At 39.0% G+C, this 144,179-nt stretch overlaps 1 protein-coding gene and 1 long non-coding RNA gene across 2 annotated transcripts; both read right to left on the bottom strand.

The window, feature by feature from the left end:
• Positions 1-29,010: 29,010 nt before the first annotated feature.
• LOC139742999 (uncharacterized) lies at positions 29,011-128,141 on the bottom strand. Its single transcript, XR_011711733.1, has 3 exons — positions 127,712-128,141; positions 97,290-97,499; positions 29,011-29,106 (listed from the first exon to the last, which is right to left on the bottom strand). It is a non-coding gene; the product is annotated as an uncharacterized lncRNA (long non-coding RNA).
• On the bottom strand, positions 64,962-67,165 carry LOC139742998 (uncharacterized). The gene is made up of 2 exons (XM_071653506.1): positions 67,046-67,165; positions 64,962-66,733 (listed from the first exon to the last, which is right to left on the bottom strand). Exons 1-2 carry the CDS (start codon positions 67,131-67,133, stop codon positions 65,730-65,732), a joined length of 1,092 nt encoding a protein of 363 aa, XP_071509607.1. The 5' UTR covers positions 67,134-67,165; the 3' UTR covers positions 64,962-65,729.
• Positions 128,142-144,179: the final 16,038 nt, after the last annotated feature.

Raw genomic sequence — 144,179 nt, 5'->3', positions numbered from 1 at the left:
CCTCTCGGCAGAGTTTGCACAGTTTAAACTCCATGGTGGCATAAAAAAGCAGTCCATCTTTTCACATCTCACCCAGCTGATGGCTGATGTCTACAACTCACTGGTCGCTGAACTCAGAACATCACACTTACACTTTAATGTTGCAGACGGTTCTTGCAATAAATATCACTTCGGGTGATAAAGACTGATTCCTCATTCCCCTCATGAAATTGGAAATTTCCAAGACTTCGCAATTAATCTTCCAAACGATAACTTGCAGACAATAATTATAAATGAAAAATGATTAATCTGAAGAAGGGGAAAATTCCATGCAGACCAAAAAATCAACAGTGATATAAGTAATTCAGTACTTTATCTAGTCTTTTTTTTTACACTCACTACAATAAGATCATGTGAGATTGGTGTCATAACAGTGAGAATCTTCCTACTTAACTAGCCTATAGGTCCTATCTAGTGTAGTAATGGAACATCATTTTTAAAGGGGTCGTATAGTTTTGGTTGAGACCTAATTTCAGGTTTCAAACATTTTTTGGTGAGATAATGAGAAATCAGTTATGAAATATGAAAGAGCATGTAATTCCATGAGGAATTCAATGTTTATTTGATGAAAATTGGTTTTGAAATGGCTGAGATATCCAAAACAGAGCGATTCTAATAAAGTGTTGGACCCACCCTTTTTTACGATCGCATTGTTTTACTTTGTTTTTGGATGTCTCAGTCATTCCAAACCCGATTTTCATCAAATAAACTTTGAATTTCTCTCAGAGTGGTATGCTCTGTACTATTTCATAAGTGTTTTCTTGGTATCACGCAAAAAGTTAAAAGCCCAATTCTCATCTCCACCAATACTGTACCATCCCTTTAAAACATATGTTGTAAGTTAAAAGTTTTACTTTTGATGTATTGTTATCACAGGATTCTCAGAAAGGATGTTATATTTCTCAGATGCACAAAGCTTTGTATCAACAAAGTGATGACAAACTTCCCAATTAAACAACAGAAAATTGCTATTTTCTCCTAAATAAACTCAGTTTGGTTGCATTTTTTTAAATCTTCAGAGCAAGAAAGGACAGTAAATTTCTAGAGTGAGATATACCTGTATTTGTCATCGCCTTGCTGGTATACATGACTGTGACTTTAACCACTCAGAATATAGTCTTTCGATTTCGACAAAGCAAAATATTATGCTTGTGAAGAATATGGTGTATACAGTACGTCCCAAAAAAAAATTACAATCAAATTTTTGCATTGATAACACCCAATATGATTAAACTGTCTAAATGCTACTTCAAGGTCTTAAAGAATATCATCTTAGCTCTATTTTGCAGAAAACCCCATTCGATTTGGTCAAGGGTCACAGAGAAATGTGAAAAGTTGTAAAGCATGTCATGAGTCTGATTCTTCCAAGTTTAGCACTTCGATGCTTTTGTGTGTGAATACAATAGACAGAACTTGGAGGGAAGAGATTCTTGACATCCTCTACAAAATTCCTCATTACTCTTTGACCACTGAAGCAAATCGAATGGGGTTTTCTGTAAGATGTGGGCAATGAGTTATAGTTTCATACCCTGAATTTGTATTTCGATTGATTCACTATTTTTAAGGATATCATTGTGGAGGGTACCGTTGTAATTTTTTTTTTTTTTTTTTGGGGGGGGGACATATGGTACAGTAGATTAAATATAAATCCCATTCAATAATCATCACAATAATAGTCCTATTTAGCCAGGGTAACATCTTTAGTGTCAGTACTGTTCTTCCAGAGGGATTTGCCATTAATATGAAAGGGATGGTACAGTTTTGGTTGAAATGGGGCTTCTGCAGGTATCTAACTTTTGTTTGCAAGATGATGAGAAACATCTTATGAAATATGAAAGAGCAAACAATTCTATGAAGAATTCAAAGTTTATTCGAAGAAAATTGGTTTTGAAATGGCTGTGACATCCAAAAACAAAGAGGCCTAATAAGAGGTGGGACCCACCTTTTATTAGGATGACTTTATTTTACCTTGTTTTTTAATTTCCCAGCCATTTCAAAACCAATTTTCATCAAATAAACTTTGAACGCCTCTTAGACTTTGATGCTCTTTCATATTTCATATTAAGTGGTTTGTAATTATCTTGCAGATAGTCAAAATCTGAATCCCCATCTCAACCAAAACTATACTATCTGTATCCCAGCATTGCCAGGTACATATCTATACACCTGGGTCCAGAGGGACACGGTGAGTACAAACATCTCATCAAACGTGAGCACTTGGCGGAAGACTCAAACTCGGGACCTCCACTTCAAAGTCAAGAGTCTTTTCCATTAAATACCACAGAGCCCCTACTTGATCTCCTAAACTACAGGTTACAGGAGTCATCAGGGTAAAACTTGTCCTTTCTTTGCCCACAGAAAAAAAAAAATGTTACATGTATGTGTCACTTGCAAACAAACTTGAGCTCGACACTGGCATTAAAAAAATGAATCAACTTGTTTCGACATATTTTTGAGAGACACCACACTTGCAGGTGATGCACTCAGGTATCACAAAAGCCACAAATTATGCATCGAAGTGCGTCGCTGTCTGCTCTCTGCTATCCATCACCGCAAGGAACCCCTCCTTCAGACTGGGAAATGATAATAGTGGGTAGAGGGATGAGCACCATTTGAGAGGGGGAGGGGGGGGGGGTGATATATGATTAACCCCTGTCAGATCAATCAATTTATCCCAACCTCGCTGCTACACACGTACACGTGCAAACCCTCTTCCCACCTTCCCATCCCCCTTTCTCCCCGAACACATGTTGAACTGAGGGGCCAACAATTTCAGTGAAAAAGATCCAGATAAAAAAAAGCCTCGATAAGAGTTTGATGGATGGGTAGGGCACTTAGAATTTTTCAAAACAGTTTCAGCGAGCTCCCAGTGTTTAGACGCTTCCAAAATAATGTCAGCGAAACGGTTTATGCACAAAGAGGAATAAGAAGAAAAGGGGTGGACCCCCTCGGAGGCTAAATACGGACTTGTCACGGACTACAGTGCCACTACAGCTGAGATCTAAAGGCTTGGGGAAAAAAGAGAGGGATGCTCTCGCACCCTGCCACCAGCTCTGGGGACGGGCTGACAGAAGAGAAATACCCCCTTGACCTTGAGGGGTCAGTTGGGGTTGGATACAGGCAGGGGACACCTGTGGGAGACTTCTTCCCATATAAGGACATCATCAGGTCACTCTCCCAGGCTGAGACGGGGACTGTGGCAAGACAGGAGAGGGGAGAGAAAAAGGAAGATGGAGAAGCAGGAGGATGGAAAGTGAAGATATGTTCATATAAACATCTTTTCCCTGCAACTATTTTCCCTCAACTGCAAACAGGCTACAAGCACACAATGCGCTCCACTAAGTGGAAATCCTGGACAATTGGTTCATAACTAGCAGTTTGTCATCATCATTATCATCATTTATCAAAGGTCATCTTTGTCAACAAAATCAATAATACCATTGTCGGAAACGACGGGATGAGAAGGGCTGTGGTTACCACATAGGCCTGCTGCAAAACCAGATACATTCACGGCATGAAAGTTTTGCGAATTGGAGCTGAGAGCCTTTTTTTTGCGTAAAACTTTTGCAAATTGCCACTGGCATTTAATGAATTGCGTGAGACAAAAACTTTCAAGTGCATTTTGCTTTTGCATATCTTGGCTCCTTGCAAAATTCATGAAAGTTTCACAAAGGCAAAATTTTCTGGTTTAAAAGTACATGTACTAGTACAACAGGTAGTAGCACTAGCAATCAGAGATTTCCCAACTTAAATACCACATATATAATGCATTTGTGATACAGGAGGCAATATTGTGGCTAGTTGTTAATTTTGTGAATGCAACAACATTCAAAATCTGTGAAAAATATAAAAATGCTGAAAAATACACCATGGTATTGTAAGCAATATTTTGGGCAGCCTGGTGTGACAATCAGGACACTCGCCTTTATTAGGATTCGGAATGCACACACTGAAAGTTACTGAGCCTCCTCAATAGAAAGCAATAGATAGATAATGGCATTAATGAATACAGGTCCTATCTAAATCCTCAGCATCCAACTATAAATGTGTGACAATACAGGGATTCTGAAAGCATCTTTTATACCCGAGGTTTGACACATCCATACTAATCAAATATTGATACACCACAACCGCACGGAGTAATTTCTGATTATCTCAGTAAGAAAAGATAAACAATGAAGAAGGCAAACATTAGCGCAATCTGCCGCATTAGTCCATGCATCACAAAGTATTAAACAGAAAAAAATTCTTTGACTGTTCGTCCCACATATATGCCATTCAAATATTGAAACGGTGAGAGAACAACGGCAAAGAGCCATTGATACACGTATATAAATAGCTCACTTTGGATGACAAATAAACGGTGGAAAATCTCTCTGCTTTAGGAGGAGTTACGACTGTGCAAATCCAGTTCGGATCGTGGCTCCAGGGAAGAAGTGACAGCCGAGTGGGCACGGTCAAGGTATGCCCGAAAGTTCAAGTACGGGTCAGTTTACTCATGGTGGGGGAGGGGGGGGGGAGGGGCAGATGGGGGACTTGGATCTGTGGAGAGTGGAGCAAGCGGCATTACCTGGTCAAACTCATTCCTTCTAATAGAGAGGTAAGGATCCAGGCTGACAGACAGTGTAAGCCCGTCTGGGGCGGCGGAGTTTGTGGTCCATTAATCGATACCAACTCTAAGCCCAGGAATTAGACCAGGGTCCATGGATGAGTCCGTGTCATCTCGCGCCCTGCAGGTGCTGCAGTCACACAGATTTTAGCTTGGGGGGAGAGTGTTTGAAGTCTTTCAGAATTTTTGACGGGAAAGAGGACAGTGAGAGAAAAATTGGTGTCCCATGACCACATTAATACGGATGCAGTAGGTGAACACAGGTTTCAGCAGATTTGGATAAAGACATATTTTGAAAAGGATGTCAAGCAAAGGAGAGTTGCTACCTTTAAAGGAAAATTTTGATTGCTTCATTACTCCAACGTGAATGTGACACGATGAGCATGACTGAAATGTTGCAGTCTACTTCATTGGTCTGTTAGTCCAAGCTCCCTGCCTTCGTAAATGTGAAGATCCTATGGTGACTCGCAAGGAAAAATCCACCATCACAAGCATCTGTACGTTACGAGAGCGACACTGCCAGATGCCCCACTTATTCGGCCGATCAACTGCCGACGCCGTGGCCCTCCACACGCAAATGAACACCGTTTAATAACTCATACGTGGGGCCGGTCACATTGCTCCAGATTAACCCGATGCATCGCTGCACAGCGCTGGCTGCGACATCTGTTTCGGAGACTCTTTCGCAAAATGTTGACACTCTGGTTGTGCTTGGATGGACCTCGCCACTCGCGTGTGCGCATCACTGCTCCGTCCTCACACGCATCGCTTACTTCCCCGCCAAGCATCAAATTTCTAGAACAAACAGGCGATGTTGACATGTCTTTGAACAGTAATTAGTAGTCGGCGATGCGGAGGCATATTTGATGACTATGGCTTGTTATCATGTCTCACGATATTAACTCATATCTGGATTTTATCTACCATGTTAATTTCTCGAGACAAGCACCACCCACCAAGTATGTCTTTACTGGAGCGTACACATTATTCGTTTGAATCACAGACATGACATATACCTGACTCCCTCTTCTAAATGCCACGCAGACATTATCTTGATTAGTATGAATCCGAGACACCGCCACTTGCCATCAAACCCGAACGCAAATCCTCTCCCCGCGTGCCGTCCCCCGGTGACACAACCCCACCGCAGAAATTTCCGAGATGCAAAGGTTCAACCCAGCAAACTCTTACGATATACTACGGCAGTAATTATGAGAAGCAGTGTGTGAATGTGCATCACTCAGGAACAGTTCGAGGCTAGAGGAAAGAATTAAATCATGCACACAAAATAATTTCTCCCCTCTCTCCAGCACTCTCTCATTCTCTGTTTTGATTAGTCCTTTGGGTCGTCACAATGTGTACCCTCAGAAAACAGTCTGCTCAAAATCAAAATACAGCCAATTTCTCTCTTCTTTTTTTTTCTCCCGTTGCTGCAGTAGGTCGACTTATGAGCCACATTTTATTTTCTTTCTCCGAGTGATTTGCAATATATGTGATGTTTTGCTCGATGTAATAACGTGGAGGTAAGCACAGTCTGATAGGAACACAGGATATACAAGGAAGAGAGGGGAAAAAATATCATTATGAGATTTTTTCCCCCCTCTAAACCCGGATGAATCACAAGGCATTATTTCTCTGTTTGACTCTTGGTTGTGCAGGCGGGGTACACAGACATATGAAAGGATGAGGGTTACTCGAGAAAATGCTGGTAAAAATTCTCCGCTCCACGCAAAGAGTCGCCCGCCCGTGATTCACATCTGCTCTCAATTTTCTTCATCGCCGCGACTCCAAAGGCAATTTAGCCGTAACTGAAATTGACCATGGTCGCCCAGAGTTAATGCACGGGCAGACAGAGGCTAGTTCACATTCTGAGGATTCATAAACATTGGATCCGTTCACATCCGGCACTGTGTCAACATCACAGGGTACATGGCAGTGTTACTATATTAGGGCAAACTTGCGCATCTACTTCAATATTGGACAAAGCAGTCTGATCACCACCAGAAGTACACTGTAGTAAAGTTAGAATTTTCCTCCTTGGAAATTTAAAGAGAGTGGTCCTAAATAAGGCTCAATAAATGAGGACAAATTTCAAAAAAGATTTGAGAATATATCCCAAAAGTCCCAACTGTATCATCATCAGTTAGTCATAACATGTAGTGGGGACCAAAAAGTAGTAAATACAGTTGGGTGACTAATATGCCAATAAAAAATCACTTATGTCGACTCTTCTTTCTCCATGTCTGCATGAAATGTCACAATTTCAAATATACGCTTCAAAGAAGAAATTCCTACTTTTTTCCCTGCTTACTCTTTGTACGATGAATCATATTCAGGCATAATTTTCTTACTCAGTGCCATCTCAGATCAAACCAGCAGAAATGTATCTGACATGTTTCATTTGGAGGATATCACTACAGTTGTCAAATGACCCGAGACATCAGAAAAGCGTAAAATGTGTTTCCTATTGTGAATGTTTCTATGATTGCTTAATGAGCTGAATCATACTGAAAGCTCGTGAAGAGCAGTTTCAGTTATTGCTTTGATACTCATATACTCCATTGTTATTGTTTTATTCTTCCCTGAGCTCTTGTTTGCTCCTTCGGTTATGTGTCATCCAATGCAATAAGTCTACCGATCCTATCAGATTTAGTCTCTGGCTAGACTACTATCAAATAGTTACTGCATTGGACAAGAAAAAACACATATAGAAAGAAGGAGAAAAACCAGCAAAGAGTCTGGAGATCAGGCTAGAAGCATTCCAACACGGCCTATGGCAGTGGCTCGCTTCTCTAGGCACCACTGTTTCTGACTGAAAGTTAAACTCGTCGGTTATGAAAATAGCTAGAGATGCATTAATCAAACAACTTTTGTCGTAAGACTGAAAGCACACTTGAAATGTCTTTCTCCACAGCACATTTCTTTAATCATGTTTGGCTAATTTGTGGTCCCATTCCAGCTTCACTCAATTTTTGGTGTACGCTGTCAGTCTTCAATGACTTGACCTATTTAAAAATAAAAGGTATTATTTACCATTTGCAGATGAAACAAAAACCCAGCTTTAGTGCTTTAAAGTAGTTATAGAATGTGAGTTAGGGATAGAAACAGCCAATGTGAAAATGCTAACCAGCATAATCAATGTTAAGTATTGTTAAATATACAAACTGTATTCAATAATGTATTAAATAATGCCTTTAAGTCTGTAAAAGTTTGCAAAGTTCAGTATCATAAACTTTTAGAGCTAAGTGCTTAATTTTGTATTTTTATTTTCTAGACGTATAGGCTCCACTGATCCCATTCTTAGTGATAAAGCTGTGGCATTGGCCAATCCCTTTGATCACCTAGTACTAGGAACTAGATCATCTGTGTAGGTTTTCTTGGTGAGATAAATGGCTTCAAACTGTTAAACGGTGATTGTTGAGGTTTGTGTAATGCTGGTGTTAGTGGTCAGTGTGAGTGTTAGTGGTCAGTGTGGGTGTTGGTCAGTTTCCTTCCTGTGCCCATTGTTGTCTGAGCCATGGGGCGCTATCTATGTTCAGGAACCCATAGATCACCATGTGATTAGAATAATGACACTCCATACAGCAGCTTTTGAAAAGTCACAAATTCCACGGCTGCTTGTCAATCAACCTGGCATCGCCGGCTGTCAACACTAATTGCAAGAGTACAATTATGTTACCTTCATCACAGTGATGTACTGTAAAACATGATATATTCGCGGCATGAAATTTTCGCGACTTGGAGCCGACAGCCTTTTTCGTGGTATAAAATTTTCGCGAATTGCTACTGGCATTCAATGCATGTAGTGTAGACAAAAGCTTTCTCGTGCATTTTAATTTCGTGAATTTTGGCACTCGCGAAATTCGCGAAATTAAAATGCACGCAAAAATTCCTCGTTTTACAGTAAACACACATGCACAAGGGTAAAACTGATTACTGTAAATGTGGATATTTTTGCATGGGTAATTTTTTTGTGCTTGGCTGAGTAAGACAAGTTTTGCGTATTTTTAATTCCGCAGAATCAAGACATCAACTACTGGAACATATGGCCAACAAAAAATGTTGCAACTAATAGACAAATTGCCCTACATCGACGGAAATAAGCACCATAATTGATCAGTGTTTTAGGAGTAGCCATGATAAAAGAAATCATGGGTGTACGTACACGAGCAGGATTCAAACCTACGATCTCCTGATGATGTCTGTCCGGATATCAGGAGGTTGTAGTTTCGAATCCCGCTCAAGTATGGGTTAAAGTTATGGGTATAACTTTAACATTTTTTTTTTTAGATCACTGCTCCTAATGGTAAACAATACCTTTAAGTCTTAAAGTTTCTTGTAGATAAAGGTCATTACTCAATCTTCTGAATCCTATATCAGCACAGAAAATAAAACACAAACAAACATATCCCCATCATAGAGAAAGAGAAAAAAAGAAGCATCTTGATGAATTGATTTTAAAACTAGAGACCCAGTGGGTCTAGCACTCACCTAAGCATCATTTGTTCATCTTCCATGCACTCTTGTAGACTATCACCAAGAGAATTACCAAGACTTAACTGAGGTCATTTGTCTCAATTGAAAGTTTTGTTGGAATTTTTTTTTTCATTGAAAAAAAGAAAGAAAAAGAATCAGATACACAGATGCTTAGGATGCGGGGGAAAGCCTTAGTCCACTGGTAAATGATAGTGACCATTTGAACAAATACAAATTTTACATACATTTAGAATACCTGCAAAGTTTGGAGAAAATTTAACAATGTGCTCTTTTCAGGAAATTATAAAATGTGAAAATAATACCCCTTTCAGGTAATCGCGGTTCAATTATCCGCATCCAAATAATGCGGATGAAGTAATCAAAATCGCGTTCATATATCCCATGAAGTGCGCACTACTTTTACGAGCGCCCGTTCATATAACGATGCGAAAGACGGGAGTATTTGTCATGGTTACTGCGCACGCCTCTATAATGACGTAATGTTTCCGGTGATATATACTCACGTGTATGCACAGCTCTCGCTCAAGCTCAGCAATCAGCGGTTGTGCGGGAAATCGAGTGACCTTTGACCGAACTGTGGAATGTTAGTGCGCATAAGTCGTAAAACGCGTTCATGTATTCTCGATCAACTCCTCCTGCTGCAATAATGCGCATAATAGCAGCATCAAAATAATGTGCACTTTTTTACTCCTCTCCCGTTCATGTAATCAAATTTTACGACTTATTGCTCCTATTATCCGCATCCACGATTACCTGAAAGGGGTATTAGTTCCCAATTTGGTCCCCTCCCTCTAATTGGGCCCAAAGAGAGGGGTCCACAGATCTGCCATATACAAACTTGAAACTACACTTGCTATTGTACTTTACGACAACATAAATTTATGTCAGTCACTTTTTGCTCTAGAGAAGGATGTCAATGTACGTAATTTGTGGGCAATGAGGGCCCCTAGAGGGGTCATGGTGGACCATGGTGGACCTTTGAACAAATTGAAATCCTATCACCCTAGAGCATAAGATGTTACCTCCCAAGTTGGGTGAAAGTCCATTGTGGGATTCATGAAAAGATCTGAAAATGTAAAAATCTTACGCGCGTCGGATGCTGAACAATGAGTGATAGCAACAGCTCACTTGCGCCAAGCAGAAACTTTCAGGTGATCAATTTTTTTTAATCCTTTTTCCACTTCGGTGAATTTCACTACATTTATAGTTTCGTAGACAGGGATATTTTCATGCATATTTCAACATCTCCCCCAATGAGGGAGGGGTCCTTGGATCTGCCATAAACAAACTTCAGAGATTTAAATTTCTTTACTTATGTACGAATAGCAGTGAATAAAATCAATGTCTGCATCGCGCTCTATAAACCAACCGATGGTTTTTGTGTGTGAATGGGCCTTGAGTGATTTGGAAGAATGTGCTGTTTTGCATTCCAATATAAATTTCACATCGACATGCAGCACTTCTACATCTACAATGAGCATAATCTCACCCAGTGTCGGCTGGAAATCTGGTCAAATGAAAGCTGGTTGGGTTTGATGAACCTTGGTGTGAGAAAAGTTCACCGTGACGGCATCCATCCCGAACGAAAAAGTTTGATCGAACCCAAGCGGCCGCGACTCATTGTAACGTCAAACCTTTCTACGGCAGTCATGTCACGATATATTTTTCCCTCTGTTTTTTCCCCCCTCTCACTCCCCCAAGCAAAATATGGAAACAGATGAACAAGTGCATCAAATAAATGTCACTGCAACCAAGGAGGGCAACACAATATTGAGCATGAGAAAATTGTGAGTCTATTTCTCTCTCCCTCTATCTTTTCCTTCCTCCCCCTCCCCTCCCCTCCCCCCCCCAAAAAAAAAATCAAACAAACAGAAGCCGAAATTGTTTTCTCTCTTTCCCTGTCTTTACTTCAAAGGTGGCAGACTCAAATTGATTGTGTATGGGTCTCAGGATCACCCAGCACAGCTATGAACCTGCATCAATCACGGAGCACAAAAAGTGCAGACACATGCAATTATTTGGGTATTGTGTACTTTCAGACGGTCGGGGTCTGCCGAAAAAATATTTTTTGGAGCAATTTATGCCGGCACGAATTGGGGGGAAGGGGATCGGCGAAACACGCTGCACTACTTCCAGCGGTGGCTGATCGATCCCAAGATGTTGCCCGACAGAGGTGACAATTAAGCGTACCCCGAGATCATAAATGCGCCAATGTCGGAAGAAGAGAGACTGATTTGCGATGACAAGTTTGCAATTATGAATATTCAACACCGCGATCATAACAGCCATGATGGATTATGACACAGTGATTTGATGGCTAAACTGGGCACAATACTATAAAAAAAGCTGCCTCTAGACTTTGACAAAAATTGACAAGGACTGATGAATGTAAATTGCGATGGTGAAAAGTAACAATACTATCAATCAAACAGTCAATAAAAAATTTCTACACTCCCGTGTCACTGCCTGTAGCTGTCTCAGGAAGCCAGAATTCTGTTTGGGGAAGTAAGCCGAAAGTTTAAAATCAAATCTCGGGTGCTAAATGGGAGCCACGACAGAGGGCTGCAGCTTGCACATCAAACCGATATTTGAGCGCGATTCACTTTGCAACGATCCCACAAGAACTAATACGAATGACCAGAACTTCAGCAAAATATCATCTAACTCGTGGGGGCAGATAAATACGTAGCGTTCAATGTGTCCAAAACACAATATGCATTGTATTTTTCTCGCACGATGTGAACATATATTGCATTATCAGTATTTTCATACTGCATCACTGTGAGTGTAGAGTACTCTATGACCAGATAAATCATATTTTCACTACACTACTGAGGTATGACACACTGAAAGCAGCTTTTCAGTGTTCGTACACCACGACAAGGTGAATAGAGTGTTAACAAAGTTTCTAAACTACAGTGTATGATACACAAATAGAGTGTAAACGGACACAGGCAAACACCTTGGTTTTGTTTGTTTGTCTGTTGTTGTTTTCCTATGGCATGATAATGCAGGCTTTACACCGTGCTTTTGACACACTGAATACAGTGTTCATACTGTGCTATAGCATCATACCATTGCACCAGCTTGGTGTAGAGCTATGTGTGGATAATCTCAACAAAAGATATCAAGGCAGTTGTGAAATGATACTAGCACAGTGTGCAATGGTACTTTTGGTTTCTCTTTCCGATGTTTCCACACTATCATGCGATGTGGCCTCAGAAGGAAACATGAATCGTGATTAGAAAATAGACCAGTTTGCTGTTACAAATGTAGATATCGTTCAAACAATCTCAAATTTCAACCCATCAAAACAGAACACTTGTACAGCAAGATATCACCCATTTATGTATTCCAACTGGCTTTTATATTCACAAGCTCCATGAATGTGTATAAAATAATCTCTCGCTGCAACGCAAAGAAATGGTTCAAGTTCTGTCCAAGACATTGCTCATTACAACTCTGTGCCTCAAAATGTCATTTTTCTCAGATGACCCTCACCCGCACAAGTGCATCATGTAAAGTGAACTGGCTAAATACTATGAGAATTTGTCAAAACCTACAAGATATGAACAACAAGCTACTAACTAGCTTCCTGGTCTTTGATATCTTAGGGTGCGTTTATCAACTCTTTTTCTCGGCAGAAACAGGTTTTCCAAACGGCTTTCAGGGAATTTTTACGAGACGATAAACGCAAAGCTGTTTTGAAAGCCTTTTCGGCAAGCCTTTTTGAAAGCCGCAAATTTGTGCTTTCCGAAACAGGTTTCCTAAACAGGTTTCCAGAAACCTGTTTCTAGAAGCCTTTTGAAGCGAGATAAATGCAAAGCTGTATTGAAACGGCTTTGTACTACAGTTACGAACTATGCACGCCTTATAATATGACCTTTCTCCTCGAGTCGAATTGCGCAATGCAGCTGTGCAGTGACAGGCCAGTTATCGTGTTCGCGAAGAGTTGTAATGCAACAATTTTGGAAGTCGTTTCTAAAGGGCTTTGGAAACGGCTTTTGAAAGCCGTTTAAACAGGGGAAAGATGATAAATGCAGCCTTAGACCTACGAGATCTGTCTGAGGTCTGAGATACGTATACGCCATGTATTTAACGAGTCTAGTTTCTCACAAATCACAACATTCTGACAATGGCTGAATTTATGGTCGTGGAATACAGCAACGGATGGAGAAATGTACTGTATGTATGCATGTCACAATTGCATTAGGACCAGAGTTAATATTTCCATGTGTTGTTAAAATTGTGAAATTTGAAGAAAAAAAAAACCTGGGTGGCACATGTACAGTAGTCTTGGCCCAGACTCCTTTATGACCAAAAAGGGTTTGTGCCTTCATACTAGAGGGCTGCTACCATGTGGACGGAGGCTGAGCCCATGGATGAACCAACCACCTCAGCACCTGACAGACGGAAGGAAGCAGCCTGGGGATATCCCGTGAATGCCGCGCCGGACGTCCGCTGACCACAAAGCTCTTGTTTGGAGTCGGCCCACATTAAGGATATGAGACATTCCTCTATCGGGGTCAACATTTATACATTTCCAAGCTGCTCCCCAAGATCGTTTTTGCCCATTCTCGACGTGAAACTTTGCGACATTTGTACGCTGATGGACCCATCTTTTTGCCACACAACAAGAATGTTCGATGTTTTGACACAACAGAAAAATTGTATACTGTAAAAGTGGAAATTTTCGCGGTGTTGAAATTTCGCGCATTTCGCGCAACCAGAAACTAGCGCGAAAATAAAAGCACGCGAATATTTTTGCTTGCTATACATTCCTGTGCGTGATGTCTTGATTCCGCGGAAATAAAAACATGCGAAACTCTTCTTACCAGGCCAAGCGCGAAAAAATTAGTCGCGTGAAAATATCCACTTTTACAGTATTTCAGCTACTGTAATGTAATGAACACTGGTAGGTCTAACCTCTGTAGATGCAACAACAACAACTAATACTGATGTACAGTAAAATAAAATAAAAAATTAACAAAAATAATATTCCAGTTTCAAAATGTTTCAAAAAATGATGTGCAGTAGACTATATTATTATAGTAGCTGCGCAATATACAGTGTAAATGTCCTTTATTATCATGTAAAAAAATGCACAAATCAAGCATGCTAAAAGAAGTTTACAAAAGAGATTTATTCATCTATTTTTTTTCTTCAAATATCTTCTATGGAAACTATAGAAGCACTCTGAGAGCGCAGACCTCCACCAAGCAGCTCATTTCCACCACTGCGATCTTGTTCTCCAAATGAAATCAGAGATTTCCACTCATATGCATGCATGCTGAAAATCGCCCGATTTCCCAATATAGAAGCCTTTTGATACGTCATCAGCTTCCAGCTGCGTGGCGCCTCGCCCTAGCAAAGCACACACTTTAGTGCGCATAGTATGCAAACCTCATAAATGTGCAGCTTGAACTTCAAAGTTCATTGACCCTACCCGCCAAAATATTGAAAATCCTTCATAAAATCCACACAAATTCCCTGATCACTATCAAAATTTAATCATCTGTTCCTTGTGTCATTCTTAACCTTTCCTGAAAGTTTCATTCAAATCTGTTCAAAATTTTTTTTTAAGTTATTTTGCACACAAACAAACAAATGCCAATGAAAACATAACTTCCTTCCTTGGCAGCCACAAGGTAAACAAACAAAAAAACACCAAAAGCAGCATAAAACCTGTGAGTTGGCAGCCCTATGACCTGCTTTACATTCTGCTGCATGTAAGTGATGTAGGCCCAACAATTTAGCTTTGATTGCTGGCTGAAGTCATGGTGCGTAGCTCTCAACATTGATCATTGCGTCACAAAATTCACAAGTTCTCTGTGATGAGGGTTCACACCAAAGTTCAGGACAAATGAACTTCACACAGACAAAGTTAAAAACAAACTGCACTTTCAGGTTATGTTAGGGTGTGTGTGTGTGCATGCACGTGTGTGTGTGTGTGTGTGTGTGGTGTGTGAACTGGGCCGTATTTTACGTGGCTTTTGTCACAGTTGCCCAGAAACTTTGGTTATACAGCTGCAAATGTCACAGTATTTCATTGATTGTTAAATGCCCCCTCCCCTCTCTTGTGGCAGCATCATACCTATTCATTCCTTAGATCAAATGTCGCTCAGGTGTTCATCTCATTTACAAGAGATGTCTACGATGGTTGCACGTTGCAGCAATAACAGTAACCATGGCAACAACTTGAATGCTCTCACCAGATTGGTTAGTTCCTGGCCGCTAACTTGGCAACGTAATACATTCACTAGAACTTACAGCTATTGCAGACAACTTGAAATGACACTTCTCGGCCCCTGGAATGCCAGTGGAACATGGAACAACACCAGCAGATCTACTGTAGACTGCCCTAGATAATAGTAGCATCCCACGTCCCACATCAAACATACACACAAAGAACCAACGCACAACATAAAAATCTCATCTTTTCGGCACATTTCTGTGAGATTTCTGGGGGGTCTTTCCAGTGTCAGATACCAGTAGGCTCTCCTGGGGGTATAAGCATGCACACGGAATCCAGTCAGTCATCAGGGACGACCAGCCAGCAGAGGGAAAATTGGCGGTGTGATAAATGGCTAATAAGTCGAAATGTCAACGCAGAAGTGGCATTCGCATCAATCAAACTGGCAATTACAAGTTGGATTTAACAAGAAAAAGATTTTTTTTAAAAGAAACAGTTGACCACAAGTTTTTTTTACCCCTCATGCATATATTCACTTCACTAAAAAAACATAACTGAAAAGGAACTTTTTTTTTAATGATCGAGGAGTATTTGCAAACTTTGACACTGGCAGATATCAATCGAAAGTTGAACAAGTGCTTTCAAAAGTACTCTGATGGTTTTTAAGGTTATGAGAGACCAGTTCTAAGTTTCTAACAAATTAATGTATCATACAGAATGTAAATCACTACATATAGTCACTATGATTTGAGTGTTCATAGCAGTACATTGTGGCAAATGGCTTCACATTTATATTCCTACCCATTGGTTATTGCTATGGGAATACAACAAATGTATCAAAGAAAATTTATGTCAAATTGTGATCATAATTCAGGAGATTCATAATTTGACAAACAGAAGAAGAAGAAGAAGAAGAAGAAGAAGAAGAAGAAGAAGAAGAAAAGAACACATTATTAAGCTCTAATGCTAAGCATTAATAAGCACTTAACTAGACTTTGCTCACAGATTATGAAATGTATTCACAGATGCATTGTAGGCCTATATATATCAAAATATATGTGAGGGACTGACTTATTTTATGCTATCATAACAGAGGCAATTGAATTTCAAATAGAAAAGCAAAAGACTTCAGTGGACCGGTACAGTTCTTCACAGATTTCACGTTGACAGGACAATTTAAAACAAACAAAAAACACACAAAAAAACCCCCCCAGAAAATACCACCTCCAGCACGAAGAATTCACCTTAACAGAAAACGACTCTTTGGGAATGTAAATTTATTCCATTTTCACTCGCATCACATACAACCATTTATGTCACCTCTGCCATGGCGTGACTGGTGTGGTGTTCCCTCTACAACTCGTGAACTTCGCAAGGGAAGCCTTGTCGAAAGAGGTCAATTTAATAAATCTAGTGTCGGTTATCATGTGATTAAATTTAATGTTGCCAAATTTGCGCTTCCACTCCTCATATCTCAGGTGCGCACAATTGCGACGCGATCGTTATCACAAAACTGACGGAAAATTGCACGCCCGATATAGGTCGGCAATCAAGGGTTTAGAAACTCCCGTAATGCAACGATAAAAGAGCCAATTCCAGTAATACCTGAGTCATGTACACACCATGCACATTTAGTGAGAAAGAGACCAAAAAAAAAAAAAACACGATCTGATAGAGTAATCCCTTCCATACACAATGCAAAACCATCCGACCGCGAAAGCAGGTTCTAAATTGACTGTATGGTACCCAATGTAAATCCCCCCTGGTATCGCGCTCTCTTTCAGAGAATGGAGTCAAAAGGGGCCTGAGCTTTCGATCCTAGCAGAATCTTCGTCAGAGGCAAAATGACAAACAGGCAGGGAAAGCAATCACATATAAGGACTTCACACAACAAGAACAGACAGGGACAGGCTGGGTACACAAAACAAAGAAAACAAAGGAGAGGGTGGGAAGTCATGGGCAAGGAGCCCAACAGGTAAAGGGAGGGGATTAGAGCAAGCAGGAGGGTGGACAGACAAAAGGCAGAGGAGAGCGGACAGACAAAAGGCGGAGGAGGGTCAGTAATGATCATGAGGATCAAGGAGGCAACCATTGAAGGAAAGGATGAATAGGGAGGCAACATCAAAGAAGATAAGGAACACCAGAAGGATATGGAAAGGGAAAGAGTGAAAAAAGCAACAGCAAGGGAAGGGGGGGGGGGGGGCTGAACAAACAGGGAGCCCTAAAGGTGTACCAGGAGGAGGCAACAAAAGGAAGTAATCAAACATATCAAAGTATATACACATATAGTAATGGCAAAAGTGACAATGGAATAACAGTAATGAAAAAAAAAAAAAAAAAAAAAAAAAAAAAAAAAATAATAATAATAATAATAATTAATATATATATATATGTATATATATATACAGATAGATAAAAGAAATAAAATAAAGCACATGTGAAAACTAGGGGAGAGAAAATTGTATACATGTATGTAGATAAGCAGGCAGGGCAAAATAAGCACAAGTATGTATAAACAAACAAACCTAGTGTGTGTATGTGTAGGCGGAAAAGGCTGTATAAAAAGATTCGGGCTATAGGAAGGAATAAATTGGGGAAAAAAGGATCTGCAAATGAAAAAAGCGCAAAGAAAGAACAAAATGAAATTAAAAAATGAAAAAGAGAAAAATAATAATGGTGGTAATAATAATGAAAAAATAAAGGTGGTTAGTCATTTCCCTCCTGGATGTTGAGGCCATGGGGTTGGATGGTGTGAAGTCGTCTCATCCAGAGCTTCTCTCTGCTGGTTCTGACTGTGTCTGGACGAGTGCCTAAAGATTCAATGCCCTGTAGAGTCATATCAGTGGTGGAATGATCGGGTAGATTGAAATGGTGGCCCACTGGAGTGTCGAGCTTGGCTGTGTTGACAGTAGATCTGTGTCCATAGAAGCGTCTTTTGAGTGTAGTCTTGGTTTCCCCAACATACTGGATTCTACAAACTCTGCAAGTGATGAGATACACAACATTAGTGGTAGTACAAGTGATGTTTCCCTTTGTGTGGTGAGAGAGGCCGGTAGAGTTGCTGGTGAAAGAGTCACTCTCATGGATGTGTATGCTACAAATGATGCACCTACTGGCTGAACATTTGAATGTGCCATGCTGTAAAGGAGAAGAATTGTCAGTGAGGGAGGGTACTTCAGCACGGACGATGAGATCCTTAAGGTTGTGGGGGCGTCGGTATGCCAGGATGGGAGTATCTGGGACGGCCTGTAAGAGACGATCAGAGGTGTGAAGGATATGGTGATTATCACGAAGGATATTGTGGAGAGAGGGTAGATTGGGATGGAAAGTGGTCACAAGGGGTATTCTGTCAGTGATGTCCTGCTTGTTGGTTTTCGGTTTGAGAACTTCAGATCTTGGGAGAGAACGAACTTTGTTGATGGCTTGTTGAATTCTCCTGGTACCATAGCCCCTGGCTGCGAGATGTCTCTTCAGGTTCCTGGCATGGAAAGAAAACTCAGAATCCTCAGAGCAGATACGGCGAAGTCTGAGGGCTTGACTGTAAGGGATACTGGTTTTGCAGTGGCGGGGGTGGCAGCTGGCTGAGTGGAGGTACTGATGGGTGTCTGTGGGTTTAGTGTAGAGAGTGGTGGTGACATGGTTAGACTCCTTCCTAACGGTGACATCGAGGAAGTTGGTCTTTTCTTGGGAGAAATCAGAAGTGAATTTGATGGTTCTGTGGAAAGAATTGATGTGGTCAATGAAAGTATGGAGGCTTTCTTCCTCCCTGGTCCAGATGAAGAAAATGTCATCGATGTAGCGCCACCAGATCCATGGACGACAGGGGGCTGAATCTAACATCTGCTGCTCTAGCTTGGTCATGAAGAGACAGGCGAAGGAGGGAGCCATCCTGGTACCCATAGCTGTGCCAGATACCTGTAACTACTTACAGGTATCTGGCACAGCTATGGGTACCAGGATGGCTCCCTCCTTCGCCTGTCTCTTCATGACCAAGCTAGAGCAGCAGATGTTAGATTCAGCCCCCTGTCGTCCATGGATCTGGTGGCGCTACATCGATGACATTTTCTTCATCTGGACCAGGGAGGAAGAAAGCCTCCATACTTTCATTGACCACATCAATTCTTTCCACAGAACCATCAAATTCACTTCTGATTTCTCCCAAGAAAAGACCAACTTCCTCGATGTCACCGTTAGGAAGGAGTCTAACCATGTCACCACCACTCTCTACACTAAACCCACAGACACCCATCAGTACCTCCACTCAGCCAGCTGCCACCCCCGCCACTGCAAAACCAGTATCCCTTACAGTCAAGCCCTCAGACTTCGCCGTATCTGCTCTGAGGATTCTGAGTTTTCTTTCCATGCCAGGAACCTGAAGAGACATCTCGCAGCCAGGGGCTATGGTACCAGGAGAATTCAACAAGCCATCAACAAAGTTCGTTCTCTCCCAAGATCTGAAGTTCTCAAACCGAAAACCAACAAGCAGGACATCACTGACAGAATACCCCTTGTGACCACTTTCCATCCCAATCTACCCTCTCTCCACAATATCCTTCGTGATAATCACCATATCCTTCACACCTCTGATCGTCTCTTACAGGCCGTCCCAGATACTCCCATCCTGGCATACCGACGCCCCCACAACCTTAAGGATCTCATCGTCCGTGCTGAAGTACCCTCCCTCACTGACAATTCTTCTCCTTTACAGCATGGCACATTCAAATGTTCAGCCAGTAGGTGCATCATTTGTAGCATACACATCCATGAGAGTGACTCTTTCACCAGCAACTCTACCGGCCTCTCTCACCACACAAAGGGAAACATCACTTGTACTACCACTAATGTTGTGTATCTCATCACTTGCAGAGTTTGTAGAATCCAGTATGTTGGGGAAACCAAGACTACACTCAAAAGACGCTTCTATGGACACAGATCTACTGTCAACACAGCCAAGCTCGACACTCCAGTGGGCCACCATTTCAATCTACCCGATCATTCCACCACTGATATGACTCTACAGGGCATTGAATCTTTAGGCACTCGTCCAGACACAGTCAGAACCAGCAGAGAGAAGCTCTGGATGAGACGACTTCACACCATCCAACCCCATGGCCTCAACATCCAGGAGGGAAATGACTAACCACCTTTATTTTTTCATTATTATTACCACCATTATTATTTTTCTCTTTTTCATTTTTTAATTTCATTTTGTTCTTTCTTTGCGCTTTTTTCATTTGCAGATCCTTTTTTCCCCAATTTATTCCTTCCTATAGCCCGAATCTTTTTATACAGCCTTTTCCGCCTACACATACACACACTAGGTTTGTTTGTTTATACATACTTGTGCTTATTTTGCCCTGCCTGCTTATCTACATACATGTATACAATTTTCTCTCCCCTAGTTTTCACATGTGCTTTATTTTATTTCTTTTATCTATCTGTATATGTATATACATATATATATATATTAATTATTATTATTATTATTTTTTTTTTCATTACTGTTATTCCATTGTCACTTTTGCCATTACTATATGTGTATATACTTTGATATGTTTGATTACTTCCTTTTGTTGCCTCCTCCTGGTACACCTTTAGGGCTCCCTGTTTGTTCAGCCCCCCCCCCCCCCCCTTCCCTTGCTGTTGCTTTTTTCACTCTTTCCCTTTCCATATCCTTCTGGTGTTCCTTATCTTCTTTGATGTTGCCTCCCTATTCATCCTTTCCTTCAATGGTTGCCTCCTTGATCCTCATGATCATTACTGACCCTCCTCCGCCTTTTGTCTGTCCGCTCTCCTCTGCCTTTTGTCTGTCCACCCTCCTGCTTGCTCTAATCCCCTCCCTTTACCTGTTGGGCTCCTTGCCCATGACTTCCCACCCTCTCCTTTGTTTTCTTTGTTTTGTGTACCCAGCCTGTCCCTGTCTGTTCTTGTTGTGTGAAGTCCTTATATGTGATTGCTTTCCCTGCCTGTTTGTCATTTTGCCTCTGACGAAGATTCTGCTAGGATCGAAAGCTCAGGCCCCTTTTGACTCCATTTTACTTCATTGGCTCGCCTTCATTGGATAAGCAGTTTTCAGCAGCTTTTTTTGCTACTCTTTCAGAGAATGCACAATCTGAATCATTCCCAACAAAACTCTTTTGTTTGGAAGGATACCCCATCCTTTAAGGGGGGCAAGATAGATACACGTGGTGGCGGCCATGTCCTAATGGAATGCGAATGCAGCATTAAAGTTCAATTGATGAGTCATGGACATCATGCCCGCATGGCTCAGGAAAAGAGAGAAATATAAAACAGAGCGATCCCTGTTACAGACAAACAGATTGACAAGCACACAGACAGACAGAAAAATGGACAGACAGACAGACATATAGACAGAAAGATAGACAGACAGTCCAGCGGTGGGTGGTATTTCATGACATGATTCACATTCAGAGCTAGCATGCATATTTCGCACCAAGTTTGAATCTATAACCATCCTTAATACTATACCAAGGTATTTCCCGACGTATTTCCCGAAGTGTTTCATGGCGTATAAATTTGCGTTACCATTATGAAATTCAATGCAAAATACGGCGGTATTTCACCGAAGGGTGAATCGGTCTAAAGAGAAACTTCTCCCCCGGGATGGTAGATCGATATCACATCCTGGTTTGTCAAACAAAACCATGAATTGAAAAACTCATGGCGGTCGTGATGGAAGATCTCGTTTCAGTCATTCAGTCTTCTCACAGTTAAAGGACAAGTTCACCTTCATATACAGAAAGATTGAGAGAATGCAGTAATATTAGTAGAACACATCAGTGAAAGTTTGAAGAAAATTGGACAATCCGTTCAAAAGTTACGAATATTTTAAGCATCTGCGCAGTCACTGCTGGAAGAGGAGACTACTACAGTGTATGATGTCACATGCATACAACTAAATAAGGAAAATAAAAGGAGAATTTCACAAAACTGCACTTTTTGAATAAAGTGCACATTTCTTTGACTTGCTACTGACATATGTTAAGGGTAATATTATTCCCCCTGCCTTCTGAAAGAGAGAAGTCAAGTGTTCTTTTGTTATGCGAGAAAAATGGAAATATGTTGAATTTTCTTTATTCTTTCTTTATATCCTTGTACTCATGTGACATCACAAGCTATAGTAGTCTTTTCATCCAGCCGTGACTGAGCAGAAACTTCAAAAATTCATAACTTTTCAACGGATTGTCCGATTTTGCTCAAACTCTCAATGATGTGTTCTACTAATATTGCTGCATTCACTCAACCCACATGTCTATGAAGGTGAACTTGTCCTTTAAAAAGGAACTATGCAATACAATTCCATATTACTAATACAATCGCAGGAAAACATGTAAGTTATGCTTGCTATAAAGGAAGGTGCATTTAAATGTCTTTTGTTAATCATATTAGTACTTCATGAATGATTGACAGATGATGTCACCAGCTAAATATTGGTTTGGAAGATTTTTTTTTTGTGGGCCTATCTAAGTAATCTGATGAAAAATGGTAGAAAAAAAGAAGACATTATTATGAAATATATTGCATATATTCATATCTTTCTTTTTTTGGCCACATATGTGATGATCAAGGAATTTCAAGTCAATGCTAGTCAACATGCATTTGTACTGCATAGTCCCTTTAGTCAACTCTCTTAACTTTATAGATAGATTTAACCCATCTTGTTCCAGAAATCACAATTCTTTCATTTGTGATATATCTCTCTCATCACAATTCTGATTATATCTTGGATCAAAAAAATTATCCTCTTGTGATTAGTCAAAAGAACTTCACATGACGCTCCATGATATACTACTTGGAAAATGATAACATTCTCCAAATAGTCACTTTTTGTGAATGATGTCACAAGGGCAATTGTGACATCATCAAACGCTACTTTTTAGGGTTGCTGTATGAACACTCCACATCATCGCATCCACCATATGACATCTCGCTTAATTTTTCCCTCTTTTGCTTAGATTTTTTATCCCCCCCCCAAAAAAAAAAAATACACTCATATCATACATGTATGTCATGATTTTGTCAATTATCTGATTGAACTTTGGGTTACTGGAGACGACTAATACAGTGTATCATCACTTAGCTTGAGCACATGAGGGCAAGGCAAGTGCATTTGGCACGATGTCGATTTGAGAGAATATTGCCAATTTCAGAGAATACCAGATACACTGCAGAATTATAGCGAAACATATCAAATTAAAACAACACAAAATCACAGGGATGATGCTGCCGCGTGGGAGGAATGAGACGCAGGAGACTGCGCAAATTCATTTGCGCAAATTACCTGAGGGACGTCGGAGAGAGGAGGTTCCTGCGCATTCGCATCACGCCGCGCTACCTCCTGCTCATGGGGGGTTGTTTGCCATGCAGCCCCCATTTAAATGGATAACAAATTATTCATATCTAAATATGAGTAATCCACACTTCTTACGCCACAATCCCTCCCATCCTCCCCCCCCCCCCCCCACCTCAAGCCAGCTCAACGCCCGAAGTAAAGAGGAGGGGGAGAACAGAGATTGCCCGAAGGGGAACGCAGGGAAACCTGGCAACGACGACTTGATTGGATTCTCAGTCCCTCCATTATATACTCCATCATTTTCCGCAGTTTGGCATAATTTACCGACTGCGTACAATGCATTTTTTGCCTCCCCTCCCTCTCCTCCCTTCTAATGAGTCTTGCAGCCAGAAGTCAGGTTCACACAATGTTTCTAATTTTACAGATTAACTCAAAGTTTTAAACTCTGATGATTAGCTTGCATGTCGATTCACTCAAAGATTAGCAATCTTGAAGATTAGTCGATGATTCGAACCAACAAGACATCTTAGGGTTTACGCTCTATCCACTAACCCCAGAGGGTTCCCACTCATAGTTTAGCACCGTATGGACAAGATAATCAACAAATTCGATAGTTTGCATGACCTCTCTGTGAACCCTATTCCCCCTTAACTTCCCGGCCAACTTCCAGTGCATGTTCTACAGTCCTGTATCGTTGCACATAACAGGTTTATCAGGAGCACTTTGTGTATGTATTTCTTCCATTTCTGTGGTTTAATCATTAAGTGGGACTCTCGCTTGAAAGTTAAATCTTAAAGATTAGGGGTGCGTTTATCTAGAAATTTTCTGAGGCAGAAGCACGATCCTAAATGCGTTTGAGGCATTCTCGGGGATAGATAAACACAACCGTGTTTTTAAACATGCTTAGAAACGCCAATTTGAAACGCCATTCAAAGGGTATTTTGAAACGCGCCTGAGACTACTGTATACGCTGTTATTTTCACGTACAGATATTTTCACGAATGAGGTCATCACAGACATTTTCGCGAGATGTTGTTTTCGCGAATTGACACCAACGCTAATGTAAATGTACTATTACTCAAGCATCTGGTGACATTTTTGCGTGTTGTTAAATTCGCAATCCAACTGCGATATACGAAATTCGCGAAAATCAAACCTTCGCGAAAATAACAGCTTATACACTATGATCGCCTTTCTGAGAGTAGATATTAAAGTGCAATGCCATTTTGAAACGCATTTATATCTCCAAGATGCCAAGGTCAGCTTCCATATAGTATACAACCCAAAGGTTACAAAATGGGACTCAATTGACCTCTGCCTCCTGGGGTCGAACTGCGCAAAGCAGCTGCGCAGTGACAACACTCAAATCACGATTCGATGACAGATAGATAAACGTGGCACCCCAAGAATCACGTTTCAAACCACGTTTGCAAACTCCATTCCAAACACATTTGGAAACGTGATTCTCTCTCTTGAGTTAGATAAACGCAGCCTTATAGGTGTCGTGAAGACGCGCATTGTAATTTGAACGACAAGCTAATCATCCAAATTCATGAAATTCTTCTGTCGAGATGTTTTCATTGCAACTGATTTACGTCGATGTAGGGCAATTTATCAATCAGTTGCAAGTTAATCATCGAAGTTTATAACTTTGACTTTATCTTACAGATAAGAAATGTTGTGAGACATTCTTCTTGTATCATTCTATATTATACACTGTATATACGTTAATAAGAACAAAAAGATTAAAAAAAAACTGTTCATACCATTCAAAACCTATGTATCTGTTTGAGTCATCATCAACTTAATCACTCTGCAAGTTGTTAACATGACATCTCCATCACTGCCAACTTCAATAAATGAACAATGATTTGATGACACATATATGAGTACGTTATTCTCCGTCAATCTTCAATCTTGGTTTGAGGACATGTGTGACAAATCTAATAACATTAAATTTATGACTGTATGAGTAACAAACATGACAATAAAAATAATGATGCTGCAACTATCATCATCATTGCTATCATTAGTAGTAGGGTATTGTCATTCTGTGGTCATTGTCATCATTGGTAACATCACCACAATCAGTATCACTTCCATCATCAAAAGTAAACGTCTCTCAAATTTCATATATTCTCAAGGCGGCATATCCTTTTCATCTTTTTTTTCCCCTCCCAAATTCAATTCATTACAGCAACAACAACAACAAAAACTGATAACAATACACTTCATTCTTCTGGATAAATGCACCGCCTGAGCCTGCGACGCAGATGCTACAGACAAGAGGCAAACATGCTGATCTCTTTGTTGGTTTTTTTTCCCCTACTTTTGAAGCGGGGCCTTTAAATCCACTCATTTACAATTCTATGTGGGTTAAATGCACATTACTTCCTCTTATGTCTATTTCCCTGAACCACATTGGGTGACATAAGGACAAAAAGCATGATGCCCGCGCGCAGTACTCAATTGATATTTTTCTGACAGCTGCGTGTGATGACAATAAAAGCTGGGACTATTTGTCTTTCATGCTGGTACATAGTCAATATTGACAGCTAAAAAAAAAGAAGAAAAAGAAAAAAGAGAAAAAAAACAGAGCAGGCCTGAACAAAGTTTGTGGAGTTAATGCCCTCTGTGGGAGCTTGAAAAGACCAAATGTAATCCCCAGGGACATTAAGTAAACATGGTCCCTGCTGTTGCAATGACATTGAAGTAGCAAAAACATTTTCTACTCTGAATCGACTTTTTGACTCCAACTGAATACAAACAGATAGACAGAAGAGAGAGGGAGAGAAAAAAAGATGTAGAGTGAAAGAGAAATATATAGCAATCTCAATGAGTATTTCATTTGAGATTACTGCTTCTTAATTGGGATGAATACAGAAAAATGGCCAAACATTTTCTGCTCTACATCAGCTGAACTGGCTTCATGCCAGAGAGAGAAGAGAGGATTTGACGCTTTTCTTCTCTCCCTCCCCTTCCACGCCCCCCCCCCCCCCCCACCCTTCTTTCTCTAGTTCAGGTAGCTGAGGGATTTAGATGTAGACCCTGACTTCCCAGCCTGAAAATTGTTAACATGAAATTTGATAATCCCTTTCCACACCAGTATGGAATTTCGAGAATTAAAGGCGCTTTGACCGAGCACAGCCAAAAGGGGAAAGGGGCGCTGTTGGGGAAAGGGGAGGGGGTTAGTTGCAAAATATACTTTTGTTCAAAAGCGATAGTGATCTGGGAATGGGGGGGGGGGGGGGGTAAGGCATAGAATTTGATACCTGATGCTTTGAATGCAGTAACTATCTTATATCCCCGTTATGGTTATGGTCATGGCCACTCATCACTGTTTGAACTCATCACCATTTCGCTGTCAGCACCCAGTTACTGCCAGAATTTTGATACAAATGGACAACATTACAAACGGGAGGGCTATTTTTCCATCCCGATGGGTCTCTGTGCATTTCCTCCAAGTTTTTGATCCATTTCGCACAATCACCGAAAATCAATAGAGAAAAACAGATGCCAAACTTTTTCTCCAACTATGCGCACACTTCTGAACAAGTCTAATGAAGGAAGATCTATATCTCACTAAGGTAACTTTGGTTACTTCATCTCAAAACAAATGTTCACTGCTTATATGCTATTCAAGTAGGTTTACTGAAGCCTTTTTACTTCCGTCTGATATCTGCCTATAAACTTCTTCTTTTATAATACAGGGCTACACACTAACCCATTTTTTTCTACTGGTCCAACCTGTCTGGCGGACCAGTAGTTACCCAGTATTTCCACGTTTTACAGGTCAATTCCCGAAAAAGTTACTGGTCCGACAGTGATTTTTACTGGCCAGGGGCCATCAGACCAGTGCCAGTGTGCAGCATTGGATAATAGTTAGTTTCACACAACCTTTGATAATAGGTTCACATGATTAACTCAATGTTTTAAACTTTGATGATTGGCTTGTAAGTTTAAACTACTATGTGCATCCACACAACACCTAATCTTTCAGATTAAACTTTTTAGCGAGAGTCCTGCTCAATGATTAGAAATACATACACGCAGCGCTAGCGATAACCGCAATATTGTGCAATGATACAGTAGTGTACAACATGCACTGGAGGTTGACCCGGAAGCTTAGGGGAAATAAAGGGTTCACAAAGATGTCATGCCAACTCTTGTGTGTACTGGTTATCATGTCCATGTGACAATAAACTGTGAGTTGGAACCTCCCACAGCTCATGGATGCAGTGTGAACCCTACAATGTCTTGTGATTCTAATCATTGACTAATCTCTAGGATTCCTAACATTCAAGTGCATCCGCACAGTGCTAAAATATAAGCTAATCATTGAAGGTTAAAACGTCAAGTTAATCTTTAACCCGTTGAGGACAAATCCCAAGTATACTCGGGTAAGTGTCTACGGAAATGCGTGTTACTGTAAAAGTGGAAATTTTTGCGCATTTCGCGCAACCTGAAACTAGTGCCAAAATAAAAGCACGCAAATATTTTTGCTTGCCATATGTTCCAGTAGTCAATGTCGTGATTCCGCGGAATTAAAAGCATGCGAAACTCTTCTCACCCCGCCGAGCACGAAAAATTCGTCGCGCGAAAGTATCCACTTTTACAGTATAGCAAAATCAGTCCGTCCTCAACAGGTTAAGATTGGAAATATCGTGTGAACCTACCTTAAAGGACAAGTTCACCTTCATAGACATGTGGGGTGAGTGAATGCAGCAATATTAGTAGAACACATCAGTGAGAGTTTGAGGAAAATCCGACAATCCGTTCAAAAGTTATGAATTGTTAAAGTTTCTGCTCAGTCATGGCTGGATGAGAAGACTACAGTAGCTTGTGATGTCACATGAGTACAACGGTATAAAGAAAGTATCAAGAAAATTCACGTTATTTTCACTTTTCTCGCATAACAAAAGAATACTCGACTTCTCTCTTTCAGAAGGCAAGGGGAATAGTATGATCCTTAACATACATCAGTAACAAGTCCAAGAAATGTGCACTTTATTCAAAAAGTAAAATTTTGTGAAATTCTCTTTTCATTTTCATTATATCATTGTATGCATGTGACATCACACACGGTAGTAGTCTTCTCATCCAGCAGTAATTGCGCAGATACTTAAAAAATTCATAACTTTTGAACAGATTGTCGGATTTTCCTCAAACTTCCACTGATGTGTTCTACTAATATTGTTGCATTCACTCAATCCACATGTACATGAAGGTGAACTTGTCCTTTAATGAATCTTATGCCAAATCGAAACAAAACTTCAGGTGATGTCACTCACCCCGCAGAGCAGATTTACGGACAGTTTCTGTTCCTCCTCTCCCAAGACTATACGTGTATTATCTCTCCCTGCGATCACTATTTGATTCACTCATTGGCAGTCAAAGCTCAGAAGTTTGTTGACCTCCTCAAAAGTCCTCACTCACTCGGAGCGGTCCTTCTTCCTGTAGGGGAGAGATGGATGAAAGAGAACACATGGATGATGCGAGGTGTTGGCATGACGATGATTCCGGGGTGGCGGTGAGGAGTGCAATCTCCAGACTTTTAATCTGGAGAGTATAGTGAGTGATCACTCTCAGTCCCATCCCATTATCTTGAGAGTGGAAAAAATGAGACTTGCCATGAACTGTTTTTTTCTTTTTTCTCCATCAAATCATGAAATAAGTTGACAGAAATATATGTGACTCTGCACCTCAAAACAAACAAAAAGTCGCCAGACATGAATTTTTAGTTAAGACCATATTCTGAAAGAGCAGACTATAAGCTTTAAAATGATGTATAACTCAAATCGAATGGACTCTCCTAACCTATCTAAATATTGGAAAGAAAGCACAAACTCAGGAAAAGTGTGAAATGAGAAAAGAGCCTCTGAAGTTTAGTGTCTATTCAAGCGCTTAATCTTTACCAAACCGTGCTGGCTGTGCGATGAACGGGACAAAAAACTGGAAGTAAACCACCAGAGTAACAACAATGAAGGGATTATCAGATTAAACTGAAATTAAGCATGCCTCATTAACACATTCTGTCCATAATTAATGCCAACTTTCAAAGCAGTAGCACTATCCTTTGAAAAGTTATTAGAGTTGAAAGTGAAGAGTGTGGACAAGGTATTTCAGAAATGAAAAAGGGATTCTAAAGACACACCTAATCACACTATTCTACCAAAAATGTTCGAGATAAACTGCTAAGAAAACACACTTTCCTGCCCGTTTTAGGATACCAAATTTTAGCATAATGTAAAAGAAGACCCGCTCTTTCAGAAAATATGAAAAAGTCAAGTTCGGCTAGGTTGACCCATTTCACTTATTTTCAGTCCTCACGCAAAATCAGTGTGTGCGACTTTATGTTCGTTTTGAGGTGCACGGTCACATATATACAAATTTCATACAGAAGATTAAGAAAAATAGATAGATGGATGGACAGATAGATGGATGGATAGACAGATGGAAGTATAGATATGAAGACAGATACACAGAAATATTGATAGACATACAAATTATAGATAGAAAGAGATGACAAAATGACAGGTATACAGATACCAATATTTTTTCCAACCAAACCAGGAAGAGAGATCACAGGATGACAGATATATAGACAGATTATATGTAGAGGATAGATAGATAGAAGCGTACCTAGATATGAAGACAGATACAGAGAAAGATTGACAGAAATAAATATAGATAGATAGCTATAGATAGATGGATAGATAGATGATAAAAAGATAGATTAATATGAAGATAAATGCAGAGAGAGATTGATAGAAATATAGATAGAAGAATAGATGACAGAGAGATTGGCATATAAATTGAGAGAGAGGGAGGATGAAAAAAAGAAGAGATACAGGGATAGAGAGAGAAACATACTGGTTATGTGACAGAAAAAAATGCTTTCTATGACAGTCACCATTTCTCTTGCCACGAGACATCTGAATTTGGGATCAATGGATCGAATAGACAACATCAATTAGCCTTTATCAAGGAATTCTTAGGTGAATATGGGTGAATGACCCATGTGCATATACACAAATACATACCACACCCCTATACACTAATAACAACATGGTTCTATTATTCATAATCGTCTTCGCCCCACAGCAATTTGATATTTCCCCTGAATTTCTCTCCAGAATTCTATTCAAACAAACAAACTTTCTAAAGACAAGCAGAGTAAGATTTCTCATGATACAGTGCTTAGTATTTGAATTAAATCATACTGCATCCTACTACTTTGCTGGTTTGTTTTTACTACACACATTAGAGTTGACCAGACAGTCTGACTAAATTGTTACTTTTGATATATCAAATTTCACTGTAATATGCCAATGAACTGTTTTTTTTTTACTTGTGTGATTGTTTTCACTCAAAATAATTCTAGTTGAGATAATATTCTTCTCTGAGACATGAATATATGTCATAATAAAAGACTAATAAATTGCTTCCATACATAACATTTGATTCAGAACTTGCATTTTTCATTAAGCCTTACACCAATCAAATCCTGTATCCAGGCACACACATTTACGCACATAAATACACATACGCAGTGTCACATATTGTATAACTGACATTCACCCACTGGCCATATACGTCCACACACACACACACACACACACACATGCACGCACACACAAAAACACGTACTGAATGTGGTAGTTCTGCTAAGCAGGTGAAATCATGAAGCTACTGTAGCCTCATAGTCAAATACTACTGGGAAGCAGTGATCACAAATTCACTTGCAACATCAATCAACAATCATCCATTTTACATTTGTAATGACTGTCAAATGCTGATTTGCTAATTTTCTAGTTGCACCCCAACCCCCATACCATCCCCAATTCTCACCCCCTTTCGCCCCCTTCGCCCCCCCCCCCCCCCCCTCAATGTGACACACCACTGCTATACAATATTCCCTCAGAGAGCGCCCGAAATACAAGCTGTGACCCAAATATTCATATTCGCCACTCAATACGGTTGGCACTACAAGGCCTAATTATATGTTTATGATAATATTTATGGAACGAGAGCAGAGACTGCAGAAATACTCCCCATAGGAACCAGTGGGCATGTTTGTGTACTTTGTGGTCAAATTATAGCAGGCGCCTTGCTAATGCAATATCATATTTTTTTTCCCCTGTCCCCTCTGTTGTGGGCTTGTATAGATTTTTTTTTTCTTCCTGCGAGATGCCCTTTCTTTAGGGCTTTTTACACTTGTAAATTTTTGCTTAGTGTCATACCAACGGTGGGGCTAAGGGAGGGCCTTAGCCCCACCGTTGGTATGGGACTACCCTTAGCCCACTTTCTGTTTACACTCGTTTTTGCCAAAGTGGGCTAGCCCCAACGATAGTCCGGTACTATCTGGCCCTGCAAAATAGCAGGGGAAAAAATAATCCGGGGCTAAGCGACGGAGACGAAGTCCGACCCCCACTGACCAATCAGAAACGAGGTAATCAAGTGCTGCCGGTGCGTGCATGTACGTGTACATTGCACAGCGTAATCATGAATATTCATGTGGTTTGGAAAGTACCGGACTAAGAAATTCGAGTGTAAAAAGGTCGATTTTCTCCTTAGCCCCGGACAAGAGCTTAGTACGGGACTAATTGGCGAGTGTTAAAAGCTGAAAAAATTGGTACGGGACTAACAATAGTCCTGGGTCAGAGAAAGTACGGGGTTAAGAAACACAAGTGTAAAAAGGGCTTTTCTGTATTTCACTCCTACTCGAGATGACTAGAGGCAAGGTGTATTTGATCAACAGTATCCAGTCCACGACTCTTTGAGAGTTTTTTTGAGGCCCGTGTGACCTACCGCCATGACCCCGACATTGGCTCAGAGTAGTCTCTATCTCCAGACTTCTAACTGAAAAAAAGACACACACACACAAACAAGTACAATACTTCCTAGGACTGAAGTTGTCACCTATAGTGGGAATGATACAACTGTAGACTACCCTGGATGATTCCGGAAACAGAATGGCTATAGAATGATGTTGGACAAACACAAATTATAAATAAATCTTATTGGAAACTAGTTCTTTACCTTTGCATAGATGATTAAACTGTTGAGTGCTAGTCTTTTTCATCTGGCCCAAAACTTTATACTTTTCACTCAAAATTCCGGCTTATCACTCAACAGGAGTCTCGTTAAAAAGCATCCTTCATCGATTACCATGAAGAATAAGGCGCCCGTTTGATTACCCACTTTTATGATCTCAAGTATAATTTTGTAACGTTTGGCAAAGAAATTTCCTCAACCCTTTCTGTGCCAGGGACTTTGGACAGTATGTACAATGCTATGGAGTTTTCTGTGCCAATCATCACTCAAAGCTCACAAAGGATTAAAACAGCAGCATTCTCTGCAACAGAAGTCCATTGTAACCCTCTTTAATCTGCTTCTCAATTCCTCTGCTTTAATTTTGCTCATTTTTAGTCCATTTACTGATTACCACAGTCAAAAAAAAAGAAGAAAAAAAGTCAGGCAACTGTCAAAGCAAGACCAAAAAATACATGATTGATTCTCCAGTAGCTAGACAGGATACTGTGCCAGCTGGGCAATGGGAAAAGCACCTCGAAGAAAGCGGCTCCGAAAGCGGCAGAACAGATATTTCGTCAAGGTTTCGTGTCGCTGAATGCGGTCAACAGGAAGTCTAGATATGACTTTTGAGAACTGTTCCACAGAATTCTGCCAATTTTACCCCAGTATTTCATGATTCTTTGAAGGAAAAAAGAAAATCACTGATATGTGACTGTACTGGCTTCAAAAAAAAAAAAATTTCAATGTCTAACACATCATTGGAATAAGTCCTGCTCGGCATGAATTTATACACTATACAATGGACAGTGCGTAATGTGTATCTTCTGCTGACATAGGCCTACATGTAATTTGATAGGTAAATACTAGCACTAGTACTACTACCACTAGTTACTACTACTACTACTACTACTAGATGTATTGCTACTATGACAATAGTTACTATTTCTACTGCTATGAACTACTATCACTATTACTGCTACTAATACTTCTACAACTACTTTCATTACTACTACCTGGTGGACACATCTGAGAAAGGTTACGTAATGCCACGTCACGTATCTCGACTGTCCAACTGCATAACATACATGGTGTTATGTTTACCGCGGCCCATATCCCTTGCAATGCAGTCGAGATAGCTCAGTGGTCTTCCACTGTATCTTCTGACTGGGCAAGGTAGCCCGAGGCATCAGACCCTGCTTAATTCGGTAGACATGTGAAGGCTTTGCACCCATACACACTCCTCAATGACAAGTGTACCAAACTACTAAAGACCAACAAATGTTGGAAGGGGTTGGGGTGGGGGGGGGGGGGGGTGGAGAAGAGGGGGTACTGTACAGCACCCCCTTAAAAAAGAAGAAGAAGAAGTGATGTTTACTTCTGGATTTCCTCTCTGAAGCTTGTCAACTGCCTATCTCCTGTTCTATCACACCTCCCTTCCTTCCTGCCTGATGGTAAACAAGCCCGTAGCGTGTCATACCCTGGAGGCGCTCCACGCAACGGCTCTTCTCCCCGCTCCTTTGCGGTATCACCGCACTGAGACCTTTCAAAAGAGGATTCTGTTTGACCGCAAACTTACCACAGGTATACCAAGTATAAATCTCTAGCATTTCTCACATTGACAAAAAAAAAGGAGCGAGCGAGAGAGAGAGAAAAGAATGATGAGTCGCTTATTGTCACTAAAACTACCTCAATAGTGCAGAGGAATGCCTTTCCAAGGAAGGTATTCAGGCAATCCCTGTAGCTTCACTTTGGTACTGTAGGCTTGAGCATTGCCAAAAGGAGCCCTTTCGAACAACCCACCTGTGTGTATGTATGTGTGCATATGTGTGTGTCAGTTTTTGCTCGTGTACCGGTCCATGCGTGGGGTGTGAGGGTGTGAGGGTGTGAAAATGTGTGTGTGGTTTGCCTGGTTTAATCTCAAGTAATATGGCTTAGGCTCACACAACATTTCTCATCTTTAAGATAAACTTGAAGTTTTTAACTTCAATCAATGATTAGCTTTTAGTATCGAACTACGACGTGCATCCACCTGAAACCTATTCTTCAAGATTCAACTTTCAAGCGAGAGTCCAACTCTATAAATCACAGAACCAGAAAAAATACATACACACAGCGCTAGCGATAAACTCAATAATGTGCAACGATACAGTTGTGTATGACATGCACTGGAGGTTGACCTGGAAGCTATAAAGGGAAAATAGGGTTCACGGGAGGTCACGCTAACTTTCAAGTTCGTTGATTATCATGTCCACACGAAGTTAAACAATGAGGACCCCTGCAGCTGGTGAATGGAGCATCTAAAAACTCTCAAAATGTCTTGTGGTCATAATGATCAACTTATCTTTAAGAATGATATTCTTTTGAGTGCATCTACACAGTGCTAAACTACAAGCTAATCATCAAGGTTTAAAACTGAGAGTTAATCTTCAAGATTTTTAAGATTTTGAAATTATGCTGTCCATGAAATTGATTACAAACAGATGGACTGACAGATGGATGGACTTGTAACCTGTAAACATAAAGCCTCCCATAGATGCATAAAATTTATAAGAAAGAAAAAAGATGCCAAACTACTTGTACTATGACAGAGAGTGCTATACACAAGCACAATGCGAAAGCTAAGATACTATTCCAGTAAAAGCGATCACTTGTCAAATGCATCTTAGGTTACAACTGCGGAAATCATTGTGGTGCAGTTCTACATAGCATGAAACAATTTGATATTAAGGTCATAAGATTCATATTTCACCATTATTTTGTGAAGAGTTCCTCAAATGAACCAAAGAGATACATGTAGTTAAGAATATCATACAATTTGTATTTCACTGCAAAAAATAAACAAATGAATAAAACATTTGTAATAGACAATTTTATTACATGATATCTAGTTGCAGTCCATTTCTGTAGCATGCGCTCACACCTAGTGCGGCAGTGGAGATAAGCAGTGTTGAGGGTGGGGTTGTTCACATTCACAAATGAAAATCGGCAGAGTACCAAAAAGCTATGAGGAACATAATTGTGCATCACGTCACACACATCTCAATGGGTGATTCTAACTCTCGCATCAGGAGATATTTATGTATTCTTTAGTCAACACCTGAAGAAATGTTGGTTCATGTTTTAAGGGAGACAAAGCAGCAAGTCATATTAAACTTAACTTTCTGGATTTCATCAGTTCCTTTGTCCAAACTGAAATTTCTAGAAAACTCTGCCAATGTTGTTGGTAAAAGAGTCAGAGCATGTATATCCTTTGGATCTATGCCTGACATGTTTCATTTCTTTTGCAAAGAGATGGGGAAATGAAAGAAAATTGCATAACCCATGGCAATTCAAATACCCCGCAATCGTAAAAGTGAAGGCGTCGAATCAATACCGCCATCGATGTCCAGATGAAAATGAGATCGGCATTTTTCACAGGGCTGTACTTCCAAAAGCCGTTGGGAGCGTGTTTGTTTCATTTCCGCAGAAATTCTGCGATTTGCAACAAAGGAAAATGCAGTAAAGATGAGTCCACTGCACTCGGGGAAAAAAAATCTTGATACGACTTATCAGCGCAGCAAAATCGGCACAAACCCAACGTGATGCTGCCTTGGTAATCATGTGAACTGAAGAGACAGACTGCAGACACTTCAGGAAATTTTGAGCTGGACGAGATCTCTCATTTCTGGGAGTGATTGCAGCATGATTCGCTACGAGCACAAGGTGAGACTCCCCACGTTCAAGCATATACAGCACCATCACATGAACAGAGTGAAAATCTCATACATCTTCAATGTCAGGATATTTGGCATTATGTGGTGAAATACAAATTTGTGTGTATGTGTGTTTGTGTGTTTAAACAATTGTGTTAGTCTACTCCTTTTTAACAGGTTTTACTGAACAATGTGTATCACAATAATCATGAGATTAGTGAGTGGTATGGAAGATCCCGTATTCAACCACCAGCATGCATGAGCTCCTTGGCTTACAGTATGTTTTGTTTACCCTGTACTCCAAGGACGTAGGATGTACATGTGATGCCTCTTCCTGTCCGAATTATCTTATCCGGTGGACAGAGCAAACAAGTGGGTATTGATTCAATATCAGAAATTATTTGCTAGGCTACACTATATACTAGTACTATACTCTCTTAAAGGGATCAGTCACCTGTGTCAAGGGGGGGGGGGGGCATATCTACTTTGATTTTCTTTGAACTAAACAACTGAAACATCTCGTTTGAAGAATCAATAATTACATGATGACCTGTAGCATACTCATCCATTGCCATCCTCCCCTTCACCCCTCCCCCCCCCCCAAAAAAAATGATTATTTCAGTAAAATTGCTGGTAGCAACCTTCACCTCCTGTATCACTTATCACAGCAATGATACTCTTTGAAAAATAAGGAATGGAAAACAAGCACATCTACTTCAAGAGTTGCTAAAAAGTACCTTCATACTCCTACCATTACACCAAAAGTCATTGTATTATTATTATTTTTTTACATACACAGAGACTTCAACTCTCCCGTTTTCGGCGGGAGATCTCCCGCCGAAATCCCCTTTTTGCAAAATCTCCCGTTCTCCCGCTTGAGATTTCATTTCTCCCGCCCTGGCTCTGTGTCTCCCGCTTGCAATGAATTCTTACTTAAAGGGATCGTACAGTTTTGGTTGAGACCTAATTTCAGGTTTCTAACATTTTTGGTGAGATAATGAGAAACCTCTTATGAAATATGAAAGAGCAAGTATTTCTATGAGGAATTCAACGTTTATTTGATGAAAATTGGTTTTGAAATGGCTGAGATATCCAGAAAAGAGCGATTCTGATAAAGTGTGGGACCCACACTTTATTACGATCGCTTTGTTTTACTTTGTTTTTGGATGTTTCATTCATTCCAAACCTGAATTTCATCTAATAAACTTTGAATTCCTCTTAAAATGGTATGCTCTGTACTATATCATAAGTGTTTTCTTGGTATCTCGCAAAAAGTTAAAAGCCCAATTCTCATCTCCACCAATACTGTACTATCCCTTTAATATCATTGTATGTTGAAACTAGAAATGTCGCTATGGCGACTGGTATGCCTCCGCCATAATGCATGATTCTCCTAATAGGTCTATAGTACATATGGACAATGTGTGATTACATTTTCACAAAATTGGCAAAATATTAAAATGATATGTTTGTCACAAATGTATTGAATGTTTACCTTCCTTGACCTACCATGTATGTTTATTGGATGAATAGGAGAGCATGTATTTGGGGATTAAAGAACTTTAACTTGACTTTGACCATTTCATAAGTTTATGCACTGAGTAATTTTCAAGGTATGGAAAAAAAGTGCAATTTCTGTATTGAACAGTAAATTGTTATCATTTTCATCTGGCCTCTGATTTATAAGAGAATCACTGTCAGGCAAGAACATACATAAATTCGGCATGTTCTAAGTTTCAAGATAACTTGAGCCACTTCCGAGATATGGAGAAAGAATGAAGTTCAGCACTTTCACTTGATCTTTGACCTTTTGACCTTTGACCTTCTTGGCAAAAAAAAAAAAATCCCAGAGAATCTCTATTGGGTTATACAGGCATACATCAAGTTTTTAAAAAAAAAAAGTCCTGCTGGCATTGCATAAATATAAGGAAAATAGTAAAATTTTGAAGTATTACCCTTGACCTTTGACCCCTGACCTTTGACCCCATGAACCCTAAATTCCCTAGATAACCACTGACAGTCAGTAGATGCATTGTATATACTATGTTCCATGAAGATACCTTGAACAATTTCCAAGATACAGAGAAAAAAGTGAAAATTTAACATTTTACTTGACCTTTTGACCTTTGACCTTTTGACCTCATGACCCCAAACTTTCACCAGAGAATCTTAATTGGGTAGTACATGTATACACTAAGTTTCCAGAAAATATCTTCAGGCATTGCATAGATGGGGGAAATAGTAAAATTTTAAGCATTTGACCTTGACCTTTTGACCTTTGACCTTGAGCATGTGCACCCAAAAGTTGATAGGCACAACTTCACCCCCTAATACACATACATGCCAAGTTTCATTAGGATACCTCAAAAGGTTTTGGTAGTTACCCTGTCCACAAAATTCATTACGGACGGACGGAAGGACGGACGGACGGACGGAAGGACGGACGGACGGACGGACGGAAAGACGGACGGACGGACGGACGGACGGACGGACGGACAACCCGAAAACATAATGCCTCCGGCACCACTTCGTGGCGGAGGCATAAAAATAAGCCGTAGATAAAACGAGAGAGCATCTAGAGCCCTACAGCAAGGAACTTCGCGCACATCAAATTGGAGTCTCCCAACCCCTTGGGGTTTCAGGCGGGAGAATCTCCCGATCAGAAGGTGCTTGGGGTTGGAGTCTCTGCATACACAACTTCCTGAAATGGTTCTCCCTTCCCCCCCTCCCCCCCCCAAAAAAAAAAAAAAATTGAATACATAAAATAAAAACATGCAAAAGCACACAAACAAACACACAAATAAACTCAAAATATCACACTGGTAAATAATGGTTGTTGTTGTTGTTTTTTCGTAAGACAATTCAAATATCTCTCACAGCCTTTTTCTTTTATCTTTTTGCCTCCAGAATCAGAATCATTGTACTATAAAATCCTTGGATCCTATGACTGGAATAGGAGACAGGATGGGACTAAAGGCCACCGTCATTAAGCCATTTGCCGATTCAATATCCTCTTCCACAGCTTTTCACAAGGTGGTTTGACAGCCCGGGCCCTTGATTGGCTGGTGCTGTTCTTTGCTCGCCCAAGACCTCACCTGGCATGATATTGGCAAAGCATTGCAGCAGCCTTGTAATCTTGCGATACCCCATTCACACACATGGTCAGGCCCAGGAGCGCTCCTGGTGTGCTTTGACTTATAACCCTCTCTCTATCTGGGCGTACTATTTATCAACTCACTTCTGGCACAGAATTAAGGTTTCCAAACAATTTCAAGAAGTTTTGGGTAGTTGATAAACTAAACACTGTTTTAATCATGGGGTTAGAAACACATTTCTGAAATGGAAAAAATGTGATTGAAAACATGTTAAGAGTCAGAAATGTGTTTCTGTAGAATTGATAAACACATTTGAAGTGTTTTGATGTTTTGAAATGCGTTTAAAGATCAGACCTGTTCCTCTAAACTACTCCTTACTACACATCTCCATTCTTCGTTCGCGTCAAACTGCACAATGGAGCTGTGCAGTGGACAAGGCATCTGACAATCAACTCATATACCGACAGAGCTTCAACCCCCCCCCCCCTCACAGCTACAAAACTGTTGAAAATTTCTACATTCTACCACAAAATTTTATGTGAGATTCGTGTGGAGTAGAATGGTTGGACTAGAGTATGGTTTATCAAAGTATGGTTTATCCATAGTGAGCCCTCGCACTTGATATGTCCATGGAGTAAAAACGTCAATTTCCAACCACAAATCCTGACCGTCCCTGCACAATTCAAAATACCAGCTTTAAAAGATGCAGCGATCGCTTCTGTGCACGCGCCACTGATCTCTATAGAGATCAGTGGCGCGCACTGCTTGAGTGTACTGCCGCAGCACGACTTTTAGAAAAGTGCAGCGCAATAACCGTGTGGAGAAATGTGATCTACAGTGTGCAGACCATGCGTTAAAACTTCGTTTTCAGTAAGTTGTAATAATGTAAATTGTGTATGTCAATATTGGATAATACCAATGAATGGGTAGCTAAATTGATGAAGATGTTATGGGTCTGTGGTAATAAACATAATGTGATGACTTCAAAATTCACATGATTGTACTGACTGAGTAGGCTGGTGTTTCAAATGCGACTGCCACTGCTACAGCCCTGACGCGACATCTGTACAGCAACAGGGCTGTGCATTTTAGGAAAGATCATGCATCTGGTCAAATTAGCAAATGAAGAATGAAGTAATTTCCCTCTTCTTATTCAAGTTATTTCAAAACTAGCTATGTACAGCTAACCTTCGAGACAGCAAATCAATCATACTTCTAAGGCTGTCCAATAGATCAGAAAGCTTGATTCTACACACATAATCAATGAGGAAATTTGGGTTTGAAGTGATTGCACATTATCTAAAATGGATTTGACAGTGAAAACTGTATAGCAATGCCTTCAGCGAGTACACATGGACAATTTGGCACGCAGATAAAAAGAAATGAATGCCATGAAAATACGGCTAAGCTGGCAAAAATGAATGAACAGATTTGAAGATGTGGATGCTTTACTCAGCTCACCTTGCCTGGAAGCAGGATCAACAATACACCCTTTCAGCAGTACATTCTACACAGCACAATGGTTCTCCTCACACTCTCTGTACTCTATTCCCTCGTTCATATACACTTCACAGGAGGCTTAAAACAATCGCTGGTTTTACGGAGCCACGCACCTGACCAATGGGGGGCAGTTGGCGCCGTGAATGGATAGAACAGACAAAGCACAAGTGTGCTCCACAGTGATTCAGAGTGGAAGTGAAGAGTTATGCAACGTTATGCAATATCTTGCCCTGCCTAGAGGTCCGTCTCCCAGCCAAACTGACTCTTTTTTTTTTCTCTCAAAACTGAAAAAAAAAAGGCGCAGTAAAAATGAAGGGAAGTGATCTTCCTCATCCGGAATTGCTGGCTTTTCACAAATCTGATACGACTCATATCTATCTATTTCTGTCTCTCTCAATTTCATTCTTTTTACTGATATACGCACGGATAGTGGCCTACCATTGCAAAGTCACATGAGATAAACCACTACGGGGTGATGCCCTTGGTAATATCTGATATCAAAGCGATTTGAGGTATAAGTGCTCTCCAATGTAACAACACTCAGATATAATCACAATTTCGTGAAAAAAAAAATCCAGCAAATAGCACTCCCCCCCCCCCAAAAAAAAAAAGAAGTGAGAGCAGCACAACATTATTTTAAAAAATTTAGTTTGAATAGCACAAAAGGGTTGGAAATCCAGCATGCAAGAGAATCAATTACTCACACACACACACACACACACACACACACACAAATGATTTTTTTTTCTTTTTATTTTTACTAGCCGACGAACAAACAAGCGCACAAAGCATTTGTTGGGATTTGTTAAAGTTCATCCTAGTCACAGATGAGTTGCACTTGAAGTCTGGGGAAACTCTGCTTTAACTATAGTATGTATACACCACATAGGGGGGCTAATTTTTAAAGGACAAGTTCACCTTCATAAACATAAGGATTGAGAGAATGTAGCAATATTAGTAAAACACATCATTGAAAGTTTGAGGAAAATCAGACAATCCGTTCAAAAGTTATGAATTTTTGAAGTTTTTGTGCAGGACCCGCTGTATCAGAAGACTACTGCAGTGTATAAATAACTTAGATGTCACATGCGTACAACAATATAAGGAAAATATAAAGAGAATTTCACAAAATACCATCTTTTGAAAAAAGTACATATTCCCCTGACTCGTTACCGACAAATGTTATGGGTAATATTATTCCCCCTGCCTTTAGAAAAAGGCAAGTCAAGTGCTCTTTTATTATGCGAAAAAATTGAAAATATGTTGAATTTTCTTTTACATTTTCTTTATACTGTTGTACACATATGACTCACAAGATGTAGTAGTCTCCTCATCCAGCGGTTCCAACACAAAAATTTAAAAAATTCATAACTTTTGCATCGATTGTCCAATTTTCCTCAAACTTTCACTGATGTGTTCTGCTAATATTGTTGCATTTTCTAAATCCTTATGTTTATGAAGGTGAACTTGTCCTTTAATGAATCCAGTCACTCCAACAATTTGTGGTTTTCAAATGTGTTTAACCCGCTGAGGATAAGTCCCGAGTATATTCCGGCAAGCGTTTATGGGAAATGCGTGTTGTAGCAAAATCAAACCGACCTCAATGGGTTAAAGGACAAGTTCACCTTCATAAACATAAGGATTGAGAGAATGTAGCAATATTAGTAGAACACATCATTGAAAGTTTGAGGAAAATTGGACAATCCGTTCAAAAGTTATGAATTTTTGAAGTTTTTGTGCAGTCACTGCTGGATGAAAAGACTACTGCAGTGTATGATGCCACATGCGTACAACAATATAAGGAAAATATAAAGAGAATTTCACAAAATTTCATCTTTTGAAAAAAATACACTTTCCCTTGACTCGTTACTGACATATGTTATGGGTAATATTATTCCCCCTGCCTTTAGAAAGAGGCAAGTCAAGTGCTCTTTTATTATGCGAAAAAAGTGAAAATATGTTACATTTTCTTTATATTTTCTTTATACTGTTGTACGCATATGACATCGCAAGCTATAGTAGTCTCCTCATCCAGCAGTTCCAACACAAAAATTTTAAAAATTCATAACTTTTGCATCGGTTGTCCAATTTTCCTCAAACTTTCAATGATGTGTTGTACTAATATTGCTGCATTCTCTCAATCCTTATGTCTATGAAGGTGAACTTGTCCTTTAAAGTAGTTAAATTCGCGATTGTGGAGTACAACACTAACGGAGAAATGTATGCGTGCACGTCACATTCACGTCGGGATGAGAGTTCATATTTTCGCATGTTTTTTTAATTCGTAAACAGCACCCGACTAGCAAAATTCGCAACAAAATGAATATCTAAAAAAATATTTAGCGTATACAGCACCATGACGACATCTGAAAACCCGCAAGTTGATAAAATGCCATTTGTTTTTCCGACATCCTTGTCAGTTTAGTCTCATTGTCAGCCATCCTCACCTTAGGGTGCTGACATACCAATTGAATTGAATGAACTTGTTCTGTTATCGCAAAGAGATATCTAATAGTGTGTGAGCCACCATAGAGAACATTACATGTGAGAGGGGGAAAACTGCAGCGCACAGCCTGGATGTAAGACTACACTAACACTTGCTAATTGAACTCAGATTTCTGTCTATCATCACGATTCATTCCACTCAAAGCTTTTTTGCATATATTTGGAGAAATGTCGTGTTTGAGTTTGGCGCACAACGTTTTCATCAAATTGCCACGATTTGCACCACCAGTCAACGGAAAATCAATTCTTGACGCCATTTGAAGGGCCATGATTTCATTTTAATTCATTTTTTTGTCCTTTTCTTTGAATAAAGGAGGCAGTGGAGTAGAAGGGTAGTCTGCCATTAAACCAGCTGAGCAGAACAAGAGTGAAAAAAGATATGAAGCCAGTTACTTGACAATGAATGAATGAGGCAAAGCTTGACTTTGATATGACTTCACATCACAGTTGACATAATGTATGCCTTCAAAGGCAGTAGCATGCTCTCCTGCATGTACATTGTACTTCATGCCCAGATGAGTTCATCCAGTAGACACATATGTGACACATTTCTATTTTAAATCACAGTGCTCCACATTTGGGCAAATAGAGAATAACAATACAATACCACTAAAGCTTCTCTTCCATGAACATCCTATAGATGTCAAAAGTGGCACAACTGATGTCATGTTTTTTGTTTGTTTTGTTTTATTTTTTTGGATAGAGGCATGAAGTTCCCACCACTCTGGGCTATGACATACCAAAGATAAACCCTATTCTAACATAGGAATGGATATTATTTATCAATATCATATAAATGCACTGCCGCATATATACTTTGACACAGGATACAAAAAAAAAAGAGAGAAGATATTTGGGATTCACTTTCATAAAAAACTTGATAAAGACTTCTAATGTCAGTGGCCAATCAAGATCACAAAGCCAGCACTTTTGCTGGGACAGTATACATCCCGACTATCCTACACTACTACTTCTACTACTACTTCTACTATTGAAAGTACACATACTACTGCAAGCACTACATTGTATAACTAGAGAAGCACTCTGAGAGCGCAGACCTCCGCCAAGCATGCAGCTCACTTCCACCACTGATCTTGTTTTTCCTTAGAAATATCAGTGATTTCCACCCATACGTACTTATAGCACTGTGTGCTGACAGCCGCCCGATTTCCCAATATAGAAGCCTTTGTTACGTCATAAACTCTCAGCTGCAAACGTACCTCGCCCTAGCAGAAACTAGAGCACACACTTTAGTGCGCGCATGCAAACCTCAAATACGCGCAGCCTGAACTCCCAAGTTCATTGACCCTACCTGCCAAAATATCAAAAATCCTTCATAAATTCCCCAAAAGTTCTCGGAAAACTATCAAAAGTTAATCGTTTGTTATTTGTGTCATTCTCAACCTTTCCTGCAAGTTTCATCCCAATCCGTCAATCACTTTTTGAGTTATTTTGCACACGGACAAACTAACGAACAAACCAACGGTAACGAAAACATAACCTCCTACCTTGGCGGAGGTACTCTCTTAATTTCTAGGATTTATTTTTAAGTCCTAAGGATTTATTTCTTTAAGTCCTAGCGGACTGTAAATACAGACAAAACCTTAGGACTTAAAAGTAAGTCTTAGCTAGGATTTAAAAATTTAAGTCTATGTTCGACTTAAATTTCAAGTCTATAGGATTTATTTTTTAAGTCTTATTAGATTACATTTAAATCTTTCTTAGACTTGTTTTTAGAATAAATCCAGCTTGGATTTAAACGACGAAAGACTTATTCTAAGCGACGAAAGACTTATTTTAAGCCTTCCTTGGATTTATTTCAAATAAATCCATCATGGATTTAAACTCAGACTACTGAAAATGACAGCCAATTGATGCACTTTCTTCACATGTAAAGGTCTATTTATTTTAACAAAATCAAACTGATGCATTTTTCACAAACATCAATAAGTTACAAAATATACAGATGATTGTCATACACATGTAGGCTCCAGAAAAAATGAAATACGACATGATGAAAACAGAGCATATTTTGCAATAGTCTCAGATGGTCACATCTTCACATTCATGTTACTGATGCTTCTTTCACTGTGTTCTGTAAACAAGTTACTAGACGACTGGAACCTTCATTGCCAAATAGATTACTTTTTTTCACTTTTTTTTTTAAAATCTTGCAAGATGACTCCATACAACTCGATTCACTTTCATTTTATGTATTTCTTTCCCTGGTGAGCATCGTTAAGTCTTAAGATGGAAACTATGACCAAATATAAGATTATATATGAATTCTAATAACTTAAATTTTAGAAATGATGCTGTGTAATAAACAATACAGCCTCCATTAAGTTGACGTTTAGATTTACACGCTTTGTACATCCCATGCATGCAATTTAAAGAATTATTTGATTTTTTTGGAATGATGCATAGTATAAATTTAATCAAGAGGGAAGTAAAGGCCAAAATTAGTGTAATCAAATTAGAAAAGAGAAGAAATTTCCCTACACAGAATGGTGTAAAGACTATGAAAATCAGCTACGAAATAAGGAAGATATGCCTCTTTTCAATTTCACACATTTCCAGAAAACAGATCTTGTCCAGTCTTTATGAACGTCCAAATGAGGGAATTGATGTCATTCCTTCAAAATATTTTTACACTTTTCACCTGCATGTATTTGCATATTCATACGGACTAGTCAAGAAATGTTTTCTGAAAACGTGTTACATTTCCTTATTTCTTACCAGACTTCCCTAATTTTTCCACTATTCCGTAGGGAAAATTTACAATTGAATCCAAACTGTATTACATACAACAGTAGGGAGCAAGATCTATGTAAACTCTGAAGTAAATTCACCTTAAAACATTAAGAAGCTCAAATAACAATTAAATTCTAAAATTACTTCTAAAATTCCTTGAATATCGCTTGTCTGAAATGGATTTACATAAGTACATTTCCATACTGCATTTTGGTAGACAAAATGTTTGACAAAAGAATATACAAATTCCTGCTTAATCTATTGATATTTAAGAATCCATCTCAACTGATGACAGGGAACCATCTCAAGAGACTGTTCAAGTGAGATGGACCACTAGTTTCTTAATTACTTTGATGTCATATCTCGTAACAAAGCACTATGTTGAAGTGATGCAATCTTAATTTTTAACTAGAATTATCACTCATTGTGATTAATATACCCCCACCCACAATTGAGGGAATTCTCTCAACCAGGATTATTTTTTCTTACTTTTTAATAAAGAAAAAAATTACCATGGCAATGCACTGTTCCACCTCTCAAATCAAGTGCTCAAAAACTGAGTGAGCAAGATAAATAAACTGACGATTTCTATGGTTTTTACTAAAAATTGTGTAACCATGGCAACACAATGTTGGACATTAAGAAAAAAATGAAGTTTGCACAACTATAGGCCCTATATCATAGCCGTCATATGTGCCAAATTTCAAGCTAAATGCTAAAAGGGTGAGGGGTTTAGTTGAATTCACATTAGTTGTGTATCATTTTCATGCAAAATATACTGTTACCATGGCAACACATTTTCCACACTGACAAAAGATTTTTTGCACATCTAGGTAATGTAGAGGTAACATGTGCCAAATTTGAAGCCAAAATGCTCTAAACAGAGACAGGAGAATCGAAATGTTTGTATGATTTTCATTGAAAATGCACCGTTACCATGGCAACACATTGTTTAACAATGATGAAATATGAAGTTTGCATATTTCTGAACTACAATGGTTGCATGTGCCAAATTTCAAGCCAAATGCTCAAAGACTGAAGGAGTTACCTGAATCCAAAATGTTTTTGTATGATTTTCATTCAAACTATGTTGTTACCATGGCAACACAATGATCAACAATGACGAAAGGTTAAGTTTGCACATGTACGTACCATAGTGGTCAGGTGTGCCAAATTTCAAGCTAAATGCTCAAAGACTGAGGTTGTTACATGAATCCACAATATCTTTGTATGCATTTTAGTGAAAAGATGCTGTTACCATGGCAATGCATTGTTCACCATTGATGAAAGATTAAGTTTGCACATCTATATGCTAAAGTTGTTGCATGTGCCAAATGTCAAGCCAATTACTCAAAGAGTGAGGGAGTTAACTGAATCCACAATATTTTTTGTATGATTTTCATTCAAAATATGCCGTTACCATGGCAACACATTGATCGACACTTACGAAAGAATACGTTTACACATCTACATACCACAGTGGTCTTTTGTGCCAAATTTCTAGCTAAATGCTCGAAGACTAAAGGAAGTTAGCTGAATCCACAATATTGGTCATGTGTGCCAAATTTCAAGTCAAATGCTCTAAATTTGTTTAAGGTGCCCATCTGCGCTGAATCTATCCTTCCTCGTGGGTTCAAGCACATACTTTGGCTGGAAAACCAAAGTTTATTTCTTTATAAATAGAGAGTTTCATATTAAAGTGTTTAGCCACAACGTCATAATGAAAATAGCAACAAACTAGAGAGGGGCCGTCAAAGGCGGCAGACCCACGCCTAAGTACAAAGTCGGGGTAAACATAATGTGCATTCGGTCATCTACCAGAATTCGGCCACTTAATTGCCAGTGTGCTTTATCACCAGCCAGTGAGTTCTACCAAAGATCGTACACTGAAGTGTACGATCTTTGGTTCTACAGTCACATCACACGCAAATCACATAATTACACATACGGTATTAACACTCATTCACGTACAGGAAAGTCCTTAAGTCTCCTCCAAAAATCCATCGAAAATCCCAAATTCCACCGTCAAAAGTGCAGAATCGGAACTTTTCCAAGCGCGCGCGAATTAAGTCCAGTTTTAAGAGTATTGTCTACGCGACGGGTCGCGGAAAAAGCGCTAAAAATCGAGAAATACGCCGTTTTCTTGCGGGATATTTTGATTATAGCAAGCCGAGAGTGTGATGATATCAAAGGTCGTATGAGTGTACGATCTTTGATGGTATCCACAAAAGCAAAAAAGAAAAACAAAATTTACGTACCCCCTAGGCAATTACCCCTATGATTAGTGTCTACGGGAATTATTCAATGCAAGGGTTGAATGCAAATGTCTACTGCACCAGTATTCGGCCACCAACGAGCGCGGCAACGTCCCCGGTGCAATTTTGCACCAACAGTGTAGAGCGCGATGCATTTTCAGCGGCCTTGCACACGCATTGACATTGAGCACGCATATCGTGCAGTGTGACTGCGACTGAGCAAAATGCTCCTCCAACGAAAAAAACAATCAATGTTAATTTGAAAAATCATCAAATATCAAAGGTCGTATGAGTGTACGATCTTTGATGGTATCCACAAAAGCAAAAAAGAAAAACAAAATTTACGTACCCCCTAGGCAATTACCCCTATGATTAGTGTCTACGGGAATTATTCAATGCAAGGGTTGAATGCAAATGTCTACTGCACCAGTATTCGGCCACCAACGAGCGCCGCAACGTCCCCGGTGCAATTTTGCACCAACAGTGTAGAGCGCGATGCATTTTCAGCGGCCTTGCACACGCATTGACATTGAGCACGCATATCGTGCAGTGTGACTGCGACCGAGCAAAATGCTCCTCCAACGAAAAAAACAATCAATGTTAATTTGAAAAATCATCAAAATACGGGCCAGTTTGTGATGACGGAGAACGAACTTTCATAAATCTAGAAGGACATAGTCCCTCAAATAGGCCTAAACGTAAATTTCGGAATTCTTACGAACATTTGAGCAGCGAAGTCGGATCGTTGGGGAGTTTATGTCTTCGTATGGTAGCGGAAAATCGCAAAGTGAGAAACGGGAAATTTTCGGAATGGTCACTATACCATGGGGTCAAAACTTCAAGGTCACACAGAATTTGCAAGGGTCAACCGATTATCACCAAAATCTAATTGATTCTTTCCTGTCATTATCCAAACATTCCCTGAACATTTCGTGCAAATCCGTTTACCCGTTCTCTTGTTATCTTGTACACAAACAAACAAACAAACAAACAAACAAACAAACAAACAAACAAAAAAACAAAAAACAAACAAACAAACAAACAAACAAACAAACATACGGAACCCTTTACATAACCCCCTGCCGATTTTCATCGGCGTGGGTAATCAGCGCTCAATAAATGTGATGGACAATGGCTCAACAACACTGTGGGAGTGATGAAAATTAGGTAATCGTTGAATAATTACAAAAGTGTTCAGGGGAACTTAAACTTTCTTCTTTCAATTTAAATCAATGCGGATCTGGCATTACTTTTTTTTTTTCATCATCAACCAGACATAATATACAGAAAACAAGCCAAAGATGAACAATAAATAAATTGAAACTGGACATGTATAAAAACTTGAAATATTGTTGAAATGTTCACGTAGCAATGCAAATGCAAAAGTGAGGCACACACATACATGATAGCACCTCTAAAGGAAACATTGTGGCATTAACTTTCCTTATTGTGTTATTTTCATTTAAAAATGCACACAAAAAAAAAATTACGAGGAAACTTTACTACAACCAGGGCATGACAGACATGCTTCTTGTGTGCATGGATTTGTAGCTCAATATAACAATGGAAAAGTGAGGCACACATAACATAACTCAATATCCATGAGTCAAACATTATGCATGATAGTATCTTCAAAGGAAACATTGCAGCATTTTACCTGTGTTACTTTGATTTAAGAATTCACCGAAAATGAAGAAAACTTTAAGAAATATTGTTGAAATGTTCACGTAGCAATGCAAATGCAAAAGTGAGGCACACACATACATGATAGCACCTCTAAAGGAAACATTGCGGCATTAACTTTCCTTATTGTGTTATTTTCCTTTAAAAATGCACACAAAAAAAAATTACAAGGAAACTTTACTACAACCAGGGCAAGTCAGATATGCTTCTTGTAGGCATGGGTTTGTGGCACAATGTCGGAAAATCTTACTAGCATCATACACTGACGTGTTCTTGAAGTTCGTGGCTAATGCCCAGAACGAAGCCCTCACTTGGGATTGTAGCAGTGACATGAATATGCCGCCACAAAATCAAAGAATGCTTCAAGCACGCAAGCATATTTGACGATGAAGACACAGTGGGCTTTAAAGAGTCTGTCAAATTCTTGCTTCCGGTCATCTCCAGCCTGGACTTAGTATGGTCTTGTCCAGGATGAGAAAATACTTGATGTACGTCTAGTCACTCCCTTATCTGACTAAGCAGGGCTGGCTGAAGGTGGCATCTTTAGCATCACTGAACTTCGCGCTTCTCGCTCGTGATGTATACGTTTCGCGCAGATCAACTTGGCGTTTCCCGTTTGCTAGGGCTTTCAGGTGGGAGAATCTCCAGATCAGAAGATGCTTGGGGCTGGGGTTGGAGTCTCTGCATCAGCAATGCCATGAACATTGGTTCCTACCTGAAAAGAGATTAAACATGTATAGCACTACTGATATTTCGAACTAAATTTCACTTGAATCGTTTGAGCAAATGACAAAGGCTACAATTATTATCAAATAAACTTTGCTTAACATAGAGGGAAGTTAAGTTCTCAGTGAGAGGGCACTCTGGAGGGAAAAAATATTAAAATATAATTTTACATATTGATCTTAAATACAATGTACTAATAACATATTCATCACATAACTTTTAGTTTGTGATGTACAAGTAAATATTTCTGATATATTTCGGAACATATTATTTTAAAACATTTTGTCTCATCTGGTAAACCTCAAAGCCTTGAAAAAAATTCCCAGAAATCAGATTACTTTTTGCCATCATCGGGGTGGGGCTTACTTGATATTTACATGTTCCAGACTCATAAGATATTTGATGTACATATTATTACAAATCAATAGAAGTCAGCATGCATTTTTAATCCGTAATTTAATGAATTTAAAAGAAAACTGTCAAAACACGGTAGATACCCCTACACAATACTCATTGCTGAATGTTCTAAAGTTTGTTTGAGAAGAATCGCTTCAAAAACACTGATATATCAGAGAAGAAAACTTTGCATTTCTCACGACAGCATGAGAAATTCAGATTTTTAAATTCCACCTGTTACTGAGTACATGCAGATTCTACACGAGTCTAACTTTGTAAGATACGAAGCTCAAATATTCTTCTCTAAACATGAGCTGGTACTTAAAAGCCCAATGAAACATGCATATTGATAATTCTCAAAATTGGAAGCTCAATGATGTGATCATAAACTGATTTCAAGTCTATAAACATTAAGCATATACTGTACTTACAGGCACATAGTCATTCTGCACCAGGTACTGCTGGGCATCCCTCGGGAGCATGAGAGGTCCTCTCCCTTTCTTCTACATGGGGATGTTGGGTCTGTGAAGCATCGCTGCAAGTAGTGACATTCCACAAAATTCCTATAGAATGGAACACAACACAATTTTTTTTTCAACTTTAAGTATTTCACCCATTCTCTTTAACATATTAGATATGACGTATTGTATCAGCTCTGACAATCCCTAACATTCAGTTTTCGACTTATTATCAATATCAGTCTATGAAGAGCAAACTCGTACACATTCACTTTCCTGAAAGGTGTAATAGCAATGAAGCATAAACAAATGAGTAAGTTTTACTCTTACATTTTGGACAGAAATTGTTCCAGTAATTATAATCAATGCCACAAGATCTATGAGGATTGGCGGAAGGACTTACTGTCTCCATCCATGTCTTCACATCTTCTTACGATGTCTTGCAACTAAGGGTGGTTTCGCTTGGCAAGTGCAAGATTCTATTGACGTAAAATGGCCCCCATATGTTCACCATCTCCTGCACTTTTCTCGGTACAACTGGGCAAAGTCCGTATTGATCTGAAAATAAACACAAAAACTGTGAAATATCAGTGATAAGGAAGTGGAAAATGAAAAACAGAAACGCTTGACAAAAAAAAAAGGAAGAAAACAAATATGCTTCGGGGGTATAAACGGTCGCCATAGCCACATTTCTAGATTTTTATGTAATTAATTATTTCTTATTGGTCTCGAGGGTTGTATTTCATGCTGGAGGAAAAAATGAGACCGATATCTCTGATTTTTGTTTCAGATGTTATCGTTAAAATCAATTTTTAGAAATACCAGGGATGTCTTGCATATCTAAACACCAAGAAGGGATAGTCCTGACAGAGTACTCCTTGGAGTACAAATTATACAAATAACAGGTAATTTGCATTCCCGTTATCTTAAAAAATATTAAAAGTAAAAAATAAAAAAAGGCCTCATATATTGTAAAACTTCACTACATTCTCTCACTGGTGTATGTGATGCTTAATGCATACATCTCAGCCAGAAGTGTAGATCTGTAGAATTTTTAAGTCTAGATCCTTCTACTCAAACACAGATCACCACATTGATTATGCTACAAAGAGAAAGACTGGAGTAGAATACCTTTATCCAGGTGCGAAATCTTGTTCCATTGCACGAGTTAATCCCATACATTATTTGTTTCATACAACGCCTTCAACAATAACACTAACAGACTTACTAGTTCAAGAAAGAGTCTTGAATTCAGTGCAGAAATGGCAACCATAAGGCCTAGGTGTCCAGGCCTACTACTGAGTGGTAGTAATAATAGTAGAAGTATTTTCATGGAATGCAAATCAGTAGCACATTCACATTACATACACATGTACGCAGCCGAGTGCAAGTAGCACTGAAGTTGATTATTCCAGTAAAATGAGTGACATGATGCACGCTTGATAGTAAGAGTGTTGAGTGCACACGCCAAAGGTAATTGTTTATTGTGACATCAGACTCAGTAGACCTAGTCATGCAATGGAACAGAAACTGTTTATTAATTGTAGACCCCCTATTTTAATATGGGAGTCAATAGAAATTGGTGATGTCAGCCAATATGGCCCATGCGATAGAAGTTTTTACAGTTCAGAGCTTGACGCCACTGCACTGGCATTGCAACATTGGCGCCCTAAACCCTGGGGCGCTCATCACACAGGGGGCTTCGTGTTTGGGCTGGTCGCAGTTCTATTGTAGCGCCCATAGGGTCTACGTACTATTGGTGGCCTAAACCAGGGAGCACCTCCCTGCCTAAACACAACGTTAAAAATAAAACCCATCTAACAGCATATGCCCTACATTTTATCACAGCATAGTGGGGCATGATAAGGCCTAGAACTGTGCCTTTCTACGTAGAAATTGACAAATTAAACCTTACAAGAGTGTAGGAAGGGGTGAACTGACACTAACTTGTTACTGTTACTCAGTGTTAGACGACAGTTAACCGTTATAGGCCTACGCTACAGTAGCCTGTTATGCCCATAGCTTTACCTTTCAGTCAAGACACCAACATCGTAAATCATTAGGTAGAATGGGCGCTTTATAAGAGTCCCTGTATTATTACACTTGTACTTGCAGTTTCACCGAAATAGAGCCCCCACAATACTAGTATAACGTTAGCCTACATGTAACTTGTTACAATGTTTGGATAGACACATTTAGCCATGAACAGCTAACGTTAGCACTGGCGCTTCAGGGATGGACAGCGCTGTATACAGCGGCAAGGCTCAAACTCTCCAAAAATGTAGGGCGGTTAGTGCACATCTTAACATCTTTTATCCATGGTTACTGAGTCCCAGAGTTATCAAACACATTCTTAAGCATTCATACAGTAATATGCTCACCTTTAAGCAACTTGGTCAAGCTTCCGTCAGATCATGCCCTCAAAAAACTCCGGCCTGCATGACTTCTGCCTTCAAGACCAACTCAACTGTTCGAGTCAATAGCGTTTGTTTGCAAATGGTCGATGGTAGGTAGTACGTACAAGTACTATTATAGTACATGCACAATGTACATATTGTGCACTGAATGTGTGTGTATGACTACGCTATCTAGCATCGCATGAAGCAAAGTGACGGCCAGCGCCAATTCCGGTTTTAGGCGGTTCAAGATAGCGCATGACGTCATTTACAAGTCATCTGATTGGCTGAAAGTTTAAGTCCTTGTTAGATTTAGATTGCGAACAGCTTCGACACTCAACTTTTAATCGAAGCCACCTAAAATAAGTCTTAAAGACTTTAAAATATTTTAAGTCGTAAGAAAGATTTAAAATTTAAGTCCTAGAAATTAAGAGAGTAACTAGCATTATCACTACACCCACAATTATAACAACAACCACTACTGGCTCTACTACTGCTGCTAACATACTACTAATTACTTCTAGTACTTCATCTCTTGCATTACTTCCACTATCATTGACACTACCAATATTGATAATGATAATTTAACAATCTCTAATTTCCCCAGGGTCACCTATATGGCAAGGGCACTGCTCTACCAGAACGTTTGGCCAAGGAGCTTCAAACACATGGAGATACAACGCCGGAGCAGGAAAAAAATGCTCAGCATGCCAGCGGATTAGTGCGCGAGGAGAAAGTAAAGATATTTCACTGATAACACGGTCCCCTTGGTCCCCTGGGTCCCATTTCCCCTTCCTTTATCCGAGAGGTATGATGCCGCTCGGTGCTGTAGTGTTTGCTCACTCGACCGTGTTAGCATGATGTGGGCTGGGGAGCTGTAGCATGTCGATGCTTGCGCAGTGTGTAGGGGTATCCCATGCGCATGCGCATTTATGTTCAATCGACTCTGCTGGCTTTTCTCTTCGTTCTCCAAAAAAAATCACGAAAATCGGACAAAAAATGGGTGAGTTATGATGTTATCATGTGTTTTTATGAATATCTAATTAGCTAAGTTATGATTATGATAAGTAAAATTCCGCAAATATCCACATGATGCGCAATATATGAATTTGAAGATCGAAGTCTCGTCTTTACAAACGCTTTCATCTGCACTGCGGCCAGCAGCGGCCAACTTCAGGAAAGCCGAGTTTCGAATGCTTGTTGGCCGAGATTTTCAGCTTTTTTTTCCACTCTTGTGTTTCGTATTCCTCGAGTTATGGAAAATTATCCGTAGGTCATACATTTTTTTCATGTTTTATGTTGTTGCAATTGAAAATAATCGTTGAAGAAGTGATATTTGTGAGTCATTTTGGTGTGATGTTTACGTAGCGTCTATTTGAAAGTAGCTTTTTTTATCACTCAAAGTCTTATATATGGGACTGTACAAAAGTGTCACTGAGATGACATCGGTAGTTGAATCCTCCAGCCTGCCTATGTGGCGCATGGTCTGGAATTTACATGTTCATAGCTTCCATTCAGAACATTAAAAACAAAGTACAAGCAGGCGTACTGTAGTCCGACAAGGTTCTCGATCTTAATCTTCTTGTGGATGTACAAATGACTGCATGTTTACCCGAATCGACGCTCTAACTTTGTAAATTTAATGGCTATCCCGTGCGCTGATCCCATGCATAATTTCAGTCAATATCCTGTGAGCTACATCATGTTTCACTTGAACCAGTATTTTGTTGCTTGTTTTGCTTTAGATTATTGAAAAATAATTGAATAGTGACCAAAGTGTAAATGTGAAATTTTATATGTTCATTTCATTCAGTTATTTTTCTTATTATATTAGGTTTACTTTATCATGTGAATTTATAAAATACTATTAAACAACATGACACATAAAAGATTTTTTTAAAACAAATATATGTGATTTTGTTGTGTACATTATATTCAGCTTCATAGAGCTTTAGAAAACTGATGTGATTAAGTATCACCGAATTATTATAGAATTATTTTTTTAAAATTATTATTACTGTTATTATTATCGTTGTTGTTATTGTTATTATTGTTTTTTTAGACGACAAGGACAGACACAAGGAAAAACTTCAGGACATCTGTAGATTGTGTGGTAGCGATGGTATCACATTGCCAAATAAGCGACACCAAGCAAAGTCAACATGGTCTGCTGTTATCAAAAGGGCTCTTGACATCGATGTTTCTCTCGACATTGATGATATTCATCCTCCTTCGGTTTGTGGGCTTTGCTCGAAGAAGTTATCGAGATGGCGTGAGAAGCAACGAAAGAGGCAAACTGCAAGTATCAGCATTGTTGTTCCTGATTTTGAGCCTCATGCACCGGACTGCAAATATTGTGTTTCGCATGAAGAGGAAGATGGTGGCATTCTAGATGCAGTGATGAATGCGCAGGATGTGCTCCAAGGAAAGATGGTGTTCAATCAGAGAGAGGGGAAGGTGATCATTGTCGAGTTGGATGATGAAGGCATGTCGGAGAAATGCTGCATCATTAATTGTGACGGAAGTTGGAGGGTTCGCCACTATGGCAAGGTAATAGATCCGGGAATTGACATTCTCAAAGATTTTCCGCCCAATTTGTCTCCATCGCAGATTCTAGAGTTTTTAGAAGCAATTATGAAGTCACATGTCTGCCCAGGCAATGAAGACTTTGGTGATATTAGCCCAGAAGATGTTATGAACCGTCCTGTATACCATCATCCGAGTAAATATGACTCTGTGAATGTGTCATTGAGACACAACAGTTGCCCCATCCTCAAAGGTGATGTTGGACGGTGCGGTACCTGTACCATCTACAGGACGGATCTGGGCGTTCTTCGCAAAAGGTTAAAGAAGGAGAAAGAAACAGCGAGTACGTCAAGCTTCAAGCCACATGCTCACTTGTCAAAAACGGAGATGCGTAATCGCTTGGAAAAAATGAGTAAGGAAAGGAAGGCCATGGGGGAGAACTTAGTGCGGCTACGCAAGTCCTTGCACAAGATGATCCGAAAGGAAGGGGAAATCATTGATAAGAAAGTGAGCAAGTCATTCAAGGATATTTTTCAAGCCCACAATGCCGACTTCCCAGAAGGGTCACCTGCAAAGCTTCTGTGGGAGGAACAACAGAAGTTTTTCACAAAGCCACCCCGCCAGATGCGTTGGCATCCTTCAATTCTCCGCCTCTGCATTGCAATTCACTCCAAAAGCCCTGCTGCATATGACCTTCTTCGGTCTTCCGGGTATCTCCACCTTCCCCATAAAAACACACTCTTCAACTACACACACTGCTTTGACATCAACCCTGGATACTCTTCAGACTTCCTTTCCAAGATTGCGAAGGACATAAACATTGAGTCTCTGCCACCCCATCAGAAAAATGTATCGGTCGTCTTTGATGAAATGAAGGTGAAATCAGGTCTTGTCTACACGTCAAGAGGTAAACTGGTCGGATTTACAGACCTTGGAGACATTAACAATGAACTTTTGAAGTATCGAAAAGAGGCAGAAGACAACACTACGCAGAACATTGCAACACATGCACTTACCATCATGATCCGAGGGATCTTTCATAATCTTCACACTCCAGTTGGTTTTTTTCCATGTGATGCCATGACAGCCGATCAGTTGTACCACATTATCTGGGAGGGGGTGGAGCGACTGCATTTTGCAGGATTCCATGTTCGTGCATTTGTGTCAGATGGGGCCACCACAAACAGGAAATTCTACAAATTGTGCAGTTCAGAGCACTTCACAATAAACCCCTTCAACCCTGACCACAAGATATATTTTATCTCTGATGTCCCTCACCTGATCAAAACAACAAGAAACAACTTCGAAAACTCTGGCAGCCATAACAACACCAGAAATATGATGGTAAATAGTTTTGGAATTATCGCATTGATTCATCCTCTAAGTACAAAATAGTAATGATGCTGTGTCAGTAGAAAAGTTATTCAGATTATCATGTACACGTAGGTAATGTCTCTAAAGTACTTCTTGGTCTTACATTTCTTACTTTTGATATTCATGTAGATTTAAGAATTCTTGTATATCATATATATATGTTTTTTTTTTTCATATATATATGTTTGTTTGTTTTTTATTAAAAAAAAAATGTTTCAGACTTCAATTCACCAAGTAGCCTCTTATTAGTCCTTAATTATAGTGCTAAATCATTTCCTTTGACAATTTCTGTTAGTGTAACATTATGTTTCTTGTGTAAGATCATTTGATGGTAATTCTAAATATTACTTGTTATTCTCTGTAGCTTAGAGGTGCTCCAATTTCCTGGAGACATATCCTTGATGTCAACGCTTGGGACACTGGGCACATCAATCCAGATGGTACAGCACAAGGACTGCGAATGCTCAACAAAATCACCGCAGAACATCTTAACCTGACTCCTTCATCACGCATGCGAGTTTCCCTTGCTGCACAGGTAAGAATATTATGTAATTGCTGTAAACATCATATAGCAGCAAAGCAAGGTTGTCACTACATCCATTAACCCACAGAGGAGACACTTTTGCAGTTTCTCTTAAAGGGGAAGTCCACCCCAGCAAAAAGTTGATTTGAATAAAAAAATAAAAAAATAAAAAAAGCATAATGCTGAAAATCTCATCAAAATTGGATTTCAAGTAAAAAAGCTGATTGATTTATACCCGTGCAAAGCCATGTACCTCTATGGGTTAATAGCAAAATTCAGAAATGTCAAGGAGTTTCAAACAAGCTCCTTGTTAATGTGGATTAGTTTTCTCTTGAAGCATTTAAAAATATGTGTACTTATAATAACTTAAATTGTGCATGTAATCTAATTTCATTGATTTCTGTGTTTTTGTCCTATTTATGTGAAATCATAGCTTTATTTTGAGTGCTTTTTTTATTTTTCCAAAGTATTCAATTATAGAACATGCATTTATGTTCAAACAGTAGTCGTCTGTTTTAAGCTCCTTGGTTCAGATAATCTACACTTAAGCTCCTTGGTTCAAATAATCTACCATTAATAGTACATGTAAGACTCTTATCTTTAGATAATCGATATCAAAACACATACACCTGCACACATACACCCCACACCAATTGTTTCACACAGGGTCTGTAGAAATAGTGGAATGTTCATGAATGTATCTGAACTTTTTTTTCTATTTACAGGTTCTCAGCACATCTATGGCTAGTGCTCTGAAGATGCAACAACAGCAAAGCAGTAAACCATTGGAGACATCCAGCACCATCACATTCATAGAATATTTCAACCAGTTCTTTGACTGCATGAATGTGTCGAACATCTCCCAGCACATCAAATCCCGAAATCCAGCTCTTGCCCCTTACAAATCTGTGGATGACTGGAGATTGTTGGTATGTTCAAGGAGCTTAAAACAGTTTTAAGCTCTGTGGTATGTTGTGATGTACTTGTAGATGAACAATGAAGAAGTTAAAATTGGGAGATTTAGACACATTTCAATTTCAATTTCAATTTCAATTTATTTTCATATTTCTCGATGAAAAATTACATCAAATATAACAAAATTAAATGAAATACATGACATACATAGAATATTGCAAATATGTAAACATAATAGTGGTCGATCTGTTCAGTTTGGAATCTGTGAATGAATGCTAAAGAAATATGAAGGAACCTACTTAAAAAGCGAGCTTGTTGAGCGTAGGTCCCGGTTAAAAACGAGTTTAAGATTGAGAAGGGGAGCACGGGTACAACAATGACCGGAACATAAGAGAAAAACAAAAAAATAAAAAAGTACAAATATACAGTTATATAACAAATTCTTCTCTAGTGCAGGTTAGGGATTGGAAAAGCCACATGCTGTATATAGGCGGATGAACCATTGTCGTTCTGGCAGTACAATATGACTTAATATAGTTATAATAACAATGATATCGTTCAGACAGTATTAGAAATGTGTACATTGCGTGTATTAAGAAGGGAACACATGCACCTGCAAATCCATTAAAAATTTGTTGTTAACCCTTCAAGACAAAAGGGAGTCTGGTATACATGTGCAAGTACACATTTTAATTGACCTCAGCAGATGAAACTAGACCTCAGTGTTCCATTAGGCCAACATTAAGCTACAAGAAAAATTTCTGCTGCACCCCCCCCCTTTTTAAAATAAGGGGGAAAGGCTTTTGCATAAATTATTATTATTTTTTTAATATGAGTATTATCAAGGAGCTTCAGACTGTGTTAATTCCTAATAATCTGATTTCCTTCTAATTTATTTCCTTTTAGTGGCTAGAGGAAGACTTCCTTGGCTTACTGGATGAGTGGGAGTCTGAAGGCATGCTTGTCCCCGGTCTTAAGGCAGCTGATCGCCAGAAGCTGTGTCTCAGTAAAGCAACTCTTGATGGCCTGAGATTAACGGGTGATTATAACGTAGTTCTAAACATGATTTCCTATTTCTTGTTTATTCCTTATTTCATAAAAAAATGAAAAGAAAAGGAAAAAGTATGGATAAGAGACATTGCATTTTTCTAATGTTAGGTGCAATAAAGAACTCACATGTTTTGTTTTATTCCCATTTCTTCTCTACCTGCACTTAATATTCGCGTGGTTATTTAAATTCTGGAGATTTTTCATGGTTTGTATATTGATTTGTATTATCTTTCATGCATGAACCAAGGAACTTAAAAAAGAAGCTCATTGCATGAACTTATCAAGATATTTTGTACTTTGTGTTTTTTTTTTTGTTTTTTTTTTTACAGGTTTATTACTCTTAGTCAATACAACATCCATGATCATATGCTCTTTCTTCCCTTTTATTTTGCCATAAACATTTCTTTCAGAGTGTTTTCACATTTTTTTTGTGTGTGTGTGTCTTGTTAATACCACAGTGCGCTCATTTGTTCAACTTGCCAAGGAGCTTCTCTTGGAGGATGGTGTGGAGTTTGTTCTTTCAGAAAAATTCAGCCAAGATCCTTTGGAAGAGTACTTCAGTCGTCAGCGAGGAGTTGGAGGACGGTTTGACAACCCTGATGTTCATCAGTTTGGCTCAAACATTCTGCCACTGCATGTAGCAGGTTCAAGCATTGCAGTCTCAGCAAAAGCTAATGTGAAGTCACAAAAACGAAAAACTGCTGTGGATTCTACTCCTTTGCAGAGTAGAAAGAGAAAGCGATGAATGTTTGCAATCTTGACATTTGCCTGTGATTCTCATTTGTTTTCACGACATGTGAAATAACGTTTTGATTTATTTCTTGAATAAGAAGCCAGATTTACACGAGCACATGGCATGCACAATAATCGGCAATAAGCATGTTAAGTCTAAGGTTTGAACTCCTCTAACCTGTTTTTGGTTGGTTTGCTTAATGAAGTCTTATTCCTTTGACTAAACAAATGTTGGAGAAAAAAACTGATAATACTTCAACTGATGTTTCTATGGAGTATGCAGCAGTAATTATTTTTCAACAAATGATATTATACGAGTAACTCCACGCCTCGATCCATTTCTTGGGATCACAGAAATCTATTCAATTTAAAGAGAAGATTTGACTTTTTCTGTACGAGGAAATGACACATCGTACATAATGTCTATTGCATTGACTTACATGCAGACCTATTGGACTTGATTTGAAGGTCACCTTGTGCAACGTTTACTGTATTTCACGAGTGAAATTAGTCAATTGTAAATGGAAGCGTGCATCTCTTTTGTATATTCTAAGAGTTCTTTAAATTTTCCATTTTATTTGAAAGTCAGTGTGAAATCGGAACAAAAGTGCAATTCAATACAATGGGCAAAAAAATTGAGCTCGGTTATTGACCTTTCTGATGCATTTCTTTTGAAAGGATGATTAACCCTACTTTAACTAGGCTTTTTTGAAATCAGCTTTTAAATTGTTAAATTGCCCCCCTTCAGATCTTGGTCATATCTCTGATGTGAAATTTTGCTGATTTGCACATAGGTTGAGGTTATTAGACCACATTTTCAGTCTTCAGAATGTCCATTCCTGTCATCACGTCGAGTATGCTATAGACTTCTATTTGCACGCTCCTCATGGAAACAGAATTGAACTATCACTGTAGTCATTTGCTTTATGATAAACCTACATTGAACATGCGGAGTTTCAAATCATAATAGTTTTATTAGATGATAATGATCAACAGTCAAACATACATGTACCTCAGCTTCGAGACCGAAACTGTGCAGCTTCAGGTAGGAGGCTACTGTAACCAAGGAGCTTTGTTTGAAGGTCCTTACTGTCACCTTATTGCTCCTTAGTCCTATACCTAGCACCCTGCCCCGCTAGCTCCGGCTAACTAGAGACCCATTGCACCGCTGTTAGTGCTGAATAAACAGCTACAACTGCTGCACTGAATGTGCAATGTTCATGTACTTACAGTTCATTTATGAGGCCAATATCACTGGATCTATGCCCCTTCACAGAATTCAAAGATGTTGAAATCCCTATCCTGAATGTTCTCACTTCATATTTTACTATATTGACTTAGATGAAATGGATGAAAATTGACTCGTGTGTATGATCACCAAGCTAAGCTCCTTGGTCCCTCATGTACAGATTTGTGTAAGTTCTCCACGCAAGAAACCTAACAAAACTGTACACAATACATTGCAGTCTGAATGCAAGTAAACATGGGCGGGGCGGGGCCACCACTTGCTCTCAAGTATTATATTTTTTAAATAACTTTCTCATACTGTATACAGCTGTATTTATTTGTTTTCAACTTTTATTAGTGTTGTTTTAAAGGTAATCGTCAGTAACGCTTTTTCGATCAACAACAAATCTATAATTTTTATTTTTACTCCAAGAAAATAATTCTTTATGAATTCTGACTAACAACAGAAATTGCATTGGATTTGTAGGTGAAAGCTCTTTTTTTTTTTTGGTTTGTTTTGTTTGTTTTAAATTTGGGGCTTGATATGCACTTGTTAAATGTTGCATGACTCTCGAATTGCATATCTGGGTATACGGTCATGAAATATCGCGTTGCATGCTATTAAAGTAACAAATTTATCACCAAAAAAAATTGACTTGTGCTGCTTTTCATCATGATTGAGGAGGTGTTACAGGGATCTAGAGTTGTAAAATAATCATACACTGTATCACATTTCATATGAATATTAGTATGGTCAAGGAGCTTCTGAATCTCCTTGGTATGGTTTTATGTGAGAAGAACTAATGTTAAAGAGGTGGGAGGGGGAGAGATAGAGAATATAAGAGAAAGAGCAAAAGAGAGTCAGTGATAGAGCTAGAAAGGCAGAAGAGAGAGAGGAAGAGAGAGAGAGGTACAGGGAGAGAGAAAGAAAGAAAGAGGGGAGATATACAGGAGAAGATAGAGATTTCCTACTTTCTTTGGATTTATGTTCATGCACTGGTCAGGAGAAAAGCATTTGAAAAAATGAAAATTACAATTCACATAGACAAACATATGTTTAGTAGATGTGTCAATGGGGTGTTTCGAAACATTTTTTTTTTTTTTTTGCTAAAAAAAAAAGGTGTTTTAAGACATGTTTTAAAACATGTGTCAAAACACGCTATGTTTTTTCGCCGACCCTGATTACTTGTTACTTTTTGTTGGGAAAGAAAATGCTAATTTTTCTCTTTTAATTTCATGTCCTGTCATTTTGATACTTTTTCTCTAGCCCTCATTCCCTCCTCTTCCTTTCTTTCTCTCTCTCTCTCTCTTTCTCTCCATTATTCAGGCTCCTTGTCGAGAGCAAATAAAGGTCGTGATATGCTATGCATTTGTATATTTCATAATTGATTTCATATCATAAATAACAACTTGAATGTTGCTTCTTGCTCTGTCAATGTAACTTTCATACCAAAAAAAAAAAATCATGATCAATATAAACACTGTACAGTCCTGACATCACCATGTGCACATTTTATTTATTTTTTCCAGATGAACAGGAATGGTGCAAAATTTGCTGATAAAGATGCATTTACTTTGTCTTCGAATTATATCAGCTTACACATTCATGTCACTGTCTATTTAGCTACCTGTGTGATAATTGCAAATCGTGTCTGAAGGAGGTTTAAGAATTTTTTTTTTCAAGTATTTTTTTTTTTAAGTACAGTGGACTCCCGTTATAACGAAGTCCTCGGGACCGGCAGTTTTCTTTCGTTATTATCGGAATTTCATTATAACCGAAAATAAACAATAGAAATACATGCAGTGGATGACATTGCAGCCCAAATTTTTACTTCGTTATGACCGGAATATTATAACCGTGTTCGTTATAACGGGAGTGCACTGTATTATCTATGGCAATTTTCACTTGCAAAATGAAAATGTATCTTGTCAACATTTAGTACATACTGGCAAGGTCTAGCAATACAACTGCAAAGCTGTTACTTGAGACCTGCATTGTGACTGGACAAGCTGTCAAATATATCTTTGTTACATCTAAAATTGATGCATCTTTATCAGAGCTGTTATCATCATTATCATCATTATTTTAGTGGTCATATTCTGTTTCGTTTGTAGATAATTTATATAACATTGTAAGCTATAACACTATTTCATTTCATTTCATTTCATTTTATTGTTTCTGCATGGTACAACATAATCAACTCTGATCACTTTCAGATGTAAACACATGATTTATAATAATTTATGGCTGATTTTGCACATGACAGGTAATCAAATCATAGTGATAAAGAACGAACACATAATGATAACAAACAAAAAAGTCAAGGTACCATACAGGAGGATCCCCAGTAAGCCGAACTTGATATTGGGGCCTCATACAAAGATAAATAAATTAAGAGTTTTTACAAGACAACCTAATTTTACACAACAAAAACAGTTACACAACAAAACATACACGGACAGGAACGCAGGTGATGCTAAGAAAGAAAAACAAAGAAGAAGGGGGCAGCGATTATGAAAGATGGTGAGAAAGAACAGGAGAGAGAGAAATAGAGAGACTCCTCGTTCACTGTACAATAACACACTATGCAAATACAACATTATTGCAGGTGCATTCACCCTGTTGCCAGGTAACTGCTGGGTGGTATCAGCGTACGGACCAAGCCAGATCGGGGATATCTCATGTGCACATGGGTACAAACGACCCTTCATTTTTCTCCGTTGGTTAGGCACTTAACTCAATTCAAAGCGATATAATGCAGCAGCTTGCCCAACATAGCAATTTATGAAACTCGTATTCTAGCAAAGAATGGACCTGTAGATGAAGTGACCAGAATGGTTAATCAATGAACACTTAGGGATCTATTTCATTGTGCTAGCTGTTTTTAATGTATACATTAACAAACTTCTTTTCTGTTAATATGTGTATTGCCAAATACAAAGCTTGCTGAAGGATGGATGTACAATGTTACAACGTACAATACTGACAGGCACCATTAATAAAGATTCCATGAATAATCACAGCATTACAGCATTTAGCTTCATCAGTTGTTATACATGGACAATTGCTCTCCTCTCCATCTGTTCTTAATTTTAGGAATGAATGTTGACCAAAGTTGTACTTCAAACTGTATAACTGAAAAATTTTTTGTTTTTTTGACATCAATGATCCCAGATTATACTACCGGTAGAAATTAAGGACAATGTTGCTGATTGTCACAAATGATTCGCTCATTACTTCTGAAGAGTTTTCCTTAAACTCTTTTCTCCTTTGCGTGCTATTTTCTTACTCCTTTTTTTCTTTGCTTGTTCCTCTTTGCGTAGATTTAGAAACACTCGTACAAAGGCATTAACCCTGATCTTTACCCAGTATCTTACAACAGTAAGCAGCAATGTTTGTGCTTCACTTTCAGTCAAATCTTCAATGAGGGAGGTCCAACAATGTAGAACATGTTCACTTTGCAGTAAAGCTTTGGTCAACAAGCCTCCAAGGTCAGGAGATTGAGCAAGATTCATATTAAGTGTTCTTTTTGTTTGAATTTCCATGGCCCGGAACAGCATGTAAACATTGTCCTTAACACGGAAAAGCCCCCCTCTATTAACAAGATTCGTCCAAGTACATGTGTACTCAAGAAATGTATCTGCAACAATGTCTTCATCTGAACCCCTCCAAGATTGTAAAGTCCTGTAGAATTTGGAGTTTGTCTTGGTGTATCTTTTACTTAATGCGAAAGGGATGTAGCCAGCCACATATCTCAAGACATTTTCATCATGCTCTGTGAGATTTGCTGAGTCATCAGTCTGGATTTCATCGGGCTGAATGAGTCTCCGGTGTGTGATGATGTGAAGAAGTTGGCGCAGTATATACTGAAGTGAAAGATGTGAAGTTTGGGGTGAGGATGTTATGTTGCTCTGAAGAAGAAGTGTCTGCCAGGTATGTTGTAGAGATGTCTGCGTTCGAAGGCGGTGAAAGGCACTGCAAATTTTCTCGTTGGCTGCTGGTCCAACAGGAAATGCATCACCAGCACATGCACAAGTATGTACGCTCTCAACAAGTCCAAGGGCTGATTTCCTGCTCTCATCGGTCGGGGACTTTAACAAAAGTTCACAAACTCTAATGACTTCTCGGCCTGTAGGGTAGTTTTTTAAATGATCATCCTTTTGTGCCCTTTCAAGTGCTTCCTTATAGATGTCGTACCCTGCTTCCATGACACTCTTAACGACCTTGGAGCCGTGCACTAGAAAAGAAAAAGGACAACAGGCTTTAAAAATTTTCTTCATTAAGAAATGTACATATATAGTTTACGTTGTTGATGAAAGAGAAATTAGATTGAAATGGGGGAAAAAAAGAATGAAACCTCATATACATGTACTTTTAAATTCACCAACTAAATTTGTGAAGTACCAGTCATTTCTATTTTTTCCTCAATTTTTTTTTCAATGTTACATTTAAGAACTACATGTATGCCTTTTGATTTTAAAATTCATCAAATTGCTCTTCCTTAAATGACCAGAATTGGACCCAATTTTGGGTATACACTTGTACTTACATGGAATCACCTTCTGTTGTTGCTTAGGCAGTTTCGGTTGTTGATCAGACGAAGATCCTGGTTCATGCTGTTCATATGATTGTTCCATATGGTCATCTGAAGATGAGGATTAAAGAAGAGGTAATCAGCTTGATTCCTATTGGACCTATTAATATTTTGATACATGCAAATAAAACATACAAGCACAAAGCAGCAAGTATAACTATAGAGAAAAGGAAAGAGAATTTTTGTCATTTTATTAATTTTTCTCAAGAGCCCTCCGTCAGCTCCTAAACAAAATCAGGCTGAGGGTGCAAAGCCACTTCGACATACTAGTAGTCAAATACACTACTAGTACACTGTAGGTAGATCATTATTGACAATAAAAATTATGGGATTTTCATTTTAAGACTTGTTCATGCCATGTACTGTAGCAATGATTCTGCAATGACATACTCGGATATCAAATTTCCCCTGAATACAAGCCCGACACCAACCCCCCCCCCCCATCATATTTCTTGTTAGCAGCAGCAGTAACTGCAGTATCCTTATGACTATCGCTTAAATTATTTTTATCATTGGTAAATTACTTATCATTTTTATTTTTAATCAGCATTGCATCACGACTGTTATTTGATTACTGTAACCATTAATTTGTATTATTGTAAGTGTAACTATTTCTTTTGGAGACACATTATTATTTTTTTTTTCAAATGGAAATGATTATCATTAATATTAGTGACGTGGTAGGTCTATTATAAATCAAGTAGGCCTATTAACTGGCTACTATTTAATACCTCTCTGAAGTACTATCAATTATCAGAAAATATTATCTGTGGCAGACAGGGCCTGAGTGTTAATCATTTCAAGGAGCTTCAAACAGTGTGTTTGAAGCTCCTTGGTTTTCGTATTGTAAAGTCTACAGCTCAAATGATCCAACTTTCAGTGTTCAAAAAAAAACTTGCTCAGCGATCATCCAGACCACCACCTCCTGCAGCTGCATATGCTGACACTGACTGTACCTATCGATTTTTTATTTATTTTTTTTTTTTTTTGTAATGATATCACTCAGTAAGAACAATGAATTCAACGGTACCTTTTTTAGTTTCCGAATTAAGTTCAACATCCCCTTCCAATACGTCGTCTGTCTCATCGGCATCGCATAACTCGCAAAACCAATCCGATTTTCCAGCACTCCCGTGCCCGTGCAGCTGCAGTCCAACACATTCGGAGTGGTAAATACCGATTGTACACGAAACATTAGAACAGGATATGAGATTAGATGTTTTGGGGATGGAACAAATACATATCACGTCTCTATCATCCAGTGTCAGTGAAGACGAAGTCATTTTTGTTTTGTCCGCCACGGAATTACGGAAGCTTGTCAAGCAATTAACGAGCGCGATGAGTTAGCTAGCTAATACACGCTACAGTACAGTATCGCCATAGAGCTGTATGGCTAAACATCACCGAATATCGCTTCGCGTCCACAATGCATTGCGAGAACGTTGACTTCCGATGACGTATTTGTCCACAATGCATTGCGAGAGCGTTGACTTCCGATGACGTATTTTTCCGCGGGGCTTTCGAATTGCGGTCAGAGTGACATTCCAGTAGATTAGATAAGGGTCAACCACCCACTGTTTTACGACGGCGGCATCACAGCTTACTTCTAAAGGAAAGTGAGCGTTGTATCTCCATGTGTTTGAAGCTCCTTGGTTTGGCCAAGAAAACTACCCAAGCATAGCCTGGCAGGTATTCATGCGTACACCTGGGCCAACACAAATATCGCGGGTATTTACAGTACAGTGCATACAAATATCATCATACATAACATACTGTAGTATCTATAATGTCACTCCAAAGAATATAAGAATTAGGCTGGATTTACACCAGGAATCTCTCTTTTTAAGTCTAAGGCCTCATCCACTGTATTATAAGCAACTGCTCTGCACACAGGAGGATAAAATGTCAGCTAACATTTTGACATTTAGTTGGTCATTCTGTAAAAGCTAGATATTTTCACAGCATGAAATTTTTGCGAATTGCCACTGGTCAACATTCAATGCATAGAGCATAGACAAAACTTTTGCATGCATTTTAATTTTGTGAATCTTTTCTCTCGCAAAATTCATTAAATTAAACTGCATGCGATCATTTCTTGTTGATATGATAAGTTAATATGCATAACAGATGTATCCATTTTTATCAAGTATATATTTATAATCTATTAAAATGTTTGAGAATAAATCTGCTGAAAAAAACAAAGAAAAGCACTGAAAATGAAATACATGTGATAACTTCATTGATATCTTCAAAAATATTTCTTGACATGTAACATGTGTGACCTTACTTTAAAAACTTTGAAAACGGTGTTAACCTATTTTTGCATTAAAAACTCTCCATATATTTCAGCAAAATTCTGAACTGACATGTTGAAGTCAAAACTGCATTTCTGATATTGTAATAACCTCCTAAAATAGGTTTATTTCTCCTCTGGTTCCCAAATTGGATCTTGTTTATTGGTGATACACTCTAACTTCTCTCTTGTTTTCTTCCCCTTTCAATACAAATGTCAGACATTTTACCCATGCCAAATGCAACAGGAAATTAGAACTTGCAAAGCTTGCAACAAACGACAGTGTCAAATATGGCACATAACACTAGTTCGCGCCTCCAAACACCATAGCTCAACAAACAAAAACAAAGGGAAATACAATGTGCACACACAGGAATTATCAATGGAGGTCGCAGACCTGACAGCTATTGGATGTTAACAATAATGGGAAGCGTGACTTGAGATTTTCATTTCCTGAAACTATGGATTGTACATGGCAACTAGGAACATTTGTTAATTCACACAATGTCAACGGCCCCATATGTGCAGCACATACAGGGGTTTCAGTCAACAAAATCTTATTGTTTGGAATCATGTTTCTGAATCGCCCTTCTATTCATGCTTTACAGTTATGAGCCACTAAAGGCCTGTGCATGTATATCAGAAAATAGCGGCTTTTTAAGAAGATTTTGCAACACCACGCAAAAACTGTTTCAATTCTTGTGAGTAGACACACAAAAAAATCACTTGCTTTCAAGATCCTCATTGTGATGCCAATGTCAGTCCGTTTTGATATTTGTGTCTAGGATGTCAAACACGCGACAACAAAATCATTTTTTTTTTACACCATGGTTCAACTCGCTGTGCTTTGCGTGATTGAGGGTACTGAAGAATGAGGAATGTTCGCATGCATTTTAATTTCGCGAATTTTGCGAGCACTGAGATGCGCGAAATTAAAATGCATGCGAAAGTTCTTGTTGACACTATATGCATTGAATGCCAGTTGCACTTCGCAAAAATCTCATACTGCTAAAAAGGCCGTCGGCTCTAATTCGCGAAAATTTCATACTGTGAATATATCATGTTTTACAGCATTCTGAACTGAGGTCATACTGCATAAGCAGTTCTCGATTTGAAGTGCTCCACTCACAGCCAAGTGATTTTTTTTTCTGTTGATGTGTGAATGGCAGTGATTAATATTGATTTCTATCCCCCTGTTCAGACGCAAACCAGTTTATACCAAAACTCCATTAAAAAAAACATATAAAGAACCACTGTACAGCTTGCAGACCGTTTAGATGCTAATCTCAACCATATGGGAAAACATTGCATATATGAGCAGTTGCCCACTGCTCATGTTGTTATGGTCATGACATCGCACGAGAGACAGGCATATAGGGACACCTTTTCGCGCGCACTCCCATTACGCCCTGCCCAGTTATACCGTTCTATGGTCGCCATACGTTCAGACGCTCACGGACATGAAGCAATGCTGATTCGGTATCAAGATCTGGTACAGCTTATACCGTTTTGGTCTAAATTTTGTGCTTCTTAACACCCTGTGATTGCTTTCCAACAATCAATGATAAGATTATATATGTGAATGGGATTTCAGACAGTGACATCCTTGTCCATGCTGACAACAAAAGGCAAATGACATGAAATACGACAGCTCTGCAACATAGTGGTATCTTAGATCTTAAAGGCATAATTTACCATTCACAGATGAAACAAAAATCCAGCTTGAGTGCTTCAAAATAGTTCTAAAATGTGAGTTAGGGATAGAAACAACCAATATAAAAATTTGAATCCGTGTACAGAGTAATCGATGTTAAGTACTGTTAAATATACAAAATGTGAACATAATCATATAAGAATGTTTCCATGACTAAACCGTCTACAGTTATGGCTTATTGAGGAAAATACTAATATCTCCTTATATTTTAGGTTTTATTGCAAATATTTCATATGGTAGGATGTTTTGTGATACAACAGACCAACACATTATATGCATCAAATGTAACATCTTGAACATTTTTTAAGTCACTGTTGCCAAAATTACATTTTACCGCTTTAAAAAAAAAAAGACAGAGAAAATGTTCCTTGGTAAATCTCAAGGCCATCTCCAGGCACAGAAATTGATCACAGGAAAAAAGGAGGACAATTACAGGAAATCTCCACTTTTTGCACGACTCAATAAATACCAGAGTGGTTGTAAATTTGGCATCTATTCGATAACAGGTGTCACACAGACAAAAATTGGAAGGGGGATGAGGAAGGACTTGAAAGGGACTTTGTGGAAACAAAGAAGGCCACTGCCTTTCATGTGCAACAAGAAAATGAATTCACATTGGCATGACATCTTTTGTACATCAGAGTCTACAGACAGAGATCCCTGGTTTAATCTTTTCCTTTGTGTGATTATCATTCAGAAGTCAACTACATCAAATATTTACCTTCTCTTGTAACACATGTGTGTGCGAATGAAACGAAGTGGGATGAAAAGCTGAATCACCAGGCATGGAACATACTGACTGGCAGGAAGGACCAAGACTGGAGGTGTTCACACGGCAGTTTGGGAGTAAGATTTGGATTGTTATTCCAAACACTGATGTTTGGATTGCGATCCAAATCTCACAAATTTGTTGTGTGAATGCCCGGCAAGGTGAAAATCGTGATTCGGATTGAGATTAGTATAATACTATTCAATACAAATTTCTCGAATAAATGTGATGCTCTGCACCGTGCCATAAGAGTCCCATTGGAACAGAGATATGAACATCAATGTTTTTTTTAGCCCACAATTCATCACCTGTTCTTGCTAGGGGCTTGGGCAGCCACAGCACGTTCCGTATTCCTACCACAGCGAGAAAACTAAGCCACATGTGAACAGGTCTGTAGATAATGCATACACTGCATGGCAATGATGTGTGTGTGTGTGTGTGTAGGCCCAGGCTTGCGTTCAGTGTGCAGCGAAGGATGAACGCACATGACGCACATAAAGTCCCGGTCACACAGCACTCCACGTCTAAATCACGTACAAAAAAGTTATGAAAATCTGGTGGACGTGGTCGTAAGTGGTAATTTGTTGGTCAATTTTGGTTTGGCCGTGCTTTGTACGTGGTATGACCGTTGGCGGCTGTTCCACTGCTGAAGCACTGCCTAAGCACGGCTAACCACGTCCAGCCACGTGTGTGTACGCGGAAAAAACCATTTGTCAGCGATGAGCCGCTAAACACACGCTATTTCCAGTGATACCAACGCGAAACACGCGTCAGATGACCGTGCTATGACCGTGCGCTGCCCATGACAGACCGCTAAACTTTCGCGTCTTTACCGCATCTCCCCAAGTTTCAATCACTGCCGGAATACGGATTATCATGTGTGTTTCACGTGTGTTGCACGTCTTTACCACATGTGTCGCCAGTGGCTGTCTGCAGAATAAAATTTTGAGCAGTTCAAAACTTTTTACCGCGTCCGACGCCGTTCTGATTTTTCCCTGCGTCCTGCCACGTCTATAAATCGACCATAGCTCGTCCTAAACTCGACATCAACGCAAACAACATCATCTGCTTCATGGGAGACCACTTTTTGATGTGTTTTGGCCGTGATTAAGCCGTAGAGCGCTGTGTGACCGGGGTTTAACTGTGCTGCATGCTGAGTAGCTCTAGTTGTTGGGGGTCAGGCTAAGCTCAAAAGCGTTCCGCTCAAGTGCATTAGTAAGATTTTCAGTTGTCGTGTGAATGGCTGCCAAAAAGCACTGATGCTCCGTTCATGATTATTCAGATGATTTTTTGCCTCGTTTGAACGGTGATCTGAAAAGTGAGATTTGGATCGCCATTTGGATCACATCCAAATCTCACTCCTTCTGCCATCGGAACATGCCCAATGTCTTTCTTTGCTTGGACTCACATGAACAGATGTCTACCTCCCTAGATCCAACCAGATAAGCAGAGAAGAGTAAACCAATGTATTCCTATTGAATTGATAGCCAACAATTGCTCTTGTTACAATTGTGGCCCTGAGAAAACTGACTCATATCTAAAGAGGCTGGGAAACCCTGACGTCACTGACGTTCCCTATTCACTTTTGTCTTCCTTTGTTTTTTCAATTATATATTTTAAGCAAGAATGCCAGATTTTCTGCAAAATATATATGTTCTATTTTTACGACTAGATAGCTACTAAAGCAGAACAGTGCTGACAAAATTGCAAAGTGTGACTCGAGTCATGTGTTACGTTTGCTCAGGTGAGGTATGTACACTTCCCCTTTTGTGATATCACTGTGGAAAAAAGGGAGAAAAAAACATCATTAAAGGGTCTCTCCCTTGGAGGAGGAGTCACCATGACTGCCATAACTGGTCAATCACCGCATCTTGTGTGACTCAAAAGACCAAAAAATGGTTTGGGCTCTCACCAAGAAGGCGACTCCAGCGTGAGGTGTGAGAAGTCTCCAAAGAAGGTGGCAATTTATTTGTCGGGAAGTCACGGGGACATTGCCACAATGTCTCTGCGACGCAGGTTTTCTGTGTCGCAGAAACGTCTCCGCGAGGTCTCCACATCATTGCCAGTGGGCCACCATGGGTCTCCGTAAGGTCTCACAGAAGTCTCGGAGAGGTTGCAGACAAACTTAGTCTCAGGGACATGGCCTGCATCTAAGGAGACGTCATGGAGACATCTCCACCACCTGCCGAAGACTGGAAAAACTGAACATATCCAATTCTCTCCAACTCCCCAGAGACCAAGAAGACTTTATGGAGACATCACAGATGTCTCTGCAACCAGCAAGACTCGAGTCACCACCTTTTCTTCACTTCAATGAGATACCCACTTAATGGAGACACCACTGAGATATCTCTGCCACCAGCCTGACTCGCGTGGCCATCAGGTCTCCACCTAGTCTTTACTACAATGAGATACCCACTTCATGGAGACATCACCAAGATGTCTCTATGACCGGTGAGACTCAAGTCGCCATCAGGTCGCCACCTTGTCTTCACTCCAATGAGATCTACATATGTGTACTTAATGGAGACATCACTGAAATGTTTCTACGACCAGTCGCTATCAAGTTGCCGCCTGGTCTTCACTCCAGAGATACCCACTTAAAGGCAATCGGTCGTCGCAGGCGATTCGCAGCTCAGTAGAAAAGCACGACAAGCTGCTCCTCCCGTTATTGTACCCCCGTACGTACCGAATGCCGAACACGACGCTACGCAGCGCACCAGCGAAAACCAGATGGGGCACGAGAGCCGTGCGAGCCGTCCACTGTAATTTCAACATGGACGCCCGAATACCTACCGAATGGGGCCGAATGGGTGCACGCACAAAACCGCACAACAGCCATGTGCATGAAAATCTCTCCTACGGGTCCCCGTCGCGACACAACAGTAGAGCTGTGTGGTGTACGTACGTATCTGGCTGCAGTCTCTGTTTATTTGCACTATGGTGCCAATTTCAGCAATCTAAGCAATAATATTTTAAAATGTCTGAAAATATTATATAACAATATTTTAAATCATTCATATATTACGTTGTTTAATATTTGGTATTTATAAATATGCTTTGATGAAGAAATATTAAAACTCTAAACTTCATGTATAGCAAGTTGCAATGCTCATGGCCATATGGCGGGTTGTTTTGATCTCATTGGCAATTGTCTGCTGCGTCAGCTGTGTTACAGTATGTTGGGCCGGATCGGAACATAACAAAGTTGGTATAAAGTCGTCGGTACCGGTATGTCAATATCAATAATGTGTGTGGTATGCGTGTACTGTTTCGGATTAGCCTTGGCTTTGGTTTAGTAATGAAACCTCACAATGGAGATCAAAACAGCCGTCCAACTCGAGTAAAACGTATCTACTTGTTTGACGCTATCGACGAGTGGAGAACGCAGAGAGACGTGTTCTTAGCATGCTTAGGACAGGGAGGTTTCCTCTCACCTCCCTGCTTAGGACAAGTAAGAGACCAGTGGCAGAGGGGGAAGCTTCAGCGTCAGCGTGCCGATGAAAAATTTGCTTTCCACTTGCTAGAGTTGCATGAACAGTTTTGCAGGAATTTAGAATGTGCAAATTCGTGTTACGGCATGCACGGTGGAATTGTAATGCCACGGCTTACGCCAATCAAGCAACCCCAGCTGACCAAGTCAACAACTTCAAGGAATCCAGATCCAGATGATGTGTAAGTAACGTTAGAAGTCTATTACATGAATCAATGATTGAAGTGGAATGACTTTTTCTAATCTATCTTTAACTGCTAGGGCCTTTGCGTTTCATCGACAAGTAGGCCTATTTTTCTATGTATAATTCCGCGAAAAACTTCTCTAAGTTCTCATTTATGTCAAATTATGATAACGCCGTAATCGAAATGACATTTGCTGGGTCAGTTTATCGCTTCTTAAAAACTGACCCAGCAGTAGGCAGCAAATGTCATTAGTCAGGGAATCGCAAGTAGTGGTAAGTTTTTTGTCATCACAGTATTGAGAATTTAAAGTATTTCATGTGCAAATGTAGAATCTAGATAGATACAGAGAGGTCACTTTCCTGAGCAGCTAGCGTCAACAATCCAGGTTAAATTTGCATAGCCAGATTTCATGGCTGCGATTCAAATACTGTTTGTCCCCATTGATTTAACTGTATAGCAAAGTCTCCTCTTTCATCATATTTAGGGGCCCGACATTTTAAGTTTGGTTAAGGAATTTTGATAAAGATTGTAATTTTCATAAGCTTGGCAAAAGTTTCAGGCATCTATGTTGCATTTATAGTCAAACTTCCAATGCATTTGGTCCAATAATTTGAAACCAAATTCAAGTGATCCAGTGAAGTGTACATCTTTTCATGTGAATTTCTACAAGTATGTTGAAATGTAAATTCTGAAGAAAAAAAAATTGATCCTTTACAGTTGAAATTCGTTAAAGTTTGGTTACACCGACAGTGTCAGGTCAGTGGTATAGTAACTACAGAGTTACAGTAGTGTACGTACAATACCCTTGTACGTGAAAGTTAGTTTTATTCACCTTCACATCTTCATATAGGAGTGTCTAATAGGGATGTTGATTGGTGTGGAAGTTGTTGATGAACAACAGTTCATAAGAATCCATTGTTTTAATTCTAATACAGATATTGGTCATAGGTCAAGGGGCAATATGAACCTATCAGTTTGTAACATGCTAATATGTACAGGTATGAGCTTCATCAAGTACGATTAATTGGTATCCGTGGCACATCCCTTATTTGTTGATCAAAGGTACGCCTCTGAATGGTATTTTAATCAGTGTTTGGTAGAAAGCTAACCCATTACAATGGCTTTGCGATGTTACACTGAGTTGACTATGGACAAAGGTCTACTGTCCGCGATTTTCATTAATTTGTAGGGCATTTTTCACACATAACCTCAAATACTGATACCTGTGATAGGTTTATTTATAATGGTTATCCTTCACACTGTATTGTTGAGACAATAGTGTTCTGTTTGTTTGTGTAAGAGGGAGATAGACAATAATTTCTTTATGCTCCTGTCTGAAGAAGGCATTACATCTTATTTGTCATGTACTTATCTATGAGTTTTAATGTTCACTTTGTGTGTGTGTGTGTCTTTTTTTAAAGATTATTCACACCAGGCTAAGCTGACAGAACTATAACTGTGAGTTTACCTAGTCAAATGAAAGGGTTTCGGCATTGCTTCTTACATAATAGTATATTCCAGGCAGGTGATACAACGCTCACCTTCTTCATATTAGTTAGTAAAACAATGAAGAGTGCAAAAATACTGCATAAATGTGCAGTGCAACTGTGGCCGTTGGCCGTTGGCCCTGTACGGGCACAGTCGCTTCCCCGTCCTGAATTTATGTACACACGCCAGGGCAAGTACATGATACAGGCAGGGTCTCCGACCCAATCGTCCGCGTTCAGAATAGACAACTCGGCGGTAACATCCGCTACCCATGACGATGTGTCATCGTCCATGATGGCCACCCTATCTATTATAATGTGGTCTGCACTCACTAATCTGATCTGATCTGATGATTACAGTATAGTTCACGAGTGACGACGATCGACGATGCGATGAAGAGAATGCGTAGTCGTACGAAGTATACGCAGCTAGCTACTAGCTCATGCGAACATCACTCACATTACACAAAACGTACTGTCCCGCGCTCAGCAAGCGATCGCGAGCAATCGAGATACTATAGCGCGATACATTGCTTTAGGGATGTCTTGCGCACACACACATTTCGCTTCGTAGCAACTTCGGAAGCGAGTTTACGTGCTGCCGCCCGCGGCTGAAATATGTCCATGTATCCTCGCGACTGGGTGTCTTTAATGGAGACATCACTGAGATGTCTCTGCAACCAACAAGATTCTTCGGCTGTGTGTGTATTTACGAGGAGATCAGTGATAAAGGTGAACACAATTTGTGACCGTGATTCTTGATTATTATGTCTGAGTCGTGCGAGCTTTCCCACTCAATCGTATCCCCACACTACCAGGGGGTTGTTTCATAAAGCTGTTTGTAAAGTTACGAACGACTTACAAGCGACTGGTGATCAGTTCTTGTGCTGAATTATGGAAATTCTGGTAAGTATAGCACATAGAACGGATCACCAGTCGCTCGTAAGCTGTTCGTAACTTTACTAACAGCTTTATGAAACACCCCCCAGGTCTTTAACTCCACCAGATATGCCTGTATTGGTTGCTAGGAGACATGGAAGAAGATGAGGAGGAGGATGAGGAGGAGGGAGAGGAAGAGGAAGAGGATGAATTGGAGGAAGATGAGGAGGAGCCTGAAGAAGAGACATTACACCAAGAGAAAACAAACTCTGTTGATGGAGCCAGCTTAAAGCAGCTTAGAGGAGTGACCTTTTGCTCTCCCCAACACAGCAGCCACAGACAAGAAAATTAATTAATTTCACATCCCTCTAAATTATATCAAATCCCACATACTAATCACCGGGCAGCATGCCGGCAGCCTTGGGCGGAGATACAAAATGCAGAATTTGGCAGTGACAGATGAAGAGGGGGAGGAAGGGTGGGGGGGGGGGGTTAGGAGAGAGATAAGTCTTTAAAATTAACCTGGCTGTGCAAATTAAGGAAGGGAAAAGACTGCAACAAATGACAACCGTCACAAGGACATGCCGCAGATTAAACGGAGGAGGGATTTATAAGGATATGGGATGATTTCAACCGAGGATTAAGTGTTTAACAGCGAATTTACCCCAAATAGTATGTGGATTCAGTGAATGCAAAAAGAGTACAAGAGTACATCAGTGAAGTTGTAAGGGAAATCAAACAATTCATTGCTAAGTTATGGATTTCAGGTTTTGATTGAATCCCTGTGCCATTAGGTCCTATCACAAATTATGAAGGCAACACCCATCCATTCAGCCTGTCACAGTTATAGAATAGAAAAGAAACTACACAGAGAATTCCATAAACTTTCCTTTGATGAGAAATGTACACATTCCCTCTACTTATTATTGACATATCGCCTTGTTAAAGGTCTGTTTACCTTTGGGAACAGTGATTTAAAAAATGTTCAAGATATCACATTTGATGCATAATGTGTAGGTCTTTTGTATGAAAAAACATCCAACCATATAATTTTTTTTTTTGCAATAACGCCTGAAATATAAGGAGATATCAGTATATTTCTTAGTAAACCATAACTATAGACGGTTTAATCTGGCAACATTTTTACTATAACTATTGTTCACAATTTGTGTATTTAGCAATACTTCATTGATTATATGGATTTAGATTTTTACAGTGGTTGTTTCTATCCCAAACTCACATTTTAGAACTATTTTAAAGCACTAATGCCAGGGTTTTGTTTCATCTGCAAATGGTAAATTATGCCTTTAAGTATGATATTATTCCCTTTCCATCTGAAGGAGGGAAGTAGACTGCTTTTATACATTGCTTGCAATATAAAACATGTGGAATTCTCTTCAAACTTTTTTTTTGCAACATTCCACTACTAAAACAATTGTGGCCTTCTTATCTAGTGAAGGCAGCACTCAATAACTTCAACAATTCGTAACGTTTAAACAGATCCTGTGATTTTCCTTAAATTTCACTGATGTGTTCTGCAAATATTGCTGCATTCACCGAATCTGATTATACTCTTGAGGATAAATTTTCCCTTTCAATGAGTGCAATATTACTCATGCAGTCTGTACCCCATGCAAATCCACCATGGAAACATGACATCAAAATGTGGTTAAAATGTGGTATTTCACCAAAAAAATGTGAATGCACATAGATTTTGATAATTATCACTTGCACCCCTCAAACACAAAGACTTCCATATCTCTTCCGCTGCTCCATCTTTCAATTGATCTGTCTGTCTGTCTGTCTGTCTGTCTGATGACATGATTGGATGTAGCCTTTGACTCAGTCCAACTCATTATCCAGTGAATAACCACAGGCTCAATGGAACTGATTGTGGCAATTTCTTACGAGGGCAGACCATAAAGTCGTATCCCCCTTAAAGGGACAGTACAGTACTGGTTGAGGTGGGGATTCAGGTTTATAACATTTCGAAGTGAGATAATGAGAACCTTCTTATGAAATATGAAAGAGCATGTAATTGTAAGAAGGATTCAACGTTTATTTAATGAAAATTGGCTTTCAAATGGCTGAGATATAAAAAAAAGTGATAATAATAAAAGGCGACAGGCCACGCCTTTTATTAGGATCTCTTTGTTTCATCTTGTTTTTGGATATCTCAGCCATTTCAAAATCGATTTTCCATCAAATAAACTTTTGATACCCCTTAGAAGTGCATGCTCTTTGACATCTCATAGAGTGCATGGTTTCTGAATATCTCGCAAAACGTTAAAAGCTAAATCCTCACCTCAACCAGAACTGTACAGTCTCTTTAACCCTACCCGCCCCCTACCACCATCAGACAACTCTCTTCACTATCTCATGAAAAAAACAAGAAAATCTTTCTCTTTCACTTTCGTAATGACTTAACTTGACATAATGATTGCGCTTGGGGCAATATCCCTCATGAAAGTGTGTGTGTGTGTGTGTGTGTGTGTGTGTGTGTGTGTGTAAAGGGGGGGGGGGGGATGAAGAACGTGGCATTCAAGATGCAGACCCAACAAGTCTGTCCCAATTGTTGAGAGAACACAAATGGCTGCAGCAGATAAGGTTGTATGTGCACATCAGAAATCTAAATACGTGGGATTACGCCTCGTTCTGCCTGGCCTTGCACTGACGCCCGGCTGTGGGCTCTGGAGTGCGGAGATGTCCCATTGTGCGTGACCAACGCAGCTCGAACACAAATCCACGGCCTAAGAGTGGAGATCGAGAGCAGTCTCTGACAGAGAGCAGCCAATTGATGCCACATCAACCATCAGTCATTTGACTCATTCATTCAGAAAAGTTTCTGAACTACAAAAAAAAAAAAATGCAGCTGGTGCGGAGCGTACACTGATGAGTTCATTGTTGTGAAGCACCAGGCAGGGCATAACCAATATTGCCCTGCATCCTTTTGTCCACTATGGACTACAATGTACAAGCAGAGCAACATTTTCCATAGATAGAGACAGTATTCGTAGTTGAGTCTGTAAGCATTTGACTAAAGCGTACTTTTGTATTGTGCAACATTTTAGGTCATTTTTTGAACAAGACAGGAAGTACCAAAAAACAAAAACAAAAACAAAAACAAATATAACATCTAGGGAGAACAGTATGACTCTGAGTAAGCTTTAGTTTTCAAGAAAAGAAGTGCCAACCAGTTGGGTTGGAGAGGTGTAGGATGGACGCAGATTCCGCGATCAGGCAGCAAGGTGCTACAAAGTACAAACCCACTGGCCCACTTGCTAACGGCAACAAAAGCTCGCTGTCAAGCGAATGACATGGATGGGAACTTTTTTTTTTAATATTTCAGGCCCTCATCTGACTGCCCCATTCCAGCAAGCTGGAGAAATATAAATGCTTTCTAATACAATGGGCGGATCCTCATCCACTAGACAGTTCCAGACATTTTATAAATGAAGCATTCAGTGGGGATTGTTTTTTGAATGGTCTCACAAAGGAGGTACAAGGCAAGCCTAGTACCTCATTGGTCTCACCAGCTCAAGATATGTTGTGCAAACCATGTGAGCCATCTCAAGATGATATCTGAGCATCTAGACGATAGAAGCTCTTTGGAAGCAGCATGAACTTACACAACCTGCTATTCTACAATGTTTGATAAAGTTCTGAAACAAATGCCACACTTGGCTTAATCAATTGGAAAAACATAACTTTAATAGAATGGACTGCTTGTCTCACAAGAAACAATATTGTGGTTCTCTTTGATGACAGACATTTCTACAAAAAGCAGAGTAATAAAACAGAAATCACTGAAATTTTCAACATATCATTTAAAGGGTGTGTACAGTTCTGGTTGAGGTGAGGATTTAGCTTTTAACATTTTGCGAGATATTCAGAAACCACTCTATGAGGTGTCAAAAAGCATGCAATTCTAAGGGGTATCAAAAGTTTATTTGATGAAAATCGGTTTTGAAATGGCTGAGATATCCAAAAACAAGGTGAAACAAAGTGATCCTAATAAAAGAAGTGGCCTGTCGCCTTTTATTATTATCACTTTTTTTTATATCTCAGCCATTGGAAAACCAATTTTCATCAAATGAATGTTGAATCCTTCTTAGAATTACATGCTCTTTCATATTTCATAAGAGGTTTCTCATTATCTCGCTTAGGAATGTTATAAACCTGAATCCCCACCTCAACCAGTACTGTACAGTCCCTTTAAGTATATAAGTTAAAGGATGGAACCACAAGCAGACTACATTGTAAGAACCTAGAATTGACCTTTGACGGTGAAATTACTTTCAAACTACAACTATGCATCAGAATCTTTAAAAAAAAGTAATGGTGTACACAAATACAGAATACCCATGTATTGCACACAAGTCAACTGTAAGTATTCAACATAATGGGGCAAAGTGTAGATATATGAGTCTACAGCTGAATATATACACACCCACACTGTATTCTGGTCCCAGGTCTTTAAACGAACTTGAGAGAAAAATGATTGCTACAAGTATAGCACAAGCGTAATCTCTGAGGAGTATGGCTGAATAAGAACATCGAAACACTCCCAGGTGTGCAGTACCACCACCATCATCACGTACCTCACTGTCTCCACTGGTGTTGCCCGACAGATCGTCAGATCATGATCTCCGTGGTAACAACAATTGGAGAGGAAATCTCTCTGACGGAGTTTCCATTCGAGTATATCCGTTCTCCATGACACAAATTTAAATGCAGGGCTTCCTCTACATGCTGGAAGTCAGCTACCCAGCTTTCCTCTTCGTTCTTCTTTTTGGGTTTATGGTCGGCGCTGATACCACAGGAGTCTCCTGCAGCACCCAGCCAGCCAAGGACACTTTGTTTGAATATAGCAGAACAGATAGATGCCCTCTTTACTAATGATGTTAGACTTTGAGAACAGGAGTTTGTTTGGTATTTTTTCCTTAGTGGAGTTTTTTTTTTTTTTTGGGGGGGGGGGGGAGGTGTTCAGTCACTTACAAGAAGACAACTTGCAGGATTGATATAAAGTACTGCTCACAAAGAAAGAGTGTCAAATGTGAAAGCACACAATCAATTTTCTGAAATTTTTCCATCTATTGACCGATTCCGTGACGCGCTATGTGTATTTTTGGCATGGGCAGCGCCATACTGGGTGTATCATCCGACCCCCCCCCCTCCGCACTCCCCCACCCCTCTCCCTACATTAGCACGCGCGCAGAATGAAAAACTGCTTCAGCCAATGGGCGTCTCGTACTGAGTGCGCGAATGCTTGCTAGTGCGCGATTCTTTGTTACAAGTGCGTGATAAACATGTTGCCCGGGGGTGGGGGAGAGCAGGGGGGGTCGGCTGATACACACCGATACACCCACTATGGCTGCGCCCTGTGCCGTAAAATGTCTGCTGCCCTCAACGAACCCGAATCGGTCAATAGGTTTCCAATGATCCTTTATGGCACTTGTGGTATAGATTCATCAACATGCATGGATTGTACATATGACCATGCTCATTTATCACGAGTCCCTTACCGCATCAATTTTCGATTGCATTCCAAGAACCTTTCCCGGTGGGTTTTAATCACTGCTTAAAAATTAACTTTAAAATTCACAATGTCTCAAATGAGTATTAGCCAGTTTACAAATAGATTCAGAAGGATGGATGTATTGTTACATTAAAAATGGCAGTCATGGTATCTACACTAGTTAGTGTTGGACCGTATCTTGCATCTCATATCAAGCAGAGATATTTTTTTATTCTCCCTGGTTTCATGACTGTCAGCGAAGTCTACGCCCAAAGTCTTGGGACTGGTAGGATCATCAACATTGTGGCCGTCAAGAAACATTTTGTGAGGGGACAGAAAAGGGGGGGAGGGGAGGGGTAGATGGACGTCATACCTGTCTGATGTCATTCCCAGCAAGAACGATGTCATCTGGAATGAAATACCCCCCCCCCCCCCACCCCCTTCTCCCACTCTGCTCAATCCACCCACTCCTGGCGATATGAAGTAGTCTTCTTACACAGACTCGAGATAACTTTCAAACAGATGTAATATTCACTGGATGACCTTCAGAACGACACAGAAAACTGCCAAGTCCCCTTGACTCGGATGATATTCCATCCAGTCAGTAAACCTGAGGTTCTTAAATGACTGCATCCAGGGATTCAAAACCCTGTGATCAACTGAAGCTTGCCAGCGACCCAAAAAAAAAAAAAGACAGAAAGATACAAAAATGGTGAAAATACCAAACTGAACTAAATCGAAAAAAAGAAGAAGACAGAATTAATCTGAACAAAAAGATGAGGAAAAAAACTTTTGAAAGAAAGAGCTTGGGGGAAACCTGAATACCGAAAAACTTTACTTTTCTTTTTCTCCTTGTAATGTTCCAGGGATATCATTTGACTTGTGCGCAGGTAATAAAGGTTTCGATGAGGAGTAGGTAATTTCTTCTCCATCAATGCATACCTAGGAAAGGAAATCTGTGCTCAAACCACTGGAAGACTTGTGGGGGCATGGTCTCCTCACCTTATTCAATTTACATACATGATTGTGACAGATGGCACTGTTAAATAAAAAAAGAATGACACTGAAAGTTATCAAAAACTTTCATAGTTCCACAACTTCCTTCGAAATGTTTTTGTCCCTTTTTCATGAAAAGTTAATCATTTGGCTAGTGCAATTTTCCTCCATGTACTACAATCAATTTAACCATGGCATGGAGTTTCAATACTTAGGTTCACACGCTGTTCCTAAACTTTAAGTTTAGGCCGAAAACTCAACTCTTGATGATTAGCTTGTAGTTTAGCACCATGTGGACACACTCAAAAGTTAGCAATCTTAAAGTTTAGTCGATGATTAGAACCACGAGACATACCTTAGGGTTTACACTCTCTCCATGAGCCACGGGGGATCCCTAGTCATAGTTTCGCTCTGTATGGACACAATAATCAACGAGCTTGTGAGTTAGTGTGAACTTCGCGTCTCGTTCGCTGCGCTATTTTGTATGGGCATAAGGTCATCTAGCAAAGACTCTGCACTTCCGTTGTAATCATTGAGTGGGGCTCGCTCGTAAGTTGTAACTTAAAGTTATAGGTGCGGGTGTGAACCCACGTCGTGAATTCACGAGTGGAGCTAATCATCAACAGTTAAGTTTTCGACCTAAACTTCAAGTTTGGCAACTGCATGTGAATGTAACGACTGAAACAAAACTTATTCGGCATACATTTATATCATCTGCTCGTAGTATATCATCACTGAGACAACATCCAATGCCACAGGGTTATCAGAGCGGAGGTAACTCTCCTTCGTGTGAGGGTGCTATATCATGTACGACTATACGCACTTATTGGCACCGTGGCGCAAACATGGTCATCAATCATAATTAAAACAGGGACGGGTTGCTCTGGAGGGCGGCGAGAGAGCACTAGCCTTTCATCAAGACCTCGCCTCTCATTTATCATTCCGCAGGAGAGAAGCCAAGATTGATGGTTGGTACAGATCGGAGGGGTTCATCGCGGTTCACGGCGAGTTTATGACGCAGTTTCCTTCAGAGGAATGCAAGCCTTCATTTAGGGGGAGCAGATTGCATATTAAAGGTAACTGTCTTGGATAGCAATCTATTTCTCAAAGCTGCTACACAAGGTCAGGCATTGAGAAGTCACTTCACAAACAAAACAAATGTTACAAATCATATTATTTAGCCACAACAAATAAGCCTATTTACACTGGCAAAACTGAAAATATTAAAAATAATATTTTTGTTTTTTCCCCTTTACCATTTACACTGTCCAAAAAAAAAAAAAAACAGCAGGAGTCTCTCTGCCCTCAAAACATTGAATTTCCTCTCTTTTTTTTTAAAATTTTAGAAGTCCTGTGACAGGGTTGCCTACACATTTATATATTTGCAAACACACACACACACACACAAACAACAAAGAACTAACAGATATTAGAAAAAGTATACTTCAAAGGCAAATTGTTCATTTTTTTTAAAGAAAAAATAACCAAGAAAACACCTAAATCCTGTGCTCCCTTTGTGGCCATTCTATTAAAAGCAGATTGGGTTTTTTGGTTCTATCAACCTGGCCCCTATAAGGAGAACAAATGCAATTAGGGGGGATGGGTTTGGACAGCGGAAGATTAGGTAGTTTTTCTTTCTTATTATCATCTATTACTCTAACTATCTATCTATCTATCTATCTCTTTCTCTCTCTTTCTGTCAATCTATCCATGTTGTACCTATCTATCTATCTAACAACAACTAAGTACATAAACAGATAGATAGATGAATAATTGTAAAGTATAAACAGCAATTTGGCCTGTTGGCTGCTATGTTTTACTGTGTGTATTTTTATCAATAAACCACTTTAATTCAATGCAATAAACAGAAATATATAAAGATGTAAGTGATATAAACAGGTCAGCCAAGACATATTTACTGTACACACCAAACATTTTGCGATACGTGATTTACAAGATAATTTTGATAGTGCTTGAATTTGCAATTGAGAACCACAGAAACTACAATCATTTTTATTCCTTTTTCAAAAAGTATTATTGATAACTTACATTGGCGATGATATACAAGTGTACAATGCATTTGCGTTACATGGAAGTGATATTATCGGAGGTTGTTCATTACATATCAGACAACCTACAAAATCTGTGAAAATAAAAACACCTTTTCTGTCAATTTCATTAGAATTTGTTCCAAAAATTTAAAGTGATATTGCCCAAAGGCAAACAAAAAGATGCCTGAAAAAAAAAACAACAACAACAAAATAAAACATAATGTCCCTACGGGATTTTGGTATAAATCTGCATAACACACTTGAGAAATGAAAAATGGAATGCAAAGTCCCTGGAAGTTTCTTTCTGATCATGTTTTCCATTCCACGAATTTTTGCGGTCAGCAGCAATCTAACATTACGCTGCACATTTCTTCTTTGAGGGGTCTTAAACTACATTTCACCCAATTAAACGTGTGGCAATTTGGTATCAGAACGACTCCAGTCAAATTCTAACTCATTTCCCATGGCTCTGCTCAAAGTCATGAAGGCATCCTTGGAATCTTCTTTTACTTTCTTTATGAAAAGGTTTAACACCACAGTCAAACTAGCCTTTTGACAAGGCCTCGTAGCTGAGGAATGAGATTAACTCGCCACATCGAGCACTGTGAGAAATGGGTGAATGCAAGATCAAGTGGCACTGCCTTTTCAAACCTGGGTTTTTTTTTTCCTGCCGCTTCGCGACAAACATACATACAGTATTTATGAGTGAATCCGCAGTTGGTATGCTAATGACCCACAGGTGGCAACGCAGGCAGCGCAGGCTAGATTACAGAGTGCTACAGATGAGCAAGCTATCGACATGCATATTCATGCATATTCACTAGATGCAACATCACTGCGAGCAATGCGGTCGCTGATTGGCCACTACCTTTTTCGTAGCAGAATCGACAAGAAACAAGGTTCAAGATAATCTGAAATTCATGTCAGGTTCCAAAAGGCCTGGCTGCACCACTCGGTCTCGCGTTCACTCGTTCCCTCGCAGTTGGTCTCTTTTCCAAGTCTCGGCCAGGAGGCTTTAGGGCTTTTTACACTTGTGTTTCTTAACCCCGGACTTTCTCTGACCCAGGACTATCATTAGTCCCGTACCAATTTTTCAGCTTTTTACACTCGCCAATTAGTCCCGTACTATCTCTTGTCCGGGGCTAAGGAGAAAACTGACCTTTTTACACTCGTATTTCTTAGCCCCGGACTTTCCAAACCACATGAATATTCATAATTACGCTGTGTACTGTACACGTACACGCACGCACCGGCAGCACTTGATTGCCTCGTTTCTGATTGGTCAGTGAGGGTCGGACTTCGTCTCCGTCGCTTAGCCCAGGATTATTTTTTCGTTCTGTTTACACTCACTTGCTTGGCACCGCAATTGCGGTGCTAGCACCGCAATTGCGGTGCTAACCCCTGCTATTTTGCAGGGCCAGATAGTACCGTACTATCGGTGGGGCTAGCCCACTTTGGCAAAAACGAGTGTAAACAGAAAGTGGGCTAAGGATAGTCCCGTACCAACGGTGGGGCTAAGGCCCCCCCTTAGCCCCACCGTTGGTCCGGGGCTAAGCAAAATTTTACAAGTGTAAAAAGCCCTTTTGTCAAAAAGGCTACAGTCAAACAAGATGGGTAGCGAGGTCACCCAGACAGTAGCGTATCTCTAATCTACAAAATTGTACCTTTCCATCAATGGCTCAGGTTCGGTCACAGGTTTGAATAGCAATCAAGTCTACCTCGTTTAGAGTACCCCTGTCTAGGAGGACCTCCGGAGGAACTCTGGAGCACATGCCAGACGAAAACGAGCTTTGCTTTTTTTTAATACTAACTCAGCAGGAGTGAGAGAGACTCCCATTTAGAGTTCCCTGGTCATCTAGGGCGAGGTTGGCATACGTTTCTATGGAAACCAGTGGGCGGGCGTTTCTCCTTGAGAGAGATGGTAGTTTCTCCTGCGCACGTATGTGCACTCCGCTACAAACAGCGCAGGTCACCAAAGTGTGTGCCGCATTACACCAAGACCGTTTAGAGTCCCCTCATCTAGCATGAGCCTAGCACAACCTCCGGAGGTTGTGCTAGATTCGCACTAGGCTGTCTAACGAGACTTTTACCTTACATCAGACTTATGCCAGACTTACTCTAGACTCATGCATTGGGCTTTGTATGTGCCATGACCGTTGAGAGTCCCCATAGTCTGAGGGCAACACACCACAAATTGTTCCGTGCTTTGGGGGAACGCACAGGGTAAAAGGGAGCAATAGGCGTGTCTTCATCAGCCCGAAGTTTCAAAATAGCGTGCTATTTTTTCGGTTACGAAACTAGCTCTATGTAAAAATAGCGCGCTATTTGTGTAGTGAAGACGCAAATAGCGCGGCATTTGATCACGAAAATTTCCCCCAAAATCTTGGGCTAGTTCGTGAACTGGGAAATCCACTTTCGAACTAAAGAGTGATGCAAAGTATGCATTAACATCAAATTTGGGGCTAATTTCCCCAAGCGCGCTGTTTCGAGCTGATGAAGATGCACATTCGCAATATCGGGCCATTTTCCCAGACCGCAGTCATGCAGTTCTTCTGGCAGAGGCAAAACACTCTGTCCCTCAGATAGGACATATGCTGGACTGTTGGAGACACCCCCTCCCCCTCCCCCCTCCCCCTCCCCCTCCCCTCCCCAAGCCACAACTGTGAAGTGGTCTGCCCCAAGCACATACAACTGGACCACATGGAATACCAGCGCCAGTGCAGTTGAATATGGGTTACCAACTATTTTGTCAAATGGAAATGAAACACAAACTGTACATCATGAATACACACACACATTACTATACAATGAATTTACATATCGTAGATATTCACAATCAAACACTTTAACAGATATAAGCATGTATATGAGATACAGACACATGACACGCACATACTCAAGATACACTGTACATGTATGCACAACACACTCACACAAACTCCAATATTCCCTTGTCAATGTTGACCACGATCTGATAGGATTTACAATAAAAATGTTTAAAAAAATGTACAAGCTCACCAATATACACTATGCATATTATGTGTCATGCATAATATCCACACTCACATACACACTTAAATACAAACATATGCCCACAAAGACATACTTAAACGTATACCCACACAGACACACGCATCATATATTCACACATGAACACACACATGTGCACAAACACAGAGACACACACTTCGCATTATAACAAATACCTGACGGAAAACACTGAATAATCTGTGTTTATTTACGTCAATGTATGGCAATTTGTCAATCAGTTGCAATAAAAGCAACTTGACATATGAATCATTAAGTCTGAATAAACACATGATGACTTACACATAATGTCTGCGACCCACTTCATTTCACTTGGATCCACATGACAAAGAAACACATGGTATTGTAGCCTGTTACAGTCTACTGCACAAAAGTCATTTCTCTATACCTCACAGCCTCACACATATGGAAATAAGGAGTGTTTTCACACGTACTGAGAGTGTGTAATCTGAATCACGATTGTAATGGCGCATCGCTTGAATTATGATTCAATTATACTGCGCATTTTGGCCATGTTGTATGCAAACTGGAATCATTATTGCAATCCTGTTTCAAATGATAATCCGGAGGCGTTTTCCCATCACGATCCTCCAGAATTATGAAACGAAGCAGTTGTGTGTACAAATTGACCTTCAAATCATGTTTTTGGGGGGTAGAGCTTGCATAGTCCTTTTAACCACTTCCGTAGAAAATCTATGCTCATCAAATGCTTTCACTGCAGTCAAAGCACACATTACTTATCACTCAATTTAATCACAGGAACTCGGAAAGAAGGCACACCTCCCCTCCTCAATCTGAAATTCATAACTGCAAAATCCATAACACATTCCTTCATGTGAACGGACGATAATTCTAATCATAATTGCAATCATAAGTGTAATTTAGCATTGCAATTGAGTTTCTTGGCCCGTGTGAATACCAAACTTTCGTACCAAATTTTGAAATTAAAACGTGAATTCATACTGCATCTACGCTTTTCATTTCTTTTTTCCCCTTCCTAATTTGATTTCATGTCAGTTGACATTGGTTCATTTGATTTTTGGTTTACATCGGTTTGTAGCTTTGATAATTCCATATTCGCTGTCTTAAATGTATTTTCTGAGGGTCCCATGTCGTACAAGCTTTGCTTTTTAGTGGGACACTCCATTTCCACTCCCATCCTTAACTATCTTGCATAAATATAAAAAAAAAAATACAATTATGTTTTCTTCATTTGTTACTCATTTTCACATGTATTTCATAAATTAGCAATTTTGCAATTATTACAAATATGTTCTGCTTATACATTGTAAATAATTTCTGTTTATTTGATGGAAATGAAAATAAATTTGAACTTTGAACTTTAAAACACATAAGGCTGGGATAATGACTGCAAATTCTTTATAGTGTTTTGAATCAACGACTTAATCATCCCTTCGATGTTGATGTTTACTGTGACGATCCTCGGACCTAAAAAGTCACTCACGCCTCAGTGGACACGACAGGAAACTCGGTAGACAGTCCCTGAGTGAAGGAACAAAGACCTGTTTACACTGTGTCTATATTGAGAAATCCATTGAATGTTTGCTCGGTTGTTGTTTTCCCTTGACTACAAAAAACAAGCTAAAGACAAAAAAAAAAAAAATCCTCATTTCAAAACTTAAAGCAACATCTTTCACATGAAATGAGAAAACAACTAATTCATTTCACTCTTCCCAGCAGGAGGGAATACCCAGAAAAAGAGAAGAAGTTGTAAACCTAAACGTAGAGTAATCATTTGACAAACAGCATGAAACACCAGATCACCATAGCGCATCACCCTCGAACAGATTTCAATCATATACAGCAGAAAGGAATGATCATCATTAAAGGGAATGGCTGGTAACTAATCAGTGGGAATCAGTGGGAATGCTGGGGGAGGATTGTTGTACAATCCTTGTGGGATTCATTTAAGAGCACATATCTATTGTTGTGTGAAAATGATTTGCTTCAGAATGGTCTCATATTCAAGTAATGTGCAGTTTAATGTTTCCAGGCTAGCATGCCTGTACAGTGATGGGGCATTAAACTGCACATTACTTGAATATGAGACCGTTCGGAAGCAAATAATTTTTACATAACAATATATATAATGTACTCGTAAATGAATCCCACAAGAATTGGAACAATCATCCCCCAGCATTCCCACTGATTCCCACTGATCAGTTACTAGCCATCCCCTTTAATCAATAAACAAGAATTCCATCGAACTGTTTTCCCTTGGAAAAAAAAAAAAAAAAAGAAATAGAGAAGAAAAAGAAAATAAGCCAGAAGTGTGAAAGAACTCCTAGTATTTTTCAGGTCTTCTCTATGCAAAGGCTGGATAGAAGGAAAAAAAAAAAACCTGTCCACTTTGGTCTCCATAATGACAAAGATTTGATGAACATAATTTCATATCTTACAAAGTACTTCAAACTCCTCACATCCATACACGGACGGATGGTTGGATCTAAAATCCTGGAAAGGTGAGAAGGTAGCTGAATTGGGCTACAGTATGGACACAGGTGAGATTCGACTTCAAATGGTACGCAAAAATGATGGCTGTGACATTTGCGAGACTTCGCTTTGTGTGCTATCTTCATCCCGACCCCCTTTCTCGGCCATCCCAACACTCCCCCTTGGAGAGAGGGAAGGGGGAGGGGGTGGAGGAGGTGGGGATGAGTCCTCCCTACTTTTGGCACTGCCAACCAAACTAGACAGAGTCCATCCACATTGCAGCAACAAACTCTTATTGCACGCTATTACGTACGGGTCGAAAGATTTCTCCATCATTTGATTCAGTAATCATCTTATATAATCTCTGTAAATCCTTGCCCTCGAGAGAAATCAATTTTAGAGTTGTGACTTCGCTCCGAAGATTCCCCCCACCCACCCCCCTACTCTCAAAGGACGTCGCAACGAGCAGCAGAAACTGCTTGAATTTCACATACGTCCGTGACATCCTTAGTGAAGATGCCACTGCTACTGCAGTTGACCCTTCACCCAATGTTGCTGTACTACGCTCTGCAAAGCATGAATGAAAACACTGTGAAGTGCCTGTGTCACATCTCAAACTGCGATTTGCAGCTCCCCTTTCGCACTGAAAACATAACATAATTCGTAGGACAGACAGAAAGAGACATATCTGTTGTTTCTCCCCACAGGTATGATCTTCATACCTAACAGTGCCATTCTTACTGCTGCTTTACTACCTTGTTTGATTTTATCCTTCCCCAATCTCATTCCCCTCCCAAATCCTTGTTTTCAAAGGCATGTGACAACAGAATGACTCTGATGGGATTTGCAAAAGCAAGAATGACCGATTCTTTCCCTTTTTCCCGCTATTTAGTGTACAAGAATATGGCAGTATTATGAACCAAACAATTCTCAACATGATCATACAGGCCTCGATCATTTGAATATGGTGGTCAGAGTCATGTGATCACAAATGTCACAAGACGATATGATGCCATGTCACTTAGGCTGCGTTTATCTAACTTGAGAGAGAGATTCACGTTTCCAAACGCGTTTCGAACGGTGTTTGCAAACGTGGTTTGAAACGCGATTCTCGGGGTGCCGCGTTTATCTAACCATCCTACAATCACGATTCGAGTGGTGTCACTGGGTAGCTACTTTGTGCCATTTGACCCGGGAAGTAAAGGTCAACTGCATACCACCAAACATGCCTCATCAGTCACACACAAATAATGGACAGAGAGCACAACCGGAAACAGCTGGGATTTGACCTTGAGATATAAACGCGTTTCAAAACGGCATTGCGTTTATCTACTCACAGAACGGTCATCGTGGTCTCAAACGTGTTTCAAAACGCCCCTTGAAAAGGCATTCCTAAACGCGTTTGAAAACACAGTTGCGTTTATCTAACCTCTGAAAATGCCTCAAACGCGTTTAGGATCATGATTCTGCCTCTGAAAAATTTTAGATAAACGCAGCCAATATATCACACCAGCTTTCAAAGGTACCAACTTCTTAAATTTTCTGAAATTACTTTTATTTTTTTTTCTAGTACATTCCTTTCACTTTAACTTTTACTCTCAGAGTCACTTCTCTTAGAGGCATTTCATTGTTTATTATTCTTTTAGAGCATCGGGGCATTTTTGGGTAGAGACTCACAAGAAAATATTGGCATATTAAAGAGAGATAGGAGAGACACTGGTACCAATGGAGAACCCATCGGAGGAGGTGACTGGCTCATGCTCGCCTCCATCTGGAGCAGTAAATGATCCCATGCCAACAGGGTAATTGCACGCTGGGTTGCGGGTGACGGCGTCATATGGACCCTCCACGACGCAATGCGACACAATGTGTCACGTCACACGGCCCCCCGATCTCCCACTTCCCGTAGCTTTCGTCAAAGGCGCCCTCGTTGTCATTTTTAAGAGAAGCGAGCCGAGGGTCGTCACAAGACACAGTCAAGCCCCCAGCGAGAGGGCCTTTGGAGACCCATTCAAATTTCATAACTTGCTCCCTTGAATTACCAAAGTTTGTTACCAGTGTTTGGTCTCTCTGGTGTCATTATTGCTAATGACCAAATGTCAGCCGAAAGATCTACTCATTCTCATCGTACTGCAGTTGAAGCCTCTTTTACAAGGTACATTGGGAGGATGCGAACAGAAAATCGGGTACTGGGTGGCTCAAAAGGTTACGAACCAATGTGGCTCCACACAGCACCAATGTGTGTGTGATGATTTTAACAACAATGATGCCTCGACAAAAAGTGCATGTCACATTCTTCCTGTACTACAATCATGGAAGATACTGGCGGGGGGGGGGGGGGGGGGGGGGGGGGGGGAGATGATATTATGCAATCACGTTAAAACGAGGAATAGAACTCATTGTGTGATGAAGAAATAAGTTTATTCTATATGCAATTTGTACCCTCCCATCTGTGGCTCCAAAAATACTCAAAGAAGTAGTCTACTATTACTAAAATATTCTCTTTTTTATATGGTTTCTTTGAAATACCAGTTGGTGAAGACATAGAATCAAAACGCATCTTATCCAAGTAATCCTTTTTTTTTCCTTTCTAAATCTACAGTATGCGGACCATTATCCGATTTTAAAGCATGCTGGACATTGTGTGTCAAGAACATCAGTTGTGTCCTAAAAGCTTTAGTATGGGATGACCTTAAAAGGAGAGATTCTATTGGGGAGTTCTTAGAACTCCTACATACCAGGGATGAGGGTAGAAAGAAGGTTATATAATTGCTTTGATTCCGACCAGTCCGTCCGCTTGGCACAAAAGCACTGCTCATTCTTCGTGACTTTACTGACATTTGATTCGATACTTTAAAAGACCCAGTACTTAGGTAGAGAAGGTTGACTGACTAGATTGATCTTTATTCACAGTCTACTGGGGTACATTCGAAAACCACAAGTAGTGAAGCCTGCCAGAATAGAATAGCCTGTCAGCGAATATGTGCATCGAAGCATAACATGCTCATCAGCAAAAGCTGACTCCAATTGAAATTCTTGTACTAATAGAGATCAGTGATCAAGCTGAACACTTTGCAACAGGTAGGCCTACATTGTACTTCCAAGCCGGGCTAGCCTTCCCATTCCGTGGCATCCCCAAGCTATGAGCCTATCGAGTCTCTCCCCCATTCAGATGCATGCCATTTTATACCAAAACTCGATAACAAAACGATGTATAAAGAATCATTGTATAGTCCACAGACCATTCAGACACTAATTTCAACCGTTCTGGGAAACGTCGCATAGATGTGCAGTTTCCCACTGCGCATGCTGTTATAGTCATGAGTGACAGCTGTGGGGTCACCTTTCGTGGGTGCTCCCATTAAGCCCCGCCCAGTTATACCGTTCTATATTCGCCATACGTTCAGACGCTCATGGAATGCTGATTCGTTATCGAGTTCTAGTCCGAAACGATGCTCTGACCGTCGTTTTGCTATCCGTCCTTTCGTTATACGTCGTTTTAGTCAGCGTTCAGACGTATAAATTCATTGTATAGCTATACTGTTCTAGTATAAGTTTTTTGCGTTTGAATGCCCTGTCTATTACACAGCTGACAAGGATCAGCACCCTAGACTACACAGAAATTGTGGGCACAAAAAAAAAATTAGGCCTACTTCTGGCTGTGGTATTTGTTTGTTTGTTTTTTGTGGTTAGTTTCTTTTTTATAATCTTGTAACAGAATAACACGTACCAGACTTGCGCCCAAATACCACAACTACGAGAAACACTCAAAATGCAGGCTATCCACAATAAATACTTGTCCTTACAGGCTATTCAAAAAAAAAAAAATGTAGGGGCATTGGCTATTGTCCAAAACCTAGAAGTGAAAAGAACCCAGTTCCATTCAAATGGACACGGATGTGGATTTCCAAAGGAGCTCCACCATCCGTGCAACAGGTAGTTTCCTGTCCGAGGCAACTTAAAGCCTGGTTGGGTTTTGTCTACACGGGGCAAACATGGCTGGTACCAGTAGTGGTACAGTAGGTGATGTGTCCTTGCGTTCACCTTCACAGTTGGAACCCAACTGAATACACTGTACATTGTATATTACCAGCCAGTAGCCATATGATCATTGCACAGTACAGTAAAACCTGCCTCGGTGGATCATCAGGGAAAACATACGCACAGTATGTTCAAGGCGGCCTTTATGGACAGGCGGTCATTGTGGACAAGTTGGTGACTGTACAACGTTCATTCTCAAAAGTCTTTCTGTTCTTGGATTAAACAAGAATAATATGATAACATGACTAATGCTGGAAAACAGTGATATTAAAAAATACTTATCTTCATCACCAGTGCCAAAAATGAGTGAACCACTGAGTTCTCGCGAAATTAACTTCTTGGTTCTACCAAGGAGGTTCAAGAGATGGAATCACAACAGTCTGATATTCCCTTTGATCCCATGTTTGATGCCGCCACTCAAAAATATTTGCATGTGCCAAGCTGGATCTGCGGGATTGACTGTTATTTCATATGCTTTATCTTCAGGTGAAATTTCATTTCACTTAATGAATAATCAAGCAAAATAGCCCTAACATTATGTTAGCGTTCAAAATGGATCTTCAGATTGCTCAGAAAGACAGCGGCACTGAACCCTGATCATCGCTGGCACAAATGCAACCTGTGGAATTCTTTGGTGCATCCATAGAAAACCTGAGTGACAGTTGTTTGGATAATCATGGCCAGTTGGAACACTTCATATCTTGACCTATTTGGTTCTACTATGCATGGGGTCATCTAACATACAAGATAAGAATGATGATTAAAACTGGTAACAGAAATAAGGATTATGATCTGATGACATCGATGATGATAATATTGAAGTATATCTATTGCTGATGCTAGTACTGAAACTAAATCCTCTCCCACCCCCTTCCTTCAGCATCGAGTGGTTCAATAAACCTCAGCAAGGTAATACTGTCATCCCATAGGTTTGACCAACGAGCATCCCATGGCACCCACGACCACACTTCATCAGCAACAACATCTTTTTTCATTCTCCCATCACAAGAACCCATTTCACACTCACAACGTAAGAGCACTCCTGATGCACCAGTCCGATGGAAATCCTTTTTTGCCACTATACATACAAACACATAACACACAAACACACACACACACACAGCTTCTCATTGCACATGAATTCTGTTTTTATGTCAGTTTGACCACTTTTGAAGAGCAGTCATAGTTTTGGAATGTGAACTGCGCCGGGAATCTGCTTAAATGAGACGGGCTCCCCTGCACACTAACTGGCAGTGGCGAAGGTTACTTACCCAATGACGCGGTAAGATGAGCGCGGAAGGGTGTCAAAGTGGAGGGAGTCTCGGTGTCGTCTCCTCATTTTACGGGATCAATCGAGGGGTTCGAGTGATATTTCCTGCGTGTCAGTGTGTCCAATTCAAGAGGCCAGCTCTGGGATGTGGCGGTGGTGGCTTGCCTTCGCTCCTCCGCGCGGCAGAATGCCGGCAAACTGCCACGAAATCCTGCAAAAGCGGGAGATAAAGGGGGCGGGGAGAGACAGAGGTGTCAGGCCAATTCGTCCGCTCAATTCTCTTGATTTCCATACCTTGACTTCCTAACAGGATTCGTGCCCAGTCCCAAACTTCCCCCAGTGACAAATCAAAGAGTGGTTGATTTGATTTGTCCAAACAGTCAAGATCACCTCTCTACCCACATCTATTATCAAACTCTGAAAGTACAATTCCAATCTTGTGCTCAAGTTGGCCCCTGAAAACTAGAGTAAAATCAAATAAAAACCAAATTGTAGAAGTCTCATCAAAATCTCATGAGGAATACAAAAAATTACGGGACTGTTTGGTTGCACCAGCTTTTCACAAAATAGTAATATCAGTCACTACCTATTCGCAATGACATCCTTGCCACATGTGTCTCCTAGTCATCTTGCTTTCAGTTTAAAGGGATGGTATAGTATTGGTAGAGATGAGGATCGGGCTTCAAACTTTTTGTAAGATATCAAGAAAACACAAATAGAATAGTACAGAGCATACCATTCTAAGAGAAATTCAATGTTTAGTTTATTAAAATCAGTTTTGGAATGGCCAAAACATCCAAAAGCAAAGTAAAACAAAGCGATAGTAATAAAGTGTGGGTCCCACACTTATTAGAATCGCTCTGTTTTGGATATCTCAGCCATTTTAAAACCAATTTTCATCAAATAAATGTTGAATTCCTCATGGAATTATATGCTCTTTCATATTTCTTAAGAGGTTTTTCATTATGTCACCAAAAAAATGTTAGAAACCTGAAATTAGGTCTCAACCACAACTATACGATCCCTTTAATAATATTGCAATCTGGCATCATATTGGCCTCTTGCTCCCTGATGATATGTTTTTAAATGCACTAACTGTAAAACCAGACATTTTTGGCGTGCATGCCACTTTCGTGGATTTCGCAAGGAGCAAAGATTTGCAGAAGTAAAATGCAAGTGAAAGTTTTTGTCTACGCAGTTCATTGAGTGCCAGTGGCAATTCACAGGAATTTCCTGCTGCGAATGTTGCTTGTTTTACAGTGTTTCTGTATATGATTAATTAGTTTCTCAAGTATTACCTGAGGACGTTTAGTACTGTCTTTTAAAATGATCAAGCGGTAACTTGCACAAAATTATGAGGACAACGTCAATACTTCCATAACAACTGCTAGCATTATCAATGATGAATGACTAATGATAATGACAAGAGTAATAATACTTTGTAATACTACTAACAATACGTAATACAACGTACCTATTAAGAATTAAAACTAACAATAATGAAAACAAAAACCATGATTATTACAGTACTGTAAATCAAAATAACTACTGAAACAAATTTCAATGATCACATCATTATCAGTGCTACTATATATCTATGGCAGAGTCCCTGTCTGTTTGATACAGATCTTTACATTCAAAATGCTACAGTAGGATGTTGGAATTGATTGGATCCACAATGGGCTGTAGTCCATACAAAACTCTGCTATTGTACCATTGCTACTATATAACAATTTCACACCATATGCTTCAGCTTTGAAGACCACAGTGAAAAGTCGCTCTCCTTTTTTTTTTCACTCAACAAGAAAGGCATTAGCAGTAGTGAAGCTATTGTAAAGTCATACACTTCATCTAGCCAAGCATTCAATCTCCGCTGTCATATTACAATCCACAAATTCAGGGCATAATTCTCCTTACTACTGCTGTTATTCACGACTAAAAAGCACATTAACAAATAATGCCACAGGTTTATTAAGTGCTTTCAATGCGGCAGTCACGTATGACTTCTTGCAAAGAGTTCGTTGCGAATCAGGATTGAATGGAATCATACCGTGCAATGTGATGCGGAACCGACACCCCACTCGTCCATTACATTTCAAAAGGAAATGAGATTTATGTCCCATTCATGATAAAAAAGTAAAACGTGCGTAAGAGCACCATCATATGATATTTACAACTTGTATCTTTGTGGGCTTCCCTTAGTCTTTCAAATCCAGACCCAGATACTACTTATGGCATGAAGTAACACTGTGTCCACACACTAAATTGAATCAACACGCAATATCCAAAGGGATGCTTGGTCTTTGCGATGCTTCCTTCGGCTAGACTACTCCGCTGCATGATCTGCCTTCTTAACTCTGGTATCCCGTATCCTGACCCTACATACATCGACGCCAAATTAATCAAAGAGAAATGGTCTCCCAGGACTAATTCTGTGCGATACGGTGGGATACCCCGTTGCTCCTCTTCATAGAATTTCTTGTTTGCCACATCCGTGGAACCGTATTGTACAAGTATACGTGATTTTTACTCGCCATAGCGACGCCACTGAGTAGTGACTGCTGTAACACAAATCTGTGATTGCCCACCTCGGTGGAGGGAATATAATTATGCAAATTCAGCAGAATACACACATTTACTACATGCATGCACATGCATGCATCTCCAGTAGTAGATGCATGCAAAGACAAAGACACTAATAAACACAACGATGAAATGTGTGTGTAAATTCTTGCCTTTTTTTATTCACGAATCAATAGTTTGACCCAAAAGCCACTGAGTTTACAAGAAAGCATTAATTCAACACATACTAGACATATATACACTTTTGCTTTCACTTTTGTCAATATTTTGGTAATTAAGATGCAATTCACAAAATGTGCATATTTTAAAAAAAAAATCAGCGTATACGCAGCATCATGTGAAAATAATGTTAGAAAACATAGAATGTTTGGGAGATGTGTGTACATCACAGGAGGTGTGCTATGTATTTCATAGAAGTCAACTTTTGAAGGTACTCACAAAAACATGAGTATAAAAAACATTTTTAAAAATGTTACACAAGAAAAACATTGCTAAAACGGCAACTTTTCTCAAAATATACCTGTAGACCTTTCCAAAGTGTGCATGCCTTTAGAACATGGAATGCAAAATCTGAAAGTAGAGAACGCTACAGAATGTCAAAAACCTGTTGCTTCTCCACCAAGCAAAACACCCCTAACATTCAGTCACTTGGGACTAGAGATGTTGTGAACGTAGTATATCTTTTCACAATGACAAGCACGCCCCACCTCCTAGAGAAGGCACAAAACGAGGCAGGACGGAGGTCCCGCGTGTATGTGAGAGTCACAACTCACGCATGTCGAAGATCCCACTTCAGTTGCCAGGAAGAGCCGTGGCAGGGGGTTGAAACCCCGCTGAAGTGGGTCTTTTCCACATGCCATTTTGGGAAAATGGGGCGAACGATACGGATCCCTCGCGCGAGTCACCCCAGGTTGCTGGTAAGAGTTGCCCAACGATCTCTTTCTGTCACATGATGTCGTCACATGACAGAAGAAGAGGAGGACAGCATTCCATTCTTTCCACATCTTCAATGCCTGAAGACATGTAATCTTGATTTACTGAATGTTCAGTATCAGCATACTCTGACAGCAGGTTTTACCCATTTCGCCCTGGGGTAATTTGGCTGCGGAAGCTATAAACCTGATTGTCCTCAAACTGACGACTAGGATACAGTTTGATGATCAATGCTAAAATATCGGAGAAGATTTTAAAATAATAAAACTGGCTGTATTCACTAAATCTGCACAAACCAAAAGATATTCACTGTAATGACAGCAAATGCCAGTTTGAGGTTCAGAAAAAGTGAACTGTAATTATCAACACAAGTGTGTTGCCAACTTAAGGATCAGTTGATAAATTCAGCACATTTGCGGCTTTAGAGAATTCTTGAGTTGATATTAATAATTAGAAACATGATCAGAATAGGGCACAAATTAAAGGCAAGTTTTTATTCTACGATGTACCATACAAAGTACTAGCACTGAATGCTGAAAATGATGATAAAAAGGTAACAGCAATAAACCTGAGAAAAAATGTGGTTCGGAACTCAGTGGGCTAATTTTGGAATTACCTGTAATCACAAGTACATTATAGAGTAGACACAGACCTGACATACATTGTACGTTAACATAAAAATCTTACACTGTACAGCATCTGGGGTAGTATTTATGTTTGGCTTAGCAAGCAGATATTTCATGGGAGCAATTGTCAAGGGTGCTCATGTCATGGAACCAGGAAAGGAACATCCTGATTATTGTAAGATTAGCACACACACACAAAGTTGATGTACAATATGATACAGAATAGCATAAACTGATTCAATTAAAGTTGATTCAATTTGATGATTGTACTACAACAATATTGTTCACATGTACACTGCCCTCTTTTACTGTTGATGAGTGAGTTTTACATTTTACTCTACAGGTCATTAAAGGTCCAGTTTACCTTTGGGAGCAGTGATTTTAAAAATGTTCAAGATATCATTTAGATTATCACATTTGATGCATATGTGTACGTTTGTTGTATCAAAAAACATCCTACCATATAAAAGTTTTGCAATAAAGCCTTAGATATAAGGAGATATCAGTATTTTTCTCATTAAACCGTAACTGTAGACGGTTTAGTCTGGAAACATTTTTATCATAACTATTGTTCACATTTTGTGTATTTAACAACACTTAACATCGATTATAAGGATTCAAATTTTTACAGTGGTTGTTTCTATCCCTAACTCACATTTCAGAACTATTTTGAAGCACTAATGCTGGGGTTTTGTTTCTTGTGCAAATGGTAAATTATGCCTTTAACACCAGCCATATACAACCACTAAACTCTCCCTCCCATAGAAAAGTCATGTTAAATATCCTGTCTGCAGCCGCCACCTATCTACAATGGCCCATTTTTTCGTCTCCCTGGGGAAGCCGCTATAGACAGGTTGATACCAAAATTACATATCACAAACATCATTTTTACTGTATGCTTTCAAGCATATTGATGATGAAGTGATCGCACAAGAGTACATCTGTGTATATCATTTTTTTTTACATTGTGTCTTAATGTAATATGGGGATGGTACACAGTGCAAGGGTTTCCATCCCCTTGCGATACTAATTACACACAAACTGATACCCCATTAGTACATAAATTTGAGCTGCTTGGAACCTGTTAAAAAACAAACAAACAAACAAACAAATATGGAGCACTGGATCATTTATACTGCCTACAGATGCAAATGACCAAAAATCTGCTGTTATATTTTTGTCGCCATGCCACAGAAACTGATTGTCCAAAGATTAAACTCCTAGTTCACATGGAATTTCATATGCCTGTGCACTGTACATACACAGTATACATTAGGGATTCATCACCACGTAATACAGAGTGACCCCAAATATCAGCTTACGGGTCCAATACAAGACGTATCTCGAATTACTCCCAGCTCAGGGCGCACTTACACCGAGTCAAAAACTGCTCGAACGCTGTCGAAACCTCTCTTCATATTGGTGTTTCAAAGGACGGGTCGGATTAGATTGGCTTGGCCGACTCAAGTTGACTTACAATGTGTAATTCACTGAGCAGGAGAACATTTACACAAAGTTATTGTGGCTTGAGAAACGGACTTCTTTCCGGTATGAATGGGGGTGCACTTCTTGATGATGGCTCGACCTTGAATACTGGGTATATCACCAATAGCTCATCTTCCGCAACGAAGGATTGCTCACGAAAGAGCACGCGCTGAACATGGGATGTAGCCTGCCGTTTATTGTATTGTCTCAGGATATGACATGGTGGGCTGATTTCTTAGAGCAAATAGGAGAGCTACTTACAACATTAGGACGGATATACCTCTTGATCAAGCTGGTTTCTGCGATCAAGAATAACACACACACACAGACGGGGTGGAGGGTCTCACCTTTAAGTGAGTGAAAGGATCTCAAAATTTAACAGATAGTAAACCCACTCTGTAGACCACATACATTTTCATAAGGCCTGCTATGACATGAAAATTTATTTCATTGCTCGCACCATCTCGTCAAAGAAAAGAAAAGAAATTAAAATGGAGAAATGAAATACATATGTCCAATATGACTCCCCCAGAGCATAAAATGAAAAAGTACCTCTGTATGAAAATTGGAAAGGGAAGTCACTTTACCTACTGTACATGCTATTGGGTCTGCTGTATTAAGGCAAAGCCTCAAATTACTCAGATCGGGCAAATTGAAATATGCTAGAGAATCTCTACTCCGACATTCGATGGTAATGTACATCGCAAAATGAGAAGTGGCGGAATATGTTTTTTGATGGCTTCGGACATGACATCCGTCGACGGTATGAAATCAGGACCTAATGAGATAATGGGGGTAGCAAGTTAAAAGAAAAGAGAAATGGATGGCGTAAGCAAATGGTCCGCCACGTAATAACATCAACTACAGTATGAGATAGTGAGCCATCGCATTGGTCGGGAACGTGAGGAACAGACAGACAAGTTTGAATTGTTTGAATCTTGGCAAGTGAGTCATGACAAAGGAGTAACTTGTGGCTCGCTTCTCTTATCCATCATGCAGCAAAACAAAAAACTTGTTAACTACAAGCATTCATCACCACAATACGAAACCCTTCCCATGATTCAGTGCATCTAGACGTTCAAAAGGCATGAATGTGTAGATCAGCTCACGTGTTTCTGAATTCTGCCCTATCTTCTCATCTTCTATACCCTTGTTTCACAGATGAATGACGCGGTACACACCATCATAACAAAAGATGTCTGGCATTATATCACAGACAAAAGGACAAAGTCATGGGCCGATGGCTTACAGATACATTGCGGACCAATAACAATAGCAAACAAAATTACAGGTTGATACAATACCCTTGCATTATACGACGCCTGAAGATGAGTATCAATATTTATAGAATCACTTCTATTGCATTGTACTGTGAATCACAGACTGTAAAAGACTTCTAAAAATGAATGAATAGAATGATGCAAAAAGGACAGATGTAGAGATTAGATATAGATTAGATATAGAGATGGGTAGATAAATGGATGATTACACGGCCTATTGAAGTCTCTAAAGAGATCATATGGGCCGCATTAAAGCTTGATTGATACCTGACAAGAATTGCCTGGATGACAGCATCATATCATTAAATTACAGGTATCTTCAACATCGCTCCCATTCAACACAAAATCAACAATCTGGCACAATGCTCAGTCGTCAGTGCCTTTGTGGACAAAATAAGCACAGCTGGAGGAGATTTTAGCTGTGCCCTTCCTCTTGAAGAGAAAGGTAGAAGTAATTAACGGCAGCAGGACAAAACATCATGCAATGTCAATGACTGGAGGAGGTTGATTACTACCAGAATCACACCAAGCTTTAGAAACAGGTTTCAGTTTCTTTTAACAGGTCACATTAATCTCTTTCAACTGCAGTACAGACATTGTAAATTACCCCGTTCAATATTAAATTCTGAAATCCCCATGTAGACTTAATACACAGGCCACCAGGTTCCCATATGGAACGGGTACTGCTAAACGACAGACAAACTTTAAGAGCTGTACATATATTGATAGGGAAATCAATAAAAGAAATGAAGTACAAAACCCTGAACAGTTCCTTTTTCCTTTCATGAAGTCGATTTTGAGAGAAAAAAACATATAGATTCAGTATCTAATTAATGGGCCTTTGAAAATTCTGCATGCAGTAAAAACAAGCAATCATATATGAACAAGAAGGGGCTTTTCGGAAGAGTGTTTTTTTTTTTTTTAATAAACTCTACCATATGAAACATCGACAATGAATATCAAAATTCTGAATGAAAAGATCACCGCATTGAAAAACAAATCGTCGCTGGGGTGACAAGACCTTGTATCTGCAATTTTGGTGAAAATGACTTTTTTGGATTAATGGTCAAATAATGGGTGAAGTGATGTCCTGTCCAAATCTAAGTGTCTTAACCCATAAATGAAGCCACCACGGCATTTCCACGGAAAGGCTATCCCATTCGCTATAGTGCTTTGGCCGCCATGTTTTTTGGCTCCCCTGAACATTTGACATTTTGTAGATACGAGGTCTTAGCTCGTCCAGCGACGAAATATGTGTTTTCTGGGACTTAAAGGGATAAGTGGTGTTACTTGTAGGAGCTGACTTGTGCCCGTATCACTGCATTGATTACCAGATTACCAGGGTACCTGGTACAACTGAAGAGAATAAATTGTGATTTAGTACTGTAATCTTTGGTATGTGTATTATACATGTACATTGTAAATATACGTTCCAATAAATACAGAAAGAGAGAATGAATTGTGATTTTTTAATGTACTTCTCTTTGGCTGCGTTTATCTAACTCGAGAGAGAGAATCACGTTTCCAAACGCATCTGGAACAGTGTTTGTGAACGTGGTTTGAAACGCAATTCTCGGGGTGCCGCGTTTATCTAACCATCCTACAATCGCGATTCGAGTGGTGTCACTGCGTAGCTGCTTTGTGCCATTTGACCCGGGAAGTAAAGGTCAACTGCATACCACTAAACATGCCTCATCAGTCACACACAAATAATGGGCAGAGAGCACAACCGGAAACAGCTGGAATTTGACCTTGAGATATAAACGCGTTTCAAAACGGCATTGCATTTATCTACTCACAGAACGGCGATCGTTGTCTCAAACGTGTTTCAAAATGCCCTTGGAAAGGCATTTCAAAACGGTGCTCCTAGACGCGTTTGAAAACACGGTTGCATTCATCTAACCTCTGAAAATGCCTCAAACGCATTTAGGATCGTGATTCTGCCTCTGAAAATTTTTTAGATAAACGCAGCCTTAGAGAAAAGCACCTTCCTTTCCTCAAATGTATTTTACGTAATAAAATGGTAGATAGCTACCTTTAAACAGAGAGCAAGAGAGAGAGAGAGAGAGAGAACATACACTGCTTGGAGTACTTCCTTTATCAAAATAATGCCGACAATCCCAAGAGAGCTATATATGTTGTGCAGTGTACACATGAATGTTTGCTCTTCAAGATAAGAATGAGTTGGCACAGTGATGAAAATGTCACAGTGATACCCCTTCAGATAGCCATGCTCACCAGAGGGAGTAGCCTCATCTCAAGGAGTCTTTGTGTATTTTTCTTTCTCCACAGCGAGCTTGTACACTGTACATGTACATTACTACTGGAATTAATAGACTAGTTTGTTAATATTACAATATATTCAAACTTTATGCAAGCCTGTACTGCAACTGAATTGTTCCTGAATATCAGAATCTTGCTACCGGAGTATCAAGTAGCAAAAATCAAAATCACTCTGCACCAATCCATTTGATCCTACATACTGTAGAAGCTATACGCGTAATGCATACTTTATCTCGGCCTGCCAGCCAGCATCAGCATTGCAGTATTCAGAGGAGTGAAAAAGCAAATTTTTGGTGGGAAACAATATTTTTACCATTCCTGCAAGAGATATGTGTAGTAATACAATTTGGAAATTTAAACAGTATTTTTCATGAAACCTGGCACAACATTTATGGAGAAAAAAACAAAAACAGACAGTACAAAACAATGCGCAAAAGTAAGTTGGTATCTCTGAATGTTGTACCATTTTGAATCAACTACAGATGAGAAGAATGCTCAATTTTGTCTGTTCAAGCGACTCACTGAATAATATTCAGTTGAAGACTCCTCCCTGCTTATGAATATTCATCACAGAATTCCAGTCCACGAAAGGTCCTCTTGCCGAAGTGCTCAGCTTTGGGTTGCCTCGCATCACGATTGTCAAGTGTTAACGATACTGCGAGGCCTCTAAAGAAGGCTAGCTTTGAGTTGAAGTGAAGTCCCATGTACATGTACCAGCATTCTAGGTAAATATCAAGTTTTGTGGAAATTGGATATTCATATGTAACTTTTGCAGTGAAGACCATCAGACATATCAGATGGTGGATTATTTGTTCAGCTGGTGCCTCTTATCAAAATCATATACGCCCGGTGCAAGCATATTTGCCTTAATTTTGACTGCAACGGAAAAAAAAGTTTGCTATGAACTACCCTAGCACTGATGCAAAAGACTTCACAAATTGTTAAAATCTGGCAGGTTGGAATGCAACACAAGCACACACATGTAATTCTTTGAAAAGTGCATTATTGAGACTATTTTATTTGAAGGTGATCATGATGACACATGATCCAGTTCCCTGCTTGTGAGTATACACCTTGTGGCCTTGGTGTAAAGAAAAATAAATAAATAATAACAACAAAATTTCGGTCAGGACCCTATCTATTTCAAGACATTTACTTAGATCACTCTAAAAAAAAAAAAAAAAAAAAAATTGTGTCTATCAATCTCTTTCCACTAGCTTCCTTTTGGGTAGAAAGAAATTGAAACTGCAATTAGTTACACTGTACATGCTCTTTTTATACTTCAAAAACTGGAAACAAAAACACTCAGGACTGAGATTAAAGGCATAATTTACCATTTGCAGTTGCAGATGAAACAAAGACCCAGCTTTAGTGCTTCAAAATAGCTCTAAAAGGATATCAACGACCAATGTAATGCTAATCAGTATAATCAATGTGAAGTATTGTTATACAAAATTTGAACAATAGTTATAACGAAACAATTTCTAGAATAAACCGTCTACAGTTATGGTTTATTGAGAAAAATTGTGATATCTTCTTTAACATTTTAGGTTTTATTGCAAAATTGTTTATATAGTGGGATGTTTTGTGATATAACTGACCTACATGTACACATGTAAATGAATCAAATGTGATTACTCAAACATTTTTAAAATCACTGCTCCCAATAGTAAAAAATACCTTTTTAACTGATAGCCAAATATGATAACAGGAACATGATCCTAATTTGCTCGACCCAGAATAGCTTAATTTGAAACATGCGCCTGTCTTGTACATGTGTGCAAACAAGCCATTCTGACTGTCTGAAAGGGCTCAGAGTTTTTAATTCAGTCCAAAATGGGCTATCTGCTATCTGAGGCTGAAAGTAGTTTCATGCATGGTTATACTGCATGGAAGTAAATTGGAAAACAGCAGCACATTCTCTGCATGCCATTTTCTCCTTACATGGAAAAAATATAGAGCAGGGCATGCTCTACGGAAGGCGCATTCGTGAAATTTGTGAGTAAGTACGTAGACAGTTAATGTAGAGCTATGCGTAGCAGGATGATTAAGTTTACTTAATTTGCAGTGCATCGAGGGATAGCGGAGGTGATTAAACTGCCGTAATCAGTATGTAAGAGTCATTAATGTGCATTTAATGACGAGAATGGCATTAAAATGTGAGGATATTGATCTACTTGAAATACCAGCAGCTTTCAGTGCAGCGACAGACCAGTAACTTGTACACCACGGGCACAGCTGCCAGGTTAATGCAGAAGTCTGCACAACTGTATTACCATGAAACTAAATGTTCCCTTTAAACGTAACTATGCAATGTTAATGCCACATCGACTTGTATTGATTTATAATACCCTGATCATCACTTTATACGTGGGTGACTAAGTATCTGAATACTTCTATGTTTCCCGACAATGTCTTTCGTTAATCATACTAGTTTGTAGTAACATGGAAACATGCAAGTGTAATATGCTCAGTCTAAGGAAAAGTGCATTTTAATGCATTTTGTTATTAAATCATATCAATACTTCAGTATACAAATGACACACATGTCTTTTCGTGTGTCAGTCGGAATTGTGTGCATAAGGTAACTATGGAATGCTTAACCCACGAGGCGAAGCCGAGTGGGTTTAGGCTAAATTCCATAGTTACCGCATGCACACTATATTCCGACTGACACACAAAAAGACAAGTGTGTCATCTGTTTTATAGAATGGGTAATTTTCTTGCCAAAAACCCATTTTTCTATCGTGTTACCCGATGACAAATTTACTGGATGCATTTCCTTTTGGCTTGCCATAGACGAGAGCCCGAAAACCATGCATCAGTTTTTACTGGACGCATGGCTTTTCTTCAGAACCATGCATCCAGTAAAAACTAATGCATGATTGTTTTAGCTAATAGGTGTCTCGTACTGAGTGCGGGAACGTTTGCTTAGTGCGCAAACCTTTGCTACAAGTGCGCGATAACATGTTTACCACTATGACTCAGCGTGCGGCCAGTACAAAATTAACACATAGCTCTCGACCAATGAGATCGCAGGATTCTTGCTACCCATTCATTCTATAACAATGACTGACAGATGATGCTACTGGAAGAATCTTGGCTTGGAAGATTTTTTGTATGTGCACTATACATGCAGATGTTCTATTGTTAACTCACATTGAATCAGAAAATTCAGGAGTTACAGAACAGAGGAGATTGATGAACGAATGAATAGATGAATGAATGAGCAAAGGACGGAAGAAAGGAAGGAAGGACAATGCATAGTACCATGCTTATTGCAGGAGCCATATGTTTTGGGTAGATATGGATCTTGCAGACATGGTAATTCCATCAAGTTTCCAAAGGTTAAGCGGAGGTCACAGTAAGTCCACTTTCAGACTACAAACGAATTATTGTTTACAATCAACTTTTAGAAGCAGGTCTTTCATTATTATTCAGAGCTATCAAACTGACTGAGCCACTGCAAATGAGTCTAATCATCAACCACAAAATGCAAACATTCTATTTGTATCACAACTACAATGTTGCAAGCCTCACGGCCAGGTCACACACAATTTGAAGATTCGTCCGGATAAGAGCACATAAACATAATCGATAGGAGAAGAGTGCGCACTCTGTTGATGGAATGTATGCAGGTCAAGCTGCCCAGCTCCTCCTCCTCTTTCTCAAAAATGTTTCAGACTGCTATTAAATCACGCCAAACTCATTTGGAAAACACCTCTGGCTTTGTACAAGAGCAGAATGTGATTCAACAAAATAGGTTTGGTAGAAACTTCATTAAATCTACTTTCTGACCCTCAAAAAAAGAATACGAGAATAAATGCAGAAACCCGTTTCAATATATGTTCACATACGAGTTGCTTAGCCAATCTGAAAGGGCCCTCAAGTTTCAGCAAGTGGCAAAAAGTGATTTCTGGACTTACATTGTGATATAACAGTAGTTTGTTGAAGAAATTCTTTGGTATTAAGTGCCTGTATCCTTCCTCCGCGAGGCCGACGCCCACTTGTCTAGAGAAGACACCTGCTGTTCGCTGATTAAAACCCTCCTTTCTACTTACGGCTGCATCAGACCACTATCCCTGTCCATCGACCAGTCCCTGTGAAACAAAACTTTGAACAGTCTCTTATTCTAGGGTGCATTTACCAACTCACTTCCGATGCGGAATTAAGGTTTCCAAACAACTTTCAAAGAGATTTGGGCAGTTGACAAATTATGCACAAATGTTTTGACTAAGGGGTTAAAGATGCCTTTGCGTACCACCAAAAAAGCATGATCGCAAACAGGTTTGAGCCCGAATAGTATTGCTGCAGAGATGATAAAAGAAAAGTTGTTTTGACACACCTTTATATCTCAGACCTACCCATGATGTCCGCCCCTCAGGTCAAACTGCGCGATGGAACTGTGCAATGACGAGGCCTTCATCTCGACTTGCGATAGAGATGATATACGCAACAACTGCAGAATTGCGACGTGAAAGGACTTTGCAACATGACAGTGGGTATTGAAATGTGTTCCAAACATGGAAAAGATGATAAATGCAGCCCAAGATATATTGAAAATATAATACGTGAAATGAAGTTTTGATAGAAACCATGAAGTCAGTTCAACAGTGCTGACAAAATATTAATCAATTCAAGGGACCTACATACCTCATACCTGACTGAACATACAAAGTTTTGATCTAATATAGAGCGTTTTTTTTGAAAATTCTTTGTTTTATGTATGAAAAATACGGACAATGTGCTTCAATTTTGCTTTTTCTCTTGAAAACTGTGTGGGTTGATGGAATTCATCTGTGTCTTCATCTAAATAGATCTGATAAGAAGGTAGCATCTCCTATGAGATCAGTCATCTACTAGCATTTTTCTTGTGAAAAGAGGAACATTACTTTGTACTGAAATTCAGAGTACAAAAGAAATTATCAGTATTGTTCAGGAAACACTGCTGTCACTTGGTTATGACAAAAAAAAATCCTAGTCATATTTTCAGCAAAATATGCCAACAATACAATACCAGCACATGTACCGCAACCCACAGTACATATATTTTTTTTTCTCTGTTATTAGAGAGAAGTGTAGCATTCACATTCTATTCTTGAACGGAGTTGATCGTAAAGTCCTGTGGGATAAGAGGCTTTCAACACTTTTCATCTCTTTGACTATATTTTAGCTCATTTTCCCAGGTTTTTTTTTTTTTGGGGGGGGGGGATTTCAAAGTAAGCCTATTTAAGATAACACTGGAAATAAAAGCCTGTAGTGTCTTGCTTGGCATTCATGTTCACTTGAGGGGGGGGGGGGGGGGGGGGGTGAGCCACTTCAGTTGAGCATTTCTAAGTCTGTCTCAACATGGACCTACATGTACGCTTGTAGGTCCATGGTCTCAATAATGGATTCTTATGACAGCAATGTACAGTCTGTACACTGTACATTGTTATTGTACATTGCTATTGAGGCAGCAGGAGGCATAACTTACAGAGATTTCTGAATAGAAGCAAGGCATCTACTTCTAGACCTCTGCTTTATCTTTCAAAGAGAAGCACACATTTCATTTTAATCATGTTATTCTCTGGCAAGTACAACTGTAGAATGAAAGAAAACTGGTGTCAATTTTCTACAGACCATGTTCTTCAAATCAATTTAGGACTGTCATGGCCCAGAGGTGATTTCAGTCTGAGTTTGGCTCGCTGTGCATTTCAAGTCGGGAATGGTATGACCTCTGAAACATGACGGAGAAAGTGGAAGCTTTAACCCGTCAAAGATGAGTCCCAAGAATACTGTAAAAGTGGTTTCTTTCACGGTGGTTTTATTTTCGCGCTTTTCGTGCTTTGAGGTTAAACCGCGAATTTAACATCACGCGAAAATGTTTTGAACTCACCGCTTGTTACAAAGCTATTGCACATATGCACACACGAAGATTCTGTGCATTGTGTGTATTGATGCTCAACACACACATAGGGATCCCCACACACAGCGATACCATGCAATGTAGGTACAAGCATGTTATAAAGTACTTGAGAGACAGGATTTCAGGTAAGCCTGCATTTAATTTCAACTTCTATTTAATAAATAAAAGAATAATTGGATTATAGTTTGGGTTTTCATGTACAAAATAAAACAGTTTTGCCCATTGTGAATCCACAGATTTTGCCGACCGCAAATTTAAACACACGCGAAAAAGTCGGCACCGATGGAAAGTGCGAAAGTATCTGTACGCTATAGAAACCACTTTTACAGCACTCGGACCTGCGAGTGTGTACATGATAGTCAAGCGTCTGAAGAACTGCATGGTTTTATAGACCAGTTGATAATTCCACTTTGCACGTGAGCAGAAAAAGATCATTTGTATCAACAAGAAAAAAAAATACTTTTTGGTTTGTTAATTCACTGAGAAATACTGTGATGTGATGATTGTTTATGTAATCCTTATCTAAATGATACTTGCCAGCACATCCACATGACAGCAAGCCTATATTTGGCAATATCAAAAGAAAAAGGTTTTTATTGCATTCTATAAAAAAAAAAATGAAATGGATATCTGCTAGAATATCAACTGACCAACTATATGTATTCTGATCACCTGGTCTAAATGCAAGTCTATTCTTTGTTTGAACAAGAATTCCATAAATTGTTACGGCACTGGTTACGCTGGGCAAGCTTAATATGCATTTGCACCGCCATGAAAACGAGTTAAAGGGATGGTACAGTATTGGTGGAGATGAGAATCGGGCTTTTAACTTTTCGTGAGATACCAAGAAAACACTTATGATATAGTGCAGAACATACCATTTTAAGATGAATTCAAAGTTTATTTGAAGAAAATCGGGTTTGGAATGACTGAAACATCCAAAAACAAAGTAAATCAAAGCGATCATAATAAAGTGTGGGTCCCACACTTTATTAGAATCGCTCTTTCTTGGATATCTCAGCCATTTCAAAACCAATTTTCATCAAATAAATGTTGAATTCCTCATAGAATTACATGCTCTTTCATATTTCATAAGAGGTTTTTCATTATCTCACCAAAAAATGTTAGAAATCTGAAGTTAGGTCTCAACCGAAACTGTACAATCCCTTTAAGTGCCTAACCAACCAAGAAAAGAGAAGGTACTTTGTACCAATGTGTACATGAGCTAATTACGAACTGACTTATAGGCAAGCCACAGAGTTCGCGATGCAGCTGTTGTGCAGAATACCATTTGCTGTTCAAAGACTAATTACAGTGCCTAAACATGATAAAGATGCATGCATGTTTTAGGAATGTGATTACTCACAAGACGTTTTAGTAGCCTCAAGCCTCTTCCATGTTAAAGGGCTCGTACAGTTTTGGTTGAGACCTAACTTCAGGTTTTTAACATTTTTGGGTGAGACAATGAGAAACCTATTATGAAATATGAAAGAGCATGTAATTCCAAGAGGAATTCAACATCTAGTTGACAAAAATTGGTTATGAAATGGTTGAGATACCCAAAACAGGGCAATAATAAAATGTGGGACCCACATTTTATTACGATCACTTTGTTTTACTTTGTTTTTGGATGTCTCGGCCATTCCAAAACCGATTTTCATCAAATAAACTTTGAATTCCTCTTAGAATAGCATGCTCTGTACCATTTCATAAGTGGTTTCTTGGTATCTCGCAAAAAAAAAAAATCAAAAGCCAAATCCTCACCTCCACTAATACTGTATCATCCCTTTAAACTCTCTCTCTCAACTATCCCATCCCACCAGCCGACTTGTGCCTGAAAGAACATGGAGGATTTTTAGCAGGTAATCCCTTTTCTTATGTTGACGACGAGCTTAGTTTTGCTCGGACAGACTCTAGGCTGACAAGCCTGTCTTTGTGATCTGCCTTTTGAAATAAAAAGCCGCTTTGTCGAAAGTCACACGTTTTCTCTTCAATCCATCATCACGTGTCCACAAAAAAATTCATGCCACAGAGAAAACTCTCAACACTTCAGATGTGGACATTTTCATAGGATTGAATTTCTCATGCTGGGCTGATTACACTGTACATTGAACTTCACTTCAATACAAATGATTTTGTGGATTAGATTATTTCTGAATATATTTCAAAATCTTCCAACAATATCTGAATGTTCTTCTCTACATGCTAGTTTGAACAGCAGAGCCCAATATTCATGTAAATTCCACATCGCAAATGATTTCCCATACAAAAATTACAGTAGACTTTCAAAGACACATTGTTCCCCCACAAGCTTTGCACAGATACACCCTCCCGTGTCCTGCAATTCAGTATCTAGACAAACGAACAAACAGCATGCACACTTTGCCATAACACTCGGATGACTGAAATACCTATTTTTTTCCCCCTATATTTTGCCCTCAGTACATATGTAAATGACACTTCATTTATAACCACATATTCTTAACTGAAATTAAGGCTGGTAAATGACATATCAGCAAAAGTTCACTGACCTTTGATCTCAAGGGATTCGGTGGGGTCATCACATAATGTGGTTTAAAATTGAATGTTGCATATAATGCCTTCTCCTAAAGTTTGAAGACTACTTCCTTTAAGATGAAGGAAGAGAAACAGAAAGTAAAGAGGGGAGGAACTAGGGAGAGATGGACAAGGCTGGGCTTGGGGTAAGGAGGAGAGCATCGTATGGTACAACACGCCTGGTGGAAGAGAGTGGAGGGAACGAAGGAAAACCGGTGGAAAGAAATCCCATTAATAGTATTTCCAGGTTATTGTGAACTTGCTCGCCGCCTCCGGACAAGAATAAATTGGATCGGCACAGGCAGATCTCAGTATCCAAACTTTGCACAGCCTCCCAGCGAAGGGGTTGGGGGGGGGGGGAGGGGGGAGGGGCGGGGAGGGAGAAAAAAGGGATACAGAGGAACTGCTCTTGAAGACAAGGTGAATATCCTGTTAAAGGAGTTCTAAGTGCTGCAGTATCAAGATCTAGCTACCCAACTTTCCATGAATTCAGCATTTCGTCATCGATGACCCAGCTGATCTCATTCATTGTTTTATGGGTACGAAGGTGAGGTGGATAAGACTTTGGATCTTTCAACTGGAGGTTCAGGGTTCCAATCCCCTCTGGTGCTTTCACCTGGCAACAGGTGTATGTAATATTTGGTAATGCTGGGGTAATAATAAGGGCAGGGCCCTCTGGGAGAGTAGTGCTAACACTGAAGAAGCTACCCCAGGTATATGTACATGTAAATAAAAACTTACTTCTTTCAATTCCTTTTCCTTCTTCTTCTTCTTTCTTCTTCTTCTTTCTTCTTCAAATACTATTATTTTCATCACTGAATGTCATAAACCCATACACAGAAAGTAAAACTCTATGTAATTTGATTGCTCTTTAAATTGTATGTTTATGGGATGTCGTTTTATTTTCTGCTTCCAATGTGCATACTGCTAATACAACACCATCTCTTAGAACAACTGTGTCCCAAAATTGCCTCAAAGAAGCAAACTATTAGAATTTTCGCCAAAATGAAGAATTTTAGATAGACATCCATGTAGGCCCACAATCAAATGAATGCACATTGAAACTTTGGGGTTTTTTTCAACTGAATGGCCTAATAATAAAAATATTGATTAGAAAAGATAGTAACAGCTCAAAAATTAAACTGAACATTGTGTTACCATTCCATTAAGACTATCTGATGATGATTGTGAAATAAAATGGAAATTCTTCAAAAATCCACTTGAAGTCATGATCGACCCCAACTGAGTAAGTTCTTTCTCAGACAAAACCAAAATGATACCTCTGGAAAAAGAAATTTTAAAAATGAGTTCCAATTTTTTACTCCTGTGTGTGTGTGTGTTTATGGAGAGACAAATGTAGCAGAGAGAGAGAAGGGTGGAGAGACAGAAGGTAGGAAAGAAAAGAAGAGTGAGAGATGGAGAAACAAATGGGAATCAAAGAAGGAAGGGATGGATGGACAAGAGAATCACGCAAGTCTGGGCACACACAATATTGCAGTGATCAACGTCGAGTCGTGGGTGAAGTGGTCGGGTAATTATGTTGACCCACCCCAAACGATGAATAGAGCCACCATGCACTGGGCCTGCCAAAGCCAACTGATGCATGAGAAAAACTTTATAAAGAAAGAGAGCGAGGAGAAATAAAAAAAAAAGGTGTGAGTTTTTGTAGGCCAGCATTACGCAGCCATTGCACCACGATGCCAGTGTTTGGAGGAACAGTTGTTCTTGTTGCTCTACTTGTCCCATCATCGCCACACAAATGATCCCAGTTACTGCTCGAGATCCATAGACATGAAGCAGTATAAGGACCTTGTAGTAACATGCTTGAACCTTTCATATAGAGGACTATCATACACAGGGTAGAATGTTTCCATGAAGAATCTCTTAAAAGTGATTGAATCATCAAAGTACAGTGTAGAAGGTGAAGATAGAAAAGAAGAATAGAAGGAGAAGAAGAAGAGAAAGAAGAAAGAGAAAGTGATAGCAGAAGGAGATGGAAGAAGAGGAGGAGAAAGATAAAAAAGTTCCTGGCACAGGACGGGTTAAACACATCTCTTACCATTTTGATTCAGGAGATGGAAAGAAAGCCTGTTTTGGAAAAAAAAAAAAAGCACCCAGAAAGAATATAGTGCTAATTTAGCATCAACTTTTAGTTCTCAATACTTACAGCACTACTGAATGTTTTTGGAGACTTCAGTCTACATGTATGTTGTTGTTGGTTTTGACAAAACCTTTATAACACATACTCATATCTACGTGCATTTCATGAATGAAGACAAGCAGCGTGACATTCTCATATCTTTGAAGGCTCCGCACAATGACAATAAATTGTGTATAAAGCCAGCGCACCATGGCCCCTGTACAAACATCCTGCAGAGTATGTACACTGTTGCACTCTAATATAAAAGAGACCTGAATGGCTGCACATGAATGCTTATCTCCAAAAGGTCTTTATACTACCCACAAAAACAAACATGTCTTCCGACTTTGAGAGAATGTACGATAGTAAATTTGCTCAGGGTAGATAGTGGAATGTTTATTTCCACAGAGTGAATTTCCAGAGAGCGAATCTATTTGTATACATTCATTTAGTGGTCCTTGCCAAGTTCAGTTTATACTGACTTCGTTTGTTTATTTTTTTTTATTAGTCCCTATGTTTACCCTCATGGATTGATGGGGAGGGGGTAAAATTCCCAATACAAACTACTAATAGGTTGTGTGATGCCCAAATAAATCCTAATCAAAGCTGGCACCTGTTCAACAACTGTTCATTCACCACAAGTCTGCTTCTTTTATACCATGTCTGATGTAACAACGAATGTACTAGTTGTTTGAACTTGGCAAGCTTGCCCTTCACTACAGCAAATCAAACTTCTGATGTAGTGTCTGCCCACACAAATTGTACACATACTTAATGCAGTTGACAAACAGTGTTTATACAGTAGACTCATTTTAATGCCATCACATTTATTGATGCAGTCTACCAATGTTGATACCCATAGCACTTGACCATTCAAAAAGAGTTCAGGGGGGCATTCCATCAACGAGTTCGTCGGAGTTTTCACCGACAAATTTGCTATCAGCCAATCAGACGCAAGGATTTCATTAGCTTTTAACAGTTGTCAGTGTAAATCCTTGCATCTGATTGGCTGATAGCAAATTTGTCGGTGAAAACCTCCGACGAACTCGTTGATGAAACGCCCCCCTGGTTTGGGGGTTTGATGGCTCTGTTTCTGTTTGTGTTTTGCTTTTGTTTTTTTGTTATTGTTGTCTCTTTTTTTTAGGGGGGGGGGGGGGGGGGGAATAGACACACTTCCTGTAATATGCCTGCCAGAATCAAACTTCCACTAAAATAGAACGACAACGGCCAACTACTGTAAGTGTTTAAATCAATGGGATGAAAAAAGATGGAGGGAACAGAAAGAGACGACATTGCACTGCATGAGCCAGCATTGAACCTAGATCTAATCTATATCTATCTAGTCGTTCGATAGATTAAAAATCTATCTTAAAGGCATAATTTACCATTTGCAGAAGAAACAAAAACCCAGCATTAGTGCATTAAAATAGCTCTAAAATGTGAGTTAGGGATAGAAACAACCACTGTAAAAATTTGAATCCGTATAAACGATGTTAAGTATTGTTAGATACACAAAATGTGAACAATAGTTATGATAAAAATGTTTCCAAACTAAACCGTCTACAGTTACGGTTTAATGAGAAAAATGCTGATATCTCCTTATATTTTAGGCTTTACTACAAAAATTGTATATGGTAGGGTGTTTTGTGATACAACAGACCTACACATATGCATCAAATGTGATATCTTAAACATTTTTTAAATCACTGCTCCCAAAGGTAAACAGGTCCTTTAACGACTACAAAGTACAGTCAACCTTGCATAAGTCGACCTCATATATAAGTTGAATAATCATTGAAGGTCTTTTCAAGTACTTCTCTTTACATTCTATCGATTTACTCCCTCATAAGTTGGATTTTCTCCATGTCAAAGCTATGTTCTTCAGTCTGAATAGATTCGACTTGAATTAGGCAAGGTTGACTGTAGTCTGTATATAATACCCACTGGCCAAAGCAGCTTGATTGATTATCAGATTTCAGAACCACAGGGAGGGGGTGCCTATACATGTATTTTGCGTCCCTGTGCACCCGGCTTTTGTGGAACGCTTAATCAGTATAATCCCTCTAAAGAACTTGGGAAGATACAGAGGGGTAGAGTACAAGATGCAAAGCTGAGTTACATACCAGAGTTTGGATAGTTTTCAGAAGTTCGTACCCCTTACCTAATACCTTACACTGTATAGGGCCTACATATAGGCCCACTTGTAGTTTTCAGAATGAAAAGGTGGAAGTTCTGTTTATCTGTAGCTTAAGATTAATGTTCTAGTCCCATGCATTCTTCTACCGATAAGTGATTTTACACAAATGAAAGTTTGAGGAAAAACAGAAAATTTTGGTATTGGTGAAATCCATGCGCCCATTATCTCGAAGGGAACTCTACAACAATTCAATTCAATTCAATGTTTTATTTCATTTTTCGACAAAAACATATAAACATCACTTCTTTTTTGGTAACAGAAAATCAGGTGCGTAAAACTATGTAGGATGAAAAGAATATACAATAATTGTAGCACCTTGCAATAATTACAATTTGCACTGTAAGAATAGTATAAAGATGTATAAAGATATCTATATTTTGTTACTTTATTGATAGATAGCTGACTGTGCTATATTGGATGCATGTACAATTGGCTGTAAGACATGTATAAAGAGGTAGGCCCTACAAGTTGTGCAGACTGTGAGCTGGTACAGTACGTGTACCACCTTACCGAAAATGCATCAGTGAACATGTGTGTGTGAAAGAGATAGAAAAATAGCAGATTATATAGTACAAGTAAAGAGACGACCTGCACTGTACACCGAAAGTACAAGCCCATTCTAACTCGTGGATATCCGTCCACTCACTTGTCTTGCGTGTGTGTGTCAGTGTGTGTGTGGGGGGGGGGGTGGGTGGCTCTGACATGGCCGTTAGGAGCTGCTGGAGTATAAAGAGGGGAACTTGAGGCATATTGGTGTCATCAATCAACTGTCCAATCATATAGCCTATTGTTATGTGGATATTGATTATCCTACTCCCTCCGGTACGTGAATTTCCCATAACCCACACCAAATGCCACAGTGACCTTCTCAATAACACTATCAACTACAGCAAAGCCAGTGTAGCTTGGATCCTCCTTGCAATATCACCTTCTCCACATCACATCATGCAATGAGTTTGAAGAGATCACGGGTCACTCAAATGCTATCAGCTAAGTACCCCAATATAAAGGGGAAGGGGGTAAGCCGTAAGGGTACATTGCACTGCTTGAAGACTTGAGCTGACAGTTCCTTGGAATATAGGCCTACATTGTTATCCCATATCCGATGTACCTAGTTAACCAAGTATTTGTAATCATGCTGCTTTATAAATGGAAATTCACCCTAAAATGCATAAAATCTAGTTTTAGTGAAAGCAGAAATCAATCGAACACATCGGTCAAATTTGAGGAAAATTGAATGATCTGTTCAAGTGTTATAAACACAGCACAGTTTGCAACTGATTGACAAATTGCTCTACATACAAATGTAAATAAGCACTGAATTGATCAGTGTGTTAGTAGTTTAGCCAAGATAAAGAAATCATGGGTCTGTAAAACCTGGCACCTTCTAGCCTCACAATCATACACTGGAAAAGAATTACCGTGTACTTTACACAGCATGGACCCCCACCACATTGTGGTAGGGTCCATAATACATGAACTAACTACAAGTACGTGCACAATGCCATGAATCAAAACCAAAAGTAGGAAAAACAAATGTAGGCAAAGTCAATTCATTACTCAGGAATTATAGACATTTGAGAAGTTAGGATTTTCTTGATCTCCATGCTCACTGGACACAAAATGAGAAAGCTTTGCTGCGGTTGGATACAACAGCATGAAAGAGAAGTGCACTTTCAAAGATCAGTGCATGACTTTCATTTTTGTCGGAATACAAAGACACCACTCAAACCACTCAGGGATGGACAACAGTCAGAATCATTTATACGAGTTTTTGTGGTCAGCCACAGCCACAGCATGGAGCTACTAGTATGACTTTAGGACCATGACCACAGTGACTGAAAGCACTTGCACACTGATGCTTCCTACACAGATCGACAAAACTTGTAGTTTAGAGAGGAACTCCTCCCATTTATCACTTAAGTTGATTGTTACAAATGCCCTAGAATTGAATGCAAAGAGTAAAGCGTCAAAGACATAGCCAACAAACAAAAAGAAATCAAGGAGAAAGGTAAAGATATGAAATGAATAAAGTCACATCTTTTCATGTGAATGTTACACAGAAAAAGTGGAAATTTTGGCAGTGTTGAAATTTTCGCGCAGTTTGCACAACCAGAAAATAGCACAAAAATAAAAGGACGCGAATATTTTTGATTGCCATATGTTCAAGTAGTTGATGTCTCGGTTCCGAGGAATGAAAAACATGCAAAACTCTACTAACCCCACTGAACATGAAAAATTAGTCGCGCAAAAATATCCACTACAGTATTGCTTACAAACTTTATATAGGGCCCACCACTATGCTATTTACGGTTGTACATAGATCAGGTTTTGCATAGATCATCATTTGCCTGTTTGTTGACTAAAGAGTAACTGTAACCAGGGAGGTGGGAAGCCACCTCCCTGCTGTTACACACCCCATGTTTAAATAAAAAGTTTTTTCTGCTTAATTATCACAATCTCTTTTTACAATATTTTAATGGGAAGGCTATTAACTATGTGGGAATTTACATGCAACAGTTATGTTCACGTGATTTTCATAATCTTCAAAGTTTTTAACTTTGATGATTAGCATCCATATGACACCTAATCATAAAGAATTATACCTACAACATAAATACACCACTAGCAATATATCTGATTATATGACACAGTAGTGTACACCATGCTCTGGAGGTCAACCCAGAAGCTATTAAAGGGGAATAGGGTTCATAGAGAGGTCACACTAATTTTCATTGGAAATTCATTGATTATCATGTCCACATAATGATAAATTACGAGTGGGGTACCCCTGCTGCTTGCGGATAAAGCATTTAAACCCTATGGCCCGAATTCACGAAGGTGGTACAATTGAAACCATGGTTCAAAACCACGGTTTATGCAAATGTCTTCTGCGTAAATATGATTGACAGGCTGCATATTATATGCCAACAGACGTCCACTAGCAAATGCGCATTCCAAAAAAATTAACTTTTCTAGCATAATGAAAGAGCACTTGACTAACCACTTTCAGAAAGCGGGGGGAATGATTCTCGGTATCGCCAATACCTAGGTGCCGTGCGCAGAGCAGCATTTTAGATGTATTATGGGATAGCTCACGGGACAAACTTGCCCTGGTTTTGGCTGCACATACACTCAGATCACGCTGTGTCTTTATCCAGAGGTATTTTCTGTTGAAGATTTTTCGCTTTCCATTATGTGACCAGCACATTGCAACCATGACTCTAGTGACCGCAAATCAGTAAAACTTAGAAACTTTCAACTCTTTTAAGCTGAATTATAGCCAAGAAAAAAAGGGGTAACAATGGAAAAGCAGACAAATAACTCCATTGAATCATATGGGAACTGCGACTCGCATGAGACAACCGGAAGCGAACAAGGGACCAAGGAATCCCACACTGCATCTGTGACAGAGCTCTTCAGCGTGCGCAGAAGTTTTCTGCGCATTGGCGATACCGAGAATTGATACCCTAAATGTCAGTATCAAGTTGATGGAATGTGTAATTTTCATGAGAAATGAATTTTGGGGGATTCCCTATTTCTTTATATTGTTGTCCACACATGACATCATAACCTCTAGTAGTCTCCTCATCCAGCGGTTCCAACACCAAAACTTAAAGATTTCATAACTTTTGTACTGATTATCTGATTTTCCTCAAACTTTCTCTGATATGTTCTACTTATGTTGCTGCTTTCACTCAATCCACATTTTCTTTGGGTTTGGGTTTCCTTTAACACTGCATGAACATGTACAGTATGATTAAACTTTAAATTATTCAAAAAATCAAGTTTGTTTGGTGGTTGAGCATATCAGTATACCAAAGTCACAGTTGATTTATTCTCACTGAATTGTTGGCTCTTCCATTTTGTACCCATAATGGTGTTACTCTGGAACCTTAAATTGCAACAGCAATGTACGGATTTCCATCTCTTGGTCCAGAAGCGCAAACCGCAGGTTCCCTGATGGGAGGGTAGCGAGGGCCGCCCCAGACCACCAAACAACAACCGTCCACAATGGATGCTGGGTCGCTAGGGGTCAGGTAGGGTGTGCGTCAGGTACAAGGGAAAGTCAACTTTGCCTGTTCTGACTCTCTCAAGGCCCCCCTGGGCCACAGCAAGAGTATATTTTCCCCATTCATTTTCTTTAGAACTGTGCAACTGTGAACCTTAGCCTCACTTCAAGGCTTTGAGGCTAAATGTATGAACCCTGTGCCATTGCCGACATGAAGTTAAAATCTGAACACGTCAAACGAGTCTCTGCAAATACATCTGTACTGAAACACCTACAACACACATTTAATTCCACTGCCTTGGTAGAATTTAGTTCAATATAAATGCTGGATTTATAAGTGATTTTTTTTTTTTAGAGTTACACACTTCAGATGAGTAAATTCAATGCTTCTCTAAATTGTCAGATGTTTGCATTTGTATTTCACCGAGTTTTGTAGATGTTATTACAATTGTAACCAGTTCCATGAAATGTTCCTCTAATGTAAGATGCAATATATACTGTGAAATTCACAGGCGCCATTTGATCGATGACAAAATGATAATATCTGTAGGAAAATTTCCCTAAGATCTGATGGATTACAGTGAACTAGTAGTTCGGAGGGCAGGATTACTGATAACTGATGTAGGGACTACATGCTACTAATGCTTTACATTATTGTACACTTACAAATCTGACAAGCAGACAGAATTTAGACTGTCATACTTCATTCAAAAAGTCTGGAGAGAAGGCTAACTTGGGTCAACACTGGATCCCAGCATTCATAAAATGGATCGCTCATTTTCTCCGACACAGGGAAGCCACTGAGGATGGAGAACGTATGGAATGATAGAATGGAGACTTGGACCAGCAAAGCAAATTACAATTGTATCATTGTACAGATACTTTTATAGTAAAACACACACATCATTTTACGCTAATCACAGACATTGATAGAACCATACATGTACATGATGTGATGCAAACAACACACACACACAAACATACACTGAAATGTATTTCAAATGAGCCATACAAGTAGGAAAGGTGTTCACGAAACCAATGCCACCTTTAATGTTAACAAACTGTTGATTTTAAGAGACTTCAATCAAGTCAATGGTAGATCCAATTGAACTTACTAAACCACAGAGACAGTCAAACATGATACAATAATTCAACTTTTTGTTTACAATGCTATCAATAGGTGGATTTTCCACGTGTGCAGGTCAATTGGGCACTGAGTTCAAGGCACTTGCATGCAAGAATGCATCTATAGAAATAGTCCAGTCACAGGCAAGCTGTCCTTTAAAGCTTGTATTCATATCCCATTTGCAAATGTCACAAAATCATGCATGGTTGCAGAATAATGTCTCCCAACAACATATTTAAGTATGAAATCTGAAGGCAATACACACAAAGAGATTTTTTTTATTTGTTTGTTGTTGTTTTTAAAGAAGTGAAAAACTGACCCGATGTCAATCAAGAATTGTATGCTCCTTTGTTTTTTGTGCTGAGAATGATAGTTGGAATTCACAGCAAATCTCTTCGTATCTATTTAGTTGTAAAGCATTTTTTTTAAATCTCAGTGCAGCTTACATTGAGTGTTGTATGTTTCATATGTTGTCCTTTCATTGTTACAATTGTATTTTGAAAGTATAGTACATACTGTAATTTGTCAATATGTTATACATTGTATACAAGACTCCCAATCACACAGATTGATTAATGCAACAACTCAGAAGGTTTATGCGATTAAAAGGCATTTGCAAACACGTTTTGACAGTGGGCATTCAAACATGTTTCAAGCATTGGAAAGTTGATTAGCACAGTCTCAGACATGTGAACTTAACCATGGTACTGTCCATGTAAACCCTGACAGCCTTTCTGGTCAGTGCTTTAAAGGGAGTGTTCAAACAAGATCGACCACTGAAGTTCGAAGAAGTCAAAAGATTTTCCAAGCAGAGATACAACCTCGGTCTAGGAATAGTGCAGCATCAGAGCAGATAGGCGGGTGACCACAAGACATGGTGGGAAAGAAAGAGACTTATAGGCAAAGCAAGAGAGGGAGAGAGGATTATGCCCTGAATAATACTATAGAGGGCCCACACACAATGCATCCCTCCCTTTAAAGCTCATTCCACCATCAGGCCTAATTCTCTCTTTTCTCTGGCTCCCTTTGTTCTTTCTTGAAAAACTTGGGGAGGGGGAACATCTTCTTGGAAGGAATTAGTGCGAGCTTAAAGGGATGGTACAAGTTTGGTTGAGAAGCTGCTTCAGAGTTCAGGTTTCAAACATTTTTTAATGATGTTTTCTTGAGATAATTACGAAACCTCTCATGAAATACGGAAGAGCAAATAATTCTAAGAAGAGTTCAAAGCTTATATGATGAAAATTGGTTTTGAAATGGACGAGAGAGCCAAAACAAAGTGATCCTAATAAAAAGTGGGACCCACATTTGAATAGGATTGTTTTGCTTAACTTGGTTTTTTGGATATCTCAGCCATTTAAAAACTGATGTTCATCAAATAAACTCAGATTTCCCCTTCGAATTAATTTCATAAAGCAGTTTCCAAATATCCGCCAAAAATCTAGGGCTGAATCCTCACCTCAACCAATACTTAATTGTATACTATCCCTTTAAAGGAGACCCCCAGATGATTCTTGAGACTTTTGCATTTAAACATGGGTACAGAGTTTCACAATTTGTATTTTGATTGGGATGAGTATGAATGTATTCAAAATTCATTATAAATCACAATGAAAAAGGGTGATGACATAGCAGCTTCACTCATGAAGGCATGATTGAGTGCTCAAGGAAGCAGAAAAAATGAAGAAATCATGCATAAACTTCACACACAGGAACTAGTCAAGCAAGTGGTATTGTAATGGAATTGCACTACTACTAGAACGTGTGAGCCTCCCACATAACACATACAAATGTCATCATTTTTGTTCATCGTATTACATTTGTATGTCTTGGAGTTTTCAGAGTATTGGCTTAATCTCCTCAAAGGCCATGATAAATTCCAAAAATCTGTACATGGTGTTATCAATTTATGTACTATCCGATGTAAAATGATATATACAAACTAGTCTGGAATGCCCCCTCAAAAAGTTTCCCAAAATGGTATCTTGCTACACCACTTCCTTTATGTATAACTTTATAAGCATGATTTAAAATCTGGAATTCTGGGGATTGACCCTTGAAATTCTTGTTGTACATGTACCTACAACACTGTATCTTTCTATCGCAGGGAATTAGGTAAAAAAAAAAAAATTCTGAACAAAGCTTGATTGCATTACACATAGGGCCTATGCATGAAATGTCTGTTGAACACAGTGAAGTACATGAAAGTACATTACGGCTATCATTCGATGCACATTGCACAGTACTCAAAATAAAGATTTTAAAAATGTATTAATAACTATTAAAAACTGACAGCAACCTTGAAAATTTCAGATTCTTGGTGCACCAAAAGACTAGCTGGGATCCATTTCATAAAAGATGTTCGATGTTCCAAGAATGAAATACAGTGTACACACATAAAAAATGCGGACTTCTACACGAGGTGGTCTACCAGTACCCATAATTTAGAACATTTAAACCAGGGAAAGTTTCAGCATTTTTATAATTTTGTTTAAACTCTCACTCTGTGAAAATTCAACTTCATGACAATCAAACACATCCCTAAAAAAGATGTCTTGCAGTAAAACAGAAACCAAGAAAGATGAAGGGCGGGGAGAGAGTCGGTATAACACAGAGAAATGCAGGAGGGAAAAAGTTGATGTAAACCAGTTAAAAATAGAAAAAAATAGTGTTAATCACATCATTGTACACAAGAAGTTATGTACATGTAGAAGATGAAGCTATCACCATGATCACAGGCTAGGCTAGTACTAGGGTAGTACTAGTAGGTTTGCTCCATTATAGCTCTAAACATGCACTTTTATTGCTATGGTACTACTACTATGTAGTCTAGTATACAACGAATACGACTGTATTTATTTTTGTATGGCTTCGCTGACCACTGCCGCTGCCACTACACTGGCAGCGATCGGTTGATATCATGATACCAGGGCCAGCAGGAAAATGGCATTAATATTCGCACAAAACGCATAGGCACTAACAAACTTATTGGTTCATTTAACGGTAGACAGATTGAAATATACGTCACTGCTTGCCCGACAAAGTGATGGCGAGAGTGTTCCTCCAATTTCATGAACTTTATTTAAGAAGGCAAGCGCCTCTAATCTGCTTGATTGGTGCACCAACCAAGCCAGCACGCTCCAGAATAGGAATATATACAAAACGTAACGATGTTATGAAACTCTCCCCGAGTACGACGCATACCCGGGCTTTCTTATTCACCACTCAGCATCAAAAAGAATTTCGCGCTTTTTATCACAGTTGTGATAATCTTCACACAATAAACTACTTGCCTACCTTAGCAGATTCCCTGCATCATCCAAGGAACAGTCTGTAGAACGTAGCTAGTTCAGAACTCGTGACCCGGCCTTGTGCAGAAAGATAAATCATTTATTCCATGGCCCACTTGCCCACCAAAACAACATCCCAAGAAGATCGTGCGCTTGTGGGCCAACACAGGTGCATGCAGCGGCCCTCGCTCCGCTCTTGCTGCGAGAAGAGCACTAGCAGCTTGACCGTCTACGCAAGCAACAACGCTCTCCTCTCTCAGTTCGCTGTACAAAACAAGCTTGGCTGCAAAACCGGCAAAACCACACGCTATTTCGTAGTGATGCTACAAATATCCTCATCCAACTTTATTTCCAGGCTGCGTTTCAAAAACACAAATTATCCTGTGTGCATGTTGTTCAGCACAGAGCAGAGGAATCTCACGATACCGGGATTAGCGTCACAGCGTTTCGCATCCCAGCCAGCAAGGCTAGCAATTCCCGCTTCGTCGTGTACACGATACGTACGTAGGGGTACTGGTACACACACTGCACGGTACCGCAGAAACCGGTCCGGTGGTGGTACGGACGCGGGTGCCTCGATGAACATGTACAAGGAGAGATTACACTGGTGGCGTACTTCACATTCCACGTTTGTTACCCACAGAACTCAATGCAGAGTAATTTGGGTTGTTACCCCACCAGAAGCAGCGTCGAGTATTTTATTTTTATTCACATTGTAGTGATAGTTCTTCGGCGCTTCGTCGTCAGAGTACGGCTAGCGTGATGGTGTCTTGACTCAATTACAGTAAGTATCCTTACAAACAAAACGTGAAATCTATTAGTTCACAAGAGGCTGCGGCACAAGTTAGAAATCGACGTGTTTTGTTTGTTTGTTTGTTTTTTGGGGGTTCAATAACGGGCGTATCATCGCTTGGAATATTGTTTATATTGTGGTGTACGAACGGATTTCACTGGGATTGAAATTCAAGGGTATTATAATTTTTCGGATTTTATGCAACTGTAGACTACATACATATGCAATTTCGATCACTATGATTGGGTTTTAAGGTTTAATACTAGTGAAAGTTATGACAACATATCAATTAACTTGATGCGCGGGATATGCTTTTCCGTTTCTAATTCAGTTTTGGTTTGATTCAAGCAGATGCAAATTCATCACAAATTCAAAAGACACAAGCAATGGCAAATGCAATGATTGATATTAGAACTAAATATTACACAAGCAGATAAACAAAGGCAATACAATAAACATAATATTATACATGTAAAATAAATACTGTATGATAAATGTTATGATTATATACAGTAAATATGTTTTCCAGTTAATGAGAGAGATAATTGAACACTGGAGACCGCCATCGTCAGCGGCGAGGCTAGAAATGGATGGGGCCTCATAAGAATAAGAATATTTCTTTTTTGAAGGGATGGTAACTAGTTTTGGTTGAGATGAAGATACAACTTTAACTTTTTTGCGAGATAATTAGAAACCACTTATATGAAACATTAAAGAACATACAATGCTAGAGGATTAAAGGTTTATTTGATGAAAGTTGGTTTTGAAATGGCGGAGATATCAAACACCAAACTAAACTGAGATCCTAATAAAGCGTGGAACCTACCTTTTATTAGGACCACTTTGTTTTTCCTTGTTTTTGGACATCTCAGCCATTTCAAAGCAGATTTTCATCAAATTGATATACTTTTGATTCCCATTAGAATTGTATGCTCTTTAATATTTCATAAGTGGACGGTCTCTAATTATCTCGCAGAAAAATTAAAATCTGAATCACCCATCCCAACTAAAACTATACCATCCCTTTACAGGGGAAATCCAGTCCAAATATAAGTTAGTCTGATAAGAAAGAGTAAAATATTACGAGTTCAACGGTATAAATTTGATCGAAATCGGATGAAGTATAAAGAAGTTATGACATTTTGAAGTTTCGCTATTTTTTTTCGAGGGGGGAACAGTTCTTGAACAGTCAATATGAATATGCAAATGGAAAAGTGAGCATGTCATTCCCTCACAACTTACCATATAGTTTGTAAATATAATTTTGAAATTTCCTTTTTTTTCATTAAAACGCAATTGTGCCCGAGGCTCAAATCCTCATCTAACTGATCACTATTCCGATGTTATTCAACTATGAATAACGTCATGTTTCAGACTTCAGTGACAGAAACATTGAATTTTCGTCATTTTTGTTTTGCACACGATCAGTGCAAAACTTTGAGGTTATGACATGGTTAGCTCACTCATTTGCATATTCTTTCCCACTGTACAAGAACTGTTTTCGAGAAATTATCAAAACTTCATAATTTCATAACTTCCTTATTTTTCATCCGATTTCAGTCAAATTTTTACAGTTGAACTCGTAAGATTTTACTCTTTTTTATCAGACTAACTTATATTTTGACTGAATTTCCTCTTTAAAGATAACACAAAATTTGTTGTGTGTGTGTGTGTGTGTGTGTGTTTTCTTTCCTTTTTTTTTCTTTCAGGCCAACTTGAACATCCGAAAGTGTAATTCCTCTATGACCATGTGAAATGGTGACACATCAAATTCTTCTTATTTTTACCCGGTATGGGAGGTTGATTTATGAATCATTTTACTAAGTAAGTCGTATCATCTTAGGAATTCAAATCTATTCAAATTTTATGAATGATACATGCTATTTAGGTTTGAAATAGTATTGCATACATTTCTCAAATTATAAAGTTTCGAGGTAGGTGGAAATAATAACGCGAATTCTATTCTTTGATGTGAAAAGTGAATAATTTACCAATAGTAGTTAGCTCGCCTAATAGACCGGGATAATTTTTATTCTTACCGTATACAGAATGATAACTAACATAAAGTTAAGTAGGCCTATAACTTTTATGCACATCAACAATTACATACAGTAACTAACGCTTGAAGTTCCATTATAAAAAGAAACTCACGTGATTCCCTTTCTTATGATGAGTCAAACCTCTTCGTATTCTGTATTTCTCAGCTGAAAAGCGGGAGATCAATACCATAAAGTAGTTACAAGCGTATCAGAATTACTGGTACATCTTATTATCTTTTTGGCAAAACTGCGATGATGAGTGTCAAGTGGCACAGACTGTCGACAATAGATGGCGCTCTACGTCTCACGTTTTCCTTGTACATATGGCACCTGACGCATCGGAGAGACCCGTCAGCTTAAGCTCCATGCATGGTGGTCACAACTTTAAAAAGTTAGGTCGTCAGTTCACACTGGCGGCCAAACTTATCGCAGTTTCTGTTCTCGTTTTGGTCAATGGTGCGCATGCGCATCAAAGAAGAAAAGCGCGCGCCATCTGACAACTTATGACTGTGACGTAACAATACACACTCGTAATCCCGATGAGCGGGCACTTCGGAGGCACCGCCCACAAACAGGTGATGGACTAGTCACGTGACGAACTTAGCAAAGTTTCAGTCACAGAACTCTGTTTGAGCTACGAGCGTTCCAGCTGCGAACATTCAGATTGCACAAACGTCGAGAAGATTGGCGGAGGTTCTGGAAATTTTCCCAGTTTGAATAAAAAGTTTCGTCAGAAGTTTCGCGAAAATATTTTGCAAAGTTTGTGCTCATCCTGGCAAAACGTTGAGATCTTAAACATCGCGACGCTTTGCCAAGGTGACCGCGGCTAGTGTAGCATTCAAATATATAATACGCGAAACTCATCACACACACGCACACACACACACACACACGAACAAACAAACAAACAAATAAAAGATGCCAGATTCCTGCCTGCTTGGTGAAAGTGCTAAACATTCCTTTTGATAGGTTTTCTCAATATTGACAGAGAATGGCAAATAACAAATACAACTATATTTCTCTACTTGCTTTTGCCAATTCAAAGGAATAACTTTTCTTGCAAAATTCTCAGAAAATGATGATAACAAACCAATGTTCATACATTTTTCTTCTTCTCTCTCTTTACAATTTCCATCGAAATTATACTGTCCATTTTAGTGTAATCTATTTACGCTACAGCAATACATTTATGTCTTGATGCACATCCGCCACCAAGAGCCAACTACCCTTCAAACACCCTACACACAGATATGTAGGCCTAATTATAAAGAGGTGGGGACATAATAACTTATATCTGTAAGCGTAATATATACAAGCGGAAACGAATATATGAGTTGAGGACTGACAGACCTACCTATCATACACATACACTGCAGATATGTATTTGGATATTAGCATGTACATATCTACACATAATACAAACACACACACACACAGACACGCACACACACACACACACACACACAAACATATATCTTATATATACATATACAATGTTGTATCAACCTTTCACTTGTCAAACCAACACCATATCTTGCCAAAATATAGTTCAGCATGCGGCACAATGTTTATAAATGTGTGTGTGTGTGTGTGTGTTTTTGCGCATTCTTATGTTTATTTCTTTAGATAAATAATCAAGTGAATATGCCCAGTTGCTTTGAGCAAGCTATCCTGTCCCCGTTTGGCGAGCATTTTTCGAGAATACATGTGTGTTTAAAAAAAAACGGATTTCGTTTCTTTGGTTAAAAAAAAAGAGTCACAATGTAAGCTTGACGTTGTTTTGCACTATGTTTATGTATACTGCAATTTTGTCTTTGTATAATGTAAGATTGACATTATTTTGTACAATGTTTGTGTATAATGCAGTTCGTCTTTGTATAATGTGAACGTGAATTTTGTGATATGAAATTGAACGAAATTCGCATAAAGAATTTTTAAAAAATGTGTATCTATACTTTTTGTTTGTGGGCTCGTGATTTTATTGGACATTATCTGCTAGTACTTTTTCTAAAGTTTCAATTCAATTTGAATCAAAATAATTTTATTTCGAATATCACAATTTACAATAACAACAAAGCAATGTACAGTATTAAAAAATATACAGACATACACTTTGATAAAATTCAAGAATAAGATAATTACTATGTCCATAATCTATATGAAACTACATGTATGTGTTTTGTTATTGAAAAAGAGAATCCACATAAAAGACAAGCTTGAAGAGATGTGGATCACTTATTGAATTGGACTTACAAAAGAAAAAAAAGTAAAGTGAATATTAAGTGAAAGTACACATACATTCACACAAACGATCGAAAAAAAAGTAATGTAGTCAAGACAAACGCCAATTTATAATTGCTCCTTGAATATCAAGGCTACTTTATTGTCACCGAACAATACCATACTGTTCTATGTAATAACGGTCATTTAGTGTACAACTATACTATAAATTATAATAAATTGCAAGATGAAATAAATAACGCACCTTCACATAAATTCACAATCATTCAGCCTTCAAGGAAGATATTATACTTTACATTTTATAGTGTATATAAGAATGAATTACAAGATGAAATAAATAAACAACTTCTCTTAAAGATCAACACTATAATTCACAATTATTCAGCCTTGAACGAAGATAGAATGCAGCATTCCTCTCTTCAACTTATGTAGAATACGTATACATTATACAGGTGATCGTAGTACAAGCATGTAAGTTTAAAAGAAATAAAGCATGAACATCTTTTAAACGAATGCATGGAAAAGTGATTTTACGGGTGTACACTGTGATGAGGTAATTTCTCATTTGCAAAAGAGAGAATCGGGGTAGTCTCCTTTTAATGCACAAACGAACAAATTAATAGGTATTTCCCTTTTACCGTGTGTGCGTGTGTGTGTGTGTGTGTGTGTGTGTCCAAGTTGTCGGGTATGGAACGCGTAAATGGTAATTGTATAAAAGTTGGCAAAATGCTATATTTTTTTTTTTCTTTTGAGGGTGATGTGTTTAAAGCTTGTGTTTCATATAATGAAATATGTTTTTTTTTTCTCTCTCTCTCTCACTAAAGAAGCTGGTGTCAATGGGAAAGATGGTGCTTCAGAAACTTCGAGTTGGTTTTATGATGCGGAGGAATACAGTCATTTAACAATGAACGCGTATACCCAATCTTTGAAAAAAAAACCATCGAATATATACATATCTATGATAACGTGCATTACTTAAATACAGTAGCATTGCTGAACATTTTACAACACGTAATAATTATTGCAGGTACATTATTCCCACACAGAGGTAGAAGAATGCTTTGCCGTGAAGCGATGTTGATGATGATAAAAAAAAGTGTCAATAACTTTTGTGCAGAATGACGAATTATAAGTCTTTTTTTTTTCAACAAAATCATTATGACGTGCCATATCGTGCTCAGAATGTATCAAGTTTGCTTTGTGGGTACCTGCCCAAGTGATACACGTTAAGCGCGACCCGTGTATTTATGGTTTACTGTGAGATTTCATAGACTCCATTTTATTAAGACAGTTTAAAGGAGTCGAATCAATTATCTGAGACCCCTCTTCACTGCGTATCAATCCTTACTGCTATGCCATTCCCCTTTCGCTCCGCACGAAAATGACGATTTCCAGTAAATAAGAACAAAACTGTTGCGAGCACGTCTCAGATGGTTGACATGAATGATTTGAAAGAATTTGAGTCATTATTATTATTATTATTATTATTATTATTATTATTATTATTATTATTATTATATTCACTGTGAATCTGAGATGGTTCAGTCACGCGGCACACTCAGAAGTCAAGAGTACGAGTGACGTCAACAATAGAGACCACCTGACTGAAGCATGGCTATATTTCCAAGTTGAGTTTCGTAGCTAGAAACTTTGACCATGCTATATAGTGCAGTATACTTTGTTTGATCAATTCAATGACTTCTTTCTTTTCTTCTTTGTCTTCTGCGCAAAACGCCTCGCCAAACTCAGTCACCTGCATCTTCTACAACATACAAATAGACCTCGCTGCTTTATCCAATTAATTTAATTGCCCCCTTTTGAATACACTGTGTCACAATTGATTTTTCTGTTTTCTTGTAATACAATTTGTAGTATGCACCTTTAAAAGCATTTTACAGCTACATAGATTACGCTTGAGTTAGCCATTGAATTGACTTAATGCAACAGTGAACATTATAATGCAATATGCAGGTTAGTACTGTCTTGAAGACCAGACTTTACTTGCACGCGTCGGTGATAGAGGGCGCTGTTTCATCGACAGCTATCATGTAGGCGCCACAGAACGTTTCTTTCCCCGCGTCTGTGGACGTGGAAACATTGACAGACGTGGTGATTCCCAAGACGGGGCTGATGCTGAGCTGGTCGCCCGCCAGCAGGTAGACGATCCCGCCGATGTACGTTGAATCCCTTGGCGTTGGTTCAAGGGCATCGCTTCGCGCACTAGGGCAAAATCATAGGATGAACACATTATAGGAAAATAATCAAATTCACGTTCATCACTCTAAACGAAGCAACAACATCGCCTTTAAATTATACAATGGCAAGAAGTATCAAGATGTAAATGCTTCTGCTCTGATCCACTATGTTTTTCTAAAAGTTTTCCTTTATTCTAATATGTATCTATTGGATTTACGCCAGTGCCTAACCGCAACAAGAGAAGCAAAATATTGACAAAGTGTTTGTTTTCAATAGTTTAGGATCCTGTTTCATGCTACTTGAGAGATTTCTGTAAAAAAAAAAAAGTAAGCTTGAATTAGGTTTCTCCCTAAAATGTTTCCAAATCACGTTGGCCTTTCTTGACCTCGCTTTCACTTCCGCCATGATGCGTATATATTCGAACTTCTATCATGCGAGTTTGTGTTTCAAAGGTTCATTAATGATGGTGATGATGGTAATAATGATAACAATAATAATGATAATATTGATGATGATAATAACAATAATAATAATAATAACAATAATAATAATAATAACAATAATAATAATAATAACCACAATAATAATGATAATATAAATAATAATAATAATATTATTATTATCATTATTAATAATAATAATGATAATATTAATGATATTATTATTATTATTATTATTATAAATAATAATGATAATATTAATAATAATATTATCATTATTATTATTATTATTATTATTATTACTATTATTATCATCATCATCATTATTATCATTAACATTACATAAAATATTAGAATACTAACAATAATGATGATGCAGATAGGATAATTTTCAGACATTGTTTTGGACACAGCTGAAATATGTCTCAAAAATAGTGAGTACAAATGAAGAATACAAGTACTTATTTGAAGCCCCTTGTCAAAGTAATTTGAACGAGCTCAGGGCGACTTACTGTTGTGTTAGTTCAGTCCTCATCACTATACGGGTCTTCCCTCTCCCACAGTCCAAGGTTCGGGCGATCATGTGACCCACGGCCCGTCCAACCTTGTCGGCAAAGGTCACCTGACTGTAAACGAAGTAGTACCCGGCAGCTGGGACCACGATGGACCGGTTGTTGACGAGCTCGAACCCGGGACTCCGCCTGAACTCGTTGGGGATTTCCCACTCGAACACCTCCCCTGCGACGTCATGAATAGATTGAAATCAAAGCTCATACCGGTGTTGTGCATTTCCATATTCACTTCCCGCATTTCACATACGCGTATATGAATAAGCATTGGTGCAAGTTTGGCACAAAACAGATAGGCAGTGAATCTACCATATATATATATATATATATATATAATACAAAGTCAAACAAAGGGAACGCTGGGTTTGGAGTTGTAGTATAAAACAGATATTGTAACAAAGGGGTCACTGCGTGAATGATAAATTTTACTGGTGCAAACATGATTTAAGGTTTTGGGAGGGAGGCTACAGAAATTGTTGTTATACTATCTAAAAAAATCGAGTGAAAATGTTCACTCTTGAAGGAGTGAATAACAGAAAAGAGTGACATTAAAGTGAAATTGGAGTGAATTTTGAGTGAGCCCTGAGGTCACTCTAAGATGAGTGAAAATTTACATTTTCACTCAAAATTCACTCCAATTTCACTTTAAATTCACTCTTTTCTGTTATTCACTCCTTCAAGAGTGAACATTTTCACTCGATTCTTTTTAGGAGAGTACTATGTATAGATCCATGAAAATCCAGGAAGGAACTTGAAGGTACAGGTCAATAGCGGAAAAAGGTCGCTATATATCAATAGAAGAAAATGACATAATATAGGCAATACACTCTTATACAGGAGAAGAACAATAAAGTATATAAACATTATGTAGACGGTCATTTTGGGACTTGACTTTTTACTTTCGTTAAAACAGTATTTGCTGTAACTTAATAAACATCAAAAACATTCCTAATTACCATATAAACAACAAGAAATTGAGCATGGTATGGCAAGACCTTACCTTGTACTTCCAGTAACAACAACAACAGCAACAACAACAACAACAACAACAAAAATCCCCTTTTCTTAATCTGTGTTGCTATTTTCATCGTGTTTATTCAAATTCATTTCAGTTTGATCTTACTCAGTTTAAATTGTATATAAACTAAGGGAAACATTTTCCTCCCCATAACAGGTAATGTAAAATTATTATTTCCTAATCTTCATATGATAGAAAAGGCCATGTACAACGTTTGTAACACGAATTTCATCCGCGCTTTTCAGTTTTCAGGCGTTACTCACCTAATGAAATTGTGCCGGTCAAATTCTTTGGAACGAGGTGGATCACAGGGTGTTCTTCAAGGAACGGAATCTGTGAGTGGTAAAAAATAAGGGTATAATAACTGTCAGTCACACCACACCGGGGGTCAAAGACATCGTATTCATCTGGTACAAAGTATGGTAAAATGAATCTCCATGATAATCACTCATATCACATTCGTAAATTACAAGGGTAAATACGTTGGGCATAGATTTCACCTCGTGTATAGCATCAACCCAAAGTATTCTTATTTCAATTATTTTTGAAATCACTGCCACCCTTATCCCGCAAAAATTACTTTCCCGGAACACTGCGAAACGCACGCACCGAAATATTTACACAGCCTCAATTTTTAACCATAACGACAGATGAATCATTTTAGCTCCCGGTTTTGAAATTTTACTTCTATAAAGTCGTTCATACCGCGCTCATCTGTTTTCAAATTTTCGTTTATTTTTTTTTTAAATCGAAAACAGTTAATGAAAAAAAAAATACTACGCTGCATTTAATGGACACCACAGGGAGAGCAAAATTTGACAAAACTCACCTTTGAAATTGCGTTGCTTTCGTGACTTCGATCTGCGAAAGTTGAAAAAAAAAATGAAGGTGACAAAAAAGAATGTAAAGAAAAATGTTGGACGATATAGATAACAATAAGAGTGAAAGACGCAACAAGAATAACACAAAGTCCAGCCAATGTTTGACAGTATCAATTAAAATAGTACACGTGTCATGACAATGATATACATGCTATATTACACCACCACCGATTGCTCATATGTCATTACCTATAACAAACATAACGCACATCCAAGTGTTTATTACGGCTGGAATGACCTTTGTAGTGACGTTGATCTAACTGTAAAACTACAGATCTAAAGCAATGTCTTAAATAACAATCTAGGCCATATATCAAATACTGTATAGTTTTCGACGGCTTTAAAACGAAGAAGCAAAACGGTCCCTAAAATGAAGACATGAAAATCGGCCTTCAACCTGGTGTTACCCAGTTTAATGCCGATTATGATCACTCATGATGAAAAGAAAAACCCCAAAAAACTTACTGGTGCTCTCTCCTGATCCGGAAACAGATCTTCGTGCCCTCTCGTGATGACCTCGGAACATCGTTGTGCGGTTAAATCGGTCATGGTGGGCGAACGTATCCCTTTGGGGAAAGTCATCCGGACCTGACGACGGAAAGGACCAGAGAGCTTATAAATTATATGCAAATATTGTTATAGATAAAATGTAAATATATACTGTATATATATATGTATATATATATATATACATATATATATATATATATATATATATATATATATATGTACGGACTGTATATAGGCCTATATATGTATATATATATATATATATATATATATATATGAAGAGTTTTATCGCAAAACGAGCTAAGTTAACGAGGTAAGTTCTTGTTAAGTTGGGATATTTGTTATCAAAGCTGCTAAAAAACAAAGAAAATGATAAGAAAATACAGGATATTTTCAATCATAACTCTAGAATATTCCTTGTTATGTCACAAGTGAGGTATTACAGGAAATGTATAATTTTGCTCTATCTGATGATGGATTGACTTTGAATTGTTTAAAAATGGCGCTTAGCTAATATATGGCGCTTCATATACATGTATACAACAAAACCGACCAAGACTTCCTCTGTAATCTTATTGTTGTTGTTATTATTGTCAATTAAATGTTAATAAAGAATGATATATATCTATTTCATGTAACAGCATTCAACAAATACACACAATGTTGATGTCGGACAAAAGACAATACTATGCAGAACATATCACTTATAAACAAACGAGCAAAAAGGGCCCTAATTGAGTTCCATGACAGCAAATTATCCGCCTTAGACCTACAAGCAACAAAATGTATTTGCATTCTTTTTTATTTCCGTATTAAAAAAAATCCAGAGTAACACAAAGAGCAGAGTGAAAACAAACAAACAAACAACTCTTAAGATATAGCACATGCAGAGAAAGTACATAACACCGCTGTTCTTCCATATGGGGTCCCGAGAGTAGCTAGTGATGCGACGAAAAATATTCATAATTATGAATAATAAGCTAATTCAATAAAATACATGCATAAAATGACTCGTAAAATTCAGTACAAAATACACTGTATCTAAAACGAACAATTATAAAAAGTGAGGACAACATTTTTTCGATCTATTTCTGAAAGATAATAAACTATCAGACAGCTTTAATTCAAAAGGAAGACAATCAAATTGGAAAGCACCTCTATATACAGAAAAAGTTCTTTTGCAATAATCCGTATTGGGTTTTGGTGAAAATGTCATATTATTCTGATTAAAAAATCTAACCAGAATATTGCACTTCTTGATAAGTATCCACCATTAAAAAACTTTTAGAGTTGAAAGACGTTTCTTTGCTTCTTGATATTGTTGTGTATTTTATTGTGTGCGCGTGTGTGCGTTTGTGCGTGTGTGTCACAATGTTCCAAATTAAGTTGATGATATGTGGGAAGTAGGTGACCGTCAAAAATAAGATATCGATAAAGCTGTATGTTTTCAAATTAAGTTGAAATAGAATGGCATTCATCAGCTATATAGGCCTATAGATACGGTACTCTTGTCAAATTATTTTCTGTGGATAGACATGACGAAGTTGTTGCTGGGTTTGTTTGTTTGTTTTTCGGCTTTTTTTTTAACTGCACAGTAATTGCTTGAGTCAGGGAGGTGGTTGAATGTGAGTGTTTTGGTCTCGGTTCCAAAGTCATAAAAAATGTTTTAAAGTTGCACAGCACATCGATATTATGAAAAACTATGCGACAGCTTTTCATCAAATTTCCAAAGTTTGATATAAGTTAGGCTATTACTTGGAAGTTGCTTGTTTTTAGCTAAAGTGGATCGACAATATTTTGGAAACAAATGATTTGATTTGTCTTACCATAAGTTCTGGTATCAGGAACTCGTGACAGATGCTGTCTGAGATTCTGGATTTCATAGCGCATGCATGCCATCCTAAAAGAGAGGGAAAAGAAGTTAAGCCCAAATATAATTATGTAAATTGAGTGAATGTAACGATATTTGTAGAACTCATCAGAGAAGTTTGAGGAAAAGCGGACTGTCCGTTGAACATATTCAAAAGTCATGAATTTTCAAAGATTCCCCCTACAGCCATCACTGGATAAGAAGACTACAACATTTCGTGACGTCACAATACCATTTGAACTATGATATTTTTAAAAATAAAGACAATTCCACATGATATCATTTTTTTCTAACATAATGAAAAAACACTTGACTTACCTCTTTCAGAAATGAGGGGGAATATTATTACCCTGAACATGTATAAATAACAAGAGAAGGGAATTTGTACTTTTCATTTGAAGCAAAAATGAAATTTTGTGAACAAGAGATATCTGTTCACAAACGCACACATATACATTGGAGAAAACAATTTCTTAAAATCAAAACAAATGTATTCGGCAGTGAAATTGTTTCATAGGTAATCTAAAAAAGACATTAATTGATTATATTTGTACCTATTCCAACATTGTTTTACATATAATATATATATATATATATATATATATATATATATATATAATCTCTAGGTGCAGAAAATCAATAAAATTCGTCAAATCAAGCTCACTATCATAGAACATATAGATAAAGATACTATTCCTTACTTGTAAAACGCTGCCGAAAATGCGCAGACGATGAGTAAAAAGGCGAAAATCTGAAGGAATTCCCTCCATCCGCAGTTCCCAGACTCTCGCTCGGCCCTCTCTCGCAGCATCGCCAGTCGCTCGACGTCGCTCCTTGCAATCTTGTGCTCGCTGACGTCGGCGTGTTGAGGGTTTTCGAAGACGTGGATCAATTTCTTGCTCGTCATTTTGAGTATTTCGATTTCAGATAGACGCGAGAAATCTGAATACGACCAAAGGGTATTAAACGTTTCAGCGTCGATTTAACTCGATGAATTGCAAAGAGATCGATTAGAAATACGTTTGGAAATACAAAAGTCGAACCCACTTCAACCTTTATTGAGCTCACTATTACCCTCGGAGACAGACTCTACGACAACAAAAACACCTTTCACAAAGCTCAACAATGCATGAGACTCGTTAAAGGATTCAACTCTTCTGGCGAGATGCGAGAAATGTATCCATATTTATACTCAAACACGGCGGGGGTAATTTGCTCCAGCAGATCTCTCTGATGAAAGTTGATTACGACACACCGACCGCGTACGCCGGCCACACTTTCACTTTTGGGGAATCCCCGACATATTTTTAGCATCGCACGTTACGCTCAACGCCATCTGTCCAGTGATTCGCGAAGTCATTTCCGCGCGTGTTGACGAGTTGCTGCAGCAGGTTTGTACACATGCCGAAATGTCGGGAGAGCAGCAATATTGCCATACGCACAATTACACAATTTTGACTGTGAGAAGGAATATGAAGCTTTGCATTTGACAAGACAATGTGGTTTTTCCAGTGGTATTTCATTTAGTGGCTATTTTGAAACTTGCTGTTTGTATTGGTTTCCCTAGATTACTATTATCTTTTGTGCTAGATGTTACTTTCATTGATAACGGAGAAGTATGCTGCTTGATCGAACAATATTTATTGAAAGAGTTTTATGACAATTAATATTCTTTATCAAGTGACGAACACTGCACACATATACATACACACACACACACACACACACACACACGATATATTATGTTCATATCAATACATTCATGTGTGTGGTGCGTGTGTGTGTTGGGGAGCACTGTATATGTTTTATGTTTTTCTTTTTTTACATACAAAATTCTTTTTTTTTTCATTCGCAATATTGGCAATGTGGAATTTGTTGTTATAATGAAATTTGTGTTATTTTTGTCATGAATTAATTTGTATATTGTTTATATTAAGAAGAAAGAAAAATTAAAGATTGACAAAAAGAAACAATAGTCGTCTGTTTGAACTTGCCATACCACATCCATTTATACATGAAAATTAAATGTAGATTGCAAACTGACTGCAAGAGGCATTTGAGATAATGGTCAAATAAACGAAGAAGAAGAAGAAGAAGGGAAATGACAAAGAAGAAAAAAGGAGGAGGAGGAGGAGGAGGAGGAGAGACAAAGATAGAAGATGGAAGAATGAGAAAGATGGAGAAAGAGAAGGGTAGAGGGAGAGAGGGAGAGACACACACATACACAGTAAATAAAATCCCCAAACTTGCGAGAGCCAAACTTCCCTTGTTGACTCTGAAAAAGAAAAGTCTAATCTGACGTCGTTTTGCCAGACGGGTTTCGTCTCTTGTTCTTCGCTTTGCGCACTGAGCGCAACAGTGATATGACAAGACTACATTACAGGGGAACTCCACATTCAAAATGCATTACATTCTCGTCTCATTTGCGGTCGAACTTTCCCTCGAAGGAAATTCTACTCGAAACGTATATAGTTTCAACATTTCTACTAATTCAATTCAATGATCGCTCAAGTTTTGGGGGAAAAATAGTTGCAGAAGGAAATAACGGATCTTCCTCGAATCAGATCCTCTATCAGTAAAGAAAGATGATTTGCAGGTCAACAGTCTGAAAATTAATACGAAAACGAAAATAAAGCTCTGAGGAATATGTACAGATAATAGTATTTGAATAAATTATGCGAATAAGATAATGAACAATGTTTGTACAATTGAATAAATGAATAAATGAATATATGATAATTGGATAGACAAATGAAAAAGGGTTCTGTCTCCCTCCCCCCTCTCTCTCTTTCTATCCTCGTGAACAGAGAACAACTGCCACATGCAGTGCACATCTGTTAAACTTCCCAAATAAATTCGCAATGGTACAATAACTGTTGTTAAGAGTTGCAATTGTCAATTACATCAAGTGTGTATGCTCTATACTATCATTGAAAGAAGCTCTTATAATTACTTTCAATCCTTGCATTAGTATCAACTGTACAATGGTAGATTATGCAAGCAGAGTTTGAATTTCGAAAGCTGCTATCCCACTTGCCTAACTGTTACCTTCATTCTTTGACTTTCTAATGATTGACAGTAATGCACATGTTTAACTAGTTTATGTATAGTGAAGCCACATTACACTGCAAAAAGTCCGGTGTTAGATAGTGAACACCGAGCTGGTGTTAAATTTTCGGTGCTCATTTATGGTGTTAAATTAACATCTGCGGGTGTCATTTCCAAATTTTAAACTGTTTTTTGAAGAGTTTCTTAGTAACTGCACTTCTTGTTGATTTTTAATTTAAACAAGACGATCAAGAATTTTACATCAAAATACTAGATTTTTGAAAAAATGTGAAAATAAATTTACACTAAAGTAACACCAGCTGGTGTGGTCTCTTATTGAAGCTGGACGGGTGTTAAACCATTGATATTGACACCAACAAATATCAAATCAACACCATGTGGTGTCATTTTTGAATTAACACCAGTACAGTGTCAAAATAACACCAGGTACAGTGTCAAATTAACACCACGAAGTGTCAGGTGAACACTTTTCAACACCATCACAGTGCATTTTCAACACATGTGGGTGTGGTCCTTTATTGAAGTTTGATCCGTGTTAGATTTAACACCCGTGGTGTTAAATCTAACACCGATGTTTTTACAGTGTAGTTGCGGTTTTTGTGTTATTATTATAATCTTTATTATCATTATCATCATCATCATCACTATTTTTTATCTATCTATTTGTCATTTCAATGTAAAATACAAGGAGATATCATATTAAATACATGACTTCAAGAATGTGCTGGTTGCCAGGGGAGGAAAAAAATCAAACAATCACAGAGGCTTGAAGCTTTCTTCCCCGACCAGTCCATGCACCCAGAATCAGCTTTATCAGTGTAAAACTATTATAAACAATATCTATGATAT

This window comes from Diadema antillarum, unplaced genomic scaffold, assembly GCF_040938485.1.
Source record: "Diadema antillarum isolate AM-2024a unplaced genomic scaffold, OU_Dant_1.0 seq00001041_RagTag, whole genome shotgun sequence".
NCBI lineage: Eukaryota > Metazoa > Echinodermata > Echinoidea > Diadematoida > Diadematidae > Diadema > Diadema antillarum.
Note: the sequence above shows the minus strand (reverse complement) of the source record. Positions and strands in the feature narration are given on the sequence as shown.

Bases quoted from the DNA above. Each gene is read 5' to 3' on its own strand.
- LOC139742998 (XM_071653506.1), bottom strand. From the start codon at position 67,133: ATGGAACAATCATATGAACAGCATGAACCAGGATCTTCGTCTGATCAA. The intron at 66,734-67,045 runs GTAAGTACAAGT...TTTCTTTTCTAG, and splicing joins ACAACAGAAGGTGATTCCAT to TGCACGGCTCCAAGGTCGTT.